Genomic DNA, 122222 nt, shown 5'->3' on the forward strand with positions numbered 1-122222 from the left:
TTTCTCTCCTTTCTATGCCTCTCTAACATTTCTCTCCACTCTGTGCCTCTTTCTTTCTCTCCTCTGTACTTCTCTATCTCCTCTCTGCCCCCCCCCTCCTTTCTATGCCTCTTTCTGACTCCGTGCCTCTCTCTCTCATCTCATTTCCTCTCTGTGCATCTTTCTCTCCTTTTCTGCATCTTTCTCCCCTCTCTGTCGCCCTATCGCTCTCCTTTCTATGCCTCTCTCATCTCTCTCTGCCCCCCCATACTATCTCTGCATCTCTCTGCCTCTCTCATCTCTATTCTCATATATCTCTTTCTATCCCCCTACTCTCTCTCTGCATCTCTCTCTGCCTTTCTCTCATCTCTATTCTCTATTTATATATTTCAGTCCCCCTCCTCTCTCTGCATCTCTGCCACTCACTCTATCCTCTCTCTCTGCCTCTCTTGCTTCTCTCTCTCTCCCGTCGCACTCCTCTCTCAGCATCTCTCTGCCGCTCGCTCTCTCCTCTCTCTCTGCCTCTCTTGCTCTCTCTTCATAAATGTCTACCACCAGCTCCCATCTCTCTCTCTTCATAAATGTCTACCACCAGCTCCCATCTTGTTCCTTGCACTTGTTCACAGTCTCTCTCTCCCCTTTGCTGTTGCTCCCCTTTTATTTCCTTCTCTCTCTCTAAACCTGCAACACAAACCTCTAATGGGCCCTACACTCTGGCAGATAAAATGCACGATATGAACGTTCTCGTTCATTAATGAACGAGAACTCGTTCATATCGTGCAGTGTGTAGGCACCAACGATTAACAATGCGCGGCCCCGTGCACGTTAATCGTTGGTGTCCCGTCGCTTTGCATGCAAGCAAATATGGATGAGATTGTCCATATTAGCATGCAGTGCTATGGAGTCGGGTGACGGGGGGGGGGAGTGAAGAAACTTCACACACACACACACCCCCCTGTGCCGCTGGGGCGCCCGTTGGCCGTATCCGCCGTCGGGCAGCTCGGCGGCGGATCTGCCAGTGTATAGGGCCCATTACAGTGGGGGATGTCAATTGTCAGCTCCACCTAAGGAAAAGAATAAAACTGTCCCTATTGGTGCTGCTCTTTGGGGACAATTCTGCTCATCTTCAGTCTCCACCACCAGCAGCTCTCCCAGCAGCAGTGTGGCTATTGGGAGAGCTGCTGCTGTTTTCAGGGGGTGACATTTAACGATTCAGCAATTTAGGGGCGCAGAAATGAGACTATATCTTGCCCCCCCCCAACCTAAAAACGTTCTGACGCCCCTGTGTGTATTAGTGTACAGCTGTGAATGAACAATATGTTCATGAAGTTGAGTGATTTTTTTGCCACCGCATGTGCACGGAAATCCATAAAATCGCCTACTGTGCATGCATTATATAGAGTGTATTCACAGTTGTGACTGAGATGCACGGTATCAGAAATGTGCTGGGCATTCCTAAGCAGTTAGGTAGCTATTCAGAAGCATGGAGACGGCCCATCTTATGGGCATGTTATGAGAATGTCACGGGTGTGTTGCAGAGGGTTGGTGCAAGTTTTGATGGTGTGACGATGGTGGCATCTAAAGATACACCATGCGTTATTACAGCATCTTAAGACACTCAAAGTGGGAGTCCTTGCATATTTGTACGCTTGTACACAAGTGGCGCTGATACCAGCTTTAGCATAAACTTTCAGCTAATACTTCAAAATACGCTAAAGTGGGCACAGCAGCGTGTGACTCAGAATCTGTCCCTAAATGTACAGTACTTTATAAATAAAATAATCACATTATAATAATAAAATGATTGTTACTTTCAGTGGTGTCACAACAAGGGTGCGGGCCGCACGCGAGTGTCACCCGTCAAGGGGTGTCACCAAAGTGACGGCTCCTGCTCAGTGACAGGAGCCGGGTGCTGCAGTGTAACATTACACGCAGTGCCCGGCTTCTGTCACCGCGAAGAAGCCAGCACTGAAGTCTCTGGGGTCAGCCAGCACCTCCCGTACCCCTGTAGTGATGGAAACGGGGGTCGGGAAGCATAGCTACGCAGCTGTGCAATGAGGTCATGCCTCCTTATGATGATACCCCCTCGCACGAAACCACACCTCCTTCTACCGGTGACCCGTGAAGCCACGGCACCTCTTTATAGAAGCCGCACCAGGCGTTACACATGTATGTGACGCCTCTGGTTGCTTTCCCCTAGTATTTATCTCTGATGTTTTGTATTTTTATGTATTCTATGTGGTCATGTAATTTCTTGTTATAATTCCACAACAATAAGTGAAAAAATGTAGATATAAGATCAGTAAATAAAAGGGAAGAGATGTTAGGCAATGTATATTGGTTTAAGCTTTCCTCATCTAGGAACAAGAAGCTCAGTCATAGCAGCCTGAAAGTAACAGAGCTGCAATAGATGCAGCTATCATAGGTGGAGATGTATCATCTCTGCCCTTTCTCCCGTTATTTGTCAGGCCCTGCTTCGCCCATTTAATGGGACGAAGCAGGTACCTGTAAGGGTAGAATGCATGATTATAGACTTTGCCGAAGATGGAGAGTTTTAATTCACCTGTCCAGCGAGTTCCACTCTCCCTCTTTCGGTGGTGAGGCGGTCACTGACCGGCACTTGCATGCATACTGCGCATGCGCTGTCAAATCCCCCCCCCCCCCAAATGATTGTTTTTTGCATGCACAGTCCCGGACTGTCAGACAGGTATGCAATTAGCCCAGCCCTGCTTTTGGCTCTTCCTTCTCCTGCTCTCTATAAAGGTCCTACACATAGTCAGCACAGAGCTGAGATCTGAGCAGCCATCCTGCATGTTACTATTTATTGTTTATGTCATTGTTAAGCTGGGATGGGAGTGCATGTTACTGGGTAATTAGTACCTCCACATACACACACACACACACACACACACACACACACACACACACACACACACACACACACACACACAATTTGGTCAAGAAGAGTAGGACACCTGTACCATTGAGAATAAATCTTGTACTATGTCTCTAATACAAGTATACAATTGACCTGTGTGTTTTGAATTTTCTTGAACCACTGATCCCCACTAATCTCTACATTGAGTCTTGTTGTATGCTACAGTATACACCGGAGGTGAGCTGGATAAACCATCTTAACAAAGTTGATATACAGTAGTTTTGAGGCTCTTAAGCCAGACAGATTCAAATGGAGAAGCCAACTACTGCAGGGAGCAATGGCTTGGCAATAAAAGAATAAAGTGCCTCAGCTGGAGATAAATCCAAAAATAGTGAGTAGGAAGGTTAAAAGTGGATTGGAGGTCCATTAAAGATCATACCCCACTGGACTTCACCAGTTGACCTAGAGGGGGCAAGGCTATAAGAAATGTTAGGAGGGGTCCTGGAAGAGAATCATGGTTAGACACTTGGGAAATGAGTGGGTATGCCCCAGGGCAAATAGGTGAAGATGCTTGCATTTTTTTCCAGCACAGTAACGTTGTAGCGAGTGTGTTACATTGAGTCTTGGTAAATTTCATCAACCATGGGTGGACAAATGTTAGGAGCCATATAGGCTGTTCTCTAAAGAGTGGCCACTGTTGCTGGTTCTTGAGACATCTCAACAATGTGCACCAAGTGTACAGAATGATAATAACTTAAGTGAGGAAGATAAAGGCCTCCCTGTGAACAACTCCTAATCAGAGACTGTTATGGCCTATTATGTATTCAGTATTTCGTGTCTACAATAAAGTTTCTTTACTTCTATGAGGAGAAACCTTCTTAGACCTCCTAGTTTCCTACACACAGCCACAATAATACCTCAGGCCTTGCTCTGAAACCAGACAAACCACAGATGCTGAGACATTGTGCATATCCCACCTGGTTCTGATGAATCACACCCTGAAGAAGGACACTAAGGTGATTGACAATCAATTTTAGGAAATAATTGAAGGTCTGCATTCAAAAGAGACATCAGTCTGTAGCTCGAGCACTGAGCCAGATCTTTGCCTTCCTTAGGAGAATAGAAATATGATCTTCTAAGGATTACTGGGGGGAAAAAACATATTCAGCCATTGCTGCCTTCAGAAAAAGGTGAATCTCTGAAAAATTTTAGAAAAATTTAGTGGAAAGCTGTTGGGACTTGGACTTTTCATGGAAAGAGTAGCTGATAGTGCTGCCTCCAATTCTTCAATCGTGAACAGTTTTCTCTAGAAACTGATAAAGCATCCTCAGCAAATTCTGGGCATTGCACAGATTAAATATATTCTCTAATTTGGGTTTTAAAAGAAAATCCATTGAAGTGTTCATAAATTTGGGACTGCTGGGCTTGCAACATTCTAAAGAGCATATTGTTATTACTCCAAAGGCAAAACTTTTGTCAGTATGTAGTATGTACACAGATTTAATTTCGTTTTATCACTATGGAGTTTATTAAGGGACATCCTAGCTGAAGTTAGTTCTCTAAAGGTAACTACTGAAAGGGATGCTTCATGAATTGTCTCTAACACTCTAATCTTGGTCAACAGTTGAGTCAGGGAATGGTTAGATAATGTAATTTGACCAATCTCGCCAAATATGTGGAGTGAAGGGGAGAGTAATAAGTGTAGTCTCTTACCTGAGGATAATGAATTCTCCAAGCATCAAACAACTGCTGTTCATGATGTAGCTGACGTACTTTACAATAACAATGCAAAAAGAGATGAGAGAGTTGGAAGAGCAGACAGATCTAAAGGACAGTTGAAATTATCCCTTATAACTAAGAATCCATCTCTCAGCAGTTCCAGAAGCCGCAACATAACAGACAGACACTACGGTTGCATACCTCCCAACATGATCCTCTCCAGGAGGGACAAAATGCTCTGCTTCTGGACTTTTCTTTTAATATGTGATTGCCATCACCTGTGTTGAACAGGTTAATGGATAAGAAGGGTTTTTCAGCACAGGTGAGGGCAATCATAGATTAAGAGGGAAGTCCAGGAGCAGAGCATTCTGTCCCTCCTGGAGAGGGTCATGTAGGGAGGTATGCAGTTGATGCTGATTTAGAGAGTAAAAGTTATCAGACATACTGTATATGACTAGAGATGAGCGCCTGAAATTTTTCGGGTTTTGTGTTTTGGTTTTGGGTTCGGTTCCGCGGCCGTGTTTTGGGTTCGAACGCGTTTTGGCAAAACCTCACCGAATTTTTTTTGTCGGATTCGGGTGTGTTTTGGATTCGGGTGTTTTTTTCAAAAAACACTAAAAAACAGCTTAAATCATAGAATTTGGGGGTCATTTTGATCCCAAAGTATTATTAACCTCAAAAACCATAATTTACACTCATTTTCAGTCTATTCTGAATACCTCACACCTCACAATATTATTTTTAGTCCTAAAATTTGCACCGAGGTCGCTGTGTGAGTAAGATAAGCGACCCTAGTGGCCGACACAAACACCGGGCCCATCTAGGAGTGGCACTGCAGTGTCACGCAGGATGTCCCTTCCAAAAAACCCTCCCCAAACAGCACATGACGCAAAGAAAAAAAGAGGCGCAATGAGGTAGCTGTGTGAGTAAGATTAGCGACCCTAGTGGCCGACACAAACACCGGGCCCATCTAGGAGTGGCACTGCAGTGTCACGCAGGATGGCCCTTCCAAAAAACCCTCCCCAAACAGCACATGACGCAAAGAAAAAAAGAGGCGCAATGAGGTAGCTGTGTGAGTAAGATTAGCGACCCTAGTGGCCGACACAAACACCGGGCCCATCTAGGAGTGGCACTGCAGTGTCACGCAGGATGTCCCTTCCAAAAAACCCTCCCCAAACAGCACATGACGCAAAGAAAAAAAGAGGCGCAATGAGGTAGCTGTGTGAGTAAGATTAGCGACCCTAGTGGCCAACACAAACACCGGGCCCATCTAGGAGTGGCACTGCAGTGTCACGCAGGATGTCCCTTCCAAAAAACCCTCCCCAAACAGCACATGACGCAAAGAAAAAAAGAGGCGCAATGAGGTAGCTGACTGTGTGAGTAAGATTAGCGACCCTAGTGGCCGACACAAACACCGGGCCCATCTAGGAGTGGCACTGCAGTGTCACGCAGGATGTCCCTTCCAAAAAACCCTCCCCAATCAGCACACGATGCAAAGAAAAAGAAAAGAAAAAAGAGGTGCAAGATGGAATTGTCCTTGGGCCCTCCCACCCACCCTTATGTTGTATAAACAAAACAGGACATGCACACTTTAACCAACCCATCATTTCAGTGACAGGGTCTGCCACACGACTGTGACTGATATGACGGGTTGGTTTGGACCCCCCCCAAAAAAGAAGCAATTAATCTCTCCTTGCACAAACTGGCTCTACAGAGGCAAGATGTCCACCTCATCTTCACCCTCCGATATATCACCGTGTACATCCCCCTCCTCACAGATTATCAATTCGTCCCCACTGGAATCCACCATCTCAGCTCCCTGTGTACTTTGTGGAGGCAATTGCTGCTGGTCAATGTCTCCGCGGAGGAATTGATTATAATTCATTTTAATGAACATCATCTTCTCCACATTTTCTGGATGTAACCTCGTACGCCGATTGCTGACAAGGTGAGCGGCGGCACTAAACACTCTTTCGGAGTACACACTTGTGGGAGGGCAACTTAGGTAGAATAAAGCCAGTTTGTGCAAGGGCCTCCAAATTGCCTCTTTTTCCTGCCAGTATAAGTACGGACTGTGTGACGTGCCTACTTGGATGCGGTCACTCATATAATCCTCCACCATTCTATCAATGTTGAGAGAATCATATGCAGTGACAGTAGACGACATGTCCGTAATCGTTGTCAGGTCCTTCAGTCCGGACCAGATGTCAGCATCAGCAGTCGCTCCAGACTGCCCTGCATCACCGCCAGCGGGTGGGCTCGGAATTCTGAGCCTTTTCCTCGCACCCCCAGTTGCGGGAGAATGTGAAGGAGGAGATGTTGACTGGTCGCGTTCCGCTTGACTTTACAATTTTGTCACCAGCAGGTCTTTCAACCCCAGCAGACTTGTGTCTGCCGGAAAGAGAGATCCAAGGTAGGCTTTAAATCTAGGATCGAGCAAGGTGGCCAAAATGTAGTGCTCTGATTTCAACAGATTGACCACCCGTGAATCCTTGTTAAGCGAATTAAGGGCTCCATCCACAAGTCCCACATGCCTAGCGGAATCGCTCCGTGTTAGCTCCTCCTTCAATGTCTCCAGCTTCTTCTGCAAAAGCCTGATGAGGGGAATGACCTGACTCAGGCTGGCAGTGTCTGAACTGACTTCACGTGTGGCAAGTTCAAAGGGCATCAGAACCTTGCACAACGTTGAAATCATTCTCCACTGCGCTTGAGACAGGTGCATTCCACCTACTATATCGTGCTCAATTGTATAGGCTTGAATGGCCTTTTGCTGCTCCTCCAACCTCTGAAGCATATAGAGGGTTGAATTCCACCTCGTTACCACTTCTTGCTTCAGATGATGGCAGGGCAGGTTCAGTAGTTTTTGGTGGTGCTCCAGTCTTCTGTACGTGGTGCCTGTACGCCGAAAGTGTCCCGCAATTCTTCTGGCCACCGACAGCATCTCTTGCACGCCCCTGTCGTTTTTTAAAAAATTCTGCACCACCAAATTCAAGGTATGTGCAAAACATGGGACGTGCTGGAATTTGCCCATATTTAATGCACACACAATATTGCTGGCGTTGTCCGATGCCACAAATCCACAGGAGAGTCCAATTGGGGTAAGCCATTCCGCGATGATCTTCCTCAGTTGCCGTAAGAGGTTTTCAGCTGTGTGCGTATTCTGGAAAGCGGTGATACAAAGCGTAGCCTGCCTAGGAAAGAGTTGGCGTTTGCGAGATGCTGCTACTGGTGCCGCCGCTGCTGTTCTTGCGGCGGGAGTCCATACATCTACCCAGTGGGCTGTCACAGTCATATAGTCCTGACCCTGCCCTGCTCCACTTGTCCACATGTCCGTGGTTAAGTGGACATTGGGTACAACTGCATTTTTTAGGACACTGGTGAGTCTTTTTCTGACGTCCGTGTACATTCTCGGTATCGCCTGCCTAGAGAAGTGGAACCTAGATGGTATTTGGTAACGGGGGCACACTGCCTCAATAAATTGTCTAGTTCCCTGTGAACTAACGGCGGATACCGGACGCACGTCTAACACCAACATAGTTGTCAAGGCCTCAGTTATCCGCTTTGCAGTAGGATGACTGCTGTGATATTTCATCTTCCTCGCAAAGGACTGTTGAACAGTCAATTGCTTACTGGAAGTAGTACAAGTGGGCTTACGACTTCCCCTCTGGGATGACCATCGACTCCCAGCGGCAACAACAGCAGCGCCAGCAGCAGTAGGCGTTACACGCAAGGATGCATCGGAGGAATCCCAGGCAGGAGAGGACTCGTCAGAATTGCCAGTGACATGGCCTGCAGGACTATTGGCATTCCTGGGGAAGGAGGAAATTGACACTGAGGGAGTTGGTGGGGTGGTTTGCGTGAGCTTGGTTACAAGAGGAAGGGATTTACTGGTCAGTGGACTGCTTCCGCTGTCACCCAAAGTTTTTGAACTTGTCACTGACTTATTATGAATGCGCTGCAGGTGACGTATAAGGGAGGATGTTCCGAGGTGGTTAACGTCCTTACCCCTACTTATTACAGCTTGACAAAGGGAACACACGGCTTGACACCTGTTGTCCGCATTTCTGGTGAAATACCTCCACACCGAAGAGCTGATTTTTTTGGTATTTTCACCTGGCATGTCAACGGCCATATTCCTCCCACGGACAACAGGTGTCTCCCCGGGTGCCTGACTTAAACAAACCACCTCACCATCAGAATCCTCCTGGTCAATTTCCTCCCCAGCGCCAGCAACACCCATATCCTCCTCATCCTGGTGTACTTCAACACTGACATCTTCAATCTGACTATCAGGAACTGGACTGCGGGTGCTCCTTCCAGCACTTGCAGGGGGCGTGCAAATGGTGGAAGGCGCATGCTCTTCACGTCCAGTGTTGGGAAGGTCAGGCATCGCAACCGACACAATTGGACTCTCCTTGTGGATTTGGGATTTCGAAGAATGCACAGTTCTTTGCTGTGCTGCTTTTGCCAGCTTGAGTCTTTTCATTTTTCTAGCGAGAGGCTGAGTGCTTCCATCCTCATGTGAAGCTGAACCACTAGCCAATCCATGAACATAGGCCAGGGCCTCAGCCGTTCCTTGCCACTCCGTGTGGTAAATGGCATATTGGCAAGTTTACGCTTCTCCTCCGACAATTTTATTTTAGGTTTTGGAGTCCTTTTTTTTTTGATATTTGGTGTTTTGGATTTGACATGCTCTGTCCTATGACATTGGGTATCGGCCTTGGCAGACGACGTTGCTGGCATTTCATCGTCTCGGCCATGACTAGTGGCAGCAGCTTCAGCACGAGGTGGAAGTGGATCTTGATCTTTCCCTAATTTTGGAACCTCAACATTTTTGTTCTCCATATTTTAATAGGCACAACTAAAAGGCACCTCAGGTAAACAATGGAGATGGATACTAGTATACAATTATGGACTGCCTGCCGACTGCAGACACAGAGGTAGCCACAGCCGTGAACTACCGTACTGTACTGTGTCTGCAGCTAATATAGACTGGTTGATAAAGAGAAGATGTCTATGTAACTATGTATGTATAAAGAAGACTGAAAAAAATCCACGGTTAGGTGGTATACAATTATGGACGGACTGCCTGCCGAGTGCAGACACAGAGGTAGCCACAGCCGTGAACTACCGTACTGTACTGTGTCTGCAGCTAATATAGACTGGTTGATAAAGAGAAGATGTCTATGTAACTATGTATGTATAAAGAAGAATGAAAAAAATCCACGGTTAGGTCGTATTACAATTATGGACGGACTGCCTGCCGAGTGCAGAGACACAGAGGTAGCCACAGCCGTGAACTACCGTACTGTGTCTGCTGCGACTGGATGATAAATGATATAAAAAATATATATATATCACTACTGCAGCCGGACAGGTATATATTATATATTATATAATGACGGACCTGCTGGACACTGTCTGTCAGCAGAATGAGTTTTATTTTTATAGAATAAAAAAAAAAAAACACACAAGTGAAGTCACACGACGAGTGTTTAACTTTTTCAGGCAATCACAATATAAGTATACTACTAACTATACTGGTGGTCAGTGTGGTCAGGTCACTGGTCAGTCACACTGGCAGTGGCACTCCTGCAGCAAAAGTGTGCACTGTTTAATTTTAATATAATATGTACTCCTGGCTCCTGCTATAACCTATAACTGGCACTGCAGTAGTGCTCCCCAGTCTCCCCCACAATTATAAGCTGTGTGAGCTGAGCAGTCAGACAGATATATAATATATATAGATGATGCAGCACACTGGCCTGAGCCTGAGCAGTGCACACAGATATGGTATGTGACTGACTGAGTCACTGTGTGTCGCTTTTTTCAGGCAGAGAACGGATATATTAAATAAACTGCACTGTGTGTCTGGTGGTCACTCACTATATAATATATTATGTACTCCTGGCTCCTGCTATAACCTATAACTGGCACTGCAGTAGTGCTCCCCAGTCTCCCCCACAATTATAAGCTGTGTGAGCTGAGCAGTCAGACAGATATATATAATATTATATATAGATAATAGATGATGCAGCACACTGGCCTGAGCCTGAGCAGTGCACACAGATATGGTATGTGACTGACTGAGTCACTGTGTGTATCGCTTTTTTCAGGCAGAGAACGGATATATTAAATAAACTGCACTGTGTGTCTGGTGGTCACTCACTATATAATATATTATGTACTCCTGGCTCCTGCTATAACCTATAACTGGCACTGCAGTAGTGCTCCCCAGTCTCCCCCACAATTATAAGCTGTGTGAGCTGAGCAGTCAGACAGATATATATAATATTATATATAGATAATAGATGATGCAGCACACTGGCCTGAGCCTGAGCAGTGCACACAGATATGGTATGTGACTGACTGAGTCACTGTGTGTATCGCTTTTTTCAGGCAGAGAACGGATATATTAAATAAACTGCACTGTGTGTCTGGTGGTCACTCACTATATAATATATTATGTACTCCTGGCTCCTGCTATAACCTATAACTGGCACTGCAGTAGTGCTCCCCAGTCTCCCCCACAATTATAAGCTGTGTGAGCTGAGCAGTCAGACAGATATATATAATATTATATATAGATAATAGATGATGCAGCACACTGGCCTGAGCCTGAGCAGTGCACACAGATATGGTATGTGACTGAGTCACTGTGTGCTGTGTATCGCTTTTTTCAGGCAGAGAACGGATTATAAAGTAAACTGCACTGTCCTCACTAGTAAACTCTCTCCACTCAGTCTCTACACTTCTACAGTAACAGTACTCCTCCTAGTCAGCTCCAGTAAATCTCTCTCAGTCTCTTATAATCTAAATGGAGAGGACGCCAGCCACGTCCTCTCCCTATCAATCTCAATGCACGTGTGAAAATGGCGGCGACGCGCGGCTCCTTATATAGAATCCGAGTCTCGCGATAGAATCCGAGCCTCGCGAGAATCCGACAGCGTCATGATGACGTTCGGGCGCGCTCGGGTTAACCGAGCAAGGCGGGAAGATCCGAGTCTGCTCGGACCCGTGAAAAAAACCATGAAGTTCTGGCGGGTTCGGATTCAGAGAAACCGAACCCGCTCATCTCTATATATGACTGGATGAATGTCTTACATTTAAGTACCTGACCTCTACCTTCATTCAAAGTATGATGAGAGACCTACGAATAGCGCATTCTTCGGTAGAATTGCAACCCCCAAGGATTTATTAGCAGAATTACTATTGCAAAAAAACTTGGAGATAATGGGCCTGATTTGGAGGTATACGCTATCTGCATCGCTGTTATGTCTTTGGATGCAGGAACTATGCAAAAATATGCTAATGCCATAGGAAGTATCTGGGGACAAAAGGCGCCCACTGCTGGCATTGCACATCCGAGTGCTGCATCCAGAGACGCAGCATCAGATCACCATTGGTCAGCCATCGGGTATCAGAGTAAGCCTAAGCAATTTATAGTTGGGAAGATGGGTGTCCTAGCTAAATACTAAGGGGTATATGCAATTACGGTCGAATTGCTGCAAATGTCGAAAAACGGGGCATTTTCGACAAAAAAAAACCTGTCGAATTGGATTCGACAATGCAATACAGTACTTTTCTACAAAAAAACCTGCCGTTTCAGATTCGACTTTTTGCAATTCGACATTTGTCAAATTCGACATGTCTGCAATGGTAAAAATGCAGCTTTTCGACAAAAGCATATTCAATTGAAGAATGTCGATTCGACAACAGTGCTTTTCGTCAATTTCAATCCGCCTCATTTTGCTGTCGTGATCTAATAAAAATGTTTAAAAACATGTTTTTTGTGTGTTTTTTTGATTGCTAATAGCATATCTATTTATATTAGAAGGGATTATCTACTTGGTTTGTCTATTTATGAGCCACAAGTATTATTTAATAGATTTTTTAAAAGAATATATATTTTTTTTACTGACTAAAATAATATGGAGAGATCAGTGCATGTTTTTCAGTGGGAAGGGGTGGGAATGGGTTAAAATTTCAGAAAAAAGATGCGTGGGGTCCCCCCTCCTAAGCATAACAGCCTCGGGCTCTTTGAGGGGGGGGGATGACAGGGGATCCCCCATATTTTAACAACCAGCACCGGGATCTGCGCCTGGTCCTGGTGCCAAAAATACGGGGGACAAAACACTTAGGGGTCCCCCGTATTTTTTACACACCAGCACTGGGCTCCACCAATCAGGAGAGTGCCACGACGTGTGTGTGTGTGTGTGTGTGTGTGTGTGTGTACGGTGTGTGTGTACTGTTTTTATTTGGTGTGTGTGTGTACTGTTTTTATTTGGGTGTCACGGTGTGTGAGTACTGTTTTTATTTGGGTTTTTTTTTGTAGTAGAACTACAGGTACCAGCGGGCCCGTTTCCCCCCCGCATGCTGGTACTTGTGGTTCTCCAAGTACCAGCTTGCAGGGGAGGCTTGCTGGGACTTGTAGTTAAGCTACAAAAATCAATATTCTTTTTTTTTGACACAAGGCTATCAGCCCCCCATCCGCCACCCTTGGATGGGGGGACAGCCTCGGGCTTCACCCCTGGCCCCTGGGTGGCTGGAGGGGGGGACCCCTTGATTTAAGGGGTCCCCACTCCTCCAGGGTACCCCAGCCAGGGGTGACTAGTTAGTGATTTAATGCCAGGGCCGCAGGGACCTATATAAAAGTGTCCCCCGGCTGTGGCATTATCTCTCTGACTAGTGGAGCCCGGTGCTGGTGTGAAAAATACGGGGGACCCCTACGTGTTTTGTCCCCCGTATTTTTCTCACCAGGATCAGGCGCAGAGCCCGGTGCTGGTTGTTAAAATACGGGGGATCCCCTGTCATTTCCCCCCCCGTATTTTTACAACCAGGACCGGCTCAAAGAGCCCGAGGCTGGTTATGCTTAGGAGGGGGGACCCCACGCATTTTTTTTCAAGATTATGGAACACTTTTGTGCCGTCCATGAAGTCGAATCCAGGACGCACAATATTCGTCAATTGGTCCGTTTTTCGACAGCGGGACTGTCGAATCCGTTTTCTATTAAATATGTCGAATTCGGGTCCCGGCGGTCGGAATTCGACTGTCGAATTGTGTTGAATCCAAAAACGGTCGAATTCCAGCCGGAATTCAACCGCAATTGCAATTGCATATATCCCTAAATTTCAGAGTAAAAACAAAGCTGGCCAGTATTTGTTCACTACTTGCAAAAACACCCAGTATTTACCCTGCATGCAAATAAATGCATTTATACCTCTTGTATTGCAACATGTTTGTTCCAGGTGCAAATTGCTCCTTTTTTTCTCCATCATCAGGCCTATAGTGCATACTCCACCTTGCTCATCCCATCTACATTACTACAGACAGTGGAAACCATCAGGGCGATTCACTAGGGCTCTAAAGAGATGCATGCAAAGTGCCTATTAAGAAATAAATATTGCGACTACCCCATGTGCGGCAGCTGAAGCAGTGAGCTCCGCTACTGACCGCGCTTCGACGGCTATTTCACGGCTTTTACAGCCTCCACTACAGTGCTGCACCCACCCGCCTCTTACCCTGTCCTGTCTGCTGTATGGACAGGTTTCTTCTCCTGATGCCCAGCAACAAGAACCGCTCACAAAAGGAGAAGGAGCGGCGCCGCACCGAAATAAAGATGGCGCCAGACGCAAGCTCCAGCGGTCCCCCTGCATCACGGCCTTCCCTCCTGCAGGGAAGGTCTTTTTCTGGACAGGAGGTAGGCAATATATATCGGAGGGGGACTCTCAGCCCAGTTTCCCAGTAGTTGCTGAATCACCCCTGCCGCCTCCTGACACCCTAGTCACTTATGGGAAATGATTGGTGCTATACGCCTGGCTATGGGCCCGCTCCTTAAAGCACAAACAGCGGATATAAACAAACAGCCTTCACACCTTACTCAACGTGTTTTACACACTGAGCACCGGCTGGGGGAAGCTTTTGCGGATGTAGCGGGGCTGAAGAAGTCAGTCACTAAACATACTGTACTAAAGATATATACCAACTGCACAACAAAATACAAGATCTTGAAAATCATTCTAGGAGACATAGGGGTATATGCAATTGTGGTCGAATTGCCGAAAATGTCGAAAAACGGGGCATTTTCGACAAAAATTTTTTTTGACAATGCTATACAGTACTTTTCGACAAAAAAACAGACTTTTCAGATTCGACTTTTTCAAATTCGACAGTTCACAAATTCGACATGTGTGCAATGGTAAAAATGCAGCTTTTCGACAAAAGTATATTCAATTGAAAAATGTTGATTCGAAAACAGTGCTTTTCGACAGTAAATTCGTCCATTTCATTCCGCCTCACTTTGCTGACGGAATCTAATAAAAAAAAATTAAAACATGTTTTTTTGTGTGTTTTTTTTATTGCTAATAGCATATCTAGTTATATTAGAAGGGATTAGGTACTTGGTTTGTCTATTAGGATTTTCAACTATTATTTATATATTTAAAAAAAAATTTTTTTTTTTTTTAACTGACTTAAATTGAGAGAGCATGGTTTTCAGTGGGAAGGGGTGGGAATGGGTTAAAATTCTGGAAAAAAAAATGCGTGAGGTCCCCCCTCCTAAGCATAACCAGCCTCGGGCTCTTTGAGCCGGTCCTGGTTGTAAAAATACGGGGGGGAAATGGACAGGGGATCCCCCGTATTTTTAGAACCAGCACCGGGCTCTGCGTCCGGTCCTGGTGCAAAAAATACGGGGACAAAAAGCGTAGGGTTCCCCCGTATTTTTTGAACTAGCACCGGGCTCTACTAGCTGGGGAGATAATGCCACAGCCGGGGGACACTTTTAAACCGGTCCCTGCGGCCGTGGCATTAAATATCCAACTAGTCACCCCTGGCCGGGGTACCCTGGAGAAGTGGGGACCCCTTAAATCAAGGGGTCCCCCCCTCCAGCCACCCAAGGGCCAGGGGTGAAGCCCGAGGCTCTCCCCCCATCCAAGGGCTGCGGATGGGGGGCTGATTGCTATGTGTAAAAATGAAAGAATATTGTTTTTTTGCAGAAGAACTACAAGTCCCAGCAAGCCTCCCCGCAAGCTGGTACTTGGAGAACCACAAGTACCAGCATGCGGGGGAGAAACGGGCCCGCTGGTACCTGTAGTTCTTCTGCAAAATAAATACCCAAATAAAAACAGGACACGCACACCTTGAAAGTAAAACTTTATTACATACATGCCAACACACACATACTTACCTTTGTTCACACGCCGACTGTGTCCACGTCTCCATCTGTTGACGTCTCGGAATCCGGGGTACCTGAAAATAAAATTATACTCACCTAAATCCAGTGTCCTGTTATTATTTGTAATCCACGTACTTGGCAAAAAAACAAACCGCATTTACCCGATCCACACGGACTGAAAGGGGTCCCATGTTTACACATGGGACCCCTTTCCCCGAATGCTGAGACCCCCCGTGACTCCTGTCACAGAGGGTCCGTTCAGGCAATCAGGGAGCGCCACGTCGTGGCACTCTCCTGATTGCCTATGCGTGTCTGACCTGGCAAACAGCGCATCGCACAGCCCCTCCATTATATTCAATGGTGGGAACTTTGCGGTCAGCGGTGAGGTTACCCGCGGTCAGCGGCTGACCGCGGGTGACCTCACCGCTGACCGCAAAGTTCCCACCATTGAATATAATGGAGGGGCTGTGCGATGCGCTGTCTGCCAGCTCAGACGCACATAGCTAATCAGGAGAGTGCCACGACGTGGCGCTCCCTGATTGGCTGAAGGGACCCTCTGTGACAGGAGTCACGGGGGGTCTCAGCATTCGGGGAAAGGGGTCCCATGTGTAAACATGGGACCCCTTTCAGTCCGTGTGGATCGGGTAAATGCGGTTTGTTTTTTAGCCAAGTACGTGGATTACAAATAATAACAGGACACTGGATTTAAGTGAGTATAATTTTATTTTCAGGTACCCCGGATTCTACTTGGAGATGTGTGGACAGAGTCGGCGTGTCAACATAGGTAAGTATGTGTGTCGGCATGTATGTAATAAAGTTTTACTTTCACGGTGTCTGTGTCCTGTTTTTGTTTGGGTATTTTTTTGCAGAAGAACTACAGGTACCAACGAGCCCGTTTCCCCCCCGCATGCTGGCACATGTGGTTCTCCAAGTACCAGCTTGCGGGAGAGGCTCGCTGGGACTTGTAGTTCTTCTGAAAAAAAAAACAATATTCTTTCATTTTTACACATGGCTATCAGCCCCCCATCCTCAGCCCTTGGATGGGGGGACAGCCTCGGGCTTCACCCCTGGCCCTTGGGTGGCTGGAGGGGGGGACCCCTTGATTTAAGGGGTCCCCACTCCTCCAGGGTACCCCGGCCAGGGGTGACTAGTTGGGTATTTAATAGAGATGAGCGGGTTCGGTTCCTCGGAATCCGAACCCCCCCGAACTTCACGCTTTTTACACGGGTCCGAGGCAGACTCGGATCTTCCCGCCTTGCTCGGCTAACCCGAGCGCGCCCGAACGTCATCATCCCGCTGTCGGATTCTCGCGAGGCTCGTATTCTATCGCGAGACTCGGATTCTATATAAGGAGCCGCGCGTCGCCGCCATTTTCACACGTGCATTGAGATTGATAGGGAGAGGACGTGGCTGGCGTCCTCTCCGTTTAGATAGAGAGTGAGACACTTGATTTACTGGAGCATTAGGAATACTCAGAGAGTGCAGAGTTTTGCTGATAGTTATACTAGTGGTGACCACCAGTTTTATTTATTATTTAATATAATCCGTTCTCTGCCTGAAAAAAAACGATACACAGTCACATACCATATCTGTGCTCAGCCTCAGTGTGCTGCATGATAATATCATCTATGTATATCTGACTGTGCTGAGTAGTGCTCACTGCTCACACAGCTTAATTGTGGGGGAGACTGGGGAGCAGTTATAGCAGGAGTACATATTTAACAGTGCACACTTTTGCTGCCAGAGTGCCAGTGTGACTGACCAGCAGTGACCACCAGTATATTGTCTGCCTGAAAAAGTTAAACACTTGTGTGGTGTTTTTTTTATTTATTCTATAAACGCATTCTGCTGACAGTGTCCAGCAGGTCCGTCATTCATTATATTTCTATCTTCTTCATACTAGTAGTTTAGGAGTCTGCAGTGCTGACAGTGTCCAGCAGGTCCGTCATTATACAATATATACCTGTCCTGCAGTACTGATATATATATATATTTTTTATATCATTATCATCCAGTCTATACTAGCAGACGCAGTACGGTAGTCCACGGCTGTAGCTACCTCTGTGTCAGCAGTCGCTCGTCCATAATTGTATACCTACCTGTGGTGTTTTTTTTTTTCTATCTTCTTCATACTAGTAGTTTAGGAGTCTGCAGTGCTGACAGTGTCCAGCAGGTCCGTCATTATACAATATATATACCTGTCCTGCAGTAGTGATATATATATATTTTTTATATCATTATCATCCAGTCTATACTAGCAGATGCAGTACGGTAGTCCACGTCTGTAGCTACCTCTGTGTCGGCAGTCGCTCGTCCATAATTGTATACCTACCTGTGGTAGTTTTTTTTTTCTATCTTCTTCATACTAGTAGTTTAGGAGTCTGCAGTGCTGACAGTGTCCAGCAGGTCCGTCATTATACAATATATACCTGTCCTGCAGTAGTGATATATATATATTTTTTATATCATTATCATCCAGTCTATACTAGCAGACGCAGTACGGTAGTCCACGGCTGTAGCTACCTCTGTGTCGGCAGTCGCTCGTCCATAATTGTATACCTACCTGTGGTGGTTTTTTTTTTCCATCTTCTTCATACTAGTAGTTTAGGAGTCTGCAGTGCTGACAGTGTCCAGCAGGTCCGTCATTATACAATATATACCTGTCCTGCAGTAGTGATATATATATATTTTTTATATCATTATCATCCAGTCTATACTAGCAGACGCAGTACGGTAGTCCACGGCTGTAGCTACCTCTGTGTCGGCAGTCGCTCGTCCATAATTGTATACCTACCTGTGGTGGGTTTTTTTTTTCTATCTTCTTCATACTAGTAGTTTAGGAGTCTGCAGTGCTGACAGTGTCCAGCAGGTACGTCATTATACAATATATACCTGTCCTGCAGTAGTGATATATATATATTTTTTATATCATTATCATCCTGTCTATACTAGCAGACGCAGTACGGTAGTCCACGGCTGTAGCTACCTCTGTGTCGGCAGTCGCTCGTCCATAATTGTATACCTACCTGTGGTGTTTTTTTTTTTTCCATCTTCTTCATACTAGTAGTTTAGGAGTCTGCAGTGCTGACAGTGTCCAGCAGGTCCGTCATTATACAATATATACCTGTCCTGCAGTAGTGATATATATATATTTTTTATATCATTATCATCCAGTCTATACTAGCAGACGCAGTACGGTAGTCCACGGCTGTAGCTACCTCTGTGTCGGCAGTCGCTCGTCCATAATTGTATACCTACCTGTGGTGGGGTTTTTTTTTTCTATCTTCTTCATACTAGTAGTTTAGGAGTCTGCAGTGCTGACAGTGTCCAGCAGGTCCGTCATTATACAATATATACCTGTCCTGCAGTAGTGATATATATATATATATTTTTTATATCATTATCATCCAGTCTATACTAGCAGACGCAGTACGGTAGTCCACGGCTGTAGCTACCTCTGTGTCGGCAGTCGCTCGTCATCCATAAGTATACTAGTATCCATCCATCTCCATTGTTTACCTGAGGTGCCTTTTAGTTGTGCCTATTAAAATATGGAGAACAAAAATGTTGAGGTTCCAAAAATAGGGAAAGATCAAGATCCACTTCCACCTCGTGCTGAAGCTGCTGCCACTAGTCATGGCCGAGATGATGAAATGCCATCAACGTCGTCTGCCAAGGCCGATGCCCAATGTCATAGTACAGAGCATGTAAAATCCAAAACACAAAATATCAGTAAAAAAAGGACTCAAAAATCTAAAATAAAATCGTCGGAGGAGAAGTGTAAACTTGCCAATATGCCATTTACCACACGGAGTGGCAAGAAACGGCTGAGGCCCTGGCCTATGTTCATGGCTAGTGGTTCAGCTTCACATGAGGATGGAAGCACTCAGCCTCTCGCTAGAAAAATGAAAAGACTTAAGCTGGCAAAAGCACAGCAAAGAACTGTGCGTTCTTCGAAATCACAAATCCACAAGGAGAGTCCAATTGTGTCGGTTGCGATGCCTGACCTTCCCAACACTGGACGTGAAGAGCATGCGCCTTCCACCATTTGCACGCCCCCTGCAAGTGCTGGAAGGAGCACCCGCAGTCCAGTTCCTGATAGTCAGATTGAAGATGTCAGTGTTGAAGTACACCAGGATGAGGAGGATATGGGTGTTGCTGGCGCTGGGGAGGAAATTGACCAGGAGGATTCTGATGGTGAGGTGGTTTGTTTAAGTCAGGCACCCGGGGAGACACCTGTTGTCCGTGGGAGGAATATGGCCATTGACATGCCTGGTGAAAATACCAAAAAAATCAGCTCTTCAGTGTGGAAGTATTTCAACAGAAATGCGGACAACATTTGTCAAGCCGTGTGTTGCCTTTGTCAAGCTGTAATAAGTAGGGCTAAGGACGTTAACCACCTCGGAACATCCTCCCTTATACGTCACCTGCAGCGCATTCATCATAAGTCAGTGACAAGTTCAAAAACTTTGGGCGACAGCGGAAGCAGTCCACTGACCAGTAAATCCCTTCCTCTTGTAACCAAGCTCACGCAAACCACCCCACCAACTCCCTCAGTGTCAATTTCCTCCTTCCCCAGGAATGCCAATAGTCCTGCAGGCCATGTCACTGGCAATTCTGACGAGTCCTCTGCTGCCTGGGATTCCTCCGATGCATCCTTGCGTGTAATGCCTACTGCTGCTGGCGCTGCTGTTGTTGCTGCTGGGAGTCGATGGTCATCCCAGAGGGGAAGTCGTAAGACCACTTTTACTACTTCCACCAAGCAATTGACTGTCCAACAGTCCTTTGCGAGGAAGATGAAATATCACAGCAGTCATCCTGCTGCAAAGCTGATAACTGAGGCCTTGGCATCCTGGGCGGTGAGAAACGTGGTTCCGGTATCCATCATTACTGCAGAGGCAACTAGAGACTTGTTGGAGGTACTGTGTCCCCGGTACCAAATACCATCTAGGTTCCATTTCTCTAGGCAGGCGATACCGAAAATGTACACAGACCTCAGAAAAAGACTCACCAGTGTCCTAAAAAATGCAGTTGTACCCAATGTCCACTTAACCACGGACATGTGGACAAGTGGAGCAGGGCAGACTCAGGACTATATGACTGTGACAGCCCACTGGGTAGATGTATGGACTCCCGCCGCAAGAACAGCAGCGGCGGCACCAGTAGCAGCATCTCGCAAACGCCAACTCATTCCTAGGCAGGCTACGCTTTGTATCACCGCTTTCCAGAATACGCACACAGCTAAAAACCTCTTACGGCAACTGAGGAAGATCATCGCAGAATGGCTTACCCCAATTGGACTCTCCTGTGGATTTGTGGCATCGGACAACGCCAGCAATATTGTGTGTGCATTAAATCTGGGCAAATTCCAGCACGTCCCATGTTTTGCACATACCTTGAATTTGGTGGTGCAGAATTATTTAAAAAACGAGAGGGGCGTGCAAGAGATGCTGTCGGTGGCCAGAAGAATTGCGGGACACTTTCGGCGTACAGGCACCACGTACAGAAGACTGGAGCAACACCAAAAACGCCTGAACCTGCCCTGCCATCATCTGAAGCAAGAAGTGGTAACGAGGTGGAATTCAACCCTCTATATGCTTCAGAGGTTGGAGGAGCAGCAAAAGGCCATTCAAGCCTATACAACTGAGCACGATATAGGAGGTGGAATGCACCTGTCTCAAGCGCAGTGGAAAATGATTTCAACGTTGTGCAAGGTTCTGCAACCTTTTGAACTTGCCACACGTGAAGTCAGTTCAGACACTGCCAGCCTGAGTCAGGTCATTCCCCTCATCAGGCTTTTGCAGAAGAAGCTGGAGACATTGAAGGAGGAGCTAACACAGAGCGATTCCGCTAGGCATGTGGGACTTGTGGATGGAGCCCTTAATTCGCTTAACAAGGATTCACGGGTGGTCAATCTGTTGAAATCAGAGCACTACATTTTGGCCACCGTGCTCGATCCTAGATTTAAAACCTACCTTGGATCTCTCTTTCCGGCAGACACAAGTCTGCAGGGGTTCAAAGAACTGCTGGTGAGAAAATTGTCAAGTCAAGCGGAACGCGACCTGTCAACATCTCCTCCTTCACATTCTCCCGCAACTGGGGGTGCGAGGAAAAGGTTCAGAATTCCGAGCCCACCCGCTGGCGGTGATGCAGGGCAGTCTGGAGCGACTGCTGATGCTGACATCTGGTCCGGACTGAAGGACCTGCCAACGATTACGGACATGTCGTCTACTGTCACTGCATATGATTCTCTCCCCATTGAAAGAATGGTGGAGGATTATATGAGTGACCGCATCCAAGTAGGCACGTCAGACAGTCCGTACGTATACTGACAGGAAAAAGAGGCAATTTGGAGGCCCTTGCACAAACTGGCTTTATTCTACCTAAGTTGCCCTCCCACAAGTGTGTACTCCAAAAGAGTGTTTAGTGCCGCCGCTCACCTTGTCAGCAATCGGCGTACGAGGTTACTTCCAGAAAATGTGGAGAAAATGATGTTCATTAAAATGAATTATAATCAATTCCTCCATGGAGACATTCACCAGCAGCAATTGCCTCCACAAAGTACACAGGGAGCTGTGATGGTGGATTCGAGTGGGGACGAATTGATAATCTGTGAGGAGGGGGATGTACACGGTGATGAATCGGAGGATGATGATGAGGTGGACATCTTGCCTCTGTAGAGCCAGTTTGTGCAAGGAGAGATTAATTGCTTCTTTTTTGGTGGGGGTCCAAACCAACCCGTCATTTCAGTCACAGTCGTGTGGCAGACCCTGTCACTGAAATGATGGGTTGGTTAAAGTGTGCATGTCCTGTTTATACAACATAAGGGTGGGTGGGAGGGCCCAAGGACAATTCCATCTTGCACCTATTTTTTCTTTCATTTTTCTTTGCGTCATGTGCTGTTTGGGGAGTGTTTTTTGGAAGGGCCAGCCTGCCTGACACTGCAGTGCCACTCCTAGATGGGCCAGGTGTTTGTGTCGGCCACTAGGGTCGCTGAGCTTACTCACACAGCTACCTCATTGCGCCTCTTTTTTTTCTTCTTTGCGTCATGTGCTGTTTGGGGAGTATTTTTTGGAAGGGCCATCCTGCCTGACACTGCAGTGCCACTCCTAGATGGGCCAGGTGTTTGTGTCGGCCACTAGGGTCGCTGAGCTTACTCACACAGCTACCTCATTGCGCCTCTTTTCTTCTTTGCATCATGTGCTGTTTGGGGAGTATTTTTTGGAAGGGCCATCCTGCCTGACACTGCAGTGCCACTCCTAGATGGGCCAGGTGTTTGTGTCGGCCACTTGGGTCGCTGAGCTTACTCACACAGCTACCTCATTGCGCCTCTTTTTTTTCTTCTTTGCGTCATGTGCTGTTTGGGGTGTATTTTTTGGAAGGGCCATCCTGCCTGACACTGCAGTGCCACTCCTAGATGGGCCAGGTGTTTGTGTCGGCCACTTGGGTCGCTGAGCTTAGTCACACAGTTACCTCATTGCGCCTCTTTTATTCTTTGCGTCATGTGCTGTTTGGGGAGTGTTTTTTGGAAGGGCCATCCTGCGTGACACTGCAGTGCCACTCCTAGATGGGCCAGGTGTTTGTGTCGGCCACTAGGGTCGCTTAGCTTACTCACACAGCTACCTTATTGCACCTCTTTTTTTTCTTCTTTGCGTCATGTGCTGTTTGGGGAGTATTTTTTGGAAGGGCCATCCTGCCTGACACTGCAGTGCCACTCCTAGATGGGCCAGGTGTTTGTGTCGGCCACTTGGGTCGCTGAGCTTAGTCACACAGCTACCTCATTGCGCCTCTTTTTTTCTTTGCGTCATGTGCTGTTTGGGGAGTGTTTTTTGGAAGGGCCATCCTGCGTGACACTGCAGTGCCACTCCTAGATGGGCCAGGTGTTTGTGTCGGCCACTAGGGTCGCTTAGCTTACTCACACAGCTACCTCATTGCGCCTCTTTTTTTTCTTCTTTGCGTCATGTGCTGTTTGGGGAGTATTTTTTGGAAGGGCCATCCTGCCTGACACTGCAGTGCCACTCCTAGATGGGCCAGGTGTTTGTGTCGGCCATTGGGTCGCTGAGCTTAGTCACACAGCTACCTCATTGCGCCTCTTTTCTTCTTTGCGTCATGTGCTGTTTGGGGAGTGTTTTTTGGAAGGGCCATCCTGCGTGACACTGCAGTGCCACTCCTAGATGGGCCAGGTGTTTGTGTCGGCCACTTGGGTCGCTGAGCTTAGTCATCCAGCGACCTCGGTGCAAATTTTAGGACTAAAAATAATATTGTGAGGTGTGAGGTGTTCAGAATAGACTGAAAATGAGTGGAAATTATGGTTATTGAGGTTAATAATACTTTGGGATCAAAATGACCCCCAAATTCTATGATTTAAGCTGTTTTTTAGGGTTTTTTGAAAAAAACACCCGAATCCAAAACACACCCGAATCCGACAAAAAATATTCGGTGAGGTTTTGCCAAAACGCGTTCGAACCCAAAACACGGCCGCGGAACCGAACCCAAAACCAAAACACAAAACCCGAAAAATTTCCGGTGCACATCTCTAGTATTTAATGCCACGGCCGCAGGGACCGGTATAAAAGTGTCCTCCGGCTGTGGCATTATCTCCCCAGCTAGTGGAGCCCGGTGCTGGTTCAAAAAATACGGGGGACCCCTACGCTTTTTGTCCCCCGTATTTTTTGCACCAGGACCGGACGCAGAGCCCGGTGCTGGTTCTAAAAATATGGGGGATCCCCTGTCCATTTTCCCCCGTATTTTTACAACCAGGACCGGCTCAAAGAGCCCGAGGCTGGTTATGCTTAGGAGGGGGGACCCCACGCAATTTTTTTCCGGGACTTTTAACGATTTTTGTGCCGTCCGAAAAGTCGAATCCAGGACGCACTTATCCGTCAATTAGTCCGTTTTTCGACAGCGGGACTGTCGAATCCGATTTTTATTGAATATGTCGAATTCCGGCCCCCCGCCGGCCGGAATTCGACGGTCGAATTGTGTCGAATTTAAAAACGGGCGAAAAAATGCTGCAATTAGCCCGGAATTGCATATACCCCATAATCTAAGGATTATTGGGCTTCCTAAATCGTTGAAAGGCCAGGAACTGTTCGACTCTATTCAATTTAAACTCCCTGAACTGTTGCATATTCAAGATAGATGTGGTGACATCGTTATCGAGCGTGCACACAGAATAGGCCCGGTCAGAGCACAGGAAGGTGCTCGGCCTCGTGCTGTAATCTTTAAAACACTCAATTATCTCCACAAAGAATTGATCTGGTCTGCTTCCCGCAGACAGAGGAATGTAACGTGGGAGGGCCACAAGATACTGATCTTCTAGGACTACTCTGCAGAACTGACCAAAATGAGAAAGGACTTTGCCCCTTTGTGTTCTCGTTTGATACAGGAGAATCGCAAGTTTGCTTTATTATACCCTGCAAGGTTGCGCGTTTACAACGGTTCTACCTTTAAAGACTTCTTGTCTGTGTCTGATGCAGAAGCCTTTCTGTCTGAGGTTTCTGGAGCTCAAAGCTTTCACCGTGAAATGTCTGACTGTGACTGATGTGGATATGGCTTTTTCTCCCTTTTATGCCATTACTCTGTGTGCCTTACACTGCTACGGGATATATCTATTGTGCTTTACTTGGTCGGTGACTGTATGTTATTTTCAGATTGCCCTTTTTGTGGTGCTCGGGGACCCGCTATCCCCTTTACAGGGATTACCCCTATGTTGCTGTCTGAGACTGCGCCCTCCCATTTGATGTGTTTCGTTTTACTAATTGGGTTCATCACTCGGCAGCTCTACGCATTGTTGAATTTCTTTTTGTTTTTTCAAAGGCTAAGCGCGTTTGCTTAGGAGCAAGATCTGTTTAAGGCTTTAGTTACTATAATTTGTTCTACATTCTATTTAGAAGGAAGTCATTACGTGTTAGTGATGTTTCTTTTTATTTTTTTTAGAATGTTTGTTTTTTTCTTTGATTCGTCTACCTATATTTAGTGGTGGCGCCTTTGGCCGTCACCTCATATCTTTCCCCACTCTTATTCCATCCCCTATATTGTCTCTTGTGCTGTATATTTTGGGTTGGTCACTGCCTCGCGACTACACATACTTATTTGATGTCTGTTGTACTCTATTGCACCCATTGCTGCTTTGCCAATGTCTATTAAAATAGGTAGTTGGAACGTGGGGGGATTAACTCCCCCATGAAACATAAACGCATACTAATGTATTTAAATAAGTTCCATATTGATCTGGTGTTTTTCCAGGAGACACACTTAGGGGGTAATTCTGAGTTGATCGCAGCATCAAATTTGTTAGCAGTTAGGCAAAACCATGTGCACTGCAGGGGGGACAGATATAACATGTGCAGAGAGAGTTAGATTTGGGTGGGGTGTATTCAAACTGAAATCTAAATTGCAGTGTAAAACTAAAGCAGCCAGTATTTACCCTGCACAGAAACAAAATAACCCACCCAAATCTAACTCTCTCTGCAAATGTTATATCTGCCACCCCTGCAGTGCACATGGTATTGCCCAACTGCTAAAAAAATTCCTGCTGCGATCAACTTGGAATTACCCCCTTAATCCCCACTGAGGTCCTCAAACTTAATATGCTTAAGTGGAAAGTCTTAGCTGCATCTTCTTATAATTCTAAATCACGGGGAGTTGCTATATTGGCTGCAAGACATCTCATGATGGAAGGAACTGGGATTAAACCCGATCCCCTGGGTCGATATGTGTTATGCCATGTTCAGTGTGACCATCAGAAATTCATATGTTTAAATGTCTATGCTCCCTCTACTTACTCTAGTTCCTTTTTCCAAACTATTGTGTCACTTCTAGTTCTTACCGCTTTTATTGACATGCCTCTGCTGGGATTTTAACATTATCTCTCTCCCTCAACTAGACAAACAGTTCCCCAAGATGGCTGGTTCTAGACTCCCTAAATTCTGAGTACCTGCTTTGGCACAGCAACTGTTACTATTAGATATGTGGAGGGATTAAACACCCTACAAAGAGAGAATTCTCCTGTCTGTCGGCCTCAAGGGGTACGCTCTCTAGAATTGACTATATATTAATGTCCAGCTCTTTGCTCCCCAAAGTAGCTAAAATTGAAATGGAATCAATATCTTTATCCGACCATGCCGTTATTTGGACGGATTTATTTATTGGGAGGGAACAGAATGATTATATTAACTGGAGGTGCCCATCAGCCCTGTCGACATCTGCCCCATTGAAGCAAGCGGTGTCAACAGCATGGGATCACTTTGAAAAAGAGAATCTGTCTACACTTCATTCTGATCCCGTGCTGTTTTGGCAAGCGGCTAAAGCCACGATAAGAGGGTCTCCGGTAAAAGAAAACTTACTAAAGAATATCTCACAGCCCAGCATGCTCTCACCTTGGCTTTTCAAGCCTATAAAAGTAACCCTTCCGTTTCCGCTAGAAAGTCTTACAATGCAGCCAAATTGACGTTTGATGGCTTATTTGGTAAATTAGAATCCTCATACACATTTCGAGGGAGATGTAAATTCCATACATATGGGAACAAATCTAGCAAATTGATGTCAAATATATTACTAGGCCAACGTGTTCTACCCACCATCCACCCTCTTAGGCGGCCGGATGGCTCTATCACCTCCTCTAATGAACAGATAGCCTCAGTGTTGCAGAATTTTTATGAAACCTTGCATTCCTCCCCCCTTCTTGCTCCCAAGCCGCATTGGAATTTTTGGAGGACTTGCCCCTCCCAAAAATTGCCGGAATCCCATAGTGCATTATTGACGGCAGATGTCACTGTCACAGAGGTTTTGACAATACTGTCCACATTGAGGTGTGGGAAGGCACCTGGGCCTGACGGTTATACTTCAGATTTCTATAGATTGCTGTCCCCTAAAATTGCTCCTGTTCTTGTATTGGTTTATAATAGAATATTGACATCAGGAATCTTACCGAGCTATTTTAATATGGCTACCCTACGTGTCCTTCCAAAACCGGATAGGGACTTGTCTGATTCCCGGCTCATACCGTCCAATATCGCTATTGAACTTGGATTACAAGATTTTGACTAAATTATTGGCGGAACGCTTAAAATTGGTTTTACCCTTGGTGGTGCATCGGGATCAGACTGGCTGGGTAGGAACTCGGTGACTAATCTTAGACGAGTATTGGCCACAGTGCAGAACTCCCAGTGCGCCATGTCAAACGTGCCAAAGGCGATTTTATCCTTAGATGCTGAAAAAGCCTTTGACATGGTGCACTGGGATCATTTGTATGATTCTTTGTCGCGGTTTGCCTTCCCCAATAAATTCATAAGGTTTCTTAAAACTTTATATACTCTCCCTACCTCTAGAATAATTTGCAATGGCTTGATGTCAGCAAGTTTCAAGATAGGTCGTAGGACCAGACAGGGATGTCCACTGTCACCTTATTGTTCTCCCTTGCTCTCGAACCCTTGGCTGTTGCTCTTAGACACTCTCCCCTATACCAAGAGATTCTGCTGGGCGACTCCGACCTCCGTATATCACTCTTTGCAGATGATATGCTACTTTTTCTATCTCACCCTGCCCACTCTATTCCGACAGCCCTTAACATTATTAATCAATTTGGTGAATTTTCAGGCTATAAAATTAATATTCATAAATTCGAACTTCTTGTACTAAAGGGGTCTAGACCTATTCTCCAGCTACAGATAACTTAAGTGCCATTAAGATAATGGACTCCAAACTTAAATCTATATAAAAGCTCCAACTTATTAGGTATTTGTATTCCTAGGTATTTAACTACCTTCCAGTGATTTAACTTATGGAACAATCATTGAACTGCTGGCATAACTTACCTTTGTCGTTACTTGGCAGAGTGTAGGTCATTAAGATGGTGGTATTTCCCAAACTGACATATATTATGCAAATGTTACCCATCAAATTGACTGTGAAGGACACTACGCGCATAATGGCGGCATGTAGTAAGTTTATATGGAAGTTTAAGAAACCTCAAATTTCTCTGGCTAAATTACAAATGTCCAAAACGAATGGAGGACTGGGTCTCCCAAACCTTACATATTATTCACGAGCACTCTTACTGAGATATGCTCTTGATTGGTTGACAGAACAAGATATCTACACAGATGTTTCATTGGATAGTGCTATTCTTGCTCCATTTTCCCCGGGAGCCCTATTACACATACCTAAGTCCCATATTCCCACACACATATATAACAAGTTGATTTTCAGGGATACCTATGAAGCCTGGTGGTTTGTGAATGTTAAATTGCACCATAACCCCCGCAATTCACCTTGGTTACCTATATGGGGAAACCCAATTTTTACTCCGGGACTAGAGAACCCTGTTTTTTTGTGAGTGAATTAGGTGAAGAACATGAATTTAACCCTATCCCAAATGATTTTAGTTAAAAAAAAGAAAAAAAAATATTTTTGGGGATTTTTTTTAAATATATGTTTTTCAAACATCGAAACATCGATCGAGAACATCACGGCCATCGGAACATCGGGCACATCGCGGTTTTCATTTTGAAAGCCGGGACAGCCTGCAGGTATACGGGGGGGGGGGGGGAGGGATTTGGGGGTGGCTTGGGAGGGTTCAGTTACACTCCCCAGTGGCTGCCATTGTCTGCAGCCGCTGGAGGGGGGGGATCCTGCCGTGCTGACCGATCAGCAGTGATCGGCAGCACGGCAGACACAGGGGGAGAGTGCAGGGAGGCAGAGGGACGTTCCGGTCCCTCTGACAGCAGCAGCGGAGGGAACTTTATCTACCCTGCCGCTGCTAACACTCTCTATCTGACTGGTCGCATGCCGTGCGACCAGGTCAGATAGAGCACTTGCTGGTGTGGTCGCATCTGATGCGACCATGCCAGGCAAGTGGTTAAGAGACGTTACAAGCCTAGAGATGTCTATCTAATGCTTATGGAACCTCTTCATGCTCAGATTTGGCAAAAGATGACTGACGCTTGGAGTAAGGATATACCTTTATTACAAGATAGTAATACACTCATTAAATATTATGCAAAAACTATTCGTACAGTCCAGTCTTCAGCTCTTCAGGAGGTACATGTAAAGACGCTGTACAGGGCGTATGTATCATAGAGCCAGAGAAGTAATTTTGTTCAGGAGGAGTCGGGGAGGTGCCCGAAATGTGGATACTTCTCGGCCAACCTCTATCACAATCTCTGGTCCTGTGGCCACATTAAAATATTTTGGCACAAAATAATTAATTATATTAATACATCCTTTTCATTAAATGTTGTACTTGATCCTCTTGCGCTGCTGTTTCTGATGATCTTGGTCACGGTAGCAAAAAGGTGATTCTCAATTCCTGGATAACGAGACATACACCGAGTTTAGAGGAAGTAGAAGACCTACATGATGTCTTATGAGACAAATATGTTGTCTCCGCTGGTTCTCATAATGAGGTTGCCAAGTTTTTTAGGAAAAGGGACTCCTATTTATATACGTATGACATCCCCTACTTCATAATCTTACACCCTTGCCTCCCTTTCTTGTTTTTTGTGGCTTCTACTAGTGGTCGGGGAATCCTCATCATTGCTTATTCACGCTTACGTTGTATGTATCACAGGCATATATAACCGGTTTTTGCACCAGACATGTGGAATTATTTGTGCTTCAATGGGACGTGGGGTCTGAGGTACTCCTGTTTATTGAAAGAAATGAATAGTTTTCTTCCCCCGCGCCACCCCCCCAGTTTTGTCCCCCCCCCCCCCCCCTCCTACCTTTGTTTTCCACTTGTTTTCATAATTTCCTACAGTGTTTGTTGGAAGTTCTAGATTGTTATGTTGGGAATGGTATGCATATATGATTATACTGACATGCAGCGTATTGCTTTGGGTGATATTGCTCCAGCCTCCAACAAGCTCTCTTCAACCAGACTATTAGTCATTGTATGTGGATTAGCACTTCTTCTGCGCTACGAACATACTGGATGCTGCATATTGGAAATGTTGGTGTTTTATTATTGTCTGCTCACACTGCATGTCCTCCCTCTCACATTGTGCATTCTCTCAACGCACTACTTATGTCTTGTGTACTATGTTTTAAAATGGAAAAATTCAATAAATATATATATTTTTTAAATAATTAATAAATATTAGCCGTCAGATGCCTCCTTGTGGTGATTCCTCAGTTTTCACCTCCCCCAAAAATGGCTGTTATATTTTGGGATAGGTACAGTAGACAGAACACGGAATAGAGAACCAAAATATCCTATATAAAAGGCTAATTTGACAGGCTGGTAACTATTTTTCCAATAAATTGCAATAACCTGGCAATATAAGAGTATTGTGTATTTCATACAGAAATGTTTGCAGCTAATTGAACAGTTTGGTGAAAAGTGAAAAACTACTGTTTCTGTTCAGTACTATCCAAGGTAATAATATGTTTTCATGACCCATAGCCAGAGAAACCTTTGCCCCTATCTTCAGCCCTGTTTATGATTAATTTAACAGTGTCATGAAGTGTCAGATGTCATGACTAATGCACTTTCTGAGAGAGGCCTGAGGCAATCCATAGGGAATGGACATGTTTAAATCCACTTAAAGGACACTTGCTCAGAAAACAAAGAAATATAGGCCCTCATTCCGAGTCGTTCGCTCGGTATTTTTCATCGCATCGCAGTGAAATTCCGCTTAGTGCGCATGCGCAATATTCGCACTGCGACTGCGCCAAGTATCTTTGCTATGAAGATAGTATTTTTACTCACGGCTTTTTCATCGCTCCGGCGATCGTAATGTGATTGACAGGAAATGGGTGTTACTGGGCGGAAACAGGCCGTTTTATGGGCGTGTGGATGAAAACGCTACCGTTTCCGGAAAAAACGCAGGAGTGGCCGGAGAAACGGGGGAGTGGTTGGGCGAAAGCTGGGTGTGTTTGTGACGTCAAACCAGGAACGACAAGCACTGAACTGATCGCACAGGCAGAGTAAGTGTGGAGCTACTCTAAAACTGCTAAGTAGTTTGTGAGCGCAATATTGCGAATACATCGGTCGCAATTTTAAGATGCTAAGATACACTCCCAGTAGGCGGCGGCTTAGCGTGTGTAACTCTGCTAAATTCGCCTTGCGACCGATCAACTCGGAATGAGGGCCATAGTCTGTTCAATACAATAGTTTAAATTGCATGAAATAGATTTCTTGGGCTTTGTTATAACTTCTACTCCTACTTAAAATATGAACTCAGTGGAGGTAACACATTTCACAGTTCATATATCATAACCCCCTTCCCCCCCACAATTTAATGTATCATACATAAAATCAAGCGCAAAGGTCCATCCACAGTCATAGGCATGCGCAGAACATTTTATTAGGGGGTGTACCGTCGGAGGGGTGTGTCTAGCACCGCCTTTTGGGCGTGTCCAGCACCATCTATTGACGGTCAACGCAATATAAAATATTCACCCTTGTACTAATTCTAATAAAGCAGATACATTGTCAGATGTTGTGGTGTGCACCAAACAAACACCCCTGATGGCACTCACTGCAATTACCCTGCTCCTCCTCAGCCTGGTCTGGCTCCCCCTCTCTTTCCTCTGCAAGCTGCAGCAGCTTACTTACAAGTCAGTCACTCACTGACACTGACAGTCGCAGACTAGTACTGCTGCTGCTGGAAAAACGAGTGACGTGTCAATGTTGCTGCCGACCGCCTGCCAGTATTAAATTTGTCTTCCTAAGAGGAACACTGGCTGCATGCTGCTCCTCATCAGTGGCTGGCGTTGGCATAGCATAGAAGGAGAGAGGTAGGCATGTGGCGGGTGTGGCGGGTGGGTGTGCGAGCAGCATGACGTAATCACATCACGCTGTTTTTGTACATGGAGGTGGAGCCGGGAGTTTGAAAGCCGGTGACAGTGGCACCCTTGATTAACCCAGGCGTCCGGTCAGTAATACAGTCCTGACAGGGTGCAACGCAGAGGGTACAGTAATCAGCTTGCTCGGCGATCGCTGCATCAGGCATGTGAGATCAGGGTGCCAGACATTAGGGGGTGCCTGTGCGCACCAGGCACCCCCCCTGCGCACACCTATGTCCACAGTGAATTTCTGTGTGTCATCAGCTCTTCTGGCCACGTAAAAAAGAAAAAGCTGCTTCCTTGCTGGAGCTGAAACTTTTCTACCAGCATTCTACAAAGAAAAAATTGAATTAAACAAAACCCATGATGGCGTGTTTTGTTACGTGCGGCGGTCACTTTTCGTGTTTTGTGTTTTGGTTTTGGTTCTAATTCCATTTTCGTGTTTTGGTTTTGGCTTGGTTTTGCCAAAACCACCCTTTCGTGTTTTGGGTTTGGTTTTGAATCTGGATGATTTTTGAAAAAAAACAAAACATAAAACAGCTAAAATCACAGAATTTGGAGGTAATTTTGCTCCTACAGTATTATTAACCTCAACTTCAATCATTTCCACTCATTTCCAATCTATTCTGAACACCTCACAATATTGTTTTTAGGCCTAAAAGTTGCACCGAGGTGGCTGTATGACTAAGCTAAGCGACACAAGTGTGCGGCACAAACACCTGGCCCATCTAGGAGTGGCACTGCAGGTGCAGACAAGATGGCACTATTCAAAAACTAGTCCCCAAACAGTACATGATGCAAAGAAGAAAAAGAGGTGCAATTAGGTAGCTGGATGGCCAAGCTAAGCGACACAAGTGTGCGGCACAAACACCTGGCCCATCTAGGAGTGGCACTGCAGTTACAGACAGGATGGCACTTAAAAAACTAGTCCCCAAACAGCACATGATGCAAAGAAAAAAAAGAGGTGCAAGATGGAATTGTCCTTGGGCCCTCCCACCCACCCTTATGTTGTATAAACAGGACATGCACACTTTAACAAACCAATCATTTCAGCGACAGGGTCTGCCACACGACTGTGGCTGAAATTACTGGTTTGTTTGGGCCCCCACCAAAAAAGAAGCAATCAATCTCTCCTTGCACAAACTGGCTCTACAGAGGCAAGATGTCGACCTCATCATCATCCTCCGATTCCTCACCCCTTTCACCGTGTACATCCTCCTCACTGAGTATTAATTCGTCCCCACTGGAATCCACCATCACAGGTCCCTGTGTACTTTCTGGAGGCAAATGCTGGTAAAGGTCTTCCCGGAGGACTTTATAATAAATTTTGATGAACATCATCTTCTCCACATTTAGTGGAAGTAACCTCCTACGCCGATCACTGACAAGGTTACCGGCTGCACTAAACACTCTTTCGGAGTACACACTAGAGGGGGGACAATTATTATAATTATTATTATAATAATAAAAATTATTATAAATTATTGTTATAATTATAAAAATTGTTATAATTATTATACTGCAGTAGTGGACATATAGCAGCAACATATATCGTCACTGGAATTACTGATGACACAGGACACTACCACTGGTCTGATGCAGCACAACAGGTTGTTGTTATAATTATTATTATACTGCAGTAGTGGACATATAGCAGCAGCATATGTCGTCACTGGAATTACTGATGACACAGGACACTACCACTGGTCTGCACAACTCAGCACCACTTTATACAGCTACACTGGATATATGGCAGCAGAGAACACCAACACTGTGAATGGCTGGACTGATGCAGAACAATAACTGACTACACTGGACTGGTCTGCACAACACAGCACCACTTATACAGCTACACTGGATATATGGCAGCAGAGAACACCAACACTGTGACTGTCTGGACTGATGCAGCACAATACACTGAGTGACTACACTGGACTGGACAACACTTGCCACCCCACTTTCCCGCCCCAACACACAGACACTGAACACTGAGGACATGTCCTCTCTATACACTCTCCGAGACTGGAGTGAAAATGGCCGCGACGCGCGGCTCCTTATATAGAATCCAAATCCCGCGAGAATCCGACAGCGGGATGATGACGTTTTGCCGCGTTGGGAAAACCCAAGCCGGGCTCGGATCCGGACTCGGCAGGCAAAGTCCGGTAGGGTTCGGTTCTCTGAGAACCGAACCCGCTCATCTCTAGTTTTGTATAAAAGTGGCTGTGATTTACATAGGCAATGAAATATATGAAATATTATTACAGGTCGGGTCTCCCATAAACGGACACTGAATAACATCATGACGCCACTTGTGTCAGGGACCAATGACAGCCAGTGGGGGAGTGGCTTTGCAGCCATTCCTCACCACTAGCCCTGCCCCGACCCACTGCCAATTCCACCAGCATGCCATCGACCGCCACCAGCACATGCCAGACCCTCTAACCAACCCACCAGAACTGCCGCCGACCCCCCCCCACCAACATGCCCCATAAGACTCAGATTTAATGAGTGACATTCTTGGTATCACACGTTACGAATAATAAATGGTGCTTTAGCCAATCAGCTCCTAACTCTCATGTGTATGAAAAATGGCACTTAGGAACTAATTGGCTGGAGCACCATTTATCATTCGTAGCGAGTAATAAAAACAATATCACTCATTGTTAAATCTGCCCCTATGTATTGCCCATATGTATCATTAAGCACATCCAGGAACAAAGACTCTGAAAGTAGCCATTCCCTGCAATGTCTTAGAGGTGATCACAAGGCAACTATCTCTTGAAGACACAATGGTGTATTCAATTGATGTCGGATCCTTTCCGGCAGGATTTGGCTGTTCCCGACAATGTCAATCTGACTTTTTTTAAAATTTGGATTGACATTGTCGGAAACAAGGCTAAAACCTGTCGGATTTGGCCGCGAAATCCAACAAAACACGTGGATCTGCGGCTAATCTGCCGATCCACGTGCTTTCCGACAAGTCGGATTTTCGGACTTGTCGGATAAACGGGAGTTTGATTGAATAGGTCGAATCTGGAAATGACCTTAAACTCCCGTTTATCCGACAAGTCTGGAAATCCGACTTGAATTGAATACAGCCCACAGCAGGCATGTCAACACCACTAGACAATAGATAGGTATTACATTTATGAGTGAATAACATGACCTGCGATAACTAGTTTGGCACCTTAACTGAATTTAGTAAGACTGTATATTGTTAAGATATGCTTAGCATTATATAATTGCTTTTTGTGTGCAGATGTTGCTAGGGTTTGTAGTAAACAATCTACCTTTTGTTGTATGGCACTGTATTTTATATGTTACTATCCATTTCTATATCTGAAAATTATGTATGGAATTTTTGTATATTATTTCTTGTAGTTAGAGTGGACTGCTTGTGTGTGTATAGACAGCATTCTAATTAGCGCATGAAGGGAATATTCTTATTTTTATTATCTGTTTCTGTGTTGTTTCCATTACACTATTGCTCGAATATTGCTAATTCAGCAGATGAAACATTGCTAAAGACAATAAAAAGGGCAGTCTGGAAATAAGTACATCTATCTGTGGGTTCATAAAAAGGCAAGTGGAGGCTCTCTGATGGAATAGAAACTGGCATGTGGATGTGGGGTCAAATGGCATATAAAATCATGTAGGGGCTCTCATACCATGTAACAGGCATGTGTAGGGCTCTGACTGCAAATGTTTGTAACCCTACTGCAGTTTTGGCCATGCCCTGGTCACACACTATGGCCCTCATTCTGAGTTGATTGCTAGCTGCTTTCGTTCGCAGCGCAGCGATCAGGCTAAAAATCGGTACTTCTGCGCATGCGTATGGTGCACACTGCGCACGTGCGACGTACTTTCACAAAAGCCATTGCAGTTTCACACAAGGTCTAGCGACGCTTTTCAGTCGCACTGCTGGCCGCAGAGTGATTGACAGGAAGTGGGTGTTTCTGGGTGGTAACTGACCATTTTCGGGGAGTGTGTGTAAAAACGCAGGCGTGTCAGATACAAACGCGGGCGTGCCTGGAAAAACGCAGGCGTGGCTGGCCGAACGCAGGGCGTGTTCGTGATGTCAAAACAGGAACTAAATAAAGTGATCGCAAGGTAGGAGTAAGTCTTGAGCTACTCTGAAACTGCACAATCTTTTTTTGTAGCCGCGCTGCGATCCTTTCGGTCGCACTTCTGTTAAGCTAAGATACACTCCCAGAGGGCGGCGGCTTAGTGTTAGCACTGCTGCTAAAAGCAGCTAGCGAGCGATCAACTCGGAATGAGGGCCTATGTTCAGGAATCTGAAAATAAAAATGTGGTAACCCTAGAAATACTAGATACCTAATATACAGAGGAATCAATTATTATAATGCATCAGTGAGGCCCGCGATAGGCATGTTTTTCAAGAACTGGGTCACCTTGGGCTATATAGAGTTTTTGAAGTTTGAGGAAAGCTAGCCCTTTTATAATTTCAGCTAGCTCCCTATAAACATTAAAATAATCAGCTAACGTGTAGACAGTGCCGTAACTAGACATTTTAGCGCTGTGTGCAAGAAATGGCATCGGTGCCCCCCCCCCATTATGTAATATAGGGGACGTGCACGCCGTAGGTGCGTGTCAAAAACATAGGGGCGTGGCTTCATGGGGAAGAGGTGTGGCCACAAAATAATACCAATTCATATTACGGTGCACAGTAGTCTCCATTATTCAAACTACGCTGCACAGTAGCACCACTACAATAGGTAGAGCCCCTTTTACACCTTACGGCGGACAGATTCCCCTTTTTACACATTACGGCAGACAGCATCCCCATCTTACACATTACAGCAGACAGAGACCCCTTTATTTATACACATTACAGCAGACAGCGTCCCCTTCTTACACATTACAGCAGACAGAGACCCCTTCTTACACATTACGGCAGACAGGGGCAGATTGGGAACAAAAAGCGGCCCTGGAAAAATTTGTACTAGTGGCCCCACATGGGCAGCACCAGGTGTAAGGTCTAGCCATGGGCAATGGCAGCAGCACCCTCTTCCCAAGACTTTCCAGATAGTGGGGATGTCCCGCATCAAGGGGGAAGTTAAAAAGAAATTAAATTAAATATTATGAGCACATTATATGATACACCTTCAGAATTTAGGAAACTATATCATTCTTTAGAAAGATATATTTTCTTGCTTATTACACCAACCGTATCCCAATCACTATTCACTCAATCTTATATGTCAGCCAAGCAGGCAGACAGAGCATACACTAGATCATCTGCAATCACAGGCTAAGTGGCAAAGTAATGTTCATATATGCAAATTATTTTGCATCTTATTCATTATGTCTATAAAAAGGACCACATGTCCTCAAACAAAACAGGCCCCACGGGTGCGTCGGCCCACTGGGAATCTTCCCAGTAAACCCTATGGCCAATCCGCCTCTGACGGCAGACAGTGTCTCCTTTTTACACATTACGGCAGAGTCCACCTTTTACACATTACGGCAGACAGTCGCCCTTTTTACACATTACGGCAAACAGTCCCCCTTTTTACACATTACGGCAGACAGCATCCCCTTTTTACACATTACAACAGACAGAGTCCCCCTTTTTACACATTACGGCAGACAGACAACACCTTTTACACATTAAAAATAGATAGACACCACCCCCAGGATCCCGATCGCCAGAATGCCAGTGGGGTGGGCAAGCATAATGGAGCCACTTGCACCATGCAGTGGGCTTGGTCGCATGCTACGCTCGCCAAGTTTATATTCCCACTCGATGGGTGTCGTGGACACCCATGAGTGGGAATAGTCTATGTAAGTCGGCATGCCGACTGTTGGCATTGTCAGCGGTCAGGATTCCGGCGTCGGTATCCTGACCGCTAGCAAATCAACTACATCCCATACCAAGCACATCCTACATTAATCAACAGCAACAACAGCCCGGTTTAAAGAAAATCACCATAAAACATGTGAAAGAAACACATAATATGTGACTATGCAGTTATCCCCAAAGACTGCTCCAGCCCCCCCCCTTAGATAATATTGTTCTGCCACCTGCACCCCCTTATATATTAATGTAACTTATGCCTCTATATCATCTCAATTAATATATTAATGTGTGCTTGTATTAATTTACTGTATGCCACCTTACATATTTATGCCGTCACCTCCCCCAATTATATATATTTATTTATGCTGTTTCCCTATTTCCCCTTTTATTGTGAAGTTGTGCCTCCTGACCCCAGCACGCTAGCCTGCCTTATATTATAAGGGCACGGTCGTGCCCTTATATTAAGGCTGAATCGAACAAACAGAATTCTCCCATAGGGAACTTCTGAGATGGGGGCATGGTGTTTGAGGGGCTGCACCTCAAAAGTGATTGGACGTACCGAGCTGAAATTTTGCATGTACGTGTAGAATCGTCACCCAGTGCTGCATGCCAAATTTCAGGGCAAAATAATAAAAATGAGGAATTGGGAGTAACCTAAAGTTTCAACTGTCAGTTTTTTTCTGCGACTTCCTGGTTGGCTTTTGAGGATGGTTTTCCCATATAGTCTATGGAAAGTTTTTTGGGAAGGCATAACTCAGGGTAGAGGACAAAAAAAGACTTGGGGTTTGTTTTATTAGATAGATCTTGTCCCAGTGTAGTGCTTTTTGGGGTTAATGTTTTTCAGAAAGTTATAGTTTTTTTTAAATTTAGTAAAATATGTCCCATTTTAAAGATAGGGCTTTTCAATTTGTTGCGCCTGCACAGTGGCCGCCAGCAGGGGGTGTACAGAGAGTATCTTCAATTGAGTGGAGCAATATGGCTGATCACGCCTCACATACAGTAGCCAATTTATTTTGTGATTATAAAAATAATTAGCTCTATGTGTATTATACAAAATGATTGGGGGTGTTGTGGGACTGAGTGGGTGCTCTCTGAGTCTTTTTTTAGTTCTGGTGTCGTTTCAGTAAAAATATATTACATCCGTATATGCTGTGAGCGTGGCCAGGCAGTTTAGATGACGTCACTTAATTTATTCATGTGTGTGTCGCAATGCCAGATGGGGCGGCAAATTCAAATGTGCTCTTCTACTCTATGTGACTGAGTCATTGCTGTGTAGCGGGCATGGGTACATTGCTGCCTGGCCGGCCGCCCTGTTACTGCTGAACCTGAAGCTGCCATACAGTAGCAGCAACACAGGACATCTGACAGGAAGACAGAGCGGGCAGCTAGTCGCCCCTGTCCCCATCACGACTGCCTCTCAGCGGTGACAACCTCGGCAGAGTGTTCCCGGGCCGGGCTCCTAGCAGCGCTGTGCACTAGCAATTCATGCGCTCGCTGGGCCCGGTGCAAAGACTGCAGTTCGCCGGCGGGTAGCCTAATCTGTGTAACCCGCTGGAGCTGCAGTGACTGGCTTCATAGTCTTCTGCCGCAAGGACTTCCACTACCTGCGGGGGCATGAGAATCGGAGGCCAGCCCGCAGCAGCTACTGGGGATCCTCTGTGACCCTATCTACCGCTCTATGTTCCTCCTCTACCTGACACTAATGTGCTCCAAGAGCCGGGAGGTCACCGGCCACCTGTACCGCCCCCTGCTGCTGACAGTATTTTGGGTGTGGGTGGGTTACTATGGTGCGAGTGCCGGGCAGGAGGCACAGGACACATGCCCACTGTCAGCGCCCGTCATATGCTCCGGAGACCCGGCCCTAGCTATAGGCAACTGCCTAGGGCATCGGAAAATCCTAGGGGCATCTGGGCAGGCAGAGCACAGAATACTACTGTCAGTGTCAGCACAGCTGTGAAAGTGAAACTACAGAGAGGAGTCCGATCAGGGGGCGTGGCTACACGGGTCACTGCTGCCTTCCGTGCAATGTGGGAAACTGAGGGGAGGAATGGCTCTGAGCTGCTGTGTGCTCCTGTAGTGAATACTGAACATTGGTAATTCCAAGTTGATCGCAGCTGGAAATTTTTGAGCAGTTGGGCAAAACCATGTGCACTGCAGGGGAGGCAGATATAACATGTGCAGAGAGAGTTAGATTTGGGTGTGGTGTGTTCAATCTGCAATCTAAATTGCAGTGTAAAAATAAAGCAGCCAGTATTTACCATGCACAGAAACAAAATAACCCACCCAAATCTAACTCTCTCTGCACATGTTATAGCTGCCTCCCCTGCAGTGCACATGGTTTTGCCCAACTGCTAAAAAATGTCCTGCTGCGATCAACTTGGAATTACCCCCATTGTGATATGCTGCCATGTAATTGTGATGTGTTAAGGTAAGGGAGGCACCATATATAAGTGTACATGTATGTATAAGTGTGTGGCTGTGAGTATATATGTGTATAAGTGTGTGGCTGTGTGTATATATGTGTATAAGTGTGTGGCTGTGAGTATATATGTGTATAAGTGTGTGGCTGTGAGTATATATGTGTATAAGTGTGTGGCTGTGAGTATATATGTGTATAAGTGTGTGACTGTGAGTATATATGTGTATAAGTGTGTGACTGTGAGTATATATGTGTATAAGTGCGGATGCACGAGAGCGTCAGCATGGGAGCGTCAGCGTGCGGATGTATGAGAGCATCAGCGTGCGTACGTATAAATGTAAGAGCGTCAGCATGCGGATGTATGAGAGCGTCAGTGTGTGGATGTATGAGAGCGTCAGCGTGCGGATGTATGAGTGCGTCAGCGTGCGTACGTATGAATGTAAGAGCGTCAGCATGCGGATGTATGAGAGCCTCAGCGTGCGGATGTATGAGAGCGTCAGTGTGCGGACGTATGAGAGCGTCAGCGTGCGGACGTATGAGAGCGTCAGCGTGCGGACGTATGAGAGCGTCAGCGTGCGGACGTATGAGTGCGGCAGCGTGCGGATGTATGAGTGCGGCAGCGTGCGGACGTATGAGTGCACCAGTGTATGGACGCATGAGAGCGTCAGTGTGCGGATGTATGAGAGCGGCAGTGTGCGGATGTATGAGAGCGGCAGTGTGCGGATGTATGAGAGCGGCAGTGTACGGATGTATGAGTGCGGCAGTGTACGGATGTATGTATGTATGTATGTATGAGTGCATCAGTGTGCGGACGTATGAGTGCATCAGTGTGCGAACGTATGAGTGCGTCAGTGTGCGGACGTATGAGAGCGTCAGTGTGCGAACGTATGAGTGCGTCAGTGTGCGGACGTATGAGTGCGTCAGTGTGCGGACGTATGAGTGCGTAAGTGTGCGGACGTATGAGTGCGTCAGTGTGCGGACGTATGAGTGCGTCAGTGTGCGAACGTATGAGTGCGTCAGTGTGCGGACGTATGAGTGCGTCAGTGTGTGCACGTATAAGTGCGTCAGTGTGTGCACGTACGAGTGCGTCAGTGTGTGCACGTACGAGTGCGTCAGTGCGAGAGCGTCAGCGTGCGGATGTGCGAGAGCGTCAGCGTGCGGATGTATGAGAACATCAGCGTGCGTACATATGAATGTAAGAGCGTCAGCGTGCGGATGTATGAGAGCGTCAGCGTGCGGACGTATGAATGTAAGAGCGTCAGCGTGCGGATGTATGAGAGCGTCAGCGTGCGGATGTATGAGAGCGTCAGCGTGCGGATGTATGAGAGCGTCAGCGTGCGGACGTATGAATGTAAGAGCGTCAACGTGCGGGTGTATGAGAGCCTCAGCGTGCGGATGTATGAGAGCGTTAGCGTGCGGAGATATGAGAGCGTCAGCGTGCGGACGTATGAGAGCGTCAGTGTGCGGACGTATGAGAGCGTCAGCGTACGGACGTATGAGTGCGGCAGCGTGCGGACGTATGAGTGCGGCAGCGTGCGGACGTATGAGTGCAGCAGTGTATGGACGTATGAGAGCGTCACTGTGCGGATGTATGAGAGCGGCAGTGTGCGGATGTATGGGAGCGGCAGTGTACGGATGTATGAGTGCGGCAGTGTACGGATGTATGTATGTATGAGTGCGTCAGTGTGCGGACGTATGAGTGCATCAGTGTGCGAACGTATGAGTGCGTCAGTGTGCGGACGTATGAGTGCGTAAGTGTGCGGACGTACGTGTGCGTCAGTGTGCAGACGTATGAGTGCGTCAGTGTGCGGACGTATGAGTGCATCAGTGTGCGAACGTATGAGTGCGTCAGTGTGCGGACGTAAGAGTGCGTCAGTGTGTGCACGTACGAGTGCGTCAGTGTGTGCACGCACGAGTGCGTCAGTGTGTGCACGTACGAGTGCGTCAGAGTGTGCACGTGCGAGAGCGTCAGTGTGTGGACGTGCGAGTGCGTCAGCATGCGGACGTGCGAAAGCGTCAGCGTGCGGACGCACGAGAGCGTCAGCGTGCGGATGTATGAGAACATCAGCGTGCGGATGTATGAGAGCGTCAGCGTGCGGACGTATGAATGTAAGAGCGTCAGCGTGCGGGTATATGAGAGCGTCAGCGTGCGGACGTATGAATGTAAGAGCGTCAGCGTGCGGATGTATGAGAGATGCAGTGTACGGATGTATGAGAGCGGCAGTGTACGGATATATGGATGTATGAGAGCGGCAGTGTATGGATGTAGGGATGTACAGCAGCGCTGTAACTACGTGTGTGCCATTGGTAGTAGTGCCACTGCAGCAGTACCCTCTCTTTCCGCATTGGCTGCCCGGTGCTGCTGTGAATGCTGGGATGCGCTTCCCTCATCCCAGCATTCACAGTGGCGGCCAGCCAATACGGAAGGAGAGGGGACTGCTGCAGTGGCGCCACCACCAATTACATAGCGCTGCTGCGGCTTCAGTCCCCCTCCCTCCTCCTTCTCCTTCCCTGCAGCTGCCCGGGATCACGAGAAGCCTGACTGCCAGCGGGGAGAGATGGTAAGTATTTCTCTCTCTCTCTCTCTCTCTCTCTCTCTCTCTCTCTTATGTCCTAGAGGATGCTGAGGACTCCAAAAGGACCATGGGGTATAGACGGGATCCGCAGGAGACATGGGCACTTTAAGACTTTAAAGGGGTGTGAACTGGCTCCTCCCTCTATGCCCCTCCTCCAGACCTCAGTTAGATTCTGTGCCCAGGGAGATTGGACACACACTAGGGGAGCTCTACAGAGTTTCTCTAGAAAAGACTTTTGTTAGGTTTATTATTTTCAGGGAGCACTGCTGGCAACAGGCTCCCTGCTTCGTGGGACTGAGGGGAGAGAAGCAGACCTACTTCTGTGAGTACAAAGGCTCTGCTTCTTAGGCTACTGGACACCATTAGCTCCAGAGGGTCTGATCACTTGGTATAGCCTAGCTGCTCGTTCCCGGAGCCGCGCCACCGTCCCCCTCACAGAGCCTGAAGAGAGAAGCCGGGTGAGTAACAGAAGCAAAGAAGACTTCAGTGAAGGCGGCAGAAGACTTCAGATCTTCAGAGGTACCGCGCAGCTCGCCATTGCTCCCACACACAAGCAGCACTACATGGGTGCAGGGCGCAGGGGGGCACCCTGGGCAGCAATTAAACCTCTTTTAAGGACTGGCACAGCAGTATACAGTGCATAGGCACTGTATACAGACCCCATTTAGGGGGCGGGGCTTCGTCCTCCAGCTCTAATCAGTGCCATTTTCTCTTCACAGCAAGCTGCAGAGACGCTAGTCCTGGCCCTTCACTTCTGTCACAAGTAACAGGGTGCAAAAACGGGGGGGGGGGGGGGGGACAGCAAATTTGGTGTTGTATATATTTATATATAAAAGCGCTGCTAGGTCTGGGGCACTGTATATTCCTTCAGACCAGGTGAGGCGCTGGGTGTGAGCTGGCAAACTCCCTCTGTCTCTCTGAAGGACCTTACTGTGGGTCTGTCCCCTATAGCCCAGTGTGTTAGTGGGTATCGGTACGCGTGTGTCGACATGTCTGAGGCTGAATGCTCTTCCCAGGAGGAAGCTGGTGTGGGGGCGGAACAGAATGTGGGAGTGAATCGGTCGGCACTGCCGACTGCTGATTGGGTAGATATGTGGAGTGTCTTAAATGCAAGTGTGGCTTTGTTGCATAAAAGATTAGACAAATCTGAGTCTCAGAACCAAGCATGGAGACAATCCATGGGAGATGTTTTGTCACAGACTCAGAGGGCCTCGGGGTCACAGAAACGTTCGTTTACCCAGATAGCGGACTCCAGTGTCGACTATAGTGATGCCAAATTGAATCCTAAACTGACTAAGAGCATTCAGTACATGATTGTGGCAATAAGGGACGTGTTACATACAGTATCACGGAAGACCCTGCTGTCCCTGAGACAAGGGTCTGTATGTATAAGGGAAAGAAACCTGAGGTAACGTTTCCTCCCTCTCATGAACTGAACACTCTTTTTGAAAGGGCTTGGGAAACTCCTGACAAAAAGTTACTGATTCCCAAGAGAATTTCTATGGCATATCCTTTTCCCTCTGAGGATAGGATAAGGTGGGAGTCAACACCCACGGTGGAAAAAGCTCTAGCGCGGTTGTGTCAAAGTCAAAAATATTACATAAAGAGAACATACAAACTACACACATTTAAGTCGCTATACTTGCAAATATGCGCAGCGAGCACAGCAATATATGGTAACACACGCATTTACACAGACATGCCACAGAGATGGATTCGACATTATTTCATACAGTACATAATTATAATAATATCAAGCGCCAGACATCATGGTGATTTAAAATCACCTAATGAATTAATGTCATGAATGTGTATTATTTGAACGGAACCAGATACACCTGTCATGTTTACTTTTAAAACGAGCAGATTGGTGTGTAGATTAATTTGATACTTGTTATTAAGTTGTAGGACATTGCAGCGGTTTCTGGGGGTCTCTGAGTTAGTTGCGTTTGGTCTCAGAGGATGATGGAGGAGTTGCTGATCGGTCCTAGATGATGGAGGTCTTGCATGATTTTACACAGAGAGAGAGAGAGTCATATGGAGGGACAAATTGATATAACATAAGGATAATGGTATTGTATCGCTGGCATGTAATTGTATGTAATTGTATGTAACTTTATGTATTAACTGCTTACTGTATGAGTTGTAACTATAGGTATACTGTACTTTGTAATATATATTGAATCCATATCCTTTTAACAACAAATATATACATCAATGAGCTTTGGAACTCAGATAACGTGTGGGTGTATTGTTTTCTCTTATGGGATGCAGTGTTGTGCGATGTACAGCGCACTTTTATCGTATATGGTAGTAAGATGTGCCTGGCGTCTGCAATATATATTAGAGCGGGCATTTTAAATGTTTGTGAGAAATCAATTTGGCATTCATAGATGAGGGCTGTTACGGGATATCAGGGTCTTAATGATGCACTGTACATTACAAACGAGGCTGTAATTGACCGGCTCCAATGGACGCATTGAGAAGCTGATGAAAATAACATCCACGTGTATTGGTGTGGTATCAGTAAGCCAATGATATGAAATTTTAAGGGACAATGCGTTTCTCATAATATTTAAGATGCTAAAATGTATTTTTATTGTTGCAAAACAAGGTTTAAATAAGTCATATTGTGTTTGATTCAGATTGGATTGTTTATCTGTTTAAGTAGGTTTAAAAGTATATTTAAAAGTTGCTGCATAGCTTTGATATAGTTTTTATTTTTAACTCAGGCCTAAAATAACTTCAGGTGCTTGCATGGTGTGTGATTTCTTTGTGACAAAGGAAGCCGCATGGTCTGTCCTCCATTTTGGACTAACCACATGGCCTGTCCACCATTTTGTGTAACCCTCATGGATGTGGAAGGGGGAGGAGCAGCGGCCATTTTGGGAAGGTCATTTTTCTAAATGGCTGATTTTCGGTCTGCTCTCAAGAATAATCAGCTTTCCTTGGTCACATGAAACACAATTTATGAGTTACCAATGCATTTATTTAACCCATGCCATAGTCAATTACAAATAGTTTCAATGGGGCTTAGTGAAAGTTAATAGTAAGATGAATAGTTGATGTAAGAAGTACACACAGATAAAAAAACAAAGTTTTTTTCTTTTTTTTCTTTTACCTCTAGGATTTAGGTAACTCTGCTTACTATAAGATAGCCATTGAAATGCAAATTAACCTGTGTAACTGCTTTTCTTAGCAGTGAAAACCACGTTTACAGGCAGCCAAAAGCACACAGCATTGATATGCAAATTAGAAGCACTAAATGGGTAAATGAGTTTCATAGGAGACCAGTGAATGATACATATATACAATATTATTATAATTATGTGGGTGTTTATATCAGTGTATGTTCTGCAAGATGGCTATCCAATCTGAATCATATCATTTAAATTATTGATTATTGCTAGAGTCATTATACATCTGTGTGAAACCGGAGATATTTTTGTTACTATATAGTTAAAACTAAAATAAGTATTTAAGGAAGTAAGAGTAAAATCACAAAACGCAGTTCTGGCCCAGTAGAAAGAGGGTTTATACAGAAAGAATGTGTGTTGTGTTAAGTGAGCAATTATAGTTAATATTGCTCACATTTATAGAAATTGTATGATTTGTGCTATTGCGGACGTACGGTTTTGTACACGTGTCTCGGACAAAGTACGGAACTGCACACGCGGCGTAAGCACGGTCGAGTGTTTACGCAAATTGCGTAAGAATATGGTCGCTAAGTACAAATTACACAATAGTTCGTTTAGTTTAAAGGTGGGACAGTAGCCATGCTACAAAAGCACCAAACTACCCAGTTTCTAAAGAAATTTAGTATAAAAATAAAATGTAGTATAATTTTTTTTTAATTGCCTCTGGGGGTAAAGCTGCCAACTTGAATGAATCCTAATTTTCTGTACAGAAAAAAACCAAGTATACCTGAGTGAGCGAACGTAGGAGTGAGTGAAATTCGAACCCCGTAATGCGGGATCCCGTCGTTTGGTACATCAAGTGAGTGGAGGCTTGGTGGCGTGAGGCGGCTGACTCACGTTAGTATAAGGTTTAATACGTAAGTCGTGAGGAGACTTACACAGGAGCGTGGTAGGGAATTGTGAATTATGAACTGTGTGACCCATGTAGTTTTTTTTTTATACGCTCCGGCTGAGGTTTCGCAGCTTGTGATTCGATTCCAGTGGTCGTACGGCAGATAAGTAACAAGTACCTATATGCTGTGCGATTGGACCGCGCGTTTGTGGGTGCGATATATAGCGCGACGTGATATCCTTTTTACGAGCTTTTGCGTAAAATCGCGGTATCATCAGCGCTGTATAGAGCATACACAAGCGTGATTTGTGTATAATAAAGTGCATAGGGAGTTTTCGCTGGTCTCTCTCAGGAAATTCTCCAACGGCCGATACTTTAATGGAAAGGGTAAGTTATTCCTAAAAACTTCCAGTAAATATAGGTCACATAGGGCCCTAAGTTGGGTACATTGCCTTCGCTATCGACAGTGTATGGTAGTACTGGCCAACGTGGGCGGTGAGCGGGTGAAGAGTGCTCGGAGAACTTTCACCGTTACCTTATATTGAGTATTTTGGTGTTTGTGGGAAAAGGCCCACAATTATGGGAGCCAGTTGCTCAAGTAAGGGACGTTTTGTAACCAGGGTTCAGGTTGAAGAGCCGCGGCCCATGGGGTCAGCGAAGTTTAAAGGAAAAAGTATTGAAGACTTTTTGTCTGAATGGGTACGTATGACTGACAAAGATAGGGTACCATTCCCTAAAGTTGGCAGCTTTGAACCAGAGGTATTGCAGAACTTAAGGATAAGAATATGTCTGATAAAATCCCAAAAACAAAGGGTCAGACATACAAATTGTTTAAACCTGTGACAGCAAGAGGGTTTGGTGAGTTTGATCCTAAGGTATTGCAGGTGGTATGTTTAACCAAAGTCATATAAGACAAGAATGGAAATAGAAGAACTGTTTGAACTTGTAGCAACAATAAATAAGTAGAAAGAAAAAAAAAGAGAATGCAAGTACACCGCCTTATGTAGATGTGGAAGCAGTTACGGCCAGCATACAAACTAAAGAAAATAATAAAAATATGAAGAATATGACTGTAACCTATATATATACTAATGAATGTTGAAGTTTTATTTAGGAGGAGAAGGTGACCTGATCGTTTTCAGCCATTTCTCATGCACCCAGAGGAGTATCCAACCGGTAAAAGAAGAGCAGTAGCCTGTGGGGGAAGTGGCTAAGACCAGTGGAACAGGTAAGTATGGTATCATTCGTGTACATATATAGTAAAATCCAAAAAAATTAAACAAAAAAATCAAGAAAGTAACGTCAGAAATGGAGAAAAACCTGTCCGCGCATTAGTATTTGCCAGCAGGAAAGCGGACAGAGACAAGGTAACCCCAGGGTATTTCTTTCAGTTACCATATAAGAAGTATTTGTTCCTAGTAATGCCCCTAGTAAAGATGAGCTCGGAAATGTTTGGTGGACCATATACAGACCCTTAATACGGGATGAGAAGGATTGAATGAATACTTCGCATGACCTAGAAGCTTGTTAAACTTTTTTTTCATTTTTGTCTCTTGCAGAAATAAAAAACTCTCCACCTGGATAAGACCACTGGTAAACACTAATTCGGCAAATGGGAGGTGGCTGTCTCTGTGCAAATGGACGGGCTCAATAAGGCATTGAGTGTCAGGGTGCAGACTTCTTTGCAAAATTGGAAAGGTCACAGTAGCTCATCTTAGATAGTGTGCTATTGAACATCACAAGAATAGTGTTAGGCACAGAGAACAACAGGTGGAGACGTTGAGGACGGTAAGTATACTGGCACATACAGGAAAGACCCATCAGTCCAAACCCCAGATCCCTACTTGTCAATAATATGTTACACTTGTAGGAAGGAAGGGCATTTTGCCAGAGATTGTAGGAGTAGTAGGACACATAGTCAATATAGATCCCCTAGACAGAAAACACAAGCCACATTATTAAACACATAGACGGGACCAAGGGACATATAGTAAAGAATCATAAGCCATATAGATAACACAGATTCGGCTAATGGGAAGAACAAAATAAATGCAACTTACTAATGTTACATTATACTGTTCTAGATGCATTTCCATCACAGGTAGAGGAAATTATCTCACAGATACCGGGTTCCCTATGAACTTAGGATGGACAGGACACTGGATTGATGGCTGGGATAGTCCCAGTGGAGATAAGACACACAGAATTTTTTTTTTAAGGGGAGTAGACCAAGTAGAGAATCACTTCCCCGTAGTGCCCAATCCAGTTGTCAAATTTTTATAAAATCTTCTCCACCTCTACAAACTCATCTGTCACCAACCTCTATTCTGTTTCTCTACAGTTTCCTCTTCATCTTTTGCATTCACACAGGGTGGAACAATACATGGACCCAAGTACAGTTCAAACTCCACATGCCTAGGTCCTTCACAGTTCTGCCCGAACCCAGTATATCTCAACAACACGATGACACCAGTATTACTGCAGTGTGCCTTGTCATGCACAAAGGGTGGAGAATGGGAATACTGGTGAAGGGAAATTTCGAATAGACACTGATGTGCCTGTTGGTGAATGGCAAACCTGACATTTTCTTTTTCATTTTCTTCTTCTTTCTCTCCTCTAGAGATGTTTCTTTTTTCTTTTCTTTTTTTTGAGTTATGCTCATGGTACTCTACATTACAAACACACGATAGTTAAATTAAGATACAAAAAATTTGTGTTCCCTGCAGGAAGAGGCAGTCTGGAGGACAAAGGGGTATGGCCAGGAGTCCTCAGGACTGTGGGCAGGTGGACACGGTAAGCCAGTAGCCCCCAGAGTATACCTTCCAAGTCTAGCTGAGGTGGCACACGGTCTGACTCATCTAGGCAAAGAGGGTAGGTGCAGGCTGATGAGAGCCTACTGGTGTGCGCCAGGATTCTATTCTCATGCAGGTAAAGAGAGCAATGACCTGTCTTACTTGCTTGAGGAAGAATATTGGTAAAGCAATACCAACAGAGCCATTCCATATCGCTCCTGCAGACGGATCTTTTTTAGGAAATACAAATCGACTTTGTACAGTTAACACCCTTTAGGAATTATTGTTATGTATTGGTGTGCACTGATGTTTACTCAAACTGGGTAGAGGCATTTCCTGCCGCCACGGATGCTGCTGTGTTTACCGCAAAGAAAAATTGCGCAGAAATTTGTGTGTAGATAATGGTACCCCTAGAAGTAGGAGCAAAGCCTGAAATTGTACTATTGTGATCATAGATACTGCCACTAGTATTATGTAGCTTCGGAACCACTCTCAGATCTTCACTCGACGAATCGCCCTCTTTGAAATTTGTTTTTGTTTTGGTATTTGTGTCTTTTTGGGTTGTTTTTGGAAGACAACCTCATGTCATGATTAATCCACACAATGATCAGAAATATACCAATGAGGTGATAGTACAGTACCTTATTGAGATGAGCCAGCATTTGAGAACTTGACAAAGAACTTGAAACTGTTGATTGCTGGTATACCAAATGCTAATTGTATTGATTATGAACCAAGAGACTGTGTGATTGCCCTTACGCTCAGGTTGCCTAATAGACAGATGGGAAGGACCATACCAAGATTTGTTGACAGCACTAAAGGTCGCCGAAAGAAAGACTTGGATCCACTCGTCCCACTGCAAGAAGGTCGCTGATCCAGAGAGAACTCGTGACAAAGTAGTTTATTGCTCACATTCATCGAGTTTGTGAACTGTGTGTTTGAAGTGAACTGTGTGTTCCAAGTGAACTGTGTGTTCAAAGAGCAAGGTGGAGAGCAAAGTGAACTGTGTGTTCCAAGTGAACTGTGTTTTCAAAGAGCAAGGCAAAGAGAACCTCGTATCACCAGAGACTCTGTTCCGTGAAGACTGAGAGGCGGCACTGTTGGACACTACCTGAGCGTACTAAATGACTGCAGAAAGACCAGTCATTGTAATTGATTTGTTATGAACAAGAGTTGTTTTGTTCTATTTCTCTTTTCTCTCTTTCCCGCTGACAAACATTTTCTTTCAGGATATTCTATTTTTGCGAGGTTTTTTTATGAGGAGTCGAGTGTGGGACTGGAACTGGTTCTGTAGGAAGGAGTGATCTCCTTATAGGATCCCAGGATTAGCCGATCAGTTTGTTAAAGTCAGAGAAAAATCAAAGTTCTAGTAGTTATGGAGTTCAGAGGTAATCAGGAACAGTCAGACAATGGTTATTCTCACACTGCAGATAAAGAGCTCACTAACATATGTGGAAGAAAGGTTTATGAGTGGCTCTCCCCGAACTCCGAAGGTTTATGTTATTTAGGAAGGACACTACTTATAACCCTTGTTCAATGATTAAACAGAACTAGCATATGTTCCAGAAATGAAAACAATGTTCAGAAAATGATAGGAATATGTAGATCATAAAAATTTTATATGTCACGGTCACGATTTGTTTGTGTCTTTTTCACCTACCCAGCAGAACCTCAATCGAATCCAAACATCAGTGTACAAAGACGTAGGTACATGTATGTGTGAAATGTTCGCCGCAAATCAGACATTATAGGCCAAAGCACTGTCCCAGCATACTCTATAGGTTGAATGTTGTCCCACACCCAACCAGTGCTCCCGTGACCGCCGAGTGCATATAGAGGATGTCTCGTCCTCCTCCCTGTCTTCCCCAAATATAGTCAAGTGTCTGATTTGTGAAATGCATACATACTTGTGTCTAGGTCACCGATTATTGTATGAAATATTTTTTCTTATGTTAATAATTGATGGCAGTTATTGTTTACTGCCAAATGGTGGACTGTCAAAGTCAAAAATATTACATAAAGAGAACATACAAACTACACACATTTAAGTCGCTATACTTGCAAATATGCGCAGCGAGCACAGCAATATATGGTAACACACGCATTTACACGGACATGCCACAGAGATTGATTCGACACTTATTTCATACAGTACATAATTATAATAATATCAAGCGCCAGACATCATGGTGATTTAAAATCACCTAATGAATTAATGTCATGAATGTGTATTATTTGAACGGAACCAGATACACCTGTCATGTTTACTTTTAAAACAAGCAGATTGGTGTGTAGATTAATTTGATACTTGTTATTAAGTTGTAGGACATTGCAGCGGATAGTTATGTTTGAATGTATAAAGCTAAAATCACTTTGTTAGAACAATGAATGATACAGTGAACAGGGAACACAGGTCAGCCCTTTGGCAGTCTTCAGGGCTGAACCTGATCAGCATATACAAAGAGAATAGTGACTCATTCATGAATGAGAGAGAGACCCCTCCCCCAGGAACTAGTCACACAGGAAGGTAGTTCCTGTTTCTGGGGGTCTCAGAGTTAGTTGCTTTTGATCTCAGAGGATGATGGAGGAGTTGCTGATCGGTCCCAGACGATGGAGGTCTTGCCTGATTTTACAGAGAGAGAGAGAGAGAGAGAGTCATATGGAGGGACAAATTGATATAACATAAGGATAATGGTATTGTATCGCTGGCATGTAATTGTATGTAACTTTATGTATTAACTGCTTACTGTATGAGTTGTAACTATAGGTATACTGTACTTTGTAATATATATTGAATCCATATCCTTTTAACAACAAATATATACATCAATGAGCTTTGGAACTCAGATAACGTGTGGGTGTATTGTTTTCTCTTATGGGATGCAGTGTTGTGCGATGTACAGCGCACTTTTATCGTATATATGGTAGTAAGATGTGCCTGGCGTCTGCAATATATATTAGAGCGGGCATTTTAAATGTTTGTGAGAAATCAATTTGGCATTCATAGTTGTTCAAGAAGGTGGCGCTGCCGTCCCCTGACACGGCAGCCCTAAAGGATCCTGCGGATCGTAAGCAGGAAACTACCTTGAAATCTATTTATGTCACTATGGTTATGCCTCTCAGGCCGGCCGTGGCATCGGCATGGGTGAGTAGCGCTATTGAAAAGTGGGCAGATACCTTGTCATCTGAAATAGACACCCTGGATAGGGATAGCGTGCTTTTGACGCTGGGTCATATCAGGGACGCTGCGGTCTATTTAAAGGAGGCTGCGAGAGATATTGGCCTCTTGGGATCAAGGGCCAATGCCATGGCAATCTCGGCTAGGAGAGCATTGTGGACTAATCAATGGAATGGTGATGCTGACTCTAAAAAGGCTATGGATGCTCTGCCCTATAAAGGTGGAGTTTTGTTTGGTGAAGGCCTCGCGGACCTGGTATCTACAGCTACCGTGGGTAAGTCATCTTTTCTACATTTTGTCCCTCCACAGCAAAAGAAAACGCCTCAGTATCAGATGCAGTCCTTTTGGTCTAATAAATTCAAAAAAGGACGAGGGTCCTCCTTCCTTGCCGCTAGAGGTCAGGGAAGGGGAAAAAGATCGCCGGCTGTGGCAAGCCCCCAGGAGCAGAAGTCCTCCCCGGCTTCAACCATGTCCACCGCATGACGCTGGGGCTCCGCTGCGGGAGTCCGCACCAGTGGGTGCACGTCTTCAGCTCTTCAGTCGGGTCTGGGCTCACTCAGGCCTGGATCCTTGGGTGCTGGAAATTGTGACCCAAGGGTACAAACTGGAGTTTCAAGACGTGCCCACTCACCGACTTTTCAAATCGGCCTTGCCAGCTTATCTTCTGGAAAGGGAAGTAGTGTGCGCTGCAATACAAAAGCTGTGTCAACAGCAAGTCATTGTCGCGGTACCCCCGTCACAACAGGGAGAAGGGTTTTATTCAAGCCTGTTCGTGGTCCCGAAGCCGGATGGCTCGGTCAGACCAATTCTGAACTTAATATCCCTCAATCTGTATTTGAAAAGATTCAAATTCAAAATGGAATCTCTCCGAGCAGTGATATCCAGTCTGGAAGGGGGGGATTTTATGGTGTCAGTCGACATAAAGAATGCTTACCTACATGTCCCCATATATCCTCCACATCAATCTTACCTGAGGTTTGCTGTTCAGGATTGCCATTACCAATTTCAGACGTTGCCGTTTGGGCTTTCCACGGCTCCGAGGATTTTCACCAAAATAATCGCGGAAATTATGGTGCTCCTGCGAAAGCAATGTGTCACAATTATCCCGTACTTGGACGATCTCCTGATAAAGGCGAGATCAAAGGAGCAGTTACTAAGAAACGTTGCGCTCTCCCTGACAGTGCTGCAACAACATGGTTGGCTCCTGAATTTGCCAAAGTCACAGTTGGTTCCGACAACACGGCTGTCATTCTTGGCCATGATTCTGGAGACGGACCTACAGAGAGTTTTTCTCCCAGTGGAAAAAGCTCTGGAAATCCAGAACATGGTCAAAGGGATTCTGAAACCGGCAAGAGTGTCGATTCATCAATGCACTCGGGTGCTGGGGAAGATGGTGGCGGCCTACGAGGCCATTCCGTTTGGCAGTTTCCATGTCAGGGTGTTTCAGTGAGACCTGTTGGACAAGTGGTCCGGGTCTCACCTGCACATGCACCGGAAAATAATCCTATCTTCCAGGACCAGAGTTTCTCTCCTGTGGTGGCTCCAAAGTTCTCACCTCCTGGAGGAATGCAGGTTCGGGATCCAGGATTGGATCCTGGTGACCACGGATGCAAGTCTCTGAGGTTGGGGAGCAGTCACACAAGGTCAAAATTTCCAGGGAAAATGGTCAAGCCAGGAAGCTTGTCTGCACATAAACATTCTGGAATTAAGGGCCATCTACAACGGCCTTCTACAAGCGGAACTTCTTCTTCGAGGCCTGCCCGTCCTGATTCACTTGGACAACATTACAGCAGTGGCGTACATAAACCGCCAGGGCGGAACAAAGAGCAGAGCGGCAATGGCGGAGGCCACAAAAGTTCTCCGCTGGGCGGAAAAACATCCAAGCGCTCTGTCAGCGGTCTTCATTCCAGGTGTGGACAACTGGGAAGCAGACTTCCTCAGCAGACATGATCTCCATCCAGGAGAGTGGGGTCTTCATCAAGAGGTCTTTGCAGAAGTGACAAGTCGTTGGGGACTTCCTCAAATAGACATGATGGCGTCTTGCCTCAACAAGAAGCTTCAGACATATTGTTCCAGGTCGAGGGACCCTCAAGCAATAGCGGTGGATGCACTAGTGACACCGTGGGTGTTTCAGTCGGTCTATGTGTTCCCTCCACTTCCACTCATCCCAAAGGTGATAAGGATCATAAGAAGAACAAGGGTTCAGGCGATACTCGTTCCAGATTGGCCACGGAGGGCCTGGTATCCAGATCTTCAGGAATTACTCACAGGAGATCCCTGGCCTCTTCCTCTAAGATAGGATCTGTTACAGCAAGGGCCGTGCGTGTTCCAAGACTTACCGCGGTTGCGTTTGACGGCATGGCGGTTGAATGCCAAATCCTAGCTAGAAAGGGTATTCCCAGGGAAGTCATCCGCACTCTACTTAAAGCTAGAAAGGAGGTAACGGCGAAGCATTATCACCGTATTTGGAGGAAATATGTGTCTTGGTGTGAATCCAAAAAGGCTCCTACGGAAGAATTTCAGCTGGGTCGTTTTCTCCATTTTCTGCAAGCATGTGTGGATGCGGGCTTAAAGTTAGGCTCCATTAAAGTGCAGATTTCGGCCTTATCGATTTTCTTTCAAACGGAATTGGCCTCGCTTCCAGAAGTACAGACTTTTGTGAAAGACGTGCTGCACATCCAACCTCCACTTGTGCCCCCAGTGGCACCATGGGATCTTAACGTGGTGTTACAGTTCCTTATGTCACATTGGTTTGAACCTTTACAGAAGGTTGAGTTGAAATTTCTCACTTGGAAAGTGGTCATGCTATTGGCCTTGGCGTCCGCAAGGCGGGTGTCCGAATTGGCGGCTTTGTCTCACAAAAGCCCCTATTTGATTTTCCATGTGGTTAGAGCGGAATTTAGAACTTGTCAACAATTTCTACCAAAGGTGGTTTCTTCGTTTCACATGAACCAGCCTATTGTGGTGCCTGTGGCTACTGAAGCCTTGGCTGATTCGAATTCTCTCGATGTAGTCAGAGCTTTGAAGATTTATGTCGCCAGAATGGCTCGTATTAGGAAAACAGAGGCTCTGTTTGTCCTGTATGCTCCCAACAAGATTGGGGCTCCTGCTTCAAAACAGACTATTGCACGCTGGATCTGTAATACGATTCAGCATGTGCATTCTACAGCTGGATTGCCGTTACCGAAATCGGTAAAGGCCCATTCTACCATAAAGGTGGGCTCATCTTGGGCGGCTGCCCGAGGGGTCTCGGTGTTACAGCTTTGCCGAGCAGCTACTTGGTCGGGTTCAAACACTTTTGCAAAATTCTACAAGTTTGATACCCTGGCTGATGAGGACCTCATGTTTGCTCAATTGGTGCTGCAGAGTCATCCGCACTCTCCCCGCCCGTTCTGGAGCTTTGGTATAATCCCCATGGTACTTTTGGAGTCTCCAGCATCCTCTAGGACGTAGGAGAAAATAGGATTTTAATACCTACCGGTAAATCCTTTTCTCTTAGTCCGTAGAGGATGCTGAGCGCCCGTCCCAGTGCGGACTCTGGCCCTCATTCCGAGTTGTTCGCTCGGTAAAAATCTTCGCATCGCAGCGATTTTCCGCTTAATGCGCATGCGCAATGTCCGCACTGCGACTGCACCAAGTAAATTTGCTATGCAGTTAGGAATTTTACTCACGGCTTTTTCATCGTTCTGGCGATCGTAATGTGATTGACAGGAAATGGGTGTTACTGGGCGGAAACAGGCCATTTTATGGGCGTGTGGGAAAAAACGCTACCGTTTCCGGGAAAAACGCAGGAGTGGCCGGAGGAACGGAGGAGTGTCTGAACGAACGCTGGGTGTGTTTGTGACGTCAAACCAGGAACGACAAGCACTGAACTGATCGCAGATGCCGAGTAAGTTTGGAGCTACTCAGAAACTGCTACGAGGTGTGTAATCGCAATATTGCGAATACATCGTTCGCAATTTTAAGATGCTAAGATTCACTCCCAGTAGGCGGCGGCTTAGCATGAGTAAATCTGCTAAAATCCGCTTGCGAGCGAACAACTCGGAATGAGAGCCTCTATCTGCAGTTCTTGCTATAGTTATTGCTTATGTTACACAAAAGCTGTGTTTCAGTTGTGATCAGCCTGTTGCTGATTTTGGTTCATTCCGTTAACTGGTATTTGGTTAAAAGCCATGTTGTACGGTGTGTTGTGGTGTGAGCTGGTATGTATCTCACCCTTAGTTAACAAAAATCCTTTTCCTCGAAATGTCCGTCTCCCTGGGCACAGTTCCTATAACTGAGGTCTGGAGGAGGGGCATAGAGGGAGGAGCCAGTTCACACCCATTTAAAGTCTTAAAGTGCCCATGTCTCCTGTGGATCCCATCTATACCCCATGGTCCTTTTGGAGTCCCCAGCATCCTCTATGGACTAAGAGAAAAGGATCTACCGGTAGGTATTAAAATCCTATTTTTGCTATGTGTGTTTAGCTGTTTGTGTTTTTTGTCATATGTGTGTATGTGTGTTTTGCTATATGTGTGTCTTTTACTATGTGTGTGTATATACAGGGCCAGCCTGACCGTTACATCGCAGAGAGTACCATATGTGGAGGGTGCTGCCGCTGCCTTCTCATCTCCTCCCGAGGTGTGCTCTCACCCCTGCTGCACTGCCCAAAGAGAGAGCCTGGATCACAGGGTGAGGTGAGTGGGGAGCCAGGGAGGGAAACCACTGGGACAGGGTCGCACACTGCGGCCGCCATCTTTCTGCACCTCTGCCTCAGTCACTCACTCTATACCTGTCACCCACTATCTCCCTGTCAGCCCTGTCTCAGTCACCCGGGTGTAGCAGGGTATGCTGGTTGCCGGAATCCCGACCGCCGGCATACCGACAGCTGGGCAAGCGCAAATGAGCCCCTTGCGGGCTCGCTACGCTCACCACGCTGCGGGCACGGTGGCTCGCCACGCTATCTATACTCCCTCCAGGGGGGTCATGGACCCCCAAGAGGGAAAAAAGATGTCGGTATGCCGGCGGTTGGGATTCCGGCGCCAGTATGTTGGTCGTCAGGAGCCCGGCCACCGGCAAACAGAAGACCACCCAGTCACCCACTGTCTCCCTGTCACAGTCACCCACTGTCTCCCTGTCACCCCTGTCTCAGTCACCCATTATCTCCCTGTCACCCCTGCCTCAGTCACCCACTATCTCCTTGTCTCCCCTGCCTCAGTCACCCACTATTTCCGTCATCCCTGCCTCAGTCACCCACTATTTCCCTATCGCCCCTGCCTCAGTCATCTATTCTCTGTCACCCCTACCTCAGTCACCAACTCTACCTGTCACCCCTGTCTTAGTCACCCACTATCTCCCTGTCATCCCGGCCTCAGTCATCTACTCTCTACTTGTCACCCCTGCCTCAGTCACCCATTATGTCCATGTCACCCCTGCCTCAGTCGCCCACTATCTCCCTGTCACCCCTGCCTCAGTCATCTACTCTCTACTTGTCACCCCTGCCTCAGTCACCCACTATCTCCCTGTCACCCCTGCCTCAGTCACCAACTATCTCCCTGTCACCCCTGCCTCAGTCACCCACTATCTCCTTGTCATCCCGGCCTCAGTCACCCACTATCTCCCTGTCACCCCTTCCTCAGTCACCCACTATCTCCCTGTCCCCCCGGCCTCAGTCACCCACTATCTCCCTGTCCCCCCAGCCTCAGTCACCCACTATCTCCCTGTCACCCCGGCCTCAGTCACCCACTATCTCCCTGTCACCCCTGCCTCAGTCATCTACTCTCTACTTGTCACTCCTGCCTCAGTCACCCACTATGTCCATATCACCCCTGCCTCAGTCGCCAACTATCTCCCTGTCACCCCTGCCTCAGTCATCTACTCTCTACTTGTCACCCCTGCCTCAGTCACCCACTTTCTCCCTGTCACCCCTGCCTCAGTCACCCATTATCTCCCTGTCACCCCTGCGTCAGTCACCCACTATCTCCTTGTCTCCCCTGCCTCAGTCACCCACTTTTTCCGTCATCCCTGCCTCAGTCACCCACTATTTCCCTGTCGCCCCTGCCGCAGTCACCAACTCTCTGTCACCCCTACCTCAGTCACCAACTCTACCTGTCACCCCTGTCTCAGTCACCCACTATCTCCCTGTCATCCCGGCCTCAGTCATCTACTCTCTACTTGTCACCCCTGCTTCAGTCACCCACTATGTCCATGTCACCCCTGCCTCAGTCGCCCACTATCTCCCTGTCACCCCTGCCTCAGTCATCTACTCTCTACTTGTCACCCCTGCCTCAGTCACCCACTATCTCCCTGTCACCCCTGCCTCAGTCACTAACTATCTCCCTGTCACCCCTGCCTCAGTCACCCACTATCTCCTTGTCATCCCGGCCTCAGTCACCCACTATCTCCCTGTCACCCCTGCCTCAGTCACCCACTATCTCCCTGTCCCCCCGGCCTCAGTCACCCACTATCTCCCTGTCCCCCCAGCCTCAGTCACCCACTATCTCCCTGTCACCCCGGCCTCAGTCACCCACTATCTCCCTGTCACCCCTGCCTCAGTCATCTACTCTCTACTTGTCACTCCTGCCTCAGTCACCCACTATGTCCATATCACCCCTGCCTCAGTCGCCAACTATCTCCCTGTCACCCCTGCCTCAGTCATCTACTCTCTACTTGTCACCCCTGACTCAGTCACCCACTTTCTCCCTGTCACCCCTGCCTCAGTCACCCATTATCTCCCTGTCACCCCTGCCTCAGTCACCCACTATCTCCTTGTCTCCCCTGCCTCAGTCACCCACTTTTTCCGTCATCCCTGCCTCAGTCACCCACTATTTCCCTGTCGCCCCTGCCTCAGTCACCAACTCTCTGTCACCCTTACCTCAGTCACCAACTCTACCTGTCACCCCTGTCTCAGTCACCCACTATCTCCCTGTCATCCCGGCCTCAGTCATCTACTCTCTACTTGTCACCCCTGGCTCAGTCACCCACTATGTCCATGTCACCCCTGCCTCAGTCACCCACTATATCCCTTTCACCCCTGCCTCAGTAACCCACTATCTCCCTTTCACCCCTGCCTCAGTCACCCACTATCTCCCTGTCACCCCTGCCTCAGTCATCGACTCTCTACTTGTCACCCCTGCCTCAGTCACCCACTATCTCCCTGTCGCCCCTGCCTCAGTCACCCACTCTGTCACCCTGCCTCAGTCACCAACTCTACCTGTCCCCCCGGCCTCAGTCACCCACTATCTCCCTGTCACCGCTGCCTCAGTCACCTACTCTCTACTTGTCACCCCTGCCTCAGTCACCCACTATGTCCATGTCACCCCTGCCTCAGTCACCCACTATCTCCCTGTCACCCCTGCCTCAGTCATCTACTCTCTACTTGTCACCCCTGCCTCAGTCACCCACTATCTCCCTGTCACCCCAGCCTCAGTCACCAACTATCTCCCTGTCACCCCTGCCTCAGTCACCCACTATCTCCTTGTCATCCCGGCCTCAGTCACCCACTATCTCCCTGTCACCCCTACCTCAGTCACCCACTATCTCCCTGTCCCCCCGGCCTCAGTCACCCACTATCTCCCTGTCCCCCCAGCCTCAGTCACCCACTATCTCCCTGTCCCCCCGGCCTCAGTCACCCACTATCTCCCTGTCTCCCCAGCCTCAGTCACCCACTATTTCCCTGTCACCCCGGCCTCAGTCACCCACTATCTCCCTGTCACCCCGGCCTCACTCACCCACTATCTCCCTGTCACCCCTGCCTCAGTCATCTACTCTCTACTTGTCACTCCTGCCTCAGTCACCCACTATGTCCATGTCACCCCTGCCTCAGTCGCCCACTATCTCCCTGTCACCCCTGCCTCAGTCATCTACTCTCTACTTGTCACCCCTGCCTCAGTCATCCACTATCTCCCTGTCACCCCTGCCTCAGTCACCAACTATCTCCCTGTCACCCCTGCCTCAGTCACCCACTATCTCCTTGTCATCCCGGCCTCAGTCACCCACTATCTCCCTGTCACCCCTACCTCAGTCACCCACTATCTCCCTGTCCCCCCGGCCTCAGTCACCCACTATCTCCCTGTCCCCCCAGTCTCAGTCACCCACTATCTCCCTGTCCCCCAGCCTCAGTCACCCACTATCTCCCTGTCCCCCCAGCCTCAGTCACCCACTATCTCCCTGTCACCCCGGCCTCAGTCACCCACTATCTCCCTGTCACCCCGGCCTCACTCACCCACTATCTCCCTGTCACCCCTGCCTCAGTCATCTACTCTCTACTTGTCACTCCTGCCTCAGTCACCCACTATGTCCATGTCACCCCTGCCTCAGTCGCCCACTATCTCCCTGTCACTCCTGCATCAGTCATCTACTCTCTACTTGTCACCCCTGCCTCAGTCACCAACTATCTCCCTGTCACCCCTGCCTCAGTCACCCACTATCTCCTTGTCATCCCGGCCTCAGTCACCCACTATCTCCCTGTCACCCCTGCTTCAGTCACCCACTATCTCCCTGTCACCCCTGCCTCACCAGTCACCCACTATCTCCCTGTCACCCCTGCCTCAGTCACCCACTATCTACCAGTCACTCCTGCCTTACTCGCACACTATCTCCCTGTCACCCCTGCTTCAGTCACCCACTATCTCCTTGTCACCCCTGCTTCAGTCACCCACTATCTCCCTGTCACCCCTGCCTCAGTCACCCACTCTCTGTCACCCCTGTTTCAGTCACCAACTCTACCTGTCAAACTTCCTCAGTCACCAACTCTACCTGTCACCCCTGCCTCAGTCATCTACTCTCTACTTGTCACCCCTGCCTCAGTCACCCACTATCTCCCTGTCACCCCTGCCTCACCAGTCACCCACTATCTCCCTGTCACCCCTGCCTCAGTCACCCACTATCTACCAGTCACTCCTGCCTTACTCGCACACTATCTCCTTGTCACCCCTGCTTCAGTCACCCACTATGTTCATGTCAGCCCTGCCTCAGTCACCCACTATCTCCCTGTCACTCTTGCCTTACTTGCACACTATCTCCCTGTCACCCCTACTTCAGTCACCCACTTACAGTTTTTTTTGTGGCGCATGCGATCCCTAATTTGAGTAAGGGATAGGGGCCCAATGCATATTGTTGCACCTGGGCCCACTATTCTCTAGTTCCGCCACTTCCCCTGTCTGTCTCTGTCTCTCTCGCTGGCCCTGGTATCTCTCTCTCTCGCTGCCTTTGGTCTGTCTGTCTCTCTCTTGCTGCCCCTGGTCTGTCTCTCTCTCTCTCTCGCTGCCCCTGGTCTGTATCTCTCTCGCTGTTCCGCCATTGGGGAAATGTAAAAGCTGCAGAATGCTGTGCTCCAGGCAAGGGGCGTGGGCTCATTAAAATGGGCATGGCCTCACCAGAAAAGACTACCTTACACCCCAGTTTTTGGCCCTGCACCAACAGACCTTGGCCACCACAGGGAAAAAATGTTTTTCACCATATTAAGCCCCACACTGCACCATATGCCCCACACTTTAATGCCCGTGATACATTATGCCCTACAGTAAAGCTTCTACACGCTGGGTGTCATGCTCATTGCCTGGGGTTTCGTAGGCTTGCTGTCTTGCTCATTGCCAGGGATTTCATGCTCAGGGACAGGTGTCATACTCATTGCCAGGGGTTTGTAATGCTTGTGGCCAGGGGTAATGCTCGTTGCCAGGGGTGTGTTATTGTTAAACATTTAAAAAAATCAAATGTTTATTCTTACAGTGAAATTTACATTTCTGAATTACAAAAAATAAATTGAAAAAAAGCTATGAAATTCCATAGACAAAAAACCTTACGGTTTCACATGTCCCATTAAGGCTTCTTACACATGATCTGGCATTTCAGAAACCTGTTGTAACTCTTCCACTCAAACTCCAAAAAGCAATGAAATTACGATCATTAAGGCTGACGCCTTCATGGCCGTGTTTCTTGCACAATACAGATATGGTATACCATCACAGCCTGTGGGTAAGTGCAGATTCAGCACTCTCACAGAGTGAGATTGCTGTCACTCACACAATGGTGGAGCTGCTAATTCACAGATTTGTGTGCACATTGGAATACACACATGCAGTCTATGCAACGGAAGGTCTGAGTGGAAGACAAAGCTGCTTGGATGAGGTAAGAGTGGCGTGGATTTGGGGGAGGAGACAGAGCAATGTGGATGAGGGGACAGAAATGTGTAGATAGGGGGAAGACTAAGCAGCACTGATGGTGGGACAAAGAAACACAGAAAACAGTGGTGCAGACGGGATGAGGTAAGACAGAGTGCAACAGATGGGGAAAGAGTGGCACAGATGGCAGAAAGAATGGTGCAGATGGGGAAAAGACAGTGGCACAGGTGGTGGGAATACAGAATGGTGTGGATGGGTGGACAGTGCCGTGTGGATGAGTGGGACAGAGCAGCACAGATGTAAAGGGGTGAGAGCAGTACAGATGGAAAGAAACAGTGGCATGGATGAGGGGAAGGAAGTCCCAATATCGGAGGGGGTAAGTATTTTACGTACCCTTGGGGCTTGGCAGCTATGTCTAATCCTCGGAGGGGGGTGGCTAATGCTAACACTTTCCCCTCCCCGGGCCCTAACACTAACAGTGACCCTGATACTTACCTTCAGGATGTCGGCGATGTCCGCTACATGAATGGGGTAAGAGTGGTGTGGATGGGGGGAGATTAAGCAGCATGTATGGGAAGGGGAGGCAGAGTGGTGCGGATGGGGGTCAATAATGCAGATGGGTTGAAAACACTTGCACGGATGGGTAGAAAACTGGGGCAGATGGGAGAGAAGACAGTATAGCATGTATGGGAGGAGGCAGAGTGACGTTGAAGAGGGAAACACTGAGCAGTGCAGAGAGAAGGAAACGGTGGTATGGACAAGGCACAGATGGGGAAAGACAGATGGTGCAGATAAGTGAATACAGACCAGCACACATAGGAGAACACAGCAGTAGGGATTGGGGAAAACAGAGCAGCATGGAGGCTTATAGAGGAAGTGTAGATGCATAGACCGTAGATGGGGTATTAAAGTTTTAGCAATTAACTAAGATGTTTGAGGAAGCTAAATGTATACTAAATTAAGATGGATGTATGGAGTGAGAAGGATGTTGGAACAAGGTGGGATTGTTGTGGTGACCAAATGGGATGGTTGTGGACACTGAGCAGGATGGGTGAACTACATAACTGCTCAGACCTTCAGTTGCATAGACTGCATGTGTGAATTAGCAGCTCCACCATTGTGTGAGTGACAGCAATCTCACTCTGTGAGAGTGCTGAATCTGCACTTACCCACAGGCTGTGATGGCATACCATATCTGTATTGTGCAAGAAACACGTCCATTAAGGCGTCAGCCTTAATGATCGTAATTTCATTGCTTTTTGGAGTTTGAGTGGAAGAGTTACAACAGGTTTCTGAAATGCCAGATCATGTGTAAGAAGCCTTAATGGGACATGTGAAACCGTAAGTTTTTTTGTCTATGGAATATTTATATAACTGGAGCTTCCTACCTCATGGTTCTACTGTCCTGTTTATCATGTGCTGGCCGACTGCTCCAGAATACACACCACACAGTAATGAAGAGGCTTATGTGCTGCTATTGCCACATCAGATGCTAGGGGCGGAGCTTCGTGTGGTATGGAGGCGGAGCCACGGACGGGTCAGGGGGCGGAGCCTCTGCCATAATCAGGGGCTGGGGGAAGATTTTCGGACAGGGCCTGGGCTTGCCGGAACTTTGGTAGGCTGCTTCGGCGTTGACTGTGGAGGTGACTGGGCAGCTGGCAGGTGAGGGAGCTGAGACACACACACACGCGTCGGGGCGTGGCCTAATCACGGACCTCCGTGACCACGCCCCTTTAATAAAAAACCCTGAATAGCATGCAGCAGGGGCACCTGGGCTGGAGGCGGAGCTGTCCCGGGAGAGGAGGAGAAGGCTCACTAATTACATTAATATTGGTATTCGTGCAGCAGCACCCACTTTACCATCCCCTGCCCCTCTTCTCCAGGGGAGGAAAATAAAGAGCCACCCTTTACACATCCTCTCTTAAATAAAAAGGAAAGCACACATACATATACTTATAATTACACACCTGCAATAAATAACAGACTCCACGTGAGTGGCGGTTCACCTGTGTCTGCTCTGTCTGTGTGTAACTGTGATGAGATAATTCATGATTCATGAGAAGAACTGCTGCTCTGTCTGTGTGTAACTGTAATGAGATGATTCATGACTCATGAGAGAACTGACTCGCTCCTGGCTCCAGGCAGGAAGTAGAACAGAGCCGGCGCAGTGAGCAGTTCTTCACATACACTGACTCAGTGAAGAACCGCCGCTCACAATGCACACTCTTGCCTCACAGAGCATAAGTATAATACTTAAGCATTTCAGGGAGACTGTGAAAGCAGCACAAAGTGGTGAGCAGAAATGTGCGAAAAGTATCCCATCTAGGTGACCAAATAGGACTTTATGCGTTGCAGCCAGGACTTTACTCAGGTTTATGCAGTAATGGGCGACCATTTAGAGCAACAACTGATTTGCTCTGACAGGACACCCATTACTTTAGGCCCCTGATAAAACATCTGAATTCCCCTTTGTGTCTGTGTTGTCTATTTTGATCTCTCCTTTCTTCCTGGCACGGTGTAAGTTCACGGTTTTTCACCTGGTGCGCAAGGACCAACAAGTGAAAATGCAGGGTCTGAATCCAGGATTGTCAGTGATGATTTTCCACTTAATCCTGTAACAATTGTTTTGTAGTATCAGTCTGGTAGGGGAATATACTTGTCACAGAGGAGAGGGGTATGGGTCATTAGGTCGACCACACTTAGGTCGACAGTCATTAGGTCAACCACTATTGGTCGACATGGTCATTAGGTCGACATGTACTAGGTCGACCTGGAAAAAGGTCGACATGAGGTTTTTTTGTGTGTTGTTTTCTTCGTAAAGTGACCGGGAACCCCAATTAGTGCACCGTGTCCCCTCGCATCGTAGTCCACATGGATCGTAAAGTAAGAAAAAGTTAAAAAAATGAAAAAAGTGAAAAATGCATCTCGACCTTTTTCCATGTCGACCTAGTGACCATATCGACCTAGTGACCATGTCGACCTAATGCATGTTGACCAATAGAGGTCGACCTAATGACTGTTGACCTAAGTGTGGTCGACCTAATGACCGTATCCCAAGGAGAGATGGTATTCATGACTGTCCTTCCTCCCAGATACATTTGGGTGAGGTCCTGCACGTAGATGAACACGGAATTATTAACACCGGTATGTACCCGATAAGTGGCGGTACCAGTGTGATGCTTAGTATATCCCAGGGACATGCGGTGAGCTAAATGGCTCAGAAGCCACTTGCTAGCACCAGAGCCAGATTTACATGCAATATATGAGCCAAAGGGTACAGTACATCTGGGCATTATACACAGGTGCAGCAGTATAAACTCCTGGAAATTTGGTTAGTTTTGATTAGAGATGTGCGGAAAAGATACACAGGGGAGGCACTGCCTCACCTGCCATAGACTTTTACTCCAGAGTTTTGGCTATAAAAAATATTAGAATAATGCAAAGAAGATATTTCTAACATATTCTTTGTATTTTCTATATACTTTATACAGTCAAAGCTCTGGCACAAACGCTAGTATGACAGGAAAGGCTCTGCCTCACCCCACCGCATGTCACTGGTATATCCCACCTCTAATCCCTACAAGCATACATAATACAGCAAAGTGATGGGGTTCTTTTTACCATCAGACCTCCCCATTAATGGTAACATGATCAACGAGGACCCACACTAGGACAGGAATGAGTAAGACAAACAAGATAGGGAGTGGGTGGGCATGAGTGAGGCAAACGAGAAATGGGGGGTGGCAGTCATGATGGAGACAAAAAAGACAATGGAACAGATACAAGTGGAATGGACTAGAAGAAAAAGGAAACAGGAAAGACAGGTCCAGACAAGTGCAGAATTCTCAGTGTCCACAGAACAGCAAGCTACCTTAATAAAGATATACTCTATTGGTTCCATATGTAGTGTCTGTTATCATCAGTGTGAAGGGCTTACAATCTCCTTGCCTAGTGTATATTAATTTGGCCTGAATGTGCACGGACTGAGATGCCCACTTTTACAACATCCTTGCACAGTGTAATGCCAGTTGGTGTGTCCTTATATGCAACCATCATTTGCACCACCGAAGCTTGATCCAGCCCTATTGCAGTTGCAGTTTCTCCATGTGACAATGGATTCCTATGCCTGCGGTTGTGAATGCAGTCGCTTGCATTGACATGCCCACGACACTCCCATAAAATGGCTACTGAATGGCGTGCATTACTAGCCAACGCCTCTTTTTTCATAGAAGCATATCTATTCTCAGTAGCTTTTAATCCATTCTGCTTACTGATATAGATTAGTATGCAGTTTGGGTTTGCTAGAGATGGCCATTGGTGGGTTAACTATCGATTGTCACTATTGAAGGTACCATTGGTGGCTATCACTGATGGTATAAAAAAAATCCACAGGCAAACCTTCCATGGTTTCACCCACTGATGGTCATCCATTCTCTATGACATACTGTGCTGCTGGCCAATCAGAACCAGGGGAAGGGCTTCACAGGAGCATCGGGAGGCAAAGCTATGCTACGTGTCAAAAGAAAACCAAATATTTTTCATCATTTGAGTTAAATGTGTCTGGACTTTTTTGGATCAAAAGGGGTGTGGCACACTTGAGAGAAAGGGTATAGGGTGTGGCCTTACACGAGCTGTGCGGCCTGTGATAATAGGGGTCATGATCTATTTTGTCCTAATTTATTTTCTAAGCTCCAGCACCATTTTCCATTGAAAAAAATCACTGAATGGTTATCTGTCTGCATGGGCTGTGATCAGTATCAGGCTAGTCCACTTGCCTCTTACTGATTGTTCTTTCTTCTTGAAAGACGTTTATTAGTCCCACCCATGGTGAATACCAAGGATGATAACATTCAGAAGTTAACACTGAGGCCTGGCAGAGCACTAAAGGGGGATACACACGGAGCGATGCTCAGCATATTTATAAGCGATCTGACTAGATTGCTTAGAAATTAGCTGAACATCACTCTGTGTGTAGGGGTGCCGGAGACAGCTAGATTGGCCTGTCACAATCTAGCAGGTCGCTCATTTCACCGCTGGGTGAAATGAACGGCCCTTCGTGCCCCCCCCTTGTTCAACACATTGCGCTGTGCTGAACGGGGGGAGAGATGTGTGCTGAGCCGTCTGTGCTAGTTCGCTCGGCACACATCTCTGGGGAAATCTCCCAGTCAGTATGGCCCTTTAGAGTTAAGGGGGGTACTCACGGAGCGATCATTGCTTAAAATCTAAGCAATCTGACTAGATTGCTTAGATTTTAAGCAGTGATCACTCCGTGTGTACCCCCACAGCGATAGTGATGCGCGGCCCTGCATGTCGCTATCGCTGGTGCTATATTGAGCCTGCATGCAGGCCAATCTAGCAGGTCGCTCATTTCACCCGCTGGGTGAAATGAGCGGGCCCCCCATCTCCCCCAACACGCTCAGCACACATCTCTCCCCAAATCGGGCTGTGAATATGGCCCTTTAAGGCCAGCACACACTAAGAGAGATGTGTGCTGAGCTATCTGTCACAGACCACTCAGAACACATCTCTCCGCCCACTCAGCACAGCGCTATGTGTATCTGAGCGAGGGGCGGGGACAGGGGGCCGCTCATTTCACCCAGCGGGTGAAATGAGCGATGTGCTAGATTGTGCCTGCATGCAGGCCAATCTAGTACCGGCGTTCTAGGCAGATTGCTTAGGGTGTGTACACACGGTGAGATCCTTGCTATGCCCGATTTTCACTTGCGATTTCCCTTGAACTCCCTGGAGCCCAGATAGCACAGATTTTGACTAACTTTTCTTGAGATATGGACTATGTGTGCTTACGATTTTGGCTTATGTGAGATTTTGGCTTATGTGAGACATGCGAGATGAACTAGATAGTACACTGATCTAGCAAGGATTGACCTGCCTGCACAGTTTATCTTTTCTTGCGATGCCGACCTGGCGGGACTGCGCATCGGGATCGCAAGGTGACTTTCACCTTGCGATCTGCACTAACTTTTCTTGCGATTTTGACTATATAGTCAAAATCGAAAGAAAATATCTCCCCATGTGTATACACCTTTAGATTTTAAGCACAGATCTCTCCGTGTGTACCCCCATTTGACATTTTTTTTATTTAAATTGGAATCCGGATCGTCCGACAAAAGGTTGGCACTGACAAAATGCCGGCATGGACAAAAGGCCGACATATGAAAGGTCGACACTAGAATAGGTCGACATGTTCATATGGTCTATGTGACAATGGACGACGCATATATGGTTGACACTTTATTTTTGTGTTTTTTTAATGTTTTTGGACTTTTCATCCTTGACTAATCATGTCACAAATCATAAACCTTAGTAACCTTATAGCGAGCACAGCGAGACACCGTGCCTGAAGCGCGGCGAGCGAAGTGAGCCCGCGAGGGGACGCATTTCAACAAATGGTGGACCCATATGAAAAAATAATCCACCCTAACCACAAAAATACAAAAAAAGTGTATCAACCATTTTTGTGTTGAGCATTGTCATGTCGACCTTTCATATGTCGACCTTTTGACCCTGTCAACCTTTTATTAGTGTCGACCTTATGGGGTCGACCTAATAACTGTAGACCTAATGCATTTAGATCTTGTATAGCACACCCTGTATACCACACCCGTTTAAATCTCAGCAAGATATTGCCAGGCCATATAGGGTTAAATCGTTAACCAACCTGCCTAGTGACAACATATAATCCTGCTGAGCAAGCTTTTCCTTCAAGTCTTTTGTTTCTTATCATTGTTATTGCTGTACTTTATCTTCACACTACAAACAAAAACAAGGCAATCAGTGACTTTACTACGTGTACGAGATAACCATATATAGAAGAGGTATAAAATAAATTATTCTAAAATCAAAATAGTCTTTCTAGATAATTGTGTCGTTTTAATCAAAGGCCTCGGCGAATAAACCGCTATATTTTCATAAATGCCCATTTATCATTACATATTTGCGGATTCTTCCCCGAAAATACCTGATTTCGGGGGTCAAGTGCAAATATTTAGCATCACCCCCATATATTATTAATGAGGGATTTCAGCAGATATCTACGGCCTTGGAGAGAAATAAAGTGGAGAGATAAAGTACCAACCAATCAGCTCCTCCCATTTTTCAAACACAGCCTATAACATGGCAGTTAGGAGCTGGTTGGTTGGTACTTTATCTCTCTCCAAGGCTTAGTACATAGACCCCTTTATCTCTCTCCACTTTATCTCTCTCTCCCTCCAAGGTTTGATATATCTCCCCTTTATGAGAATATGATTAATTTGTAAATATTATCAACTCTTAGGGGTATATGCAATTCACGGCGAATCGCGGCAAATTATCGCCGTTTTTTAATTCGACACAATTCGACAGGTGAATTCCGGCAGGTGGCTGCCGGAATTCACCATATTCAATGAAAAACGGATTCGACAGTCCCGCGGGCGAAAAACGGCCGATTTGACGGATTTTGCCGCAAATTAAAAAAACGGGAAAAAACGGGAAAAACCCGGAAAAAAATGGCGTGGGGTCCCCCCTCCAAAGCATAACCAGCCTCGGGCTCTTCGAGCTGGTCCTGGTTCTAAAAATGCGGGGTAAAAATTGACAGGGGATCCCCCGTATTTTTAAAACCAGCACCGGGCTCTGCACCTGATGCTGGTGCAAAAAATACGGGGGACAAAAAGAGTAGGGGTCCCCCGTATTTTATACACCAGCATCGGGCTCCACTAGCTGGACAGATAATGCCACAGCCGGGGGTCACTTTTATACAGCGCCCTGCGGCCGTGGCATTAAATATCCAACTAGTCACCCCTGGCCGGGGTACCCTGGGGGAGTGGGGACCCCTTCAATCAAGGGGTCCCCCCCCCCCAGCCACCCAAGGGCCAGGGGTGAAGCCCGAGGCTGTCCCCCCATCCAATGGGCTGCGGATGGGAGGCTGATAACCTTGTGAAAAATGTCAGAATATTGTTTTTTCCAGTAGTACTACAAGTCCCAGCAAGCCTCCCCCGCAAGCTGGTACTTGGAGAACCACAAGTACCAGCATGCGGGAGAAAAACCGGGCCCGCTGGTACCGGTAGTACTACTGGAACAAAAATACCCAAATAAAAACAGGAGACCGACACCGTGACAAGTACAACTTTATTACACACTGCCGACACACACATACTTACCTATGTTGACACGCCGACTGCCACAGTCTCCGACGATCCGAGGTACCTGTGAAAAAAATTAGACTCACCTCAATCCAGTGTCCGGGAGATAATCCACGTACTTGTTAAAAAAAAAACACGAACACCCGTACCATGCCGGACTGAAAGGGGTCCCATGTTTACATATCAGACCCCTTCCCCTGAATGCCGGGACACCACGTGACTCCTGTCACTGAGGTCCCTTCAGCCAATCAGGAAGCGCTACTTCCGTGGCGCTCACCTGATTGGCTGTGTGCGTGTGACCTCAGACAGCGCATCGCAAAGCCTCTCCCATTACTTTCAATGGTGGGAACTTTGCCGTCAGCGGTGGGGATACCCGCGGTCAGCCGCTGACCGGCGGGTGACCCCATCGCTAGCCGCAAAGTTCCCACCATTGAATATAATGGAGAGGCTTTGCGATGCGCTGTCAGCTCAGACGCGCACAGAGCCAATCAGCAGAGTGCAAGGACGTTGCGCTCGCTGATTGGCTTACGAGACCTTTCAGTGACAGCTGTCACGAGGGGGTCTCTCTGCATTCGTGGAAAGGTGTCCCATGTGTCAACATGGGACCCCTTTCAGTCCGTGTGGTACGGGTGTCCGGTTTGTTTTTTTGACAAGTTCGTGGATTTACCTCTGGACCATGGATGAGGTGAGTGTATTTATCTTTTCTTTTCAGGTACCCCTGGATTCTACTTGGAGAAGAGGACCGATGTCGGCGTGTGAACATAGGTAAGTATGTGTGTGTCGACGTATGAAATAAAGTTTTACTTTCACGGTGTCGGTCTCCTGTTTTTATTTGGGTATTTTTTTTCCAGTAGAACTACAGGTACCAGCGGGCCCGTTTTTCTCCCACATGCTGGTACTTGTGGTTCTCCAAGTACCAGCTTGCGGGGGAGGCTTGCTGGGACTTGTAGTACTACTGGAAAAAAACAATATTCTGACATTTTTCACAAGGCTATCAGCCTCCCATCCGCAGCCCATTGGATGGGGGGGACAGCCTCGGGCTTCACCCCTGGCCCTTGGGTGGCTGGGGGGGGGGGGACCCCTTGATTGAAGGGGTCCCCACTCCCACAGGGTACCCCGGCCAGGGGTGACTAGTTGGATATTTAATGCCACGGCCGCAGGGCGCTGTATAAAAGTGACCCCCGGCTGTGGCATTATCTGTCCAGCTAGTGGAGCCCGATGCTGGTGTATAAAATACGGGGGACCCCTACTCTTTTTGTCCCCCGTATTTTTTGCACCAGCATCAGGCGCAGAGCCCGGTGCTGGTTTTAAAAATACGGGGGAACCCCTGTCAATTTTTCCCCCGCATTTTTAGAACCAGGACCAGCTCGAAGAGCCCGAGACTGGTTATGCTTTGGAGGGGGGACCCCACGCCATTTTTTTCAGGGATTTTACCATTCCATCCAAAAAAAAAATATATATATATTATTTTTAAAAATATATAAATAATACTTGTGCCTCCAAAAAAGACAAACCAAGTACCTAATCCCTTCTAATATAAATAGATATGATATTACCAAGAAAAAAAAACACAAAAAAAACATGTTTTAAATTTTTTTTATTAGTTTCACCCTCCAAAATGTGTCGGATTGAAAATGACGAATTTACTGTCTAAAAGCACTGTTGTCGAATTTCCAAACTTCCATTGAATAGGCTTTGGTCGAATTGCAGCATGTGTATCATTGCAAAAAAGTCGAATTTGTCAAAAGTCGAATTTCAAAAAGTCGAATTTTGAAAGTCCGTTTTTTTGTCGGAAAGTACTGAATTGCTTGTCGAATTTTTTTTTTTGGCGAAAAATTCCCGAAATTCGACAATTTCGGGAATTCGACCGCAATTGCATATACCCCTATGGGGTAAATGTAATAGCCTGCGACTTGCAGGTCTCAGCATATTCCTGGCAAGTCTGCCAGATGTTTTAAAGGGGCAATAATTTAAAAAGGTGAAACCAGCCATGTTTCATATGCACACACACTTCATTATGGGACACACTGAATCAAATGCATTCATTTAAAACAGTGTTTCCCAACCTCGGTCCTCAAGGCACACTAACTGTCCTGGTTTTAGTGATATCCAGGCTTGAACACAGGTGACTTAATTAGTATCTCAGTTTTCTCTAACGTCCTAGAGGATGCTGGGACTCCGTAAGGACCATGGGGATAGACGGGCTCCGCAGGAGACATGGGCACTCTAAGAAAGACTTTGACACTGGGTGTGCACTGGCTCCTCCCTCTATGCCCCTCCTCCAGACCTCAGTTTGATACTGTGCCCAGAGGAGCTGGGTGCATTTCAGGAGCTCTCCTGAGTTTCCTGTAAGAAAGCATTTTTGTTAGGTTTTTTTATTTTCTGGGAGCCTGCTGGCAACAGACTCCCTGCATCGAGGGACTGAGGAGAGAGAAACAGACCCACTTCTCTGAGTTTCAGGGCTCTGTTTCTTAGGCTACTGGACACCATTAGCTCCAGAGGGATCGGTACGCAGGTCTCACCCTCGCCGTCCGTCCCAGAGCCGCGCCGCCGTCCTCCTCACAGAGACGGAAGATAGAAGCCGGGTGAGTATGTGAGGAAAAGATCATCACAGGCGGCAGAAGACTTCAGATTCTTCACGGAGGTAACGCACAGCACTGCAGCTGTGCGCCATTGCTCCCATTCACCTCACACACTCCGGTCACTGTAAGGGTGCAGGGCGCAGGGGGGGGCACCCTGGACAGCAATTTAAACCTCCTATATGGCATATTAGTGTATATACATGTACAGCTGGGCACTGTACATGTATATAGAGAGGCCCCGCCATAATTTGAATTATTTCAAGCGGGACAGAAGCCCACTGCTGAGGGGGCGGGGCTTCTCCCACAGCACTCACCAGCGCCATCTTTTCTCCACAGCACCGCTGAGAGGAAGCTCCCTGGACTCTCCCCTGCTTGACACACAGTGAAAGAGGGTTTTTTAAGTAGATGGGGTCACATATTTGGCGCAATACAGATTACAAAGCGCTACTAGGTAAGCACACTGTGTTTTTCCTGGCTCATATAGCGCTGGGGTGTGTGCTGGCATACTCTCTCTCGGTCTCTCAAAAGGGCCTGGTGGGGAACCTGTCTTCAGAAAAAGGGCTTCCCTGTGTGTGTGTGTGTGTGTGTGTGTGTGGTGTGTCGGTACGCGTGTGTCGACATGTCTGAGATTGAAGGCTCATCTAAGGAGGAGGGGGAGTGTATGAATGCTAGGTCTCCGTCAGCAGTGCCGACACCTGACTGGATGGATATGTGGAATGTTTTGAGTGCAAATGTTAATTTACTGCACAAAAGATTAGACAAAGCTGAAGCTGGGTTACAGTCAGGGAGTCAACCCATGCCTGTCCCAATGTCGCCTGGACCTTCGGGGTCTCAGAAGCGCCCACTATCCCAAATAGCTGACACAGATACCGACACGGACTCAGACTCCAGTGTCGACTACGAAGATGCAAAATTGCAGCCAAGGGTGGCAAAATGTGTTCGATATATAATTATCGCTATAAAAGATGTTTTGCATATCACTGAGGAACCCCCTGTCTCTGACACGGGGGTGCACATGTTTAAGGGAAAGAAACCAGAGGTCACCTTTCCTTCCTCACATGAGCTGAACGATTTATGCGAAAAAGCGTGGGAAACTCCAGACAAAAAACTGCAGATTCCCAAAAGGATTCTTATAGCGTATCCTTTCCCGTCACAGGACAGAATACGGTGGGAAGCCTCCCCTAGGGTGAACAAAGCTTTAACACGCTTATCAAAAAAGATAGCGCTTCCATCCCAAGATACAGCTACCCTCAAGGATCCTGCTGACCGCAAGCAGGAGGTTACCTTGAAGTCCATTTACGCACATTCTGGTACGTTACTCAGACCGGCTATTGCGTCGGCCTGGGTTTGTAGTGCTGTAGCAGCATGGACAGATTCCTTATCAGCAGATATTGAGACTCTTGATAAGGATACCATTTTAATGACTCTAGGGCATATAAAAGATGATGTCTTATATATGAGAGATGCTCAAAGAGACATTTGTTTACTGGGTTCCAGAATAAACGCTATGTCTATTTCTGCTAGGCGTGGCTTATGGACCCGGCAGTGGACAGGTGATGCCGACTCCAAGAGGCATATGGAGTTGTTGCCTTACAAGGGTGAGGAATTGTTCGGAGAGGGCCTCTCGGATCTCGTCTCCACGGCTACGGCAGGTAAATCAAATTTTTTGCCATATATTCCCTCACAATCTAAGAAAGCGCCTCATTATCAAATGCAGTCCTTTCGTTCCAATAAAAGCAAGAGAGCACGTGGATCGTCCTTTCTTGCCAGAGGTAAGGGCAGAGGGAAAAAGCTGCACACCACAGCTAGTTCCCAGGAACAGAAGTTTAGCCTCTGCTAAATCCACCGCATGTCGCTGGGGCTCCCCTGAGGGAGTCAGCTCCTGTGGGGGCACGTCTTCGACTGTTCAGCCACGTCTGGGTCCACTCACAGGTGGATCCATGGGCAATAGAAATTGTTTCCCAGGGTTACAAGCTAGAATTCGAAGAAGTGCCTCCTCGCCGGTTTTTCAAATCGGCCCTACCGAAACAACCCCTGGAAAGGGAGATAGTTTTACAGGCAATTCACAAATTGTGTCTGCAACAAGTGGTGGTAGAGGTTCCCCTGCTTCAAAGAGGGCAGGGGTACTACTCAACTCTGTTTGTGGTTCCCAAACCATACGGTTCGGTCAGACCCATTTTGAATTTAAAATCCCTGAACCTTTACTTAAAACGGTTTAAGTTCAAGATGGAATCGCTCAGGGCGGTCATCGCCAGCCTGGAAGGGGGAGATTTTTTAGTGTCTCTGGACATAAAGGATGCATACCTGCATGTCCCCATATATCCTCCTCATCAGGCGTACCTGAGATTTGCGGTACAGGATTGTCATTACCAATTTCAGACGTTGCCGTTTGGGCTTTCCACGGCCCCGAGAATTTTCACCAAGGTAATGGCGGAAATGATGGTGCTCCTGCGCAAGCAGGGTGTCATAATTATCCCGTACTTGGACGATCTCCTCATAAAAGCGAGATCAAGGGAGAAGTTGCTGAGCAGCGTATCACTTTCACTGAATGTGTTACAGCGTCACGGGTGGATTCTCAATATTCCAAAGACGCGGCTGAATCCTCCAACTCGTCTGCCCTTCTTGGGCATGATTCTGGACACAGACCAGAAAAGGGTTTTTCTTCCGACGGAAAAAGCACAGGAACTCATGACTCTAGTCATGAACTTGTTGAAACCAAAACAAGTGTCAGTACATCATTGCACTCAAGGTCTGGGAAAGATGGTGGCAACATACGAAGCCATTCCATACGGCAGATTCCATGCAAGGACCTTCCAATGGGACCTATTGGACAAATGGTCCGGGTCGTATCTGCAATTGCATCAGAGGATCACCCTGTCCCCCAGGGCCAGAGTATCTCTCCTGTGGTGGCTAAACAGGGCTCACCTTCTAGAGGGCCGCAGGTTCGGCATTCAGGACTGGATCCTGGTGACCACGGACGCGAGCCTCCGAGGTTGGGGAGCAGTCACACAGGGAAGAAATTTCCAGGGACTTTGGTCAAGTCAAGAGACTTGTCTTCACATCAACATCCTGAAACTAAGGGCCATATACAACGCCCTACGTCAAGCGGAGATCTTACTTCGCAATCGACCAGTTCTGATCCAGTCAGACAACATCACCGCAGTAGCTCATATAAACCGCCAAGGCCGCACAAGGAGCAGAGTGGCAATGGCGGAAGCCACCAGGATTCTTCGCTGGAAGGAGAATCATGTAAGCGCTCTGTCAGCCGTGTTCATTCCGGGAGTGGACAACTAGGAAGCAGACTTCCTCAGCAGACACGATCTGCATCCGGGAGAGTGGGGACTTCATCAGGAAGTCTTCGCGCAGATTGCAAGTCAATGGGGACTACCCCAAATAGACATGATGGTGTCCCGTCTCAACAAAAAGCTACAAAGGTATTGCGCCAGGTCAAGAGACCCTCAGGCGGTAGCTGTGGACGCCCTAGTGACACAATGGGTGTTCCAGTCGGTATATGTGTTTCCTCCTCTTCCTCTCATACCCAAGGTGTTGAGGATAATAAGAAAAAGAGGAGTGAGAACAATTCTCATTGTTCCAGATTGGCCACGAAGGACCTGGTATCCGGATCTGCAAGAAATGCTCACAGAAGATCTGTGGCCTCTTCCTCTAAGGCAGGAGCTGTTACTACAAGGTCCCTGTCTGTTCCAAGACTTACCGCGGCTGCGTTTGACGGCATGGCGGTTTAACGCCGGATCCTAGCGGAAAAAGGTATTCCGGATGAGGTCATTCCTACGCTAATAAAGGCTAGGAAGGACGTGACATCTAAACATTATCACCGAATATGGAGGAAATATGTTTCTTGGTGTGAGGCCAGGAATGCTCCTACGGAAGAATTCCGTCTAGGCCGTTTTCTTCACTTCCTACAAACTGGAGTGAATTTGGGCCTAAAATTAGGCTCCATTAAAGTTCAGATTTCGGCCTTATCCATTTTCTTTCAAAAGGGATTGGCCTCATTACCTGAAGTACAGACTTTTGTGAAGGGAGTTCTGCATATTCAGCCTCCTTTTGTACCTCCGGTGGCGCCTTGGGACCTTAACGTGGTGTTAAGTTTCCTTAAGTCACATTGGTTTGAACCACTTCAGACAGTGGAGTTGAAATATCTCACCTGGAAGGTGGTCATGTTGTTAGCCTTGGCTTCGGCTAGGCGAGTGTCGGAATTGGCGGCTTTATCACATAAAAGCCCCTATCTGGTTTTCCATATGGATAGAGCGGAATTGCGGACCCGTCCTCAATTCCTGCCTAAGGTGGTCTCATCCTTTCATATGAACCAACCTATTGTCGTGCCTGTGGCTACACGTGATTTGAATTCCGAGTCCCTTGATGTGGTCAGGGCTTTTGAAAATTTACGTGGCCAGAACGGCTAGGATCAGAAAAACAGAAGCACTGTTTGTCCTTTTTGCAGCCAACAAAGTTGGCGGCCCTGCTTCAAAGCAGACTATTGCTTGCTGGATCTGTAACACGAATCAGCAGGCGCATTCTACGGCAGGATTGCCGTTACCGAAATCGGTTAAAGCCCATTCCACTAGGAAGGTGGGCTCTTCTTGGGCGGCTGCCTGAGGGGTCTCGGCACTACAGCTGTGCCGAGCTGCTACTTGGTCGGGGTCAAACACCTTTGCAAAGTTCTAGTAAGTTTGATACCCTGGCTGAGGAGGACCTCCTGTTTGCTCAATCGGTGCTGCAGAGTCATCCGCACTCTCCCGCCCGTTTGGGAGCTTTGGTATAATCCCCATGGTCCTTACGGAGTCCCAGCATCCTCTAGGACGTTAGAGAAAATAAGATTTTAAACCTACCGGTAAATCTTTTTCTCGTAGTCCGTAGAGGATGCTGGGCGCCCGTCCCAAGTGCGGACTAGTTCTGCAAGACTTGTATATAGTTATTGCTTACATAAGAGTTATGTTATAGTTTCATCGGTCTTGGACTGATGCTATGTTGTTTTTCATACTGTTAACTGGGTAGTATATCACAAGTTATACAGTGTGATTGGTGTGGCTGGTATGAATCTTGTCCTTGGATTACAAAAATCCTTTCCTTGTACTGTCCGTCTCCTCTGGGCACAGATTCTCTAACTGAGGTCTGGAGGAGGGGCATAGAGGGAGGAGCCAGTGCACACCCAGAGTCAAAGTCTTTCTTAAAGTGCCCATGTCTCCTGCGGAGCCCGTCTATCCCCATGGTCCTTACGGAGTCCCAGCATCCTCTACGGACTACGAGAAAAAGATTTACCGGTAGGTTTAAAATCTTATTATTTTTATTTAACCATCTGTGCTGCAGCCTGGATATCACTAAAAACCTGCACTGTTGGTGTGCCTTGAGGACCGCGGTTGGGAATGCCTGATTTAAAAAGAACATCTGACAGCACAGAACTGTCTTTGGGCCTAATTCAGATCTGATCGTAGATGTGCTAAATTTAGCACATCTGCGATCAGTTTCTCAGACATGCTGGGGGACGCCCAGCACAGGGTACAAAAGAATCGCACGCCGGCGATGCTTTTGCACCCGGTGAGTAGCTCCCCGCTGTGTCCCGCTTTGCAGCGGCTGCGTGTGACATCACGCATCCGCCGCGTCCCGACCCCGCAACGCAACCGCCTCTGCCTGTCAGGTGATCGCAGTCCTAAGATGCTTCTAGCATCTCACTGGGCTCCCGGGGTGTGCACTCCACAAAGAAATTCAGACTGCAATCGCTACCGCTGCAGCGATCCAGTCTGAATTACCCCCTTAATTTGCACTGCAAGTCTGCAATTCTGTGCTTTCAGAAATTATTTAATTTCTTACTTCTGCTGTTAGTAATAAATTATGCATAGATGATTATATGTGGCATACTTGCCTACTCCCCCAAACGGTCTTTAGGCTCCCAAAAATTGTGTGGCGCTTCCGGACGCCCAGAAGAGTGGGCAAGTCTCCTGGATTTGGCTGCAACCAACACTCAGCCACCCACATACCAAGTGAAGTGGGCAGACCAGGCGGCCAATGATGCAATTGCTGCATCACGTCCCACCTCTATCTTCTTTACGAAGCCATGCCCTTCGCACCACCCCCAGCTGTGCCGCCCTGGCTGCCCCCTCCAGGGTGGGGCAGCCAGGAAGTCAGCAGCCATGATACAGTATGTGGGTGTGTTGTTTCCTTAGCATATCTATTGCCAGACAAATGCTACAAATTGTGTAATCAAATATTAGGAGGAAATCATTTCATATCACTATGCAAGCTACACAGGCAGACTTCTCTGTTAAATGACCACTATCAGATGCATGCAGCATTTCCTTCACAGGAACCTGTCCTGCTATTTTTTTACTGAATCTTGATAAATACTATGACATATAGTGCAGTCACCACAAACCAAAGTATAGCATATGAAGGCCAAGACCTTCTACCCAATTCTTGCACCTTCCCCAAAGCACTGCTCACAGAACATTTTCAGGAGCATTATAGGTCTATCACATAACTCCATGTTACCTTTCCTGTTTCATTAAGAGATCCAACTGAATTTGGACAGAGCTCTGCATATGCACAGCTCAGTATAGGACGTGACTCTGTGTACATGTCCAGGCCATGGCAAATGTATCCTACACGCGAACGGCCTGTTACCGCCCTGTTGCCACCTAGTAATCCCCGTTCTCCCACATGGGAGCAGTGATCGAGATGCGTATGACCAGGGCTGCCAAGAGAAATCCTGGGCCCCAGTACAGTAACTTCCCAGGGGCCCCCTGCAGGGGGTGTGGCCACAACCTGTTAGTTGCATGGCTGCACCACTTTGGGGGCATGTCTAGCACACGAGAAGTACCCACTCACAGGAGCATGACATACCTCCCAGCAGTTGGGACACAAGTGTTCACTATTAGGATGGTGGGACAGTCACATAAAAGCTGCATATAGTATATGCAGAAGTATCACAGAACTTTCAGGACTTACTATGATTAAAGTTGAATAAACTGAAATGTTGACTTGCACATTAGTGGACATCACCAGAATATATTGTTACTTTAGTAAGTAACGAGAGTGCCACAGTATTTCTGCTTATACTACCTGTCATCCCACTAAGGGCACCAGGCCAAATGTGCAATATTTTGGACAGAGTGACAGCCATGACATATATAGAGATAGATAGATAGATAGATAGATAGATAGATAGATAGATAGATAGATAGATAGATAGATAGACAGACAGACAGACACAGGGATGCGGTTATGTGACCAGCGGTCAGGAGACCGCCGGTCACAATACCGATGCTGTGATCCGGAAACCTGAATACCCCACTGGTTGGCATGCCGACCAATAGGGACAATTTCCACTCTTGGGAGTCCACGACACCCATAGAGTGGGAATAGTACCTGTGGCGTCAGGATGTCCCGGTATTGGGATGGTGACTGGCGGCGGTCACACAAACCCAACCCATACACACACGCACATATGTATATACTGTATATAGATAGATATTACACACACACATACAGGGCAGTAGAGAGTTTGGCTGGGCCCAGGTACTTTTCAGGGGCCTATTCACAGAAGGCGTGGTCATGCACCCTTAGAAAAAATACAGAAAAAATGGTACTGTAAGTGCCACCATGGCCACACGCCAGCCCAGTAGTCAGCAGCGTGTGCTGGGCTTAGGAGAAGAGCTGTAGCAGCAGCTGCCAGTTAATGGGGAGGAAGCCCAGGGCCCCCACTGGGCCCCTCCATCAGACCTGGGCCCGGGTAATTTGTACCCCCTCCCCCCCTCTCTCGGCACCACTGCGTATATGACCCATAATTGCTCATAAGTAAAGATGCATATGCAGACTGTGGTGCACATACAGTTTGCTAAAAACAGTTTGATGTGTCCATAGTCGGAACTGCGCACAACTCGGTCAGGCCCTAAGTGTCTTCAACATATGATGCAAGTGGAGCAGTGCAAATGTCCTCACATACAGGATGAGACACTCATCATTTTAGCCAACATAACACAAACAGCAATGAAGTAGCCAAGAGGGGAGCGCTTCCTTCGATAGGTAATAGGACTGAGACTAGAAAGTGATAATGTAGACTGCTAAAAAAAAATAAAAAAAAATCCAAGAGGGACATTGTGAAGGAAAAACATTGCAAAACTTGCAAATCAGGGTCCCTCCATTTACTGCATAGGACACCTAACTATTATTTAGATTTTTCCACTTTAATACCGAGGTGTCTTGAATGATTCTATTAGTAAACTTCTTCAGTAGTTACTATAGGTTAGTGCACAGTGGGGGTCATTCCGAGTTGTTCGCTCGGTAAAAATCTTCGCATCGCAGCGATTTTCCGCTTAATGCGCATGCGCAATGTCCGCACTGCGACTGCGCCAAGTAAATTTGCTATGCACTTAGGAATTTTACTCACAGCATTTTCATCGTTCTGGCGATCGTAATGTGATTGACAGGAAATGGGTGTTACTGGGCGGAAACAGGCCGTTTTATGGGCGTGTGGGAAAAAACGCTACCGTTTCCGGAAAAAACGCAGGAGTGGCTGGAGAAACGGGGGAGTGTCTGGGCGAACGCTGGGTGTGTTTGTGACGTCAAACCAGGAACGACAAGCAGTGAAATGATCGCAGATGCCGAGTAAGTCTGAAGCTACTCAGAAACTGCTACGAGGTGTGTAATCGCAATATTGCGAATACATCGTTCGCAATTTTAAGATGCTAAGATTCACTCCCAGTAGGCGGCGGCTTAGCATGAGCAAATCTGCTAAAATTCACTTGCGAGCGAACAACTCGGAATGACCCCCAGTGTACCCTGACTCCACAGTTTCTGCTAGTGCAGTTCTATCCCGGGTGACCATTAGACTTTAGCTGAAGTGCAGGATTAGAAGGAGGAACGTGAGAACATATTGTATTCTCCTTACCCAGACAGACTGAACTTTGTGGCGTTGAAAACAAGTATATAAAGAGAAAACTTCCCCAGTCTCCCTGTGCGCTGCAGTGATTGGAGAAGAGAGTTAGAGCAGCGCCTGCCCCTCACACACCCACATCTGGCTGCTAGTTCCTGGAGGTGAGGGGAGCAGCAGCCTGTTTGTAATCAGTTATTGTGCTGAGCTGTCCGTCCCGCAGCCTCCACTCACAGACCTGCACGCTCTCCAGCTTACACCCGAGTGCGTACTGCAGCCTCCAACATGACAGACCAAGCTCCGTTTGACACCGATGTGCTCACCATGACACGATTCGTGATGGAGGAGGGGATCAAAGCCAAAGGCACCGGAGAAATGACCCAGCTGCTAAATTCCCTGTGCACAGCCATCAAAGCCATCTCCTCAGCTGTGCGCAAGGCTGGGCTAGCCCACCTGTGAGTACCCTCCCTGTCTGTCTTACCGGGGCATCAGCTGGGTGCTAGCATATCCACGCGTCACAGCAGCACGCTGACAGATGGGTGTAGTCACATGTACAGTATTATTACCTCCCTGCACTCTATACAGTTGTATTATACTGAGAAATGTAGCTGATGTGACATCTATTCTCTGCAAAGTTTCTAAAGTGGAATAATGCAGGGATTGGATGAACGCCGGAACTCTCCGGATTGCGGAATACCGGACCGGACCAGCGACCTCTGCCGTTTTGGAGCTCTCTTTGCGTGTCCCAGTGTGTGTTACAGCTGTCACCCAGCAAACAGTGCAGGGAGACACACACAGAGAGCTCCAAAGCGCTGGGCTGGCTGCAGGCAGAAGGTCCGGTCCGGCGTTCCATCATGTGTGTGGTGGTTATGGCATAACATAACAAGCTGGTTATGACAAATTCTACCCTGATTGGTACACAGACATTGTGTCTATATAGAACAGGCATTCCCAACCACGGTCCTCAAGGCACACCAACAGTGCAGGTTTTAGTGATATCCAGGCTTCAGCACAGGTGATTTAATTAGTAGCTCAGTTATTTTGATTTAACCATCTGTGCTGCAGCCTGGATATCACTAAAACCTGCACTGTTGGTGTGCCTTGAGGACCGTGGTTGGGAATGCCTGATATAGAAGCATCGTTACAAACAGTCAGCTGGTCAGAACCGGTCCTTAAGATTCTAAATTATAATAACCCTTTGACATAGTAGTTACATACAATATACTATGGCAGGCATTCCCAACCACGGTCTTCAAGGCACACTAACAGTGCAGGTTTTAGTGATATCCAGGCTTCAGCACAGGTGACTTAATTAGTACCTCAGTTATTTTGATTTAACCATCTGTGCTGCAGCCTGGATATCACTAAAACCTGCACTGTTGGTGTGCTTTGAGGACCGTGGTTGGGAATGCCTGTACTATGGGTTGGTTTCACTATTTTCTATAAAACTTAGCTATTTGTTTACCAGGATGTCTACAGATCTGAAGACTTCGGGCTCACTGAATTGTGTTGATGTAATCTTTCTTGCATGCCTCTTTAAAGTATGGTAACATAGCTGGGTACACATTTGAGCGATATCCGGGCAATTTGCTGTTTCTTAACGACAATTCGCTTACATCGCTCAGTGTGTATGGGTGATTGCACACTCCCGCGGTCACTAGCGACAGACACTAGGTTTGATGTGCTGCACATCAAACCTACCAATATCGCTAGCGACTTTTTTATGCTAATGAGGATGGAACATGAACGTTCCTTCCTTCATTAAAGTCCTACCAGTGTGTACATTCAATCTAGGCCCAAAGCATTTGTTCCGATGTCCAGTGTGTACCCAGCTTAAGTAAAAATTCTTATGGGCCATTTTTTTTCAAGGTGATCATGTACTTTTCGTGTGTCCAAAACAAATCGTGTGTCCAGAGCTCCAAGGGGAATTAAAGGGAAATCATGACAAGAATCGGGTTGGATGCTGGTTGTCCTAGTGTACTGCCAGCGTAACAACCCGCAGGAGCGCGCAATCATGCGTAAACACAAACGATGTAGACTATTTGTTTTTGCAAAACAGAAAATCCTGACATCGTGCAGGGGTGTATCCAGCCTAAGAATAATAGATATCTTCATATACTGTACATATAGTCCACTATGGAATATAGATACCTATTAAACTAAAATATAGAGATTATTTTACAATTCCAATATGAAGAGTAACAATTTTAAAGGACTGTGACATAATAGCTTAATATAATTGTAATGGGATTGGTAGAACAATAGGCTAGTTTGTATATGTGGTTAGGATATTTCGTTTGCTAGTTGTAGAGCATCCAGATGAAAAACATCAACTTCTTAACCTTACGTTACAACATTTCCTGTACTGTACATAGGCTGTTGTAACATCAAGCAATAGTGTGAAAGAGCTTATTCTGCCTATGTGTAACAGGTATTTCTAAACACTGTTGTTCTAAGCACAGAATGCAGCAACAGTGGCAATGTATTGCTTATGCCGTGCCACTGACACAAACTGTGACTAATGGCAATACAGGTTGAGTATCCCATATCCAAATATTCCGAAATACGGAATATTCCGAAATACAGACTGTTTTGAGTGAGCTAGTGAAACCTTTCTTTTCTGATGGCTCAATGTACACAAACTTTGTTTAATACACAGTTATTAAAAATATTGTATTAAATGACCTTCAGGCTGTGTGTATAAGGTGTATATGAAACATAAATGAATTGTGTGAATGTAGACACACTTTGTTTAATGCACAAAGTTATAAAAAAATATTGGCTAAAATTACTTTCAGGCTGTGTGTATAAGGTGTATATGTAACATAAATGCATTCTGTGCTTAGATTTAGGTCCCATCACCATGATATCTCATTATGGTATGCAATTATTCCAAAATACGGAAAAATCCGATATCCAAAATACCTCTGGTCCCAAGCATTTTGGATAAGGGAGACTCAACCTGTAACAGCAAAGCCTGGAATTATTTTCTAAATTGTTTTACTCCACTTTTAGATGGGCTGTAGTTACGTGACCGGCGTTCAGGAGACCGCTGGTTACACCACTGCCCCCTACATCCCGCCCCCTGAGAATCCCGACAGTCGGCATGCCGACTAGCAGGGAACATTCCCACTTGTGTGTGTCCACGACACCCATAGAGTGGGAATAGAATCTGTGGCGAGCACAGGTCGCCACCGAGCCTACAGCGTGGCGAGCATAGCATGCCTGCAAGGGGCTTGTCGCGCTGCCCCGCCCCGCTGAGCATACCCCCAGTCCCTCTGTCTACCATGAATAGATGCTGTACACAGTATCTATTCACAGCTGCTCTGCCCAGCAGGGCAACGAGTGACAAGGGCCTCCCAAATGCACATCCCCCCTCCCCACCGCGGGACACTGGCCCGCGAGTAGGACAGTCCCAACAAAACGGGACTGTCCTGTGAAAATCGGGACATTTGTGAGGTATGTGACACTCCTATTCTTATCCTTAATCAGGTGTTTTTGGTGGTGTGGCATGGGTGTGTCTCGCCACTTGTAGCACAGCTGGCCTGATTCTGAGGTGGGAGTAAACTGTGCAGCTTGGCTAAACCATGCTGCACTGCAGGTGGGCCGATTTTAAAATGTGCAGAAAATTTATATAAAGCTACCCAGTATTTGTCGGCTACATGCACAACCAGCCAGTATTTACCTTGCATACAAAAAAAATAAATTCATGTATTTGCACCCTTTGCAGTACAGCATGGTTTGTCCAGGTACACACACACACACACACACACACACACACACACACACACACACACACACACACACACACACACACACACACACACACACACACACACACACACACACACACACACACACACACACACACTCTTACTTTTTCTCTCTTTCTATAGCCTCTCTCACACACATTTTATAAGGTGGCATTCCAGCTTTAAATAAGATATATGTGGTGGTTTGGGGCCTGGCTGGCTAAAGGTCCTTTTAGCCTTTGTCTGTTTTGTTTGTGCCTTCCAATACATTAAAGCACAGGTTCTCAAACTCGGTCCTCGGGACCTCACACAGTGCATGTTTTGCAGGTCTCCTCACAAAATCACAAGTGAAATAATTAGCTCCACCTGTGGACCTTTTAAAAAGTGTCAGTGAGTAAATACACCTGTGCACCTACTGGGTTACCTGCAAAACATGCACTGTGTCGGTCCTGAGGACCGAGTTTGAGAACCCCTGCATTAAAGCATTACTGTTAAGGCTCGACCATGCTTTTATAGGCCAGGATTTCAGGATGGTGATAAACTGATAATAATACTTTCAAAATGATTTTTTTTGTATTCTCAGAGCAATGTGTTTTATTAATTCAAAAATATTAGTTACGAGTTTGGATTTAATTACAAGCTTTTATGACAGATTTGTCTTTTAGTCATGCAGAGCAACTGCTATTCCCACATTCTTTGCTGCACAAAGACATTTTTACCATCTAACCTTTGACCTAGAGTCTAGGGCAAAGGATGGTAAACATGTCTTTCTGCTGGTCCTAGACAGAGAAAGACATATAGCAATGTAAATAAGTTTCACATTCATCAAGTGAGTAAGAAACCTATTTATTAGCTATCGGATCCTAGACGCTATAATTATATATATTTCTCTGACGTCCTAGTGGATGCTGGGAACTCCGTAAGGACCATGGGGATTAGCGGCTCTGCAGGAGACTGGGCACAAAAGTAAAAGCTTTAGGACTACCTGGTGTGCACTGGCTCCTCCCCCTATGACCCTCCTCCAAGCCTCTGTTAGATTTTTGTGCCCGGCCAAGAAGGGTGCACACTAGGGGCTCTCCTGAGCTTCTTAGTGAAAAGTTTAGTTTTAGGTTTTTTATTTTCAGTGAGACCTGCTGGCAACAGGCTCACTGCATCGAGGGACTAAGGGGAGAAGAAGCGAACTCACCTGCGTGCAGAGTGGATTGGGCTTCTTAGGCTACTGGACACCATTAGCTCCAGAGGGACCGAACACAGGCCCAGCCTCGGAGCTCGGTCCCGGAGCCGCGCCGCTGGCCCCCTTACAGAGCCAGAAGCAAGAAAAGGTCCGGAAAAATCGGCGGCAGAAGACATCAGTCTTCAACAAGGTAGCGCACAGCACTGCAGCTGTGCGCCATTGTTACTCAGGCACACTTCACACTCCGGTCACTGAGGGTGCAGGGCGCTAGGGGGGGGCGCCCTGAGCAGCAATGTAAAACACCTTGGCTGGCATAAATACACCACATATAACCCCCAGGGCTATATGGGTGTATTTTAACCCCTGCCAGATTCCACAGAAAAACGGGAGAAAAGGCCACCGAGAAGGGGGCGGAGCCTATCTCCTCAGCACACTGGCGCCATTTTCTCTCACAGCTCCGTTGGAGGGAAGCTCCCTGGCTCTCCCCTGCAGTTACTACACTACAGAAAGGGGTTAAAAAAGAGAGGGGGGCACTAATTAGGCGCAGTATAACAATACAGCAGCTATAAGGGGAAAAACACTTATATAAGGTTATATATATATATATATATATATATATATATATATAGCGCTCTGGTGTGTGCTGGCATACTCTCCCTCTGTCTCCCCAAAGGGCTAGTGGGGTCCTGTCCTCTACCAGAGCATTCCCTGTGTGTGTGCTGTGTGTCGGTACGTTGTGTCGACATGTATGAGGAGAAAAATGAGGTGGAGGCGGAGCAATTGCCTGTAACAGAGATGTCACCCCCTAGGGAGTCGACACCTGAGTGGATAAGCTTATGGAAGGAATTATGTGACAGTGTCAGCTCTTTACAAAAAAGATTGATGACATGAGACAGCCGGCGACTCAGCCTGTGCCTGTCCAGGTGTCTCAAAAGCCATCTGGGGCTCTAAAACGCCCGTTACCACAGATGGCAGATACAGACGCCGACACGGATACTGACTCCAGTGTCGACGATTAAGAGACGAATGTGACTTCCAGTAGGGCCACACGTTACATGATGGAGGTTATGGAAAATGTTTTTACACATTTCTGATAATACCAGTACCACTAAAAAGGGTATTATGTTGGGTGAGAAAAAACTGCATGTAGTTTTTCCTGCATCTGAGGAATTAAATGAAGTGCGTGATGATGCGTGGGTTTCCCCCGATAAAAACTGTTAATTCCTAAAAAAGTTATTAGCATCATACCCCTTCCCGCCAGAGGATAGGGCACGTTGGGAAACACCCCTTAGGGTGAATAAAGCGCTCACACGCTTGTCTAAACAGGTGGCACTACCGTCCCCGGATACGGCCGCCCTTAAGGAACCTGCTGACAGAAAGCAGTAAAATATCCAAAAATGTATATACACTCACACGGGTGTGATACTGCGACCAGCAATCGCCTCAGCCTGGATGTGCAGTGCTGGGGTGGCTTGGTCGGATTCCCTGACTGACAATATTGATACCCTAGATAGGGACAGTATATTACTAACTATAGAGCATTTAAAAGATGCATTTCTATATATGCGTGATGCACAGAGGGATATTTGCCGACTGGCATCAAGAGTAAGTGCGCTGTCCATTTCTGCCAGAAGAGGGTTATGGACAAGACAGTGGTCAGGTGATGCTGATTCCAAAAGGCATATGGAAGTATCGCCTTATAAAAGGGAGGAGTTATTTGGAGTAGGTCTGACAGACCTGGTGGCCACGGCAACGGCTGGAAAATCCACATTTTTACCCCAGGTAGCTTCTCAACCTAAGAAGACGCCGTATTATCAGGCGCAGTCCTTTCGGCCCCATAAGGGCAAGCGGGCAAAAGGCTCCTCATTTCTGCCCCGTGGCAGAGGGAGAGGAAAAAGGCTGCAGCAAACAGCCAGTTCCCAGGAACAGAAGCCCTCTCCCGCCTCCGCAAAGTCCTCAGCATGACGCTGGGGCTTTACAAGCGGTCTCAGGCACGGTGGGGGCCCGTCTCAAGAAATTCGAGACGTCTCCCCCTCGCCGTTTCATAAAGTCTGCTTTACCGACGTCTCCCTCAGACAGGGAGACAGTATTGCAAGCCATTCACAGGCTGTATTCCCAGCAGGTGATAATCAAGGTACCCCTCCTGCAACAGGGAAAGGGGTACTATTCCACACTATTTGTGGTACCGAAGCCGGACAGCTCGGTGAGACCAATTTTAAATCTAAAATCCTTGAACACTTACATACAAAGGTTCAAATTCAAGATGGAGTCACTCAGAGCAGTGATTGCAAACCTGGAAGAAGGGGACTATATGGTCTCTCTGGACATCAAAGATGCTTACCTACATGTCCCAATTTACCCTTCTCCAAGGGTACCTCAGGTTTGTGGTACAGAACTGTCACTATCAGTTTCAGACGCTGCCGTTTGGATTGTCCACGGCACCCCGGGCCTTTACCAAGGTAATGGCCGAAATGATGATACTCCTTCGAAAGAAGGGAGTTTTAGTTATCCCTTACTTGGACGATCTCCTGATAAGGGCAAGATCCAGGGAACAGTTGGAAGTCGGGGTAGCACTATCTCAGATAGTGCTGTGGCAGCACGGTTGGATTCTCAATATTCCAAAATCGCAGCTGATCCCGTCGACACGCCTTCTATTCCTAGGGATGATCCTGGACACAGTCCAGAAAAAGGTGTTTTCTCCCGGAGGAGAAAGCCAGGGAGTTATCCGAACTAGTCAGAAACCTCCTAAAACGAGGCCAAGTGTCAGTGCATCAGTGCACAAGGGTCCTGGGAAAAATGGTGGCTTCCTACGAAGCAATTCCATTCGGCAGATTCCACGCAAGAACTTTCCAGTGGGACCTGCTGGACAAATGGTCCGGATCGCATCTTCAGATGCATCAGCGGATAACCCTGTCACCAAAGACAAGGGTGTCTCTCCTGTGGTGGTTGCAGAGTGCTCATCTTCTAGAGGGCCGCAGATTCGGCATTCAGGACTGGGTCCTGGTGACCACGGATGCCAGCCTGCGAGGCTGGGGAGCAGTCACACAGGGAAGAAATTTCCAGGGCTTGTGGTCAAGCCTGGAGACATCACTTCACATAAATATCTTGGAGTTAAGGGCCATTTACAATGCCCTAAGCCAAGCAAGACCTCTGCTTCAAGGTCAGCCGGTGCTGATCCAGTCGGACAACATCACGGCAGTCGCCCACGTAAACAGACAGGGCGGCACAAGAAGCAGGAAGGCAATGGCAGAAGCTGCAAGGATTTTTCGCTGGGCGGAAAATCATGTGATAACACTGTCAGCAGTGTTCATTCCGGGAGTGGACAACTGGGAAGCAGACTTCCTCAGCAGGCACGACCTCCACCCGGGAGAGTGGGGACTTCACCCAGAAGCCTTCCACATGATTGTAAACCATTGGGAAAAACCAAAGGTGGACATGATGGCGTCCCGCCTAAACAGGTATTGCGCCAGGTCAAGGGACCCTCAGGCAATAGCTGTGGACGCTCTGGTAACACCGTGGGTGTACCAGTCAGTGTATGTGTTCCCTCCTCTTCCTCTCATACCAAAAGTACTGAGAATTATAAGACTGAGGGGAGTAAGAACTATACTCGTGGCTCCGGATTGGCCAAGAAGGACTTGGTAACCGGAACTTCAAGAGATGCTCACGGAGGACCCGTGGCCTCTACCTCTAAGAAGGGACCTGCTCCAGCAAGGACCCTGTCTATTCCAAGACTTACCGCGGCTGCGCTTGACGGCAGGGCGGTTGAACGCCGGATCCTGAAGGAAAAAGGCATTCCGGATGAAGTCATCCCTACCCTGGTCAAGCCAGGAAGGATGTAACCGCAAAGCATTATCACCGCATTTGGCGAAAATATGTTGCGTGGTGCGAGGCCAGTAAGGCCCCGATGGAGGAATTTCAACTAGGTAGATTCCTGAATTTCCTGTAAACAGGAGTGTCTATGGGCCTAAAATTGGGGTCCATTAAGGTTCAAATTTCGGCCCTGTCAATTTTCTTCCAGAAAGAACTAGCTTCACTACCTGAAGTTCAGACGTCTGTAAAAGGGGTACTGCATATACAGCCTCTTTTTGTGCCTCCAGTGGCACCTTGGGATCTCAATGTAGTTTTGGGGTTATTAAAGTCACATTGGTTTGAACCACTTGAATCTGTGGAGTTAAAATATCTCACATGGAAAGTGGTCATGCTGTTGGCCCTGGCCTCGGCCAGGCACGTGTCAGAATTGGCGGGCTTTATCCTGTAAAAGCCCTTATCTGATCTTCCATTCAGACAGGGCAGAATTGAGGACTCGTCCTCATTTTCTCCCTAAGGTGGTTTCAGTGTTTCATCTGAACCAACCTATTGTGGTACCTGCGGCTACTAGTGACTTGGAGGACTCCAAGTTGTTGGACGTAGTCAGGGCCTTGCAAATATATGTTTCCAGGACGGCTGGAGTCAGGAAATCTGACTCGCTGTTTATCCTGTATGCACCCAACAAGCTGGGTGCTCCTGCTTCTAAGCAGACTATTGCTCGTTGGATTTGTAGTACAATTCAGCTTGCACATTCTGTGGCAGGCCTGCCACAGCCAAAATCTGTAAAAGCCCATTCCACAAGGAAGGTGGGCTCATCTTGGGCGGCTGCCCGAGGGGTCTCGGCGTTACAACTTTGCCGAGCAGCTACTTGGTCAGGGGCACACACGTTTGCTAAATTCTACAAATTTGATACCCTGGCTGAGGAGGACCTGGAGTTCTCTCATTCGGTGCTGCAGAGTCATCCGCACTCTCCCGCCCGTTTGGGAGCTTTGGTATAATCCCCATGGTCCTTACGGAGTTCCCAGCATCCACTAGGACGTCAGAGAAAATAAGAATTTACTTACCGATAATTCTATTTCTCGTAGTCTGTAGTGGATGCTGGGCGCCCATCCCAAGTGCGGATTGTCTGCAATACTTGTACATAGTTTTTGTTACAAAAATCGGGTTGTTATTGTTGTGAGCCATCTTTTCAGAGGCTCCTCTGTTATCATGCTGTTAACTGGGTTCAGATCACAGGTTGTACGGTGTGATTGGTGTGGCTGGTATGAGTCTTACCCGGGATTCAAAATCCTTCCTTATTGTGTACGCTCGTCCGGGCACAGTATCCTAACTGAGGCTTGGAGGAGGGTCATAGGGGGAGGAGCCAGTGCACACCAGGTAGTCCTAAAGCTTTTACTTTTGTGCCCAGTCTCCTGCGGAGCCGCTAATCCCCATGGTCCTTACGGAGTTCCCAGCATCCACTACGGACTACGAGAAATAGAATTATCGGTAAGTAAATTCTTATTATTATTTTTTTATTGCAACTGATCGCACCAATAAGAAATTAACGTATGGGGGGGGGGCGCACCTACATTTGTAGGATACTTGGGATTAAATGTAATAGCCTGTGAGAAGCCAGGGGCACAGGAGTCTGGGCAAGAATGCACATATTTTTTAAAGCGGCAATCGTTTACAAGGCAAAACCCACCTGGTTTTGCCTTGTTAATGATTGCCACTTTAAAAATACAGGCATTCTCCCACAAAGTACTGCGCCTCCCGCTTCTCGAAAGCTATTACATTTAGCCCTTGTTATTTGCAGGTATCCCTACAAAAAAAAAATAAAATCATTGAGAACAAGTCCAATTTATTAATTCATTAACGCCTAGTAGTTTCTTAGGGGGGAGATGTATCAAGCCTTGGAGAGAGAGGTTATGTCATTTATCTAGCAAAAGTCTATGAAATAGATTAAATGCTTTGGGCAACTTCTCCACTGTCTCTCTCTCCAAGGCATTATACATCCGCCCCCCCCCCATTAATGATGCATTAACCCTCATTAATCTACACACATAGGCCACTTAAGAATTATTAACTTTTTATTTATAAGACGTCACAAGGTGCCCCCAGTGCTGTAAAGAATAGCAAAGAAACTTATCACAATTGGGGGTCAATCCAATGCAAAGGGTGAAAGTTGCCGTGGCTGCCTAACTCGCAGCCCGAATTCGCTCAAAAGTGTGAGAGCTGGGGCTGCTGTAAAGTGTGTCTGCTGCCCCACTGACTTCATGTGCAGGGAAACTCGCACCTAGGGGGTAATTCAGACCTGATTGTAGCAGCAAATTTGTTAGCAGTTGGGCAAAACCATGTGCAGTGCAGTGCAGTGCAGTGCAGGGGGGGGGGGGGGGGGGGGCGGGACACACAGATATAACTTGTGCAGAGTGAGTTAGATTTGGGTGGGTTATTTTGTTTCTGTGCAGAGGTAATATTGCCTGCTTTATTTTTACACTGCAATTTAGATTTCAGTTTTAACACACCACACCCAAATCTAACTCTCTCTGCACATGTTATATCTGCCTCCCCTGCAGTGCACAAGGGCCCTCATTCTGAGTTGTTTGCTCGCTAGCTACTTTTAGCAGCATTGCAAACGCTAGGCCGCCGCCCTCCGGGAGTGTATCTTAGCTTAGCACATGGTTTCCCAAACTGTGCGCCGCGGCTCCCTGGGGTGCCGCAGCGCTGTCACAGGGGTGCCGCCGCCTGAAGTTAGCCATTGACAGGGAGGATGGAAGGGGAGACTGTGTGCTGCAGGAGCGGCGGGCGGTCAGTGAGTAGTCAGCCAGGGGGGGAGGAGTGTGGGCGGCAGGACAGAGCGGCCGTCCAGTATGTAGTTAGCCAGGGGGCGAAGTGCGGCAACTAGTAAGTAATCAGCGTGGAGGGGGGGGCACGGGCGGCTGGAGCCGACGCCTAGTAAGTAATCAGTGGGGGGAGGGGGGAGCGCGGGCGATTGGAGCATCCATCTAGTAAGCAATGTGTAATCAGCTGGCGGGGTGGGGGGATGAGGGAGGGAGAGTGCGGGATGTCTGCGGCTAGGTACAGCCGAAGTCAGCCAGTTGATCGGCTGCAGGGGGGGATGTTGTGCTCTCAGGTGCGGGGGGGGGGGGATGTTGTGCTCTCAGGTGCAGGGGGGGGGGGTAACTGGTGACTGGAGTCACCTGGCAGGTAAGGGGTGGTGTCATGCGGGATGTGCTTGTGTGCAGGGGGAACCTGTGAGTGTAATAATCAGTGGAGAGTGTGGGTGCAAGCAGGGTGGAGTGGCCAAGGAGCTGGCTGAAAAAGTGAGTAAAATCTTAATATATGATACTGCATGTGAGATGCTGCATAGGGAAATCTATAGGAGGGGGGTGCCTGCTGTAAGTGACTTAAGGGCCCTACACACTCGGCGCCCCGCCGCCAATCTGCCTAACGGCCGATATGGCCGTCAAACGACCCGGCGGTGGAGGGGGCGGTGACGGGGGGGGGAGTGAAGTCTCTTCACTCCCCCCGTGACCCAGCTTCATAGCCCTGCATGCTAATATGGACAAGATTGTCCATATTGGCCTGCAGGTATGAACGAGCCGGCACCAACGATGGATGAGCGCTGGGCCGCGCATCGTTCATCGATGGTGCCTACACACTGAAAGATATGAACGAGTTCTCATTCATTAATGAACGAGAATATTCATATCGTTCAGTAAAATATTTAAGTGTGTGTGTAGGGCCCCTTTATATGATGATAAGCTGGTAAGCAGGTGGGGGGCTGGTCTTGGTGCATGGATGCACAGGAGCCTTTTTAGATTGATTTATTTGACTGCTAAAAAAAACTGTTATTTTATACAAAGCCTGTTTTTTTTTTTTTTTTTAAATGGATGCAGGTGTTCGCTGCGCAGCGATGAGGCTAAAAAACGGCACTTCTGCGCAAGTGTCACAATGCGCACGCACAACATACTAGTACAACGACCGATGTAGTTTCACACAGGGTCTAGCAATGCATTTCAGTCGCAATGGCTGCCGCAGAGTGATTGACAGGAAGAGGGCATTTTTGGGTGGCAACTGACCGTTTTCAGGGAGTGTTCGTAAAAACGCAGGCGTGGCTGGGCGAACGCAGGGCGTGTTCGTGACGTCAAATCCGGAACTGAATAGTCTGAAGTGATCGCAAGTGCTGAGTAGGTTGTGAGCTGCTCTAAAACTGCACAAATTATTTTTGAGTAGCTCCAGACCTACTCCTAGATTGCGATCACCTCAGTCCGTTTAGTTCCTGGTTTGACGTCACAAACACGCCCTGCGTTCGGCCAGCCACTTCCCCGTTTCTCCAGCCACTTCTGCTATTTTTCCTGGCACTCCTACGTCGCTCGAGCTTGTGCAAATCTCCAAAGTTTTGTGTTAAATTACTTAGCGCATGCGCGCTGCGTACCATGCATTCGCATTTTCCACCTAATCACTGCGTTGCGAAAAATGACAACGAGCTAACAACTCTGAATGACCACCATGGTTTTGTCCAATTGCTAACAAATTTGCTGCTACGATCAGGTCTGAATTACCCCCCTGATTGGATTGACTCCTAAGCATCAAAGCACGCTGGAAATGAGAGCAAGACTGAGAATAGGTGAAATGCTGAGCTCTGATCCGCGTGCTTCTGTGGTAAATGGGGCCAAATCCGACAGGTTTTGACCCAGTTTCCGACCATCTCAATCTGACTTTAAAAAATGTCGGTTTGAGGAGATGAGACGGGGAGCGCAGGGAGAGGAGGGCAGCACACAACAGCAGCGTCGCCGGGGAGCGCAGGTCACCCGGCGTTACAGCTCCCGTAGTCCGGCTTAAGTAGTGGAGAGCAGCACACAGCAGCAGCGTCGCCGGGGAGCGCAGGTCACCCGGCGTTACAGCTCCCGTAGCCGGGCTGCTCAGGGAGAGGAGGGCAGCACACCGCAGCAGCGTCGCCGGGGAGCGCAGGTCACCCGGCGTTACAGCTCCTGGAGCAGAGTGAGTTGCAGTGAGCGCTGTTACTGTACCACAGTGCTGTCCTCGTGACGTATGTCAATCCGACTTTAAAAAAGTCAGATTGCCATTATCTCATTGAATAGTGCTTTGTCGGATCCTTTCCGAAAGGATCCGACTTGAATTTAATATGCCCCTAAGAGATCTGAAGCAAAGGGCTCCAGAGTAGAACCTAGGTTAAAACGAGCCAGGATGGAGAAGCTGAGACACAAGAGCACCAGCTTCCCGCTGGCTGGAGACTCAGCCCACAACCAAGCCATGGTGTACTGGACTGGGTGTCAATGAAGGAAAATAAAATAATTTATAGAATTTATCCCTCACCTCACACCCAGAGCCCACCATTGTACTGCATAGAATAATCTGTGATCCATTACATCCCTCTACTGCTTTGCATCCATTTGTGCTTCTATGCACCCCTTATTTGTGCCTCTGCTTCCCTCTGTACTGCTCTACATCCCTCTATGCTCCTCTGTATACTGCTGTACAACCCATATGTTCCTCTGCATCCCTCTGTGCTACACTGCGCTCCTCTGAACCCATCTGTACCCCTCTGTGTTCCTCTGAACCCCTATGTGCTCCTTTGCCACCCTCTATGTTCCTCTGAACGCCTGTGTGCTCCACTGCGCCCCTCTGTTTTCCTCTGAACCCCTCTGTGCTCTTCTGCCACTCTCTGTTCCTCTGCACCCCTACATGTTCCCCTGCATTCCTCCTGGTCCTCTGTTTTCCTCCTAATGGGCAGTATATCTCTGGCTGAGGATGATCGTGATGATGTCCGTCCCATTGAGTGTTGGGTGTTTCTGGCCTATGCGCCCCCATCTGCCCAGTATACGTTGCTCCCCCATTTGCCCAGCGTCCCCATAAATGAGAATGGTGTAGAGCAGTATGCTGGAGCATTTCACTAATATCCATTGTGAAGCTTGTTTTGTATTGTGTGCTGTAAAGGCAAATGTAAAGCACTATGAGTCCTATTAGGAGAAAAGTGCAATATAAATAATACTAATATTATTAGATGTAGAGGAGCAGGGTGGTGCAGAGCAACAAAGAGGGAAGTAGAGGAGTAGAACAGAAGGGTGCAGAGTAGCACAAAGGGATAGAAAGCACTCTAGGGGGTGCAGAGCAGCACAGAGTGGTGTAGCGCATGGAGGTACTGAGCCTCCATGTGGGGGCAAATGTGTGTTTTATTTACCTCCCAGTGCCAATGGGAGGGTGAGGGGGCTTTCAAGATTTTGCTATGGGGACCACAAATTTCTAGTTATGCCCCTGTTTGGTGCTGTGCAGAAGTCCATGGCTGCGGTATGCCACTGTCAGGCTCCGGCATCTGACAGCGCACAGAGAGCAAGGTAGGAGGGGAGGGAGAGCGCGGCTATAGGAACAGTTGCAGCTGCTTGTGTGGTCCAGCTGTAGACGATGATTTGCGGTGGCAGCGGTAATTTAGCCAGTCCACGACTCGTTTCTCCGCTGTTAAGTGGTAGCTGTTTCTTCAGAAGGTGTGTTTTTAGTATTCTCCTTTATTTCTCTATCGTCCTAAGTGGATGCTGGGGTTCCTGAAAGGACCATGGGGAATAGCGGCTCCGCAGGAGACAGGGCACAAAAAAGTAAAGCTTTACTAGGTCAGGTGGTGTGCACTGGCTCCTCCCCCTATGACCCTCCTCCAGACTCCAGTTAGATTTTGTGCCCGAACGAGAAGGGTGCAATCTAGGTGGCTCTCCTAAAGAGCTGCTTAGAGAAAGTTTAGTTTAGGTTTTTTTCTTTACAGTGAGTCCTGCTGGCAACAGGATCACTGCAACGTGGGACTTAGGGGGAAAGTAGTAAACTCACCTGCATGCAGAGTGGATTTGCTGCTTGGCTACTGGACACCATTAGCTCCAGAGGGATCGAACACAGGCCCAGCCGTGGAGTCCGGTCCCGGAGCCGCGCCGCCGACCCCCTTGCAGATGCTGAAGCGTGAAGAGGTCCGGAAACCGGCGGCTGAAGACTCCTCAGTCTTCATAAGGTAGCGCACAGCACTGCAGCTGTGCGCCATTTTCCTCTCAGCACACTTCACTGGGCAGTCACTGAGGGTGCAGAGCGCTGGGGGGGGGCGCTCTGAGAGGCAAATATAAACCTTATACAAGGCTAAAAATACCTCACATATAGCCCATAGGGGCTATATGGAGATATTTAACCCCTGCCTGACTGGAAAAATAGCGGGAGAAGAACCCGCCGAAAAAGGGGCGGGGCCTATCTCCTCAGCACACGGCGCCATTTTCTGTCACAGCTCCGCTGGTCAGAACGGCTCCCAGGTCTCTCCCCTGCACTGCACTACAGAAACAGGGTAAAACAGAGAGGGGGGGCACATTAATGGCTATATATATATATATTAAAGCAGCTATAAGGGAGCACTTAATATAAGGATATCCCTTGTATATATAGCGCTTTGTGGTGTGTGCTGGCAGACTCTCCCTCTGTCTCCCCAAAAGGGCTAGTGGGTCCTGTCTTCATTAGAGCATTCCCTGTGAGTTTGCGGTGTGTGTCGGTACGTGGTGTCGACATGTATGAGGACGATATTGGTGTGGAGGCGGAGCAATTGCCAAATATGCAGATGTCACCCCCCAGGGGGTCGACACCAGAATGGATGCCTTTATTTGTGGAATTACGTGATGGTTTATCTTCCCTTAAACAGTCAGTTGAGGACATGAGGCGGCCGGACAATCAATTAATGCCTGTCCAGGCGCCTCAAACACCGTCAGGGGCTGTAAAACGCCCTTTGCCTCAGTCGGTCGACACAGACCCAGACACGGGCACTGATTCCAGTGACGACGGTAGAAATTCAAACGTATTTTCCAGTAGGGCCACACGTTATATGATTTTGGCAATGAAGGAGACGTTACATTTAGCTGATACTACAGATACCGTAAAACAGGGTATTATGTATGGTGTGAAAAAACTACAAACAGTTTTTCCTGAATCAGAAGAATTAAATGACGTGTGTGATGAAGCGTGGGTTGCTCCTGATAAAAAGTTGATAATTTCAAAAAAGTTATTGGCATTATACCCTTTCCCGCCAGAGGTTAGGGCGCGCTGGGAAACACCCCCTAAGGTGGACAAGGCGCTCACACGCTTATCCAAACAAGTGGCGTTACCCTCTCCTGAGACGGCCGCACTTAAGGATCCATCAGATAGAAAGATGGAAGTTATTCAAAAGAATATATACACACATGCAGGTGTTATACTACGACCAGCTATAGCAACTGCCTGGATGTGCAGTGCTGGAGTAGTTTGGTCAGAATCCCTGATTGAAAATATTGATACCCTAGATAGGGACAATGTTTTACTGTCGTTAGAACAAATAAAGGATGCATTTATCTATATGCGTGATGCACAGAGGGATATTTGCACACTGGCATCTCGGGTGAGTGCTATGTCCATTTCAGCCAGAAGAGCCTTATGGACACGACAGTGGACAGGCGATGCGGATTCAAAACGTCACATGGAGGTTTTGCCGTATAAAGGGGAGGAGTTATTTGGAGTTGGTCTATCAGACTTGGTGGCCACGGCTACTGCCGGGAAATCCACTTTTTTACCTCAAGTCACTCCCCAACAGAGAAAGGCACCGACCTTTCAACCGCAGCCTTTTCGCTCCTACAAAAATAAGAGAGCAAAGGGCTTGTCGTACCTGCCACGAGGCAGAGGAAGAGGGAAGAGACACCAACAGGCAGCTCCTTCCCAGGAACAGAAGCCCTCCCCGGCTCCTGCAAAAACCTCAGCATGACGCTGGGGCCTCTCAAGCGGACTCGGGGACAGTGGGGGGCCGTCTCAAAAATTACAGCGCGCAGTGGGCTCACTCGCAGGTAGACCCCTGGATCCTGCAGATAATATCTCAGGGGTACAGGTTGGAATTAGAGACGGATCCTCCTCATCGTTTCCTGAAGTCTGCCTTACCAACCGTCTCTTCCGAAAGGGAGAGGGTGTTGGAAGCCATTCACAAGCTGTACGCTCAGCAGGTGATAGTCAAAGTACCCCTATTACAACAAGGAAAGGGGTATTATTCCACTCTATTTGTGGTACCGAAGCCGGATGGCTCGGTAAGGCCTATTCTAAATCTGAAGTCCTTGAACCTCTACATAAAAAAGTTCAAGTTCAAGATGGAGTCACTCAGAGCAGTGATAGCGAACCTGGAAGAAGGGGACTTTATGGTATCCTTGGACATCAAGGATGCGTATCTACACGTTCCGATTTACCCCGCACACCAGGGGTACCTCAGGTTCATTGTTCAAAACTGTCACTATCAGTTTCAGACGCTGCCGTTCGGATTGTCCACGGCGCCTCGGGTCTTTACCAAGGTAATGGCCGAGATGATGATTCTTCTTCGAAGAAAAGGCGTATTAGTTATCCCATACTTGGACGATCTCCTAATAAGGGCAAGGTCCAGAGAACAGCTGGAGACAGCTTTAGCACTATCTCAAGAGGTGCTAAGACAACACGGGTGGATTCTGAATATTCCAAAATCCCATTTAATCCCGACAACTCGTCTGCTGTTCCTAGGAATGATTCTGGACACGGTTCAGAAAAAGGTTTTCCTTCCAGAGGAAAAAGCCAAGGAGTTATCCGATCTGGTCAGGAACCTCCTAAAACCAGGAAAAGTGTCAGTACATCAATGCACAAGAGTCCTGGGAAAAATGGTGGCTTCTTACGAAGCAATTCCATTCGGCAGATTCCATGCAAGAATATTCCGAAGGGATCTGTTGGACAAATGGTCAGGGTCGCATCTGCAGATGCACCTGCGAATAACCCTGTCACCAAAGACAAGGGTGTCACTTCTGTGGTGGTTGCAGAAGGCTCACCTATTAGAAGGCCGCAGATTCGGCATTCAGGATTGGATCCTGGTGACCACGGACGCCAGCCTGAGAGGCTGGGGAGCAGTCACACAAGGAAGAAACTTCCAGGGAGTATGGACGAGTCTGGAAAAGTCTCTTCACATAAACATTCTGGAACTAAGAGCAATCTACAATGCTCTAAGCCAGGCGGAACTTCTCCTGCAAGGAAAGCCGGTGTTGATTCAGTCGGACAACATCACGGCGGTCGCCCATGTAAACAGGAAGGGCGGCACAAGAAGCAGGAGTGCAATGGCAGAAGCTGCCAAGATTCTTCGCTGGGCGGAGAATCACGTGATAGCACTGTCAGCAGTGTTCATCCCGGGCGTGGACAACTGGGAAGCAGACTTCCTCAGCAGACACGATCTTCATCCGGGAGAGTGGGGTCTACATCCAGAAGTCTTCAACATGTTAATAGACCGTTGGGAAAGACCAATTGTAGACATGATGGCGTCTCGCCTCAACAAGAAACTGGACAAATATTGCGCCAGGTCAAGAGATCCACAGGCAATAGCTGTGGACGCACTGGTAACTCCTTGGGTGTACCAGTCAGTGTATGTGTTTCCTCCTCTGCCGCTCATACCAAAGGTATTGAAGATCATACGGCAAAGAAGAGTAAGAACAATACTAGTGGTTCCGGATTGGCCGAGAAGGACTTGGTATCCGGAACTTCAAGAGATGCTCACGGACGAACCGTGGCCTCTACCTCTGAGAAGGGACCTGCTACAGCAGGGTCCCTGTCTTTTTCAAGACTTACCGCGGCTGCGTTTGACGGCATGGCGGTTGAACGCCAGATCCTAAAAGGGAAAGGCATTCCAGAAGAAGTCATTCCTACCTTGATTAAGGCACGGAAGGAAGTCACCGTGAAACATTATCACCGCATTTGGCGAAAATATGTAGCGTGGTGCGAGGATCGGAGGGTTCCGACGGAGGAATTCCAACTGGGTCGTTTCCTACATTTCCTGCAATCAGGATTATCTATGGGTCTCAAATTGGGATCCATTAAGGTTCAAATTTCGGCCCTGTCAATATTCTTCCAAAAAGAATTGGCCTCTGTCCCTGAGGTCCAGACTTTTGTCAAGGGAGTACTGCATATACAGCCTCCTGTGGTGCCTCCGGTGGCACCGTGGGATCTAAATGTAGTTTTAGATTTCCTCAAATCCCATTGGTTTGAACCATTGAAAAAGGTGGATTTGAAATATCTCACATTGAAAGTGACTATGTTACTAGCCCTGGCCTCTGCCAGGAGAGTATCTGAATTGGCGGCTTTATCTTATAAAAGTCCTTATCTAATCTTCCATTCGGATAGGGCAGAACTGCGGACTCGTCCGCATTTTCTCCCTAAAGTGGTATCAGCATTTCATCTGAACCAACCTATTGTGGTGCCTGCGGCCACTAGCGACTTGGAGGACTCCAAGTTGTTGGACGTTGTCAGAGCCTTAAAAATATACATTGCAAGGACGGCTGGAGTCAGAAAATCTGACTCGCTGTTTATATTGTATGCACCCAACAAGTTGGGCGCACCTGCTTCTAAGCAGTCGATTGCTCGTTGGATTTGTAACACAATTCAACTTGCACATTCTGTGGCAGGCCTGCCACAGCCTAAAACTGTAAAAGCCCACTCCACAAGGAAGGTGGGCTCATCTTGGGCGGCTGCCCGAGGGGTCTCGGCATTACAACTCTGCCGAGCAGCTACGTGGTCGGGGGAGAACACGTTTGTAAAATTTTACAAATTTGATACCCTGGCAAAGGAGGACCTGGAGTTCTCTCATTCGGTGCTGCAGAGTCATCCGCACTCTCCCGCCCGTTTGGGAGCTTTGGTATAATCCCCATGGTCCTTTCAGGAACCCCAGCATCCACTTAGGACGATAGAGAAAATAAGAATTTACTTACCGATAATTCTATTTCTCGGAGTCCGTAGTGGATGCTGGGCGCCCATCCCAAGTGCGGATTATCTGCAATACTTGTATATAGTTATTGTTAACTAATTCGGGTTATTGTTAAGGAGCCATCTTTAAGAGGCCCTTTCTGTTGTCATACTGTTAACTGGGTTTAGATCACAAGTTGTACGGTGTGATTGGTGTGGCTGGTATGAGTCTTACCCGGGATTCAAAATGCCTCCCTTATTGTGTATGCTCGTCCGGGCACAGTACCTAACTGGAGTCTGGAGGAGGGTCATAGGGGGAGGAGCCAGTGCACACCACCTGACCTAGTAAAGCTTTACTTTTTTGTGCCCTGTCTCCTGCGGAGCCGCTATTCCCCATGGTCCTTTCAGGAACCCCAGCATCCACTACGGACTCCGAGAAATAGAATTATCGGTAAGTAAATTCTTATTTTAACCTGTGCAAATTGAGGGTGTATGACACTGGTGTCACTGCCCAAATTATAGGTTTGCAGCACTAGGGTCTCTGTGCAAATGGGTGTATCTAAATGTTTCTGCCAAAGGTGCATGTGTAAAATGGGGTCTCGGACAGTGCTCCCCCTCATCTCATTGCAAAGCTCCCTCTGACAATTATTCTCCAGCTCTATGAGCTGGTCGCTAATTGCAGTGAAGCCCTGTATTTTATAAATGTGGTTGATCTGGCTAGCCTTGCATGTACCAAACCAGTGAGTGCAGATTTCTCTGGATCTCTCTATAACATGTATATTTTAAATATTGTATATAGATTTTGGTTCTCATAATGAATGCTTTATTTTAGATATGGAATTGCGGGAACCACTAATGTAACAGGGGACCAGGTGAAGAAGTTGGATATCCTTTCAAATGACTTGGTGATTAACCTGCTGAAATCCTCATTCAGTAGCTGTATCCTGGTATCAGAAGAAGACCCACATGCTCTTATAGTTGAACCGGAGAAAAGGGTTTGTATTTTTAAAGACATTTTAACTCTACATGGAATAGAAGCATCACTCAGGCCACCATTTAGCAAGAAAAGCTCTTAAATGGAATGTCTCTTTGATATGCTAATGATGCTCTAGAACAGGACTATTGAATTGGTGGCCCGCAAGTTCATGCAAACTGGTCCGCAACTTGATACACTGTGGTGACATGCAGCAGCCAATAAGAATCAGGCTGATTCTTTACTGGCTTTCTGCTCTGAAGCCAAGGCTGATTGTGTCGGCTGTCACATGTGGCAGCACTAGCCAATAAGAATCGGGCAGGTTCTTGTTGGCTGAAGCTGTCACATGTAAGTAACTGTACCTTTTGCCCGGCACAGCGTTACTAGTGTTCACACTAGGCACGTGGGTGCATTGTGGGGCATAGTGGCGCAAACTTCATATTGAAGTGAATGACAGCTCTGTGGATACAAGGTATGTGGCAATCTGCATATTTAGCTGGTGTTGCAGTGCAGCTGAATGTACACATTTCACAATGTCCTAATGTCAGTATAAAATGTTGTGCATACTCTAGCTGTTGTGCATGGGGACATGTGTGACAAATACTGGTGTCCCTCAGAGGAGGAGTCAGATGTCCTATAAAGAGGCATGTGTGACTCTGATGGCATATGTGTACTATATTTTAAACTTGTGTTCAGATATTAAAACTCAAATGTTCAGCCCCCCCACATTTAGTTGAATAGTCCTGCTGGAGAAAATGTAGGACTGCAAGGCAGACTCTATGCCACAAGCAATCCCCCCTTCTACTATACATCATTTTAAACTGGCGATGAACAAAGAAACTGAACCTCCTCTGCCAGTCTTCAATTTGCTTTCTGATCTTCCACAGCAAAGACTAATATACAGAAAGGGCCTGTTTCAGAGTTTTGCAGACAATCTTGTGAATTTTTTCACACTCTGCATGTGTGTCCGAGCCAATCATAGGCAACTTTGAGCAGCTACAGACATCTTAGCCCAGAGTCTGTTTAAGGCCCCATGGGACCCTGGGAAAGGTACCAGCTTCCCCCCCCCCTCCTAGGCGATCATTCACACCCCTATATATTTACCTTCTACATGCGGCCAACATTTTCTCCCTTTTCCTCCTTACTGAAGCAGACCCTGCACTGAGGGACAGAAGAGAAACATACTAGTTCCCTGGGCCCTTGCAGCTTGGGACAAGCTATGTAGAAGGGATGTGCTCTACTGGGTATACACACCTTCCCCTACTGGGCACACTCTCCACCCCCACACCATTGTGCGTGTGTACCAGGTACACTTACACACCTCATGTGTATACCTGCTGGGCATGTACTCATTCCACTACTGCCATGGTTACCCCATTGTGCATTGCAATAAATGACTTAGTAATGCTCAATGCATTAGATGATACATTTATTTAGTAATGGATAGTTTTGTGTGGTAACACAAACACAGAAAGTAATATAAAAGTACTGCCTTTAATAGATAATGAGAAATATCTACATTGCCCATTTTGTACACTGCGGTCTATTTGTCACCCAATTCTAAAGCTTGCAATGTAATTGTTTTCACATTAGTCAGTAACCTTTGTCATTTTTGGTGTTTGTTTTATCACACAAAGATATCTACTAAAACACACAGAATAAAAATGCGGTGTCAGCTCTGGGCAAAGAAAATAGTGCTGACTGCCATGACACAGCTTTCAGCTTGGAATACAGCCACACTTACGTAAAAAGGAAAAAAATAATAAAGGTGAAAATAAACACAAATACTGTTTGTTTTACATGACTATTATTGTTTGGTTTGTAAGGTACCTTCAGGGGGGGGTACTCACGGAACGATCGCTGCTTAAAATCTAAGCAATCTGACTAGACTCGCTGGGTGAAATGAGCGCTGTCCCCCCTCCCTCGCACGCTCAGCACACATCGCGCTGTGCTGAGCGGGAGGAGAGATGTGTGCTGAGCGAACCGCTCGGCACACATCTCTCCCCAAATCAGGCCATGAATACGGCCCTTTAGTGCTGTGCTCGGTTGTGCCAGACTGGAGATAACAGAGTGTGTAAAACCATAAAATAGTGATAGATGAGAGAGCTTACACTCAACTGACTAGAACGCTTTGCTAAGTAAGAGGAGATTCTGAGGGTGTCCCAGTGTAAGTAGTATAGCTAGGGTAACTGTAATACAGATGTGTTTTTTAAAAAACATATTTGAAAGATTTAAAGCGTGAAGGAGAGTCTGATCAGGCGTGGCATGTCATTTCATAAGTGGGTAGCAGGTAGGTAGGAGACTGTACTTTAATACAGGTTGAGATTTACAAAAGGGGCTATGGGTGTGTAGATAAGAGTGACTAATGTTGTTTTGGGAGAAACCAAGGCATTGGCAAAAATGCTAACTGCGTCATCCAGCTCCCAGACCACCCACTTCTGGGAGGCTGTCATGCTCTTTCCAGGGTATGGGAGAGCTCCCCAAAATTCTGAAGTTTCCCATATATTCCAGAGAGTAGGCAAGTGTGTGTGTGCGTGTCCGCGAATGCCTTGAAGTAAAGTGATAGTTACCATGGCTCACTTACTGCGTATGTGTGGCTGTCCAAGAAAAAAAAAATGCAAAAGAGTAGCCCTAAGGTTAGCATGGACTACATTGTGTTAGTTGCCATGGGCATGATCCAGAATGCTTTACATTGCAGAGCATAGACTTTGCAGGAATCACCCCAGAAAACTGGTGATTTCAGAGGTTTTCCATAATGTAAGTTTAATAAATATGCCATTATAATAAAAAAAAATGTAGATCACAAGTGCTCTGCCCCCTGCCCCAGCTACACCATCAGAAAATGCAACACACACACACACACACACACACACACACACACACACACACACACACACACACACACACACACACACACACACACACACACACACACACTTTCTAAGGTGGGAGGTTTTTTTTTTAGAACTGGTGATGTTGCCTATAGCAACCGATCAGATTCTATCTATTATCTTCTAGTAGTGCTAGATAAATGTTAAGTAGAATCTGGTTACTATGGGCAACATCACCAGTTCTAGAAAACTCCCACCTTAGTAAATTTACCCCATAATGTCTATGCACACTGCTCAAAATCGGACACATTTCTGCAAAAACAAACAGAAGTCTGACAATTAGACAGTGGAGGAGCAATTTTTTTTTGCGCTTTCATGAGATATATACATATAATACTATGGTCTCAAATGCATTTATGTCAAAGATAAAAATGGTAAATAATAGACACAACCACTGTATACTGGAGAGGTGTTTGAACTATAACTTGTATTTGATATTTTTAGGGTAAATACATTGTCTGTTTTGACCCACTGGATGGTTCCTCAAACATTGACTGTCTGGCATCAATTGGCACAATCTTTGCAATCTACAAAAAGGTAAGGCTAAGTACAGAGTGCTTAAAACATGCACTGCATTAATTTCCCTATTGTAACTTTCTTTTATTACTGCTTCTTTAGAAACCATCCATGTTTCCAGTAAAACTAGGTAGAGTGGGAGTAGTGTTCCGTGCTGGCCATGTCCTCATGTGACCAGCTGTCAGAACAGGCTTTGTTTGTTTTTGTTTATTTATTTATTTTCTCTACTTCCTGTAGTCTCTGGTTACATTGCATCATACCTTCATGTAGTATTTTTTTTTTTCTCCAAGAAATGTTAAGATATTTTTATATTGTTATAGCATTTTCAGGCAAGTTTTTGAAAATCTGTTTAAATTGTGTATCGTGTTTTCGAATGATGCAATTTCTAAGGATACATCATTCTGTAGCATCTGGAATCCAAGTGTACAAAAAAGAAAGTTTTGAAGATATAGTCATCCAGTAAAGGAAAATTGTGCAGGATCATGTGGGTGGCACAGTGGATAGTATAACCTCCTCACAGCACTGGGGCCAAGGGATCCGTTCCACCAAGGTATAATCTGTGTGGAACTGTATGTTCTCCCAGTGTTTGCGTTGGTTTTCTCTTGGTGTTCCCATTTTCTCCTAAACTACAAATGTGTTGACTGGCTTTTTGGCTTCTGACAAAATAATCTAATATCTGTAAAGTGCTGTGTAATATGGTAGCGCTATATAATAAAGATAAATAATGTGATGTGGTTACAATTGTTTCAACGTACTTTTCTGCTGCGGGGTACACTGGGCTCCACAAGGAATGGACAATGGGGTGTAGAGTAGGATCTTTATCCGAGGCACCAACAGGCTCAAAGCTTTGACTGTTCCCAGAATGCATAGCGCCGCCTCCTATATCACCCCACCTCCCTGCACAGGATCTCAGTTTTGTAGTTGGTGCTGCAGTAGCAGGCACTTAACAGAGGGGCTGCTCCAGGCAGCCCTAAGAAGATCTTTTTTTCTGAGGAAAAAAGTGAAGACTTCAAGGGCAGCAGCAGTGTTACATGTCGGTGGACATTCACGGCTGCAGCTCTGGCTCTCCCCAGCGGCGCTGTACACTCCCGAGCCCTGGATGCCGGGTAACTACAGCAGGAGGCTCCGGTTTTCTTCTTGTCAGGCACACACGACGGGGGCTCTCCGGGATCACGTGGCCGCGCTTCGGGAGGTGGTAAGTGGGTCCCGCTTGCGGGACCTGTTCTTTATTGTGATCCGGCGCGGTCAGTGGGAGGCGGGCCGCGCGCGCTGGCGGTGGACACTGACAGTTCAGGCGATCCCACTAGATCACCAGGGCATGGGACAGGTCAGGTTTTCTCTATAAACTGTTTTATTAGAGCCCACAGTACCCGGTGGTTTTGCCAGCAGGGGGATAGAGCTTGGACCTGAAGCCCCTCCCCCAGCCCTAGGGTGCCATTTTCTGCAAATGTTCCCGCCCTGGAGCTGCATATCTGTCTCTCCCTCACTCCCTGGCAGTGTCTGCGGTGCCATTATCCCTCAGCTCACTGTTCCTGGGACTGCTTGGGCAAATCCTCCTATGTAAAGCCGCCTGGTTGTCAGTGCTGTGACTTTACATGACACTTAAGTATTCTACCTGCCTTTTTAGTCAGTGTTAGTTAAGAAAGAGAGTGCATTTAGTCAGGGTTTCCTAGTACAATTACCCTGTGATATACATCCAGTTCTTACTGTGTACTGTTATATCTATTGTTATATAGCTGTGTAAGCTAGTCCAGTGCAGTATTATTGTTAGTAATAACCTCTGCATTGTACAGACTGTGACTATTTGTGTGTGCATTTGATAGCTGTCCATTTCGTGTCTTTCACTCAACCTGCTATCCCTATATTCTATAACCTGAGGGGCTTGGTGCGTCAGGTGTTATTTAATATAGGATTTTCACAAAGATATACTGTATTACGTATTTTTCTCTGTGATTTAGTCACCATATCTCTCCTTTATCTCTGCTAGTGCCGACTACACTGCACAGGGGTTTGGGCTAGAGGTATTGTGCTGCTGACAAATTGTACTGTGTTACCTGATACTGCAAGTTATATCATGTCTGCTTCTGAGGGTAACTGTTCTGGGGCTGAACACACTGCCAGTGTTGCTGAAGCCGCAGATACCTATGAGGAGAATATAGCAGCTTTGGGCTCTGGTTCTGGGGGCTCCTTGCCCCCCAGTGGGACGTTGGCAACGGGGGCAAATAATGACCCACCGTGGGCCGCTTTTTCCAAGCTTTTGCATACGCTAGTTCATAAACTAACACCCCCTATGGGACCCCCAATGCCGGTGCAACCGTTTGTGGTCCCTGCAGCTAACCCGCCGTGGGCGGACGATGTATCTGCTCAAATAAAGAAGTTGAACCAGTCCCTGACTACTAAAAAGTCTGACCGTCGCTCGCCTACGTCCAAGGGGTCCTCTAAGCGAGCGCTTGTCTCCTCACAATCCACTGCTGTCACTGACACGTCGTCGGATGAAGACGGCACTTACACTGACCCCACAGGTTCTGACTCAGATACGGCTGATGGGGAGGGTGGTTCACATTTGGATGTTCCTGATCTTTTGGAGGCTATTAAGTTAATTTTACAGATTACGGATGATCCCGAGCCATCCATTCCTCCTAAGAAACCAGATAGGTTCAAGCGTCAGAAGGTGATTAAACAAGTTTTACCTCACTCTGACCACCTAATTGATATACGTCAGGAACGCTGGGAAAACCCGGGTACGAAGTTTGTGCCTCAAAAGAAGATGCTGGCTCGCTATCCCCTCGCGCCGGAGCTGTCTAAGAATTGGGAAACGCCTCCTCCAGCGGACTCGCATGTGGCTGGGATGGTGGTTTCCTCAGCTCTAACGGTCACCACCGTCACGTCTCTAAAAGAGCCTACGGATAAACGTGTGGAGGGTTGTCTGAAAGCGATTTACACCCTCACGGGTGCTGCACAAAGGCCCACTATTGCAGCTACTTGGGCTGCAGAGGCCATTGAAGCATGGGCCTTGGAGTTAGATGCTGAAATCTCCTCTGACCATGCTAGACAATGCTTGTCTTATATTGTCACAGCTTCTCGTTATATTAAAGAGGCGGCTTCTGATGCTGGTATCCTGGCAGCCAAGGCCTCTACTACGTCAGTCCTGGCTCACCGGATATTGTGGCTGAGATCCTGGTCTGTGGATCTGGACTCTAGAAAAACCCTGGAGGTACTCCCTTTTAAGGGAGATATTCTGTTTGGGGAGGATTTAAATAAGATTGTGGCTGACTTGGCTCCTGCCAAATCTGCCTGTCTGCCAAGTACTGCTCCTCTGTGTCGAAGGCTAAAGGTACTTCCTTTCGTCCTTCAGGTAAAGCAAAAGGTCAGGCATACAACAAGCAGGCCCGCACTTCCAAACTTGGTAAGCCTAAGCCCATAAGAGCCTGGGCTGCCCGTCAGCCAGCTTTCAAGACCGATAAACCTGCCTGCCGCATGACAGGGCGGGCCTCCCTCTGGGGGATCCCAGGGTGGGGGGCCGGCTTCTAGGGTATACCCAGGAATGGTTGAAGACCACTTCAGATGCCTGGGTAAGGGAAGTCGTCACTCGAGGTTACACCATAGCCTTCAAAAACCGACCCCCCTCATCGATTTTGCCAGACAGATGTCCCGTTGGACAAGACAAAGGCAAACACTCTACATTCGGTGGTACAGACCCTCCTGGATACAGGAGTCGTAGTACAGGTGCCTCTTGCGCAAAGGGGCCGGGGGTACTGTGTCTAGTCCCGAAACCGAATGGGTCCTCCCGGCCCATTCTCAACCTCAAGGCATTGAACAGGTTTGTGAAGGTTTCCAAGTTCCGGATGGAAACCCTTCGCTCTATAGTTCTGGCCTTGGAACCTGGGGACTTCATGGTCTCCCTGGATATACAGGATGCTTACCTGCATATTCCTATAGCAGTGTTTCATCAGCAATACCTGAGATTTGCGATTGGCAACTGCCATTACCAGTTTCGGGCATTACCTTTTGGTTTAACAACGGCTCCGCGAGTCTTTACCAAAGTCATGGCGGTGATGACTGTGGTACTCCGCCGTCAAGGGGTCAGGTGGACCAAGGAGGAGTCCCTCCTCTCGATCAATATTCTGGAGTTGCGGGCGGTCTTCAGTGCCTTGAACCTAGCCCAGCATTTAATTCAGAACCGTCCTGTTCAAGTACAGTCGGACAACGCTACGACAGCGGCTTACATAAATCATCAAGGTGGCACTCGAAGCCGCCTAGCGATGAAGGAAGTCTCACGGATTCTACAGTGGGCAGAACGCCATCTACCGGCCATATCGGCAATATTCATTCCGGGAGTACTGAATTGGGAAGCGGACTTTCTCAGTCATCAGGACGTGCATGCCAGCGAGTGGGGCCTCCATCCAGAAGTGTTTCAACTCCTAGTGGAAAGGTGGGGCCTTCCAGACGTAGATCTGATGGCGTCTCGATACAGTCACAAGGTTCCGGTCTTCGGGACAAGGGATCCTCAAGCAGCATTCGTGGATGCGCTGGCGGTACCGTGGAGGTTTCGGCTGCCGTACGTGTTCCCTCCAGTGACACTCCTGCCCAGGGTAATTCGGAAGTTCAAGCAAGAAAAAGGAATTCTGCGTCTCATAGCTCCAGCGTGGCCCAGACGGCACTGGTTCTCAGACGTGCAAGGCCTATCGTCAGAGCGTCCAATTCTACTTCCACAACGCCCAGACCTCCTCGTTCAGGGCCCCTGTGTCTACCAGAACCTAGCCCGGGTGTCTTTGACGGCGTGGCTCTTGAAGCTTCCGTCTTGAGGGCTAAAGGGTTTTCTGAGGCGGTCATTCAAACTATGTTGCGGGCCCGGAAACCGGCTTCTGCTCGGATTTACTATAGGGTCTGGCATTCTTACTTTGTTTGGTGCGCATCTAACGATTATGACTCTTCCAAGTTTAGTATAGCCAAGTTGTTGGCTTTTCTTCAGCAGGGCCTGGACTTAGGCCTGCGTCTGGCCTCCCTCAAGGTTCAAATATCTGCCTTGTCGGTGTGGTTTCAGAGAAAAATTGCGACCTTACCTGATGTGCATACCTTTACTCAGGGCGTGTTGCGTATCCAACCTCCCTATGTCCCGCCTGTGGCTCCTTGGGACTTGTCGGTGGTTTTGGAGGCGTTACAAGAGTCTCCGTTTGAACCTCTTGGTTCAGCTGACCTTTAGTGGCTTTCCCTTAAGGTGGTGTTTCTGCTGGCTATTGCTTCAGCTAGAAGATTGTCGGATTTGGGTGCCTTGTCCTGTAGTTCCCCATATCTGATATTTCACCGTGACCAGGTGGTTCTTAGGACTCGTCCCGGCTATCTACCTAAGGTGGTTTCTTTGTTCCACCTTAATCAGGAGATTGTAGTTCTGGCACTTGTTTCTCCTGATTTGTCTCCCAAAGAGCGGTCTTTGGATGTGATACGGGCTCTCCGTATCTATGTGAAGAGAACTGCTCCTATTAGGAAATCTGATTCTCTTTTTGTTGTGTTTGGCAAGCAAACTCTGGCCAGATGGATTAGAATGGTGATTGCACATGCTTATGTGATGGCTGGTCTCTCTGCTCCTGATCACATTAAGGCCCATTCTACTCGGTCTGTTGGACCTTCTTGGGCGGCCCAACGTAGTGCGACCCTTGAACAATTGTGCAAGGCGGCTACGTGGTCCTCTGTGAACACGTTCATAAGGTTCTATTCCTTCGATACTGCCGCTTCCCAGGATGCTTCCTTTGGACGCTGAGTTCTTGTGCCCGCTACAGTGCGTCCCCTCCCATAAGGAACTGCTTTAGGACATACCCATTGTCCATTCCTTGTGGAGCCCAGTGTACCCCGCAGCAGAAAATGAGTTTTTTATGGTAAGAACTTACCTTTGTTAAAACTTTCTGTGAGGTACACTGGGCTCCACAAGGCACCCACCCTGACGCACTTAGCTTCTTTGGGTTGGTGTGGCATTAGCCCCTGACACGTCTCCTGTCGTGAGAATGCGGTGTTGTGGCTACTAACCGTTGTCGTCTCTTTTCCTGCTACTGCATTGGACTGGTTAACTAACAACTGAGATCCTGTGCAGGGAGGCGGGGTGATATAGGAGGCTGCGCTATGCATTCTGGGAACAGTCAAAGCTTTGAGCCTGTTGGTGCCTCGGATCAAGATCCTACTCTACACCCCATTGTCCATTCCTTGTGGAGCCCAGTGTACCTCGCAGAAAGAGTTTTAACAAAGGTAAGTTCTTACCATAAAACTCGTTATACAGTACCTTATTAAAGTCGCAAGGTGGCACTGTGAGCTACAGTACCTTATAAAAACCAAGGAATTACTATAAAAATAATTCTCTATTTGTATCATCATTTAAAGGTTTTTCTACAATGAGCGGTATTCAATTCTCTACACCTCCTTCCACACATGTTCTATTTTTTGCTGACGGGCGTGGTATAATAATTTCAGCTCGCTACCCCCAGGGTAGCGAGGGAGCCCTAACCCTTTACGCAGCTAAACCTGATTACTATGTACGCAATATGCGCGATAATCGGGATCACTTTAGAAATGAGATTGGGCGCGATATATCATTTGAATACCGCCCAATGTGTCTATATACAGGCATTCCAGCTAAGCTTAATTTAATTGTTCTGTTCTTGCTGATACTTTGTTTTCTAATACATAATGTAGTTTTATTAGAAACATCTGTGTTGTGTGTGGCTTTATCATGATCTCCAGTTTTCTGGATGAACAAATTAATATGTACATATTTTTCAGACCTCTGACAGTGAGCCCACTGAAAAGGATGCCTTACAGCCAGGGCGGAATATCATTGCAGCAGGTTATGCCTTGTATGGAAGTGCTACAATGCTGGTCCTAGCTACTGAGTGTGGTGTGAATTGCTTCATGCTAGACCCTGTAAGTTTTAATCCAGATCAGATCTGTACTATTGTTAACAGGGAGTTTCATTTTTCAGATGTAATTACTTATGTTTGTTCCCTTTCTAGGCTATTGGAGAATTCATCTTAGTCGATAAAAATGTTAAAATTAAACCACGAGGCAATATTTACAGTCTTAACGAAGGCTATGCAAAATACTTTGATGCAGCAGTTACAGAGTATCTCCAGAAGAAGAAGTTCCCACAAGTAAGTGCACAGTTACCAACATTTTAAAATCCAGAGAGTTTCAGGGCATCTAGTTGCAGAGTAGTTACATCTGGCATTGGGTTGCTATTTGGGTATACAGTGCCCATCATGACATGTTCAACTGAACTAGTTTTTACTGCTTAAATATTCCTCTCCATTAAATAATATATTACAAATTGCAGGAACCGACACTGATAATCACATCTTATATACAGAATATGATGAACTGTATGGTACAGTTGATCAATATTGAGAAAGAGGGAGGTTTCCAGGGACTCTGTTGTACAAGTGTGGAACTGTACTATCTTTATATCTTTTTATTCACTAGCTTATGCAATACCTGGCAGCATGTAATTCCCGTTGTGCCCAAACTTGCAAGTTGGCTTAAACAATGGCACAATCAAAAGGGTGTGTGGCGTACAGGTGTGCACAGCCAAGTGTTCTTTCCCTGGGTCCATACATAGCCAATATGCTATCAGGCTGAAATTTGCCCTGTTTCTTGCAAAAAAACTAACAAACAAAACCTGGAATAAATGAAACAATACTAGTACTTGTCTTTATGTGCATATAAATACATATTAGCATATCACTGTTTATAGCAGCCCTGCATTGTGTATATGTCCTGAGTCCTGACATACCTTTTACTATCTGTGTGTTGCTTGTATTCTAAAGAAGTGAAAAACAAACTTGGCCTTTATTGAACTTCTGCCATAGTTTAAATACGTCTGTATATTTTTGTGTTTCTAAAAAATTACAATATTTTTAATGCTTATATTGATCCTATCCTGAAGTGTTTGTGTGTGTGTGTGTGTGTGTGTGTGTGTGTGTGTGTGTGTGTTTTATATTACCAAAGTTGTATCACTTTAATATTACAGGATGGCCGCTCACCATATGGAGGAAGATATGTTGGATCAATGGTGGCTGATGTTCACCGAACATTAGTATATGGAGGAATTTTCCTGTACCCTGCAAACTCAAAGAGCCCAAAGGGAAAGGTAAAAATGATTACTTGCTGGCACTCCTATATAGAAAAGACAAGACATTCATAGACACAGCAGGAGGATATACTTTCACATTTTGAAGAAAAGTAAAGATTACCTTTTTTTTTTTTTTTTTTTTTTTTTGAAAACCTAATATTTGTCCCTCAACAGTAGCACATGCCTTACAGAAACATCAAACAATACTTTTGTTATTAAGGTAACATCTGGTACATGGTATCCTGATGGAAGATAGACCATCTGGTGTCAATAGGCCAACATCAGATGGTCGACAGTTAATTAGGTCTAAAGGGTCAAAAGGTCGATAGTTAAATGGTCAACACAAAAAAGGTTGACGCATGGTTTTTTATGACTGTTAGGGATAGGCACTTGGGGGAGAGTGAGTTGGGTTGCCAGAGGGTACGGTACAGGCACTAGAGGGAAGGCTAGGGTTAGGTACCAGGATGAGAGTTAGGGTTAGGCTGTGGAAGGGGATGGTTAAGGTGTATAGACACGGTGCAATATGCACTCAACTTTTCTTACGATTTTGACTATATACAGTAGTCAAAATCATAAGGAAACTTAGTGCATATTGCACCGTGTGTATACAGCTTGCGATGCCGATGCGCGGTTGGCATCGCAAGCAAAAATAGTCAAAATTGACTTGCCTGCACAGTCTATCTCGTATAAAAGATAGCCAAAATCGGTATCACAAGCACAGTCATCTTTGCTTGCGATGCCGACCACAGTCCATGTCGCATAGTGAGAATCCGGCATAGCCCGAATCTCACCGTGTGTATCGACCTTTAGAGTTAGGCAGTAGGGGGAGTGTTAGGTTTAAGGTTCGTGATAAAATAACATTAAAAAATATGTTGATACATCAATGTATCTGCTGCAATCCAGTCCGTTTTCCAGAATGCAGTTTGGACGTCCTCAATACACTGTGACTCCCCAGCTCCTCCACCACTGTGATACGGGTGTGTATCACCATACCAATGGTGGAATCCTGGCAATGAGATGCCCGGGAGGGAATGGGGGGGAGTGAGTGCAACAAAGCCCCTATGCGGACTCTGATTCACAGGTTCTATTCCTACTCTATGGGTTTCGTGGACGAGTGGGAATAGTCCCTGTTAATCAGCTTGCCGACTGTCGGGATTGTAGTTGGGGGGGGGCGTTGGGTGATAAAACTGAGACAGAGAGTGAGTGAATATAGCGCCAGTCAACCTGCTTGAGATCCAGACAGAATTGAGCGTACACCCCAAGTAGAAGCAGTGGCCCTCTGTCACGCTTGTGTTTGTTTGTGGAACCAGTGTTAGGGAAAGGTCTGTATAGGTATCTGGAGGTTTGTAGATAGAGCTGGCAGGTCTGAGGAGACCTCCTGGCATGAGTAAAGGTGCCTCCCTGATCGGGAATCAAACCCAGGTCTCAGCAGAGAGATGTCAGATTGTATCCACTAGACCACCAGGGACTTCGGTGTTGGTGATAGGATGATATATGTGGTAGAGAAGTGTGTAGCAGTGGTTTGACCAGGCTCATATTGGATTATTACTGTAGATATGAAGGACACACTCCTTACTTGATAACTTAGATAGCCGGATGCTTGAGTGGCAGAACTCAGAGTATTGACCAGGCTTAAACTGGGTTGTCTCTATAGTCCATAATCCGGGAGCACTCGGATGATAGCAGGATTGAATGCAGACCAAACACCGGGATGGATGGTAGCTGTGGATAACCAGGATCGGAATCATCTGTGTAGTATGAATGAACTGGAATGACCTGTGTAGCTAGAGATGTAGTTTGCACAGGTGTAGAGTGGGATCAGGAGTTTGTGAAGCATATAGAAACATAACTGCACCAGCAAGATATTAAATAAATGCAACAGGAGCACAGCTTTATCTTCATTCAGTTATGACTAAGATAGACATTGTACCAGCGATGACTGGGAGCCAGAGGCTAGAATATATATACCCCAGGACTGGCCAGGATTGGCTGAATAGCTTCAGGTGGTACAGAGTAGCTCAGGCTGGCTAGTGATTGTTAAATTGAAGAATAAACCGCGCTAATGATTTGTAATGTGTTTAGCAGCTCCTTCAATAAATGCAAATAGGCTAGCTGTTGGGAGCGCTTGAAATAATATTAAAAACAATATGAATGCAATACCTTTGGGGAAAAAAGGGTTAGTATATTGTATGCAGCTCTTAATAGAAGTTTTTTGTAAAACTGGTACTCCGTGCATAGGATTGCGGGTTCCGTTTGTATTACTGGAGGCTGGAGCCGCGTGTAAGTTAGCGGGGTGCCGGGAGCTTGCTAACTGTCCCTAAACCTCACTAACCTCTCGCGGCTGTGTTCCTCCTGCTGGTTGAGTCCCTTGATCTTCCGGGTGCTTCGGAGCGATGCGGCCAGCCGCGTATCTCACTGTCGGGTGGCGCAGCACCCTGAGGTCACTGAGTGTCCTGTGCACGGCTTCTTTGCGGGCGCCCAATGCGTTTTGAGCTTTCCAGCCCTAGGATACCGCCCCTGATCTTGGGTCTCTAATTTATAGTTAGTTAAAGTCTTTGTTTTACAAAAAACAGGTATTGCATTTATATGGTTTTTAATATTATTTCAATCACTCCCAACATCTAACCTTCTATTAGCTAGTTATTGGCCAGATTGCGGTCAGGTGATTGGGACAGCGGTGCTCTAGGCCTGGCTGGCTGTGGACTGCGGCCTAACAGACCAGATACATCGCATCCTTGGGGTTGATAGTGGATGCATGTACTGTGCCCAGAGTCGGCAACTGAGAGGTGCAGTAAGTGACCAAATGGCGGGTAACAAACCTGGGTTGTGACACCCTCCAAGATATCCCACCCCTAGGCTGTCACTTGACCCTGGCCAGGCCTCCCACCCAGGGCCGGCATGTGCTTAATTTTTTTGGTAAGCAAATATAGATTTTGGCGAGCCTTGATAAGATAAACTTTTTAAAGGGACAGCGCGCACCAAAGGTTTGCACTGCAAAAAAGGGTGTGGTCTCACAAGGAAGGGGCATGTCCACACTATAGTCCTCCCAAGGACACAGGGAGATAGTGGGTGACAGGGACATGGTTGGTGTCTGGGCAGGAAGGAGTGACAGGGAGACATTGGGTGACTGAAGAGGCAGAACGACAGAGAGATAGTGGGTGAATTGGGAGGCAGGGGTGACAGGAACACAGTAAAGCCTATACTTATTATACTGACCCCACATGCAGCACTGAGACATCCCCATGTGTAGGAAGGGTCACATAGCATGTATTACATCCGTGGCTGACCCGCCTGGCATCTATAGGGAGCCAGGTGACAGGGGGAGGAGAGTGGATTAGTCTAGTGGTGGTAGGGGGTTGTGGTGGATTAGCCTGCTGACAGGGAGAGGAGGGGGGATTAGTTTAGTGGGAGGAGGGGGAGATTAGTTTGGTGAGAGCAGGGCGATTAGCGTGTGAAACTGTCAAGATTAGCCTCTGGACAGGGGGAGGAGGGGGGTTTAGTCTGGTAAAGTGAGGGAGTGGGGGAGAGGTTAGCCTGATGACGGGGAGGAGGTGGGAATTAGTACGGTGAGGTAGGGGGATTAGCCTGGTGACGGGGAGGAGGGAGGAATGGCCGGGTGACAGAGGGTGAATGGGGGATTAGTGTGGTGAAACTATGAAGATTAGCCTCTTGACAGCGGAAGATGGGGGATTAGTCTGGTAAGGGGGGGTGGCGATTATCCTGATGACAGGGTTAGGAGATAGGGTTTAGTCTGGTGAAAGGGGGGGGGGGGGGAGGGTTTAGCCTGGTGACAGGGGGAAGAGGGAAACGTTGCCTAGTCATGGGGAGGTGGGATTAGTCTGGTGGGGGGTGGTTTAGCCTGGTAACAGGGGGATGTGGGAGGATCAGTCTGGTGAGGGGGGGGAGAATGGGGAATTGCAGGCACTTTCACTTGTGCTTTTGCCACATAATGCAGAGCTATGGGTTATGTAATATATTCTGTATATTACCTGCCGCTGAGCTGGGTCCCTGTCTGATGGTGACTCTGTTAATGCAGAAATGGGGCACCAGGGTATCTGACCTCCCAGCACCAGACACAGGATGGTGATACAATGTATCTGGGCCACAATTGCTGCAAGCCGAAAGTGATAGTAACACGGGAGGCCCGGCCTTCCACAGCCACCAATCACTGAACAGCCACAGCTGTCCTGCTCGGCATCTAGAAGGAGCTGTGACTGAGAGAAAAGGGTACACTTCGGGGGCCACCAGAGTCTGTGATGCATCATGGGCATCCGTGTAGGTTGGTAGCGTGGTTCAGGGTGCCCGGCGCCCTCCTCACTGGATACCCGGCGTAATGGTCGACCTGGCCCTACTCCCACCCATCCTCAAACACAGGGTGGACAAGGAGTCACAGAGGCAGCATCTGAAGAGAACAGAGACCATAGAACTTGTGTGAGGATAGGGACCGGGGGTAGTATTTCATGTTATTAGGGATTAAGGGTATTATCTGAGTGAGGATCAGCACCGGGAACTGTATATAAGGAATAATCCTGGCGGATGGGGTCCAGGAGTATTATCTAAAGCTGGGTACACATTAGACAACAGGCAATCAATGCAATGTCGTTAACGATTTCCCTTGGGAGTCCCAGACAAGCAATATAGGGCCTAATTCACCATGGAACGCATCTATGGTGCGTTTTATGGCCAATTTGTGTGTTTTTCATGACATTGATGTTAAGCAATCACTGTCTCTATCGGATACAAATTATATTCCGGCAGACAGGATGCCATGCCTGAAGACATAAAGCATACCTCAGCTCATCTATTTGCTGGCCAGCACCGCTACAGAATGTGATTGGTGCATGCAAGCCTACAGTGATGCTGCAGTACACAGGGCCCTCCTTCTTTCATCCATACTCTGGTTAGTGCATCAGAGGAGGCGAGCCTACCATACTGCCATCACGAACAGCCCCCACTTATTTATTGGCTGCAGCAGCAACACTTATCTAAATGGACTGTTGCTTTTACCATCACTACAATCTAGGGTAACATACAAACCATATGTTTCCTATGTAGTTACTGTATACTTCATCTTCAGAAATACTTTTTTTTTTTTTTCTTCCTTATAGCTGAGGCTGTTGTACGAGTGCAATCCCATGGCATACATTATGGAGAAAGCTGGAGGAATGGCTACAAACGGACTGGAGAACGTGCTGGATATAGTTCCAGAAAGCATTCACCAGAGAATGCCCATAGCCCTGGGCTCTCCAGAAGACGTGCAAGAATACATTGAGATTTTCAAGAAACATGCCAAAAAATAAAAGCTGCTGGATTCAGTTCTGGGAAGGAGTCCCAGCAGGAATGCATTACACAGCTGTGACATTTGTCACTCAGGAAAACAACTTTCTTACTTTTATAGACAATGTCAGGTGTGGCTAAGAAACATGAATAAATATTTTTATTAATCCCTGCTTTGATTCTTGTACATCACATGAGTTTTATAGGGGAATAAGTCACAGCAGAGGTTCTCAAATGTGATCCTCCAGGCACCAAAACCTGGGCCATTGGGGTGCCTTGAGGACTTCCAAATTACGGGATAAAACAGAATGAGTGAAATGGTAATTAGAGGACAAAAAGAAAAAGACTAAAAGCAGCCAATGTATAATATTACCTTGGCTCCCTAGTGATTAGTAACATTCCAGACTCTCCGTTTACCGAAGAAAGATTACCCCGATGCACTATGGGCCTGATTCAGCCCTGATCGCGATCAGGTAATAACTGTGCATGCACCGCAAAGCACTCGCATGCCGGACAACAACAACAACAACAACAACAACGGGCATAGACTATCAGTGACAGGATGGTGCGAAAGTTTTATTAGTACAGGCGTTCGCAAGGTGATGGACAGGAAGAGGCCATTTGTGGGTGGCAACTGACCGTTTACAGGCAGTGTCCGGAAAAAACGCAGGCGTTACCAAGCGTTTTCAGGGAGGGTGTGTGACGGCAGCTCCGGCCCAGATCAGCCTGTTGTGATCGCACTGAATGCGTAAGTCCTGGGCTGCGCAGACACTTCACACAGTGGATTTTAGCAGCTCGGCGTACACATGTGATTGCACACTTGCACGGCAAATTTACAGCCGAGTACAAATACCCTTAGTATTTTCCATTTACCTTTCATAACGTTCCACATAACAATAGGCACAGAGACATAATGTTAGGCTTTTTAACAGGGAAATA

General features: G+C 47.0%; 1 protein-coding gene and 1 long non-coding RNA gene across 2 annotated transcripts; one reads left to right on the forward strand and one right to left on the reverse strand.

Moving 5' to 3' along the window:
• Positions 1-52402: 52402 nt before the first annotated feature.
• Positions 52403-83142, reverse strand: LOC134894376 (uncharacterized). Its single transcript, XR_010171782.1, has 3 exons — positions 83078-83142; positions 70135-70226; positions 52403-52800 (listed from the first exon to the last, which is right to left on the reverse strand). It is a non-coding gene; the product is annotated as an uncharacterized LOC134894376 (long non-coding RNA).
• A 67-nt stretch (positions 83143-83209) lies between these two features.
• Positions 83210-121450, forward strand: LOC134894360 (fructose-1,6-bisphosphatase 1-like). Its single transcript, XM_063913758.1, has 7 exons — positions 83210-83514; positions 104346-104508; positions 107822-107914; positions 114662-114802; positions 114892-115029; positions 115905-116024; positions 121115-121450. Exons 1-7 carry the CDS (start codon positions 83345-83347, stop codon positions 121304-121306), a joined length of 1017 nt encoding a protein of 338 aa, XP_063769828.1. The 5' UTR covers positions 83210-83344; the 3' UTR covers positions 121307-121450.
• The last annotated feature ends 772 nt before the right edge of the window (positions 121451-122222 follow it).

This window comes from Pseudophryne corroboree, chromosome 1 (assembly GCF_028390025.1).
Source record: "Pseudophryne corroboree isolate aPseCor3 chromosome 1, aPseCor3.hap2, whole genome shotgun sequence".
NCBI classification, from domain to species: domain Eukaryota; kingdom Metazoa; phylum Chordata; class Amphibia; order Anura; family Myobatrachidae; genus Pseudophryne; species Pseudophryne corroboree.

Bases quoted from the DNA above. Each gene is read 5' to 3' on its own strand.
- LOC134894360 (XM_063913758.1), top strand. From the start codon at position 83,345: ATGACAGACCAAGCTCCGTTTGACACCGATGTGCTCACCATGACACGA. The intron at 83,515-104,345 runs GTGAGTACCCTC...GCTTTATTTTAG, and splicing joins AAGGCTGGGCTAGCCCACCT to ATATGGAATTGCGGGAACCA. The intron at 115,030-115,904 runs GTAAGTGCACAG...TTAATATTACAG, and splicing joins AGAAGAAGAAGTTCCCACAA to GATGGCCGCTCACCATATGG.